Here is a 144,179-nt window from a genome sequence, read left to right on the forward strand (position 1 = left end):
ATGGCGCCGTTTCGCTACCCGGTTCGCGAACCAGAAAGCGCTTCTACCGCAAAAAAACAATATTTTTTTATTTGCCCGCGGGACCCTTTAATAACCCCAACATCATTCCTAGGGGGTCAAGAAGGGTCTACTGTTATGTTCCTGGATGTGGCACGCCCCTGACGCCAGGAGCGTGCAGCGTTAAGTCATGTGACTCCCCATAATAAAGAGAGGCCTCGCACGCACGTACGCAGTCAGAGGCGCGCACAGAGAGCCACCAAGTTATTCCCAGAGTCCGTCTCAGTTATTTCTAGGGCCACGTGTCAGGCCTAGTTAGACTTAGATGCCCCGGAGTGTGGGCCCCTGCTATCCCTAGGGCAATCACTCCTCCACAGAAGAACACAACAATTGGCGACGAGGGTGGTTGCCGGATCCTTGCTCTGGTTGTGTGTGTGCCCACCTTTTCGTGAGGCGGCTGCGAGCCTGTCCTTTGGCTCGTGTTGCTCGTGCCTTGCGGTGCCACACGCCCCCTCTCAGTGCGCCTGGAGGGAAGGTGTCCATCCCTGGGAGATCGCAGGTGAGCTGTGCTGCCCGGCGTCCGCCTGCAGCGCACAGTGGTACGAGTGGCCGAGTGCCGGACTACTCCCGCAGGAAATTTCCACCCAGCGCCGCACGGGGCGTGAAGCGCGCTTCGATCCGCCTGGCCCGACGATCGGGGAGGCACCCCGCATCGTCTCGCACTTCGATTGGACGCGGCGCCGGCCGGTCTCGCTGCTGGCCTAACTCGCCCGTGGTAAGCGCGCCGGTCGCACGCGCCTTCCCGGACTCACTGAGGTGTCCTCCGCAGCTACGGACCGTCCTACTTGCGGGTGCCAATATCCCTGCACACAGAACAGGGCCCACAGCCGGCCCCCTCACGCACCGGCTCTGGTGCTGCCCCGGCCTGTCGGAGGCCTGATCAAGCACGTCCCGGGCGATGGCTACCATTCCGCCCATTGAACCGTTTGTGGTGGAGGGTGCGCCCTCGACTCTTGCCCCGAAATGGAAGGAATGGGTGGACAGGCTCCTAGTCTTCTTCGAAGCCACAAAAGTCTACAAGGAACAGTAGCGAGCCATGGTGCTTCACCTAGGTGGCAAAGACATTCACTCCATTGCTCGGACACTCACAGAGGCGACCCCCAAAACTCATCACACCTTGATTAATGCCCTAAATGCTCACTTAGAGCCCATGGCGAATCAAGATTATGAACGCTTTGTATTCCGACAAGCGCGGCAACTGCCGGAAGAGTCGCTGGACGAATACCACACCAGACTCAAAAAGCTGGCACTTACATGCGGGTTCCAAGACATAACAGAAGAAATTCGAGGACAAATTATACAGGGCTGCGCCTCTGCCAAACTGAGGGAAAGAATACTGGAAGAATCGGGCAAGCCGCTGGCCGACATCCTTACTCTCGGCCGCACGAAGGAACTTTCCAAAGCTAGAGCAGCACATATGGAAGCCGCACTACAAGCCACAGTCAAGGGGGAACCTGTCAACAAGCTGCAAGTCCAAACACCATCCAAGTGGCACAAAAAGACTACACCCACCCAGGGTGGGGCATCCGGACACTCATGCGGATACTGCGGAGGCCCGCGCCACCCGGCGCCGGAATGTCCAGCACGGGGAAAACGCTGTTCCGGATGTGGCAAGATGAACCATTTCGAGAAAGTATGCCGATCGAAAAGGTTCCGTAAACCTCGCCAGGCCATACAGACCGTCACGGAAGGGGATCCAAGCCATAGTGACATGGATGATGACGAGGAGGAGGAGCGGTCAGTGCACCAAGTACACATGATCGGCACCGCCACTCGTCGCAGCAGAACACTGCCTCAATGTTCAATCCAGGTGGCGGACCAGGACATAATGGCGGTTGTGGACACGGGAGCGTCCATAAATCTCATGAGTGCCTCACGATACAGAAACATGGCCACGCCTCCGGCCCTGAGCCCCACTCCCATCACTGTCTTTGCATATGGACAAGACATTCCCCTCAGGATTCGGGGGAAGTTCCGGGCGGCAGTCCGCCATGGGGACAAAACCATCAGGGCGAACATCTTTGTATCGGAAGAAGGACAAGGCCTGCTACTAAGCTGCAGAACGGCCGAAGACCTGGGCGTGGTAACGTTTGCCTTTGATGTCCACAAAGACTCAGTACAACAACTCCTCATGGACTTCCCGGACCTTTTCGAGGGCATTGGACGCTTCAAGGGCCGTGAGATACACCTACACGTAGACCCCACTGTACAGCCAGTAGCTCTGCGACACCGTCGCATTGCATTCCACCTTCGGCCGTTGGTGGAAGAGGAACTTCATAAACTGGAAGCGGCTGGCATCATCGAGAAGGTCTCCGGCCCCACCCCTTGGGTGTCGCCCATCGTAGTCACCCGGAAACCGAAACAGCCAGGGGCGGTCAGGATCTGCGTGGATATGCGTCTCCCCAATGCGGCCATAAAGCGGGAGCGTCACATCACCCCCACAATTGATGACCTCATCAGAGAAATGGCTGGGGCCTGCTGGTTCTCAAAGCTAGACCTACGATCGGGATATCATCAGCTGGTGCTCGACAAGGAGTCGCAAAACATCACCACTTTTTCCACCCACATCGGTCTTCGGAGGTACACCCGGCTCAGCTTCGGGGTTTCCAGTGCGGTGGAGGTGTTCCAAAACGTCATCCAAGAACTGATTGCTGACATACCTGGGGTGATAAATGTCAGCGACGACACAATGATACACGCCAGTACCATTACCGAACATAACCACCGATTGTCTCAAGTGTTTCGCAGGCTCCGAAGTGCAGGGCTCACACTTCACCGGGAAAAGTGTGAATTCCTACGAACCAAAATAGGGTTCTTTGGATATGTCTTCTCGGCAGACGGTGTTCACCCAGACCCCGATAAAGTAAAGGACATCAAAGATGCACCACCTCCCACGACAGTCACCGAGGTCCGGAGCTTCCTTGGCATGGTGAACTATTGTGGCCAATTCATCAAAGATCTGGCCAACCTCACCAAGGACTCCACCCCGTGGACCTGGGGACCGGAGCAGGAGAAAGCTTTCCAAGACATCAAGGCCTCCCTTTCCAGCAACCCCACGCTGGCATTTTTTGACCCTCAAAACATCACCCTCATAGCAGTGGATGCTGGGCCGGCAGGACTTGGAGCCGTCCTGATGCAAAGGCCGCGGGATGAAATGGATTGGACTCCAGTTGCCTTTGCAAGTAGATCCCTCACAGACACAGAGCAGAGGTACTCCCAAATCGAGAAGGAAGCTATTGCAATCCACTGGGGGTGCTGGCACTTCCATCTATAGGTCTACGGCAAGCCGTTCACCGTGGTTACTGACCACGAACCGCTAGTGGCCCTGTTCTAAGGAACCTCATCAAAGCCACCCCCGCGCATCGAAAAATGGCTGCTTCAACTGCAGGAATATAACTGTAACATCGAATACCAGCCCGGAGCAAAGAACCCGGCGGACTACCTCTCACGCCATCCCAGGCCGGCCACACCAGAGGAAATTGATGAGGCCGAAGAGACCGAGGCATATGTGAAATGGGTAGTCGCGTGGTCATGCCCGCGTCCTCTCTCTCTAGAAGACGTTGTGAACGCCACAGCCCAAGACGCCTGTCTACAGAGGGCCAAGGAGACCCTACGAACGGCGAACTGGAACAAAGCCAAGGAGAGTTGGAAGGTACTCACCCCAGAGGCTCAAAAAATCATGGAGAGTCTGCACCACGTTCAGGAAGAACTCAATGAGGACGACGCGGGGTGTCTGTTGAGAGGGCATCGCCTGGTAATACCCACAGCCCTGACTGACCAGGTAATACAACTAGCACACGTGGGCCACCAGGGAATGGTCAAAACCAAAGCACGGTTACGGATCAAAGTATGGTTTCCCCTAATGGACGACATGGTAGAGAAAGTAGTGAGGTCATGTGCTGCTTGTCAAGTCACAGGGGATGCTCCTCGGGAAGCCCCAATCATAGTGGAGCCCCGACCCCAACGACCATGGGATAGGGTCAGTATGGACTTCGGTAGCCTCCCAGATGGAAGACACACGTTGGTAATGATCGACGACCACTCCAAATACCCGGAAGTAGAGATAATAGCAAGCACAAACGCTGAATGCGTGATCCCGAAGATGGAGAAAATTATTGCCACTCACGGGGCTATGCGAGAGCTCCGCACGGACAATGGACCCCCATTCCAAGGGCAAGACCTGGCCACCTATCTATCATCTCTCGGTACCCGCCACAGACGCATAACACCCCGCTGGCTTCAAGCCAACGGGGAGGCGGAGCGATTTATGAGAACCCTGAATAAGGTCATCCGCATCACCCATGATAAAGGTCAGTCAGTGGAGATGGCCATCTTCACATTTCTCAGAAGCTACTGGCAAACCCCACACTCAACTACGGGGAAAGCCCCGGCTCATCTCCTCATGGGGCGGGTAGTGACGGACTCCATTCCCCACCATCCGCAGTGGTCACCCGAGGAGGTGAATGAAGAGATCATTGCAAAGAAAAGAAAGACCACTTTCGCTAAGATCAGCCAGAAAAGAAGGGCGGTGGTGACACAGTTCAACAGAGGAGACGTAGTGCTGCTTCGCAACAGGGTAACGAGTGGCAAGTTCAGGCTGAACTATGAAAAAGGACCATGGCGAGTGATTGGCGTAAAAGGCACCCGCCTCACAGTGGTTAGAGGACGAGAGACTGTAACCCGCAACATATCACATTTCAAACACTTCCATCCGGAGCCCACCGAATCATGTCCCCCACTGAGTGCTCATGGAACTGAAACTGCAACTAATCCACCACACTCAGAACTAACACCCAGCCACGAGGTCACACAGAGTAGCAATTTGAGAACTGAGAGTGAAGAGGCGGGAGGGCGTGCAGAGGCCCTCGAGGAGATGCCAGATCCGGATGAGGCCGACAGAGAGGCGCCAGGGCCGGCCCCAGGCACCGGAACAGACATGCTGAGTCAAAGAGGGTCGCAACACAGGCTGAGAAACAACCCCACACCCTCCTGTCGGCTACGCGACTATTTCACGTAAGACTGTTCCAAGTAACGTTCATATCATTGCAGTGCATACAACCCGGTTTTACGAGGTCCCTTTGAGTTTTGGACGCTGAAGATGTCCATAAAAGACAGTAGAATAGACTGTTTGAGGATGTTGTTGTTGTTGTTGTTTTTCCTTGTTTTAGGAGGAATGTTATGTTCCTGGATGTGGCACGCCCCTGACGCCAGGAGCGTGCAGCGTTAAGTCATGTGACTTCCCATAATAAAGAGAGGCCTCGCACGCACGTACGCAGTCAGACGTGCGCACAGAGAGCCATCAAGTTATTCCCAGAGTCCGTCTCAGTTATTTCTAGGGCCACTTGTCAGGCCTAGTTGGACTTAGATGCCCCAGAGTGTAGGCCCCAGACTGCTATCCCTAGGGCAATCACTCCCCCGCAGAAGAACACAACATCTACCTTGCCCCCTTTCATTAAATTCCCCCTTCGTTTTTTCTCCTCTTCTTGTCTCTCGATCCTACCGAGAGACAAGATGGCGGCCGCTCTGGACTGTTTAGAATGTTGACAGACACCGGAGAGCCAATCAGCTTCGCTTCACTAAGTTCCGTTACGCGAAAAGTTCGCGAACCGGAGCGCTATCCGGGACGCTGTCACAGATATATGTTTTTTAAAACGTTAATTTCTCAAAATCCATTGGAGCACATATATTGAGACCCAGCAAAGGCACATTGGGCTAACAGTCCCTACAATTTTGCCAAGTTTCGTGCAAATCCATACAGCCGTTCGAGCCAAAAGTGAGGCCAAACGCCCTATGGAAAACTCAATGTTAAAAACGCGTTTTGGGACCCCCCCTTTTTTCTCGCCCCCCCCTTGACGAAACCCCCCCACATTTTCAGGGCCTGCTCAGAAACAAAATGTGCCATTTTCCTGGAAATTTCAGCCGATTCCGTCCACAAACGCCAAAGTTATTAGACATAGAATTTTCAAAAGTCCCTTAGAGAAAAAATCCTAACTATATATACCTATGGGCATTTGTTGCCCATTGCTACGCACCATGTCCGCAGACACGTTAAGAGGGCGTGTCGAGGCGTCCAGGGGAATGTTCACGGATCCCCCGGCTGGGGGGCCCGCTCCGGCTACTGGTTCTAGCACTGTGCCAGAGAAATTGGATGGTGTTAAGGAGTTATTTAGGAAATTAGAAAAGTGCAGCAAGAGCAAACAGTCAAAGTGGTGGGAACACACATCTTTAACTGGATATTTGGAAGTGGGACGGATGCCGTTCGGTTTGCGCATTCTACTTGCACCATCCTACGAAAAACCGGACCCACAAATGATGGCTGATTGGGCGCAATGCAACTTAGATAACTCCAAACACCTCATGAGTATACTTATTCAATACGCCGAAAGTGACAGGCTTAAGCTGGTAGATGAAATTACGCAACTTAATGCTGAAATTGATAAATTCCCTCCCTCTCCGGAAATTACAAAATACAGGGAGGAAATGAATGCACGCCTAAAACGTGAGGAGGACATTATCAAAAAAAGAAAGGCGTATAAGTTTCAACGCGATAGATTAGATTATGAAAATGGACAGATATTTACGTTCGCAAAGAAATATGATAATATCAAACAGCGTCGTAATATCAATGAAAATATCACCAACACCAACCAAAGCACAAAGGCTACCACAGGACAAACAGAGGTGTCTTCTGTCTCGGGGGACAGCTCACAGCCAGAAAGCGAATCTGACAATGAAACAAGAAGACAACTAAGGTCGGGGTTTCGCAAATATACCCCGGTGGAAGAAATGGAAGTAGTACAACAGGACCGCAAGTCAACTCTGCGGTCTGGGACAGCTGCTGCCGGTGCAAGCGTGCAAACAGGAAGTGAGCCGAGAGGCGCAAAAGCCACAAACGCCGCACCAACCGGAGGAAAGCAAAGGAAGCCGCGATCCAGATGGCAATGGAACAAAACGCCAGCACCTCAACCACAGCAGTGAATTTGACTTCCATCTCTGATAACAGCACACACTCGGTAATCAACCTGACCGATATTGAATTAACGGCTAAAGAGACATCAATCCTATCCTTGGGACTATCATAAAGCCCCCGAGGAGATTTTGACTATGCCACAACCAGAATTGATATGTTCAAATTCACGCGTAAACTTAAACTGCGCAAACATTTTGCTAATCGCATGGGAGGTGCCTCCAACAACAATATGGGCACCCAAGGGTCAATTTCAGACCTTACAGTGAATTCTGGCCTTGATGAAACAGTGGTTTTGGGAGCAGCGTTAACCCAAGAGTTGTTATCAATACAAGAGGAAGAAGATCTAGCCTCAACAGAAAGTCAAAATGCACTGGGAGGTGAACCTCTTCCTAGGATTTGTCAGACACCATTCAAACCGAAATCGAAGTTTTGTCCCCTCATGGCAAAGGACAATGTTGACATTTTCCATGAACGTGTGAATTCCCAGTTGAAGGATTTACAAATAACAATCTCACATTCTAAGAAACGGTACAATTATAAAGATGCTGAATACCATAAGTTAATCAAGAAACTAAAGGCAAACAAACATCTTGTTATCAGACAATCAGACAAGGGGGGCAATGTGGTATTGTGGCCACGGAAAATGTATTTGGAAGAAGCTCACAAACAATTAAATGATAAGGACTGTTACAAACGTGTAACCATGCAGGATGCTGTTGCAGCGAAAAATGCAATATATAGTAAATTGTCTGCCTGGCGAAGTAAAGGGTTGCTGACCATGGAGGAGTATAAATTTTTGAAAAAGGAACATCCTGTCACTCTGGTGATTTATTTCATCCCCAAGGTCCACAAGAACTATGATCAACCACCGGGCAGACCTATTATCTCTGCATGTAACAGTATATTGGAGAATGTGAGTAAATACATTGACTTCTTTCTTCAAGATCACGTGAGAAGTTTGCCTTCCTTTGTCCTAGATACAACTGATCTCATTAAAAAGCTCATTGATTTCAGATGGAATTCGACCTATATGCTGGTGTCTATGGATGTCACCTCGCTTTACACCAGCATATTCCATCAAGATGGACTGAAAGCTATCAGACACTTCCTGGGAAAAAGGGACGCTTGCTTTAATGAACATTCACAAATGCTGATAGAAATGATCTCAATGTGCTTAGAGAACAATATCTTTTTGTTTGCCAAACAACTGTTTCTTCAGACCAGAGGAGTAGCTATGGGGGCCTGCTTCTCTCCCAGTTACGCCTGTCTGCACATGGGGTACTGGGAGGAGCAGGTCCTGATGGGGGAAAATTCTGTCATCATGAATACGAAGGTGAAACTCTGGTCTAGATACATTGATGATTTGTTTTTTGTTTGGGATGGGACTGAGACTGAGGTGAGAGATTTCATACAAACGCTTAACAACAATAATCTCAATATCCAGCTTACCAGCACCATCAGTGCTCAATCAGTCATCTTCCTGGATGTTGAAATATATGTTCAGGGAGACACTCTCCAAACTAAACTGTACCGCAAACCCACGGCAGGGAACACACTGTTGCATGCCGATAGCCATCATCCTGCACATCTGATACGCAGCATCCCCTACGGGGAGATGCTGCGTGTCAGAAGAATTTGCAGCAGTGAAGATCAATGCCGTGTGGCTCAGCTACAATGTAGGGAACGTTTCCTTCAACGTGGCTATAAACCAGCTATTGTAGATAATGCCATTGCTAGGGCCAACAAATTGAACAGGCTAGAACTCCTAGGCTTAGGAGATTCTAATCAACCTGTCGTTTCTACTAGTGGACCGGATGAGGAAACTAGATTGATTATCGGGTTCAGTAACCAGCATAGGATGATTCAAAAAATCGTTAAGGACAATTGGTCATTGATTTCGAATGATCCTATACTAGGTGCCACTATGCCCAAATACCCTAGTATTACATACCGTAAGGCACGATCTATGAAGGATAGCTTGGTATCCAGTAGCCCAGAAGTAATCACATCTACATGGCTAGACGACAGCAAGGGTTTCTTGCGATGTTCCACGTGCAAGGCATGCAAGCATGGGGTGAGTAAGTGTGAGGTAATTACACCTTTATCCCCTACCCCCATTACAATCAAACAAAAACTAAACTGCAAAACAGTTTGCGGTCTTCATTTTGGAATGCCCATGCGGGCTCAGATATGTAGGCAGCACAAGGCCGCAGGTCCATAAGCGGATCTTACAACATCTGCGTGCAATAGCACATGCTGATCCTACATATCCTGTAGCTAGGCATTTTGAGTTCATGCATGGGAAAGATGCCTCTGCTCTAAAATACTTTGTTATAGATTGCATCCCCCCCCAAAGAAGAGGTGGCGATAGAGAGGCTTTACTAAGAAAGTTGGAGACCCGCTACATAATATCCCTCGATACTAAAGCACCTCAGGGTCTCAACATGGGAGAGGACTGCTATACTTATCTATAACTTTTGAATACCCCTGCTGTCTTGTAATCTGTACACTGTCCTCATTGAACATGGTTTAGTCCTGTGATACCAACTAACAACCAGAAATCTTTTAGCCATGTAAATAATATGAACCCTGGAACCTCGTTTTTTGACCTATTTTAATAACATTATTTAAGAATAATGATTTATCTTTTCTTAATGCACTTTTCACTTTTATGTAGCACTTTATAGCCATCTACATCTAGATGCATGAATTATTGCGTATTTTGCACAAATAATTGTTGATTGTGGAATTTCGTATATGATAGCCCACTTGGGCAGCATAACCTCGTACTAATTTTGCACTTTAAGGGTAACCATGACATTTTGGCCCGTTTTATAAAAGTGTTGAGTACTCATTATTCATTTTATGCTTGAAGAACATATACAAGCGAGTAACTTTTGTAGAGAATTTTAATGGTATTATCATTATTTATAATTATTTATTGGCTTTTAAACCTTTTGTACATTATGAAGTTTTATCTATTAGCCAATGCCATGTGTTTTATGTCGGAATTTCATTTCACAAAAAATGTATGTTTTCCTTGTGCAAACTTGCATTTATGCAGTAATTCTACAAATGTTTGTAGTTTCATTGAAAGTTGAGTATGTTTTCACTTTTTTATGACATGTGATGGCACTACTTGCACTTTAAAAGGAGTGGTCATCCCTCGTGACGTTGTCATGTGAACAAGGGTATCTCTACCCAAAACGCGTCATGGCGGATTGGTGCTGGGCTAAACTTTAAATAAAATCGGATTGCACCACTTCTGGGTCTCGCCTGTTCCTGCTTGTCGGTGTGGCTAACTGCGCTGCGCTGCATTTGCTGAACTGAACGTACCTCATATATATATATATATATATATATATATATATATATATATATATATATATATATATATATATATATATATATATATATATATATATATATATATATATATATATATATATATATATATATATATATATATATATATATATATATATATATATATATATATATATATATATATATATATATATATATATATATATATATATATATATATATATATATATATATATATATATATATATATATATAGTTACGATTTTTTCCCTATGGGATTTTTGAAAATTCTATGTCTAATAACTTTGGCGTTTGTGGACGGAATCGCTTGAAATTTTCAGGAAAATGGCACATTTTGTTTCTGAGCAGCCATTGAAAATGTGGGGGGGTTTCGTCAAGGGGGGGCCAAGAAAAAAGGGGGGTCCCAAAACGCGTTTTTCCCATGTTAATTTCCATAGGGCGGTTGGCCTCACTTTTAGCTCGAACGGCTGAATGGATTTGCACGAAACTTGGCAAAATTGTAGGGACTGTTAGCCCGATGTGCCTTTGCTAGGTCTCAATATATGTGCTCCAGTGGATTTTGAGAAATTAACGTTCAAAACAAGATATATATCTGTAACAGCGCTCCGGGCTGCGCTCCGGTCCGCTTACTTTTCGCAAAACGGAACTTTGCGATGCGAAGCTGATTGGCTTTCCGGTGTCTGTCAACATTCTAAACAGTCCGGAGCGGCCGCCATCTTATCTCTCGGTAGGATCGAGAGAGAAGAAGAGGTGAAAAACGAAGGGGGAATTTGATGAAAGGGGGCAAGGTAGACCCCTCTTGACCCCCTAGGAATGATGTTGGGGTTATTAAAGGGTCCCGTGGGGAAAATAAAAAAAAATTGATTTTTCACGGTAGAAGCGCTTACCGGGCCGCGAACTGGGCCGCAAACTGGTAGCGAAACGGGAATTCGCCATTTTGTGTTTCGTTTTAATTAATTTACTAGGTATAAGGGGGTGCGGGAGACGTATCCTGATCCCTTATGTTTTCTGAGGGTGGCTGAGGAGGCTCATATATGTTGATACATGTCTTCCAGCGGCTGTGCGTGAGCGTTTTTTTTTTTTTGCTGCGTGACGTCTGTTAACGTTCGATTCGATGGAAATCAGGAAGTGTTGACCGCCAATTTGTCACTGCGATAAAATATTTTGTTATAAATGAATCCTTATTGATAAACATTGTCTGCGCCATCTTGCCTTTTTTCCAATGCCACAATTTTGTCGTGCACGGCAGCCATTTTAGATGCCTTGACCAGACCCACTCTCTGCACGCCGTCGATTCTCAGCACGGCTCCCCACCCTCGCAAGCATCTCCCCCACGCACTGATCACCCCCGCTCTCTCTCTCATGCATGGGCCATAAACTTCCCCCCATCTGCGCTGCTCTTCCCTGAGAATCACACCCTGTGCCCGCCCGACACCTCCCTTTCACCCTATTCACTACTGCACCCTCTGACACTCCTCTTCCTCTGTGCCCGATTGTCCAGGCCGGTCCCAGGCTATCACCTAGCCCTGCGGATGTAGTTTATGGTCCCAGCTGTAGAGAATCCAGACATGCCAACCCTCCCGATTCAGGCGTGAGACTACCGTTTTCAGTGCTAGTCTCCCGCCTCCCGATTCCTGCAAGCAAAAACCTGATTCCTCGGGGGTTTCAGCTGACAGGGCTTGGTATTGTGTAACGTGCTATTTCTTCCAAGAACCGTCAGAGGGCCGATGCAGGGGCTCTAGAAGGGGTGATAAACAATTTAAGCCACATTAACAAGCGCATGGTCTTTTAAAGATATGTGAAGTACTCGGGGCGGCGGTGTGTGTGTGCCCTCTTCCAGGAGCGGGCGGGGGGGGGCACTGCCAGCAACTTGCCAGGCCAGGCAGTGTTTAACACTTGCATCACCCTTTCTCTGCCTGCTATTGCGCTCCATGCTTCGGAAACGTAAGAAAAAGAACGTGCATTTGAGTTTGAAATGTCCGATCCTGTAGCAGCACACTTCCAAAGCCCACACATGACAATAACCCGATTCAAGGCCCCATTCACCCGATTTTTTAAAAATATATAGCACTCCAACAAAGTAGTAGGATTATAAAACTGTATTAACTTATAAATATATAGAACGATACAAAAACTGTAAATACATTTAAACATTTTTTGGAAAAAAGAAGCAACAATGGTCAGTAGCTGTCTTTTGTGCGAATAGTCCTAAGGCAGCACAACGTGCTGAGTTCTGGACGGCACCCAGGTGATGTCACCTGGGTGCCGCACTGGTTTTTGGTATCCTACAATGCAGCACAGAAAAACAGCGTGGGGCGCCCCGGGGGGTGTGCGGGGAGGCCTCGTCAGTAGCGGTCTGTTGTGCGAATAGTCCCAAGGCAGCAGAACGCGCTGAGATGTGAATGGCACCCAGGTGATGTCCAGTAAGTTGCCGCACTGGTTTTGGTATTGGTATCCTACAATGCTGCTCCGAAACACGGCGTGGGGCGCCCCGGGGGGGAGGCGGGGGGGAGGCGGCGTGAACGGGCCTCCCCAGGTGGAGGCTCGTCTGCTGTACTGGGGCGCCCCTTTACCGTTTCAGTTCCCATTCCGCCCGCTTTTGCTACACTGTGCCTCATCCTCCATTCAGCTGTTTATCGCCCGCTCTTGCGGCTACAGCGTCTCGCTCACCATGTAGTTGAGTTGCGCCCACTCTTGCGGTGCAGCGATAGGCGGCTGCCATAGGACTCTTAAAATGGCGGACGGCTCTTCGGATTTGGGCCTGGTCCACTAAAATGGCCCTGGGACACCTTGGAACTCGGACGCTTGCCTGCTAGGGCTTGGGCTCCATTCTCGAAAGCGTCCCCTGAGCGCCCCGTTGGCCTGTAAGGTCGCGTCAGTCAGTGGGGGCTGTGCGTCTCCCCCAAGATGGAGGCTCCTCGGCTGCAGTGGGGCGCCCCTTAGCGTTTCACTCGCCGTCCAACTGAGTTGCGTCTGCACTTGCGGCTACAGTAGGCCGAAGGCAGCACAGCGCGCCGAGATCTGGATGGCACCGAGGTGGTGTCCAGCAAATTGCCGCACTGGTGTGGCCATCCTACAATGCTGCGCCGAAAGACGGCGTGTCCAGCTGAGTTCCGGTCACTCTTGCGGTACAGTGACTCGAACGCGCCGAGATTCGGATGGCACCGAGGTGGTGTCCAGCAAGTTGCCGCACTGGTGTGGCCATCCTACAATGCTGCGCCGAAAGTCGGTGTGGGTTGCCCCATTGGCTTATGAGGTGATGTCAGTAGTGGACCGATGTGTGAATAGGTCGGAACCAGCACAAGGCGCCAAGATCCGGATGGCAAGTCCTGGATGTTGAGTGCCATAGTTGAGAGTTCTGAGCAGTGTTTGTAACACTGTCTGAAGCTTATTTGCACCTGCTGCAGCTTCATTATTGCCCTGGTGTGGCCAAAGATCGCCCATGACATAGGCGGCCGGCTCCCGAGGTCCGGCGGAACTTTTTTTCTTTTCTTTTCTGCATCTTGTCCCACAATCCGTTTGACCTGAAGACACGACCAGGTCCCCGAATGTGTGCAGGGGGACGTTATTGATTGAATCAAAATGGCGGCTTCACACAAAGCTGACTCAAGTGTTGCTGTTGATGCTATACAGACAAAAATTGGTTTTCAGTTTGTACATTCTTCAGGATTTTTTTTTCCATCCAAGGCTGATTGAGAGTTTGTAGAACAATGGCTTCAGATTTTCAACATACTACTCTTCAACATTCTTCCTAAATGTAACAATGTGAGACTCACTAGGAGAACGGCTGTTTATCTTTCCTTTCAAAATGCTGCCAACAATATTTTCTGAATGGAAGACACCATCTTGTAGCATAAAGGGCCGAAAGGGGTTCTGGTTTGGCCGATGGTTGGTGGAGACATTTTGATTATATCTTGGACCTGCCCGGCCTCGCCCAAAATGGCGCCGGTATGAATGGGACTCGTTACTCCTTGTTGTGTACTGGTTGAACAACCTTGATATCACGAGATATGTATGCAGTTTTGATGCTCATGGCGGGCGGGGACGAGAATTGATTGAATATTTCGACATCCCTATTGATATTAAGTTCTGATGTGTTATTGATTACTGTACTATTGAAAGTTCGAATTAACGTCACCCATGGTACTTGCCCGCAAATGTATATCTAGATAATTTTTTTGTAAGTGGCCCTGTCTTATTTTAATTACAAAATGTACGTCCACCGATTCCGCAACTGTTAGACACCTTAGTTCTTGCAACCTAATGGCCCGCTCGTTACGTTCCTCTACAGTGTAAATGTCTCCTCATCATATACGATTTCAGTTTGCTCCGTGGCCGGCCCACGTGGTTATAGGCCCGTATTTGTATACTGACATTTTCACAATAAAGGTTTTTAAAACAAAACATGGTAGTAGTATTTACATTGGTAAAGTTTTTACTTTTAGTCACTGTTTTCGAATCAGTAAAAGGCAAGTGAAATAAAGCAGTCCAATTACATGACGGATAAAAGGTATAATACGTAGGAACGCAGTAAAGATAAATGGTCAAGGGCAGTTGTGTTTTCCACTCCTGCAACATAAAGTGATCGATAAGAATCTGATAATCAGGCGTATCGGCGACTAAGACAGCAGGCCGAGCCTCTTTTACTCAACGGCTCCGTCATGGGACGAAGAAACGCCCTTTTTCTCGAAAAAGGAATATATTTTACTTGCAGGACAGTTGTAAATTTTCCGGGAAAGTACATTAGCCTGGAACATTATAACATATATGTTTAAAAAGAAATAATGTTCGAAACCAATAAAAAGCGTAATTTTTAGGTCATATGACCAAGCTTTTCATCATTAAAATAACAAAAGTAAAATTAACCAATGAAAAGTTTTATTAACAAGTCACATGACCTGTTATGCTTACGTTACGTGCTGCGCGCCGCGCCCCGGATCACTTCCGGGTGCGCTAACGCGGCGTGTCATATTACGCATTACGCGACAACGTAGGTCAAGAATATAGTCAAAATGTCTCCACCAACCAGCGTTCGGAACACAACCCCTTTCAGCAGTCCAAAAAGTTCTGTTAAATGACAAGTGAGGGGACAGGCAACAAGAACCATCAGTCAAAGAGGGGAGGGCAAGTTCTTCACTACCGGGTCATGTTGGGGCGCTACCGGAACTGATCGAATTGGTAGTATACAGTGTTTCTGGATGTTTCAGACTGAAGCTGGCATCAGCATGAGAGCACCACCATCTCGTAGCTCCGTCGTGGCCATTCCACGAGCAATCATGGCAGCCGCTCCCCACCAGAAGCCTGCGGGAGTCGGGGGCCCCCAAGATTTTTGTAGAATCTTCACGGCTGAGGGGACGCTTTCGAGAATGGGACCCAAGCCCTATCAGGCAAGCGTCCGAGTTCCAAGGTGTCCCAGGGCCATTTTAGTGGACCACGCCTAAACTCGAAGAGCCGGCCGCCATTTTGAGAGTCCTGTGGCATCCGCCTATCGCTGCATCGCAAGAGCGGGAGCAACTCAACTACATGGTGAGCGAGACGCTGTAGTCGCAAGAGCGGGCGGTAAACAGGTGAATGGCGGAAGAGGCACAGTGTAGCAAAAGCGGGCGGAATGGCAACTAAAACGGTAAAGGGGCGCCCCACTACAGCGTGTCATCAGGTCAAACGGATTGTGGGACAAGGTCCAGAATAGAAGAGTCATCAAAAGGCAAAAAGTTCCGCCGGACCCCGGGAGCCGGCCGCCTATGTCGGGGGCGATCTCAGGCTATAAGACTTGGGGAGGGGGTCGGAGCCAAGCGTCTTCTCCGAGTCCGTGCCATCACACCGCCCCTCGGGGGCCTCCGTCAAGCGGTTTAGGGAGGTACCATATCACATTGTTTTCAAATGCAGTCAGGTCCACAAACGGCCCTCACTTACTTTGAGAATAGTGAAGCTGCAGTAGGTGCAAATAAGCTTCAGACAGTGTTACAAGCGCTGCTCAGAACTCTGAACTATGGCACCCAACATCCAGAACTTATGCCATTTGAGCATGGCAGTTACATCGAAGCAACTCAGGGACCAAAACCATGAACGTACACTCACGTATGAAAATCTTACTTGGGGAGGGGGCAGGAGCCAAGCGCCCCCTCCCAGTCCGCGCCACCACACCGTATGTTGAAAATCTGAAGCCATCGTTCTACAAACTCAACCATCCTTGGATGGAAAAATCTAGAAAAAAGTACAAACTGAAAACCAGTTTTGGTCTGCATAGCATCAGCAGCAACGCTTGCTATCAGAGTGCATGAGTTTCATGCTCGATCGATTGAGCTAGCCGGATCGGGCAACAAAAAGTATAAAATAGTTATGTAAATAGTTATTTAATAAAATGTTTTACCCTGTTACTTTGCTGGTGTGTTGTATATATTTTTAATATTTGCATAGGCTTTGTCGTTATTTTGGGCGGGGTGGGTGACGGAGCCGAGCTGTCTTGCAGCCCTCATGGTGTGGAGCTCAGTTCATCTCACTATTTTCGTATTTCTCATGAAGGGTTGTTCCTAATGTTTCTATTTTAGCGAGGTCAAAAAGAGATCCAATTAGTGGCCTACTGATTTTGCTCGATTACTTTTATTTTTTTACACGATTTTTCACGATTTTTCACTATCTGCAAAGACTAAACAGAGTATTGCGACTTTGTGCTTGTTTGTAAATAGAGAATGAACCAAAGAGAATCAATTGTAAAACAGTAAATGCTTGGATAACAATCAATCAAATGGAGAGACAAGCAGGCACGACGGATTACAACGGGGGTAAAGGCCTGCGTTAACTACCCTTCACTATCTGCAAAGAGAGAGTACTACTAAGAGAAAAGAGGGGAGGGGTGGGGGCAGCGTTCAAAGCACATCAGCGTGCATAAACACGAAAAAGTTTTTACCTATCACGTACTTGACATTTGACAGCTTTTGATATTTGCTATTAAAAAACCATTGAAATTCACAGAAAAAAACCATAGGTTTTAGGCCATATATAGTTAGAAATTTGCATTTACAAAACCTTGAAAATTCACTGAAAAAACCATTGGTTATAGGCCATATATAGTTAGGGATTAGCATTTACAAAACCATATTTTACTCGCACAAAACCATTGAAATTCGCATATATAGTTAGTTGCACTAACTATATATCGCGCACCCGCAATCCACTGTTGATGATGTCACATATTACATCATTCATGACATGCATGATCTCCTTGGCCTCAGTCAAGCATCAATAGTAAGATTATTGAGAGGAGCTACGACACCAACCAAGATGGCCGCATAGTCTCCCGGCTCCGCTGACCTCCGTCCTACGCTCTATTATCCTGTTGCTTATCCTGTTTACCTGCACCGGATCCGTGTGTGTGATCAGACCTGCATTCCAGGGGTGCAATCCCGGAGTTTCTCCGCCGTTGTGGAACGGAGCTACGTCGAGTGTCGCATTGAGGCCTAATCCAGCAGGGAAGCCGGGGTCTCGAGTGCTGGCTCTGCCGGGTCCGAGTTGAATAACAACGGACTGCTGAATGTGGTTGGGTCCGGTCTCTGGAGCACTCAGACTTTTTTTGATTGTTTTGCTACCATCAGCTGCCTGGTGCCCTACAGTAGGTGAGGTGACGAGTGACGCATGGTGCTGTGTGGGGGGTCCCTGACCGGGGGCTCAGCATTCACATCGCTGATTCCCCAGGGTCGGTGCCTCGCTGCGTATTACTGCTCGCTAACCTCATGGCTTACTCCTGCTCAACCTAATTTTGCCCCGGAGAAGGCGCCTCTCCGTGGGGACCACCATGTCGGAGGATGGAAGGCATCTAGCGGAACAGGCTCGAGCTGGCCCGTCTCTGCGAACGGTGCTGGAGGCACTCATGGCACTTAAGGGGACTATTGAAGTCCAGACTTGCAGGTGGTTGTCCGAGACGGATGGACTCACAAGCCTGAGACCGGATCCTGACTAGACACCCGCGACCCGGCAGCCAACCCGCTTTTCAATAGACGTTTCGGAGACGTATCTGGACCCGGCGCTGGAAGCAGAGTTTGCCCCTATTGTGTTGGATCTACCTGAATGTACTGTGCCTGGTCACCCAATGGAACAGTTGGAACTCCCGATTGTGTATCCCTTGGAACATTTACATGTCGTCCCCATTTTGGAACTTTCCACTTTCTTTTTTTTGCTGTTTTGGACCGTGTCGACTCCCCTCCCCTGCCGGTCCTTCAAGATGGCGGATGGGGTACAGCTTGGCTTCGAAGGCAGGGAGGGGCAACATTGGTATCAGCCATCTGTATCGGGACATGCCGACATGCCGTTCTTTTCTCATCTGTGTATTCCTGGGTTGTAGACTTTTGCAGTATTCTGTGGAAAGGGCTTTCTTTCATTGACGACTTCAGTGAATTTGATCGACGGGGCCAGGGTTGAGATTTTTATCTGGGGACTCATTGTGACACTATGTTTAACGGGATTGTTCTTATTGACTTAACGGAGTCCGGGGCGGGGCTGGCTATGAGGGGGGAAGGAGACCGGGAGTCCGTAGAAATATGCCCTCCTCCGCTTTCCCTCATCGAGTGGGGTTCTTTGCCTTTTCTTCTCTTTCCCTTTCTTCTATATTTCGGGTTCTGGTTACTGGGCGACAGGCACGCTGCGTGAGGGGTGGCCGTAGTCATCAGCAGGGGTGCAGGGTGGGGGGATGGGCGTTCGTTATTATTTTTGTTCTAGGGCCTCTTTTTCCTTCTCTTTCCTTCTCTTTTCTTCCTTTTTACTTTTCCGGGTTAGTGTAGTGGGTTCGGCTTTCTTATATCCTTGTTTCTACATCTGTACCTTGCCCTTTTTTGAAGTTTTGGTGCTATGGGGCGGACGATAATGAAGGCGTAGACGAACAATAATGTGCTAGCTTATCCTGAGGCCGTATGTCTTAACGCCGTTGAATTACATTATAGCGAGATCATTTTGAACATGTTACTCGCCCCCTTCTGTGATCCGAGACACTGTATGCTACCTGATCCTTTCTACTTATTATTGTAAAATGAAAACCTCCTATCCTGTTTTTGAATTGAACTGCTTTTGCAACTGATGCGCTTTGTCGATGGGGTTCCTATGCTCCCCAGGGAGGCGGGTTCGAAGTTGGATTATAATAACGTACTGAAACGCTAGCGGCCAGCCCTGGGGGGTTGTAGGCCCTTGTCTGTATTTGATTGCTAATGTTAAATAAAGGTTTTCACAAAAAAAAAAATAGTAAGATTTTCATAGGTGAGTGTAGGTTCATGGTTTTCCATCCACAGACTAAAAGCCTGGAGTGGGAGTGAAAGAACCATAACTAGGTAAGAAGGAAGGCAGAGGCTGTAGGAAGGACTCTGGATATGGTATGTTGCTTGGTCCCGGAGATGCTTCAATGTCACTGCCTTGCACAAATGGCATAAGTCCTGGATGTTGGGTGCCATAGTTGAGGGTTCTGAGCAGCGCTTGTAACACTGTCTGAAGCTCATTTGCACCTGCTGCAGCTTCACTATTCTCAAAGTAAGTGGGGGCTGTTTGAGGACCTGACTGTATTGGAAAGCAATGTGATGCGGTGCCTCCCCGAACCGCTTGACGGAGGCCCCTGAGAGGCGGTGTGGTGGCGCGGACTGGGAGGGGGCGCTTGGCTTCTGCCCCCTCCCCAAGTCTTGTTGCCCTGGTGCGGCCTAAGATCGCCCCCGACATAGGCGGCCGGCTCCTGGGGTCCAGCAGAACTTTTTGCCTTTTGGTGAATCTTCCATTCTGGACCATGTCCCACAATCCGTTTGATCTGGAGACACGTCCTGCGGCCTGGTCCCTGAATGTGTGCAAGGGGACGGTATTAACTGGATCAAGATGGCGGCTTCACACAAAGTTGACTCAAGTGTTGCTGCTGATGCTATGCAGACAAAAACTGGTTTTCAGTTTGTACATTCTTCAGGATTTTTCCATCCAAGGCTGGTTGAGAGTTTGTAGAACGATGGCTTCAGATTTTCAACATACTACTCTTCAACATTCTTCATAAATGTAATTCTGGTCCTGCCGCTACTTATTGGAGACATTAAACTATACTCTGGACCTGCCTGGCCTCGACCAAAATGGCGCCAGTATGGGAGCGACTTGCACTCCTTATGACGTTCTAGTTACTTAGCCTTGACGTTATGGGGGATGTATGCGGTCTTTGTGCACATGGCGGGCGGGGAAGGGTACTGACTGATAATACGGACAACCCTATTGATGTCGATTTTTCATTATTGATTATTTTATTAATAAAGCTTCGAAGTAATGTAACCCATGATACTCGCCCATGGTGTGCGTATGGACGATTTTGTTGTAACTGATCCTGTTATACTTTCAATTAAAAAATCAACCTTCACTGATCCTGCAACCGTTTGTCACGTTTAGCTTTTTCAATTAAATGACTCGCTTGTTACATACTCCTATACCCCTGGCTTTTGAAAGACACCATCTTGTAGAATAAAGGGCTGCGTCAAGGGTGGTATTGCCCAGAATGTCTTGTTTACTAGTGCTCGTAATAACGAAGCCAGAACTGCCGAAAGGGATTCTGGTCCTGCCGCTACTTATTGGAGACATTAAACTGTACTCTGGACCTGCCTGGCCTCGACCAAAATGGCGTCAGTATGGGAGCGACTTGCATCTCCTTATGACGTTCTAGTTACTTAGCCTTGACGTTATGGGGGATGTATGCGGTCTTTGTGCACATGGCGGGCGGGGAAGGGTACTGACTGGGAATACGGACAACCCTATTGATGTCGATTTTTCATTATTGATTATTGTATTAATAAAGCGTCGAAGTAATGTAACCCATGATACTCGCCCATGGTGTGCGTATGGACGATTTTATTGTAACTGATCCTGTTATACTTTCAATTAAAAAATCAACCTTCACTGCTCTTACAACCGTTTGTCACGTTTAGTTTTTTCAATTAAATTGCTCGCTTGTTACATACTCCTATACCCTTGGCTTTTGAAAGACACCATCTTGAGGAATAAAGGGCTGCGTCAAGAGTGGTATTGCCCAGAATGTCTTGTTTTCTAGTGCTCGTAATGACTAAGCCAGAACTGCCGAAAGGGATTCTGGTCCTGCCGCTACTTATTGGAGACATTGAACTATACTCCGAACATGCCTGGCCTCGACCAAAATGGCGCCAGTATGGGAGCGACTTGCAACTCCTTATGATGTTCTAGTTACTTAGCCTTGACGTTATGGGGGATGTATGCGGTCTTTGTGCACATGGCGGGCAGGGAAGGGTACTGACTGTGAATACAGACAACCCTATTGATGTCGATTTTTCATTATTGATTATTGTATTAATAAAGCTTCGAAATAATGTTACCCATGTGTAAAGGCTGAGCAGTACTCTACACCATGATACTCGCCCATGGTGTGCGTATGGACGATTTTATTGTAACTGATCCTGTTATACTTTCAATTATAAAATCAACCTTCACTGATCCTGCAACCGTTTGTCACGTTTAGTTTTTTCAATTAAATGGCTCGCTTGTTACATAGTCCTATACCCCTTGCTTTTGACCCTTTCCTACGCGCGGTCTGCACTACCGCCCTCGGGCGATCTATGTAATGAACAGACTACCATTGCCGAAACACAAGGGAATGCATCTCAAAGAGATAAGTCAAGTAAGTGGTAGATAAAAACATTTTCGTGTTTATGCACGCTGATGTGCTTTGAACGAGGCCCCCTCCCCCCCTCCTCATCATTTAGATTACCACCGCCCATTGCGCAAAAGCATACCGGGCGCTCCCCACGCAAAAAAACTATTTTTTTTTTTTTGCCCCGCTGGGCCCTTTTAAAGCCTCCACATCAAACCTAGGGGGTCAGGGAGGATCTACTATGCCCCCTTATGGTCATTTCCCCCTTCGTTTTGGCCTCCTCCCGTCTCTCGATCCTACAGAGAGACAAGATGGCGGCCGCTCCGGACTGTTTAGAATGTTGACAGACACCGGAGAGCCAATCCGTTTCGCGTCAAGTACGCGAACTGGAGCGCTACCCGGAGCGCTGTCACAGATATATATATTTTTTTGAACGTTAATTTATCAAAATCCACTGGAGCACATATATTGAGACCTAGCAAAGGCAAATCGGGCTAACAGTCCCTACAATTTTGCCAAGTTTCATGCAAATCCATTCAGCCGTTCGAGCTAAAAGTGAGGCCAACCGCCCTATGGAAATTAACATGGGAAAAACGAGTTTTGGGACCCCCCTTTTTTCTCCGCCCCCCCTTGACGAACCCCCTCGCCAAATTTTCAGGGGCTGCTCAGAAACGAAATGTGCCATTTTCCTGAAAATTTCAGCCAATTCCGTCCACAAACGCTAAAGTTTTTAGACATAGAATTTTCAAAAATCCCAGAGAAAAAATCCTGACTATATATACATACTGGCGACCGCCAGTAGGTAATATATATATATGTCATGAATGATGTAATATGTGACATCATCAGCAGTGGATTGCGGGTGCGCGATATATAGTTAGTGCAACTAACTATATATGCGAATTTCAATGGTTTTGTGCGAGTAAAATAAGGTTTTGTGAATGCTAATCCCTAACTATATATGGTCTAAAACTTATGGTTTTTTCAGTGAATTTTCAAGGTTTTGTAAATGCTAATTCCTAACTATATATGGTCTATAACCTATGGTTTTTTCAGTGAATTTCAAAGGTTTTTTAATAGCAAATATCAAAAGCTGTAAAATGTCAAGTACGTGGTAGGTTAAAACATTTTCGTATTTATGCACGCTGATGTGCTTTGAACGCTGCCCCCCCCCCCCTTCCCCACCCTCCTCTTTTCTTTTAGGAGTATTCTCTCTTTGCAGATAGTGAAGGGTAGGTAACACAGGCCTTTGCCCCCGTTGAAATCTGTCGTGCCTGCTTCCCTCTCCATTTGATTGATTGATATCCTAGCATTTATTGTTTTGGAATTGGTTCTCTTTGGTTCATTCTCTATTTACAAACAAGCACAGAGTCGCAATACTCTGTTTAGTCTTTGCACATAGTGAAAAATTGTTAAAAAAATAAAATGAATCAAGCGAAATCAGTAGGCCACTAATGGGATCCGGAGCACTTCCGGGTGCGCTAACGCGGCGCGTCATATGACGCATTACGCAACAACGCAGGTCCAGAATATAGTCAAAATGTCTCCACCAACCAGCAGTCGGAACACAACCCCTTTCAGCAGTCCAAAAAGTTCTGTTAAATGACAAGAGAAGGGACAGGCAACAAGAACCATCACTCAAAAAAGGGGAGGGCAAGTTCTTCCCTACCGGGTCACGTTGGGGCTCCACCGGAACTCATCGAATTGATAGTCTACAGTGTTTCTGGATGTTTCAGACTGAAGCTGGCGTCAGCATGAGAGCACCACCATCTCGTGGCTCCGTCGTGGCCATTCCGCAAGCAATCATGGCAGCCGCTCCCCTCCGGAAGCCTGCGAGAGTCGGGGCCCCCAAGACTTTTGTAGAATCTTCAAGGCTGAGGGGACGCTTTCGAGAATGGGGCCCAAGCCCTAGCAGACAAGCGTCAGAGTTCCAAGGTGTCCCAGGGCCATTTTAGTGGACCAGGCCCAAATCCGAAGAGCCGGCCGCCATTTTAAGAGTCCTGTGGCAGCCGCCTATCGCTGCACCGCAAGAGTGGGCGCAATTCAAATAGATGGTGAGCGAGACGCTGTAGCCGCAAGAGCAGGCGGTAAACAGCTGAATGGCGGATGAGGCACAGTGCAGCAAAAGCCGGCGGAAAACCGCTGAATGGCAACTGAAACGGTAAAGGGGCGCCCCACTACAGCAGACGAGCCTCCACCTGGGGAGGCCTGTTCACGCCGCCGCCTCCCCCCCCACCCCCCGGGGCGCCCCACGCCGTTTTTCGGCGTAGCATTGTAGGATGCCAAGACCAGTGCGGCAAGTAAAGGACATCACCTGGGTGCCGTCCAGATCTCAGCGCGTTGTGCTGTCTTCGGACTATTTGCCCAACAGACCGCTACTGACCATTGTTGCTTCTGTTTAAAAAATGTTTTTTTAACGTGTTTACTGTTTTTGGTGCGTTGTATATATTTATAAGTTATTAAAGTGTTATAATCCTACTACTTTGTTGGAGTGCTATATATTTTTAATGTGACACATAATTGTGAAGACTTTGATGTACAAAAAGGCATCCCTGGAATCTTCCGCTTCAGGCTCGGTCCCACACACCCTCACAGTGAGAATCCCCTCCCCAATCACAATACAGGATGGTTATCAGATAGTAGGAACGCGTGTGGTGTGACGGATTACATCGGGTGGGGGCCTTGATCTACTGTAACTCCTTTGAAGAGGGGTGATTCTTTACAGTTGAGGCCATAAACTACATCCGCAGGGCTAGGTGATAGCCTGGGACCGGCCTGGACAATCAGACACAAAGGAAGAGGAATGTCAGAGGGTGCGGTAGTGAATAGGGTGAAAGTGAGGTGTCGGGCGGGCACAGGGTGTGATTCTCAGGGAAGAGCATCACAGATGGGGGGAGGTTTGTGGCCCATGCATAAGACAGGGAGCGGGGGTGACCAGTGCGTGGGGGAGATGCTTGCGAGGGTGGGGAGCCATGCTGAGGATCGGCGGCGTGCAGAGAGTGGGTCTGGTCAAGGCATCTAAAATGGCTGCCGTGCACGACAAAAGTGTGCCATTGGAAAAAAAGCAAGATGGCGCAGACAATGGTTATCAATACGGATTAATTTATAACAATTATTTTTAACAATATATTTACTCGCAGTGTCAAAATGGTGGTCAACACTTCCTGATTTCCTTCGAATCGAACGTTAACAGACGTCACGCAGCAAAAAAAAAAAAAAAACGCTCACACGCAGCCGCTGGAAGACAAGTATCAACATATATGAGCATCCTCAGCCACCCTCAGAAAACATAGGGGGTCAGGATACGTCTCCCGTACCCCCTTATACCCATTTCTCACATTGTTTTTCCTCCATCTTGTAATTTAATTAAAACGAAACACGAAATGGCGCCGTTTCGCTACCCGGTTCGCGAACCAGAAAGCGCTTCTACCGCAAAAAAACAATATTTTTTTATTTGCCCGCGGGACCCTTTAATAACCCCAACATCATTCCTAGGGGGTCAAGAAGGGTCTACTGTTATGTTCCTGGATGTGGCACGCCCCTGACGCCAGGAGCGTGCAGCGTTAAGTCATGTGACTCCCCATAATAAAGAGAGGCCTCGCACGCACGTACGCAGTCAGAGGCGCGCACAGAGAGCCACCAAGTTATTCCCAGAGTCCGTCTCAGTTATTTCTAGGGCCACGTGTCAGGCCTAGTTAGACTTAGATGCCCCGGAGTGTGGGCCCCAGACTGCTATCCCTAGGGCAATCACTCCTCCACAGAAGAACACAACAATTGGCGACGAGGGTGGTTGCCGGATCCTTGCTCTGGTTGTGTGTGTGCCCACCTTTTCGTGAGGCGGCTGCGAGCCTGTCCTTTGGCTCGTGTTGCTCGTGCCTTGCGGTGCCACACGCCCCCTCTCAGTGCGCCTGGAGGGAAGGTGTCCATCCCTGGGAGATCGCAGGTGAGCTGTGCTGCCCAGCGTCCGCCTGCAGCGCACAGTGGTACGAGTGGCCGAGTGCCGGACTACTCCCGCAGGAAATTTCCACCCAGCGCCGCACGGGGCCCCTCGGCACGTGCGTGAAGCGCGCTTCGATCCGCCTGGCCCGACGATCGGGGAGGCACCCCGCATCGTCTCGCACTTCGATTGGACGCGGCGCCGGCCGGTCTCGCTGCTGGCCTAACTCGCCCGTGGTAAGCGCGCCGGTCGCACGCGCCTTCCCGGACTCACTGAGGTGTCCTCCGCAGCTACGGACCGTCCTACTTGCGGGTGCCAATATCCCTGCACACGGAACAGGGCCCACAGCCGGCCCCCTCACGCACCGGCTCTGGTGCTGCCCCGGCCTGTCGGAGGCCTGATCAAGCACGTCCCGGGCGATGGCTACCATTCCGCCCATTGAACCGTTTGTGGTGGAGGGTGCGCCCTCGACTCTTGCCCCGAAATGGAAGGAATGGGTGGACAGGCTCCTAGTCTTCTTCGAAGCCACAAAAGTCTACAAGGAACAGTAGCGAGCCATGGTGCTTCACCTAGGTGGCAAAGACATTCACTCCATTGCTCGGACACTCACAGAGGCGACCCCCAAAACTCATCACACCTTGATTAATGCCCTAAATGCTCACTTAGAGCCCATGGCGAATCAAGATTATGAACGCTTTGTATTCCGACAAGCGCGGCAACTGCCGGAAGAGTCGCTGGACGAATACCACACCAGACTCAAAAAGCTGGCACTTACATGCGGGTTCCAAGACATAACAGAAGAAATTCGAGGACAAATTATACAGGGCTGCGCCTCTGCCAAACTGAGGGAAAGAATACTGGAAGAATCGGGCAAGCCGCTGGCCGACATCCTTACTCTCGGCCGCACGAAGGAACTTTCCAAAGCTAGAGCAGCACATATGGAAGCCGCACTACAAGCCACAGTCAAGGGGGAACCTGTCAACAAGCTGCAAGTCCAAACACCATCCAAGTGGCACAAAAAGACTACACCCACCCAGGGTGGGGCATCCGGACACTCATGCGGATACTGCGGAGGCCCGCGCCACCCGGCGCCGGAATGTCCAGCACGGGGAAAACGCTGTTCCGGATGTGGCAAGATGAACCATTTCGAGAAAGTATGCCGATCGAAAAGGTTCCGTAAACCTCGCCAGGCCATACAGACTGTCACGGAAGGGGATCCAAGCCATTGTGACATGGATGATGACGAGGAGGAGGAGCGGTCAGTGCACCAAGTACACATGATCGGCACCGCCACTCGTCGCAGCAGAACACTGCCTCAATGTTCAATCCAGGTGGCGGACCAGGACATAATGGCGGTTGTGGACACGGGAGCGTCCATAAATCTCATGAGTGCCTCACGATACAGAAACATGGCCACGCCTCCGGCCCTGAGCCCCACTCCCATCACTGTCTTTGCATATGGACAAGACATTCCCCTCAGGATTCGGGGGAAGTTCCGGGCGGCAGTCCGCCATGGGGACAAAACCATCAGGGCGAACATCTTTGTATCGGAAGAAGGACAAGGCCTGCTACTAAGCTGCAGAACGGCCGAAGACCTGGGCGTGGTAACGTTTGCCTTTGATGTCCACAAAGACTCAGTACAACAACTCCTCATGGACTTCCCGGACCTTTTCGAGGGCATTGGACGCTTCAAGGGCCGTGAGATACACCTACACGTAGACCCCACTGTACAGCCAGTAGCTCTGCGACACCGTCGCATTGCATTCCACCTTCGGCCGTTGGTGGAAGAGGAACTTCATAAACTGGAAGCGGCTGGCATCATCGAGAAGGTCTCCGGCCCCACCCCTTGGGTGTCGCCCATCGTAGTCACCCGGAAACCGAAACAGCCAGGGGCGGTCAGGATCTGCGTGGATATGCGTCTCCCCAATGCGGCCATAAAGCGGGAGCGTCACATCACCCCCACAATTGATGACCCCATCAGAGAAATGGCTGGGGCCTGCTGGTTCTCAAAGCTAGACCTACGATCGGGATATCATCAGCTGGTGCTCGACAAGGAGTCGCGAAACATCACCACTTTTTCCACCCACATCGGTCTTCGGAGGTACACCCGGCTCAGCTTCGGGGTTTCCAGTGCGGTGGAGGTGTTCCAAAACGTCATCCAAGAACTGATTGCTGACATACCTGGGGTGATAAATGTCAGCGACGACACAATGATACACGCCAGTACCATTACCGAACATAACCACCGATTGTCTCAAGTGTTTCGCAGGCTCCGAAGTGCAGGGCTCACACTTCACCGGGAAAAGTGTGAATTCCTACGAACCAAAATAGGGTTCTTTGGATATGTCTTCTCGGCAGACGGTGTTCACCCAGACCCCGATAAAGTAAAGGACATCAAAGATGCACCACCTCCCACGACAGTCACCGAGGTCCGGAGCTTCCTTGGCATGGTGAACTATTGTGGCCAATTCATCAAAGATCTGGCCAACCTCACCAAGGACTCCACCCCGTGGACCTGGGGACCGGAGCAGGAGAAAGCTTTCCAAGACATCAAGGCCTCCCTTTCCAGCAACCCCACGCTGGCATTTTTTGACCCTCAAAACATCACCCTCATAGCAGTGGATGCTGGGCCGGCAGGACTTGGAGCCGTCCTGATGCAAAGGCCGCGGGATGAAATGGATTGGACTCCAGTTGCCTTTGCAAGTAGATCCCTCACAGACACAGAGCAGAGGTACTCCCAAATCGAGAAGGAAGCTATTGCAATCCACTGGGGGTGCTGGCACTTCCATCTATAGGTCTACGGCAAGCCGTTCACCGTGGTTACTGACCACGAACCGCTAGTGGCCCTGTTCTCAGGAACCTCATCAAAGCCACCCCCGCGCATCGAAAAATGGCTGCTTCAACTGCAGGAATATAACTGTAACATCGAATACCAGCCCGGAGCAAAGAACCCGGCGGACTACCTCTCACGCCATCCCAGGCCGGCCACACCAGAGGAAATTGATGAGGCCGAAGAGACCGAGGCATATGTGAAATGGGTAGTCGCGTGGTCATGCCCGCGTCCTCTCTCTCTAGAAGACGTTGTGAACGCCACAGCCCAAGACGCCTGTCTACAGAGGGCCAAGGAGATCCTACGAACGGCGAACTGGAACAAAGCCAAGGAGAGTTGGAAGGTACTCACCCCAGAGGCTCAAAAAATCATGGAGAGTCTGCACCACGTTCAGGAAGAACTCAATGAGGACGACGCGGGGTGTCTGTTGAGAGGGCATCGCCTGGTAATACCCACAGCCCTGACTGACCAGGTAATACAACTAGCACACGTGGGCCACCAGGGAATGGTCAAAACCAAAGCACGGTTACGGACAAAAGTATGGTTTCCCCTAATGGACGACATGGTAGAGAAAGTAGTGAGGTCATGTGCTGCTTGTCAAGTCACAGGGGATGCTCCTCGGGAAGCCCCAATCATAGTGGAGCCCCGACCCCAACGACCATGGGAGAGGGTCAGTATGGACTTCGGTAGCCTCCCAGATGGAAGACACACGTTGGTAATGATCGACGACCACTCCAAATACCCGGAAGTAGAGATAATAGCAAGCACAAACGCTGAATGCGTGATCCCGAAGATGGAGAAAATTATTGCCACTCACGGGGCTATGCGAGAGCTCCGCACGGACAATGGACCCCCATTCCAAGGGCAAGACCTGGCCACCTATCTATCATCTCTCGGTACCCGCCACAGACGCATAACACCCCGCTGGCTTCAAGCCAACGGGGAGGCGGAGCGATTTATGAGAACCCTGAATAAGGTCATCCGCATCACCCATGATAAAGGTCAGTCAGTTGAGATGGCCATCTTCACATTTCTCAGAAGCTACTGGCAAACCCCACACTCAACTACGGGGAAAGCCCCGGCTCATCTCCTCATGGGGCGGGTAGTGACGGACTCCATTCCCCACCATCCGCAGTGGTCACCCGAGGAGGTGAATGAAGAGATCATTGCAAAGAAAAGAAAGACCACTTTCGCTAAGATCAGCCAGAAAAGAAGGGCGGTGGTGACACAGTTCAACAGAGGAGACGTAGTGCTGCTTCGCAACAGGGTAACGAGTGGCAAGTTCAGGCTGAACTATGAAAAAGGACCATGGCGAGTGATTGGCGTAAAAGGCACCCGCCTCACAGTGGTTAGAGGACGAGAGACTGTAACCCGCAACGTATCACATTTCAAACACTTCCATCCGGAGCCCACCGAATCATGTCCCCCACTGAGTGCTCATGGAACTGAAACTGCAACTAATCCACCACACTCAGAACTAACACCCAGCCACGAGGTCACACAGAGTAGCAATTTGAGAACTGAGAGTGAAGAGGCGGGAGGGCGTGCCGAGGCCCTCGAGGAGATGCCAGATCCGGATGGGGCCGACAGAGAGGCGCCAGGGCCGGCCCCAGGCACCGGAACAGACATGCTGAGTCAAAGAGGGTCGCAACACAGGCTGAGAAACAACCCCACACCCTCCTGTCGGCTACGCGACTATTTCACGTAAGACTGTTCCAAGTAACGTTCATATCATTGCAGTGCATACAACCCGGTTTTACGAGGTCCCTTTGAGTTTTGGATGCTGAAGATGTCCATAAAAGACAGTAGAATAGACTGTTTGAGGATGTTGTTGTTGTTTTTCCTTGTTTTAGGAGGAATGTTATGTTCCTGGATGTGGCACGCCCCTGACGCCAGGAGCGTGCAGCGTTAAGTCATGTGACTTCCCATAATAAAGAGAGGCCTCGCCCGCACGTACGCAGTCAGACGTGCGCACAGAGAGCCATCAAGTTATTCCCAGAGTCCGTCTCAGTTATTTCTAGGGCCACTTGTCAGGCCTAGTTAGACTTAGATGCCCCAGAGTGTAGGCCCCAGACTGCTATCCCTAGGGCAATCACTCCCCCGCAGAAGAACACAACATCTACCTTGCCCCCTTTCATTAAATTCCCCCTTCGTTTTTTCTCCTCTTCTTGTCTCTCGATCCTACCGAGAGACAAGATGGCGGCCGCTCTGGACTGTTTAGAATGTTGACAGACACCGGAGAGCCAATCAGCTTCGCTTCGCTAAGTTCCGTTACGCGAAAAGTTCGCGAACCGGAGCGCTATCCGGGACGCTGTCACAGATATATGTTTTTTAAAACGTTAATTTCTCAAAATCCATTGGAGCACATATATTGAGACCCAGCAAAGGCACATTGGGCTAACAGTCCCTACAATTTTGCCAAGTTTCGTGCAAATCCATACAGCCGTTCGAGCCAAAAGTGAGGCCAAACGCCCTATGGAAAACTCAATGTTAAAAACGCGTTTTGGGACCCCCCTTTTTTCTCGCCCCCCCCTTGACGAAACCCCCCCACATTTTCAGGGGCTGCTCAGAAACAAAATGTGCCATTTTCCTGGAAATTTCAGCCGATTCCGTCCACAAACGCCAAAGTTATTAGACATAGAATTTTCAAAAGTCCCTTAGAGAAAAAATCCTAACTATATATACATATGGGCATTTGTTGCCCATTGCTACGCACCATGTCCGCAGACACGTTAAGAGGGCGTGTCGAGGCGTCCAGGGGAATGTTCACGGATCCCCCGGCTGGGGGGCCCGCTCCGGCTACTGGTTCTAGCACTGTGCCAGAGAAATTGGATGGTGTTAAGGAGTTATTTAGGAAATTAGAAAAGTGCAGCAAGAGCGAACAGTCAAAGTGGTGGGAACACACATCTTTAACTGGATATTTGGAAGTGGGACGGATGCCGTTCGGTTTGCGCATTCTACTTGCACCATCCTACGAAAAACCGGACCCACAAATGATGGCTGATTGGGCGCAATGCAACTTAGATAACTCCAAACGCCTCATGAGTATACTTATTCAATACGCCGAAAGTGACAGGCTTAAGCTGCTAGATGAAATTACGCAACTTAATGCTGAAATTGATAAATTCCCTCCCTCTCCGGAAATTACAAAATACAGAGAGGAAATGAATGCACGCCTAAAACGTGAGGAGGACATTATCAAAAAAAGAAAGGCGTATAAGTTTCAACGCGATAGATTAGATTATGAAAATGGACAGATATTTACGTTCGCAAAGAAATATGATAATATCAAACAGCGTCGTAATATCAATGAAAATATCACCAACACCAACCAAAGCACAAAGGCTACCACAGGACAAACAGAGGTGTCTTCTGTCTCGGGGGACAGCTCACAGCCAGAAAGCGAATCTGACAATGAAACAAGAAGACAACTAAGGTTGGGGTTTCGCAAATATACCCCGGGGGAAGAAATGGAAGTAGTACAACAGGACCGCAAGTCAACTCTGCGGTCTGGGACAGCTGCTGCCGGTGCAAGCGTGCAAACAGGAAGTGAGCCGAGAGGCGCAAAAGCCACAAACGCCGCACCAACCAGAGGAAAGCAAAGGAAGCCGCGATCCAGATGGCAATGGAACAAAACGCCAGCACCTCAACCACAGCAGTGAATTTGACTTCCATCTCTGATAACAGCACACACTCGGTAATCAACCTGACCGATATTGAATTAACGCCTAAAGAGACATCAATCCTATCCTTGGGACTATCATAAAGCCCCCGAGGAGATTTTGACTATGCCACAACCAGAATTGATATGTTCAAATTCACGCGTAAACTTAAACTGCGCAAACATTTTGCTAATCGCATGGGAGGTGCCTCCAACAACAATATGGGCACCCAAGGGTCAATTTCAGACCTTACAGTGAATTCTGGCCTTGATGAAACAGTGGTTTTGGGAGCAGCGTTAACCCAAGAGTTGTTATCAATACAAGAGGAAGAAGATCTAGCCTCAACAGAAAGTCAAAATGCACTGAGAGGTGAACCTCTTCCTAGGATTTGTCAGACACCATTCAAACCGAAATCGAAGTTTTGTCCCCTCATGGCAAAGGACAATGTTGACATTTTCCATGAACGTGTGAATTCCCAGTTGAAGGATTTACAAATAACAATCTCACATTCTAAGAAACGGTACAATTATAAAGATGCTGAATACCATAAGTTAATCAAGAAACTAAAGGCAAACAAACATCTAGTTATCAGACAATCAGACAAGGGGGGCAATGTGGTATTGTGGCCACGGAAAATGTATTTGGAAGAAGCTCACAAACAATTAAATGATAAGGACTGTTACAAACGTGTAACCATGCAGGATGCTGTTGCAGCGAAAAATGCAATATATAGTAAATTGTCTGCCTGGCGAAGTAAAGGGTTGCTGACCATGGAGGAGTATCAATTTTTGAAAAATGAACATCCTGTCACTCTGGTGATTTATTTCATCCCCAAGGTCCACAAGAACTATGATCAACCATCGGGCAGACCTATTATCTCTGCATGTAACAGTATATTGGAGAATGTGAGTAAATACATTGACTTCTTTCTTCAAGATCACGTGAGAAGTTTGCCTTCCTTTGTCCTAGATACAACTGATCTTATTAAAAAGCTCATTGATTTCAGATGGAATTCGACCTATATGCTGGTGTCTATGGATGTCACCTCGCTTTACACCAGCATATTTCATCAAGATGGACTGAAAGGTATCAGACACTTCCTGGGAAAAAGGGAAGCTTGCTTTAATGAACATTCGCAAATGCTGATAGAAATGATCTCAATGTGCTTAGAGAACAATATCTTTTTGTTTGCCAAACAACTGTTTCTTCAGACCAGAGGAGTAGCTATGGGGGCCTGCTTCTCTCCCAGTTACGCCTGTCTGCACATGGGGTACTGGGAGGAGCAGGTCCTGATGGGGGAACATTCTGTCATCATGAATACGAAGGTGAAACTCTGGTCTAGATACATTGATGATTTGTTTTTTGTTTGGGATGGGACTGAGACTGAGGTGAGAGATTTCATACAAACGCTTAACAACAATAATCTCAATATCCAGCTTACCAGCACCATCAGTGCTCAATCAGTCATCTTCCTGGATGTTGAAATATATGTTCAGGGAGACACTCTCCAAACTAAACTGTACCGCAAACCCACTGCAGGGAACACACTGCTGCATGCGGATAGCCATCATCCTGCACATCTGATACGCAGCATCCCCTACGGGGAGATGCTGCGTGTCAGAAGAATTTGCAGCAGTGAAGAGCAATGCCGTGTGGCTCAGCTACAATGTAGGGAACGTTTCCTTCAACGTGGCTATAAAACAGCTATTGTAGATAATGCCATTGCTAGGGCCAACAAATTGAACAGGCTAGAACTCCTAGGCTTAGGAGATTCTAATCAACCTGTTGTTTCTACTAGTGGACCGGATGAGGAAACTAGATTGATTATCGGGTTCAGTAACCAGCATAGGATGATTCAAAAAATCGTTAAGGACAATTGGTCATTGATTTCGAATGATCCTATACTAGGTGCCACTATGCCCAAATACCCTAGTATTACATACCGTAAGGCACGATCTATGAAGGATAGCTTGGTATCCAGTAGCCCAGAAGTAATCACATCTACATGGCTAGACGACAGCAAGGGATTCTTGCGATGTTCCACGTGCAAGGCATGCAAGCATGGGGTGAGTAAGTGTGAGGTAATTACACCTTTATCCCCTACCCCCATTACAATCAAACAAAAACTAAACTGCAAAACAGAGTTTGCGGTCTTCGTTTTGGAATGCCCATGCGGGCTCAGATATGTATGCAGCACAAGGCCGCAGGTCCATAAGCGGATCTTACAACATCTGCGTGCAATAGCACATGCTGATCCTACATATCCTGTAGCTAGGCATTTTGAGTTAATGCATGGGAAAGATGCCTCTGCTCTAAAATACTTTGTTATAGATTGCATCCCCCCCCAAAGAAGAGGTGGCGATAGAGAGGCTTTACTAAGAAAAGTTGGAGACCCGCTACATAATATCCCTCGATACTAAAGCACCTCAGGGTCTCAACATGGGAGAGGACTGCTATACTTATCTATAACTTTTGAATACCCCTGCTGTCTTGTAATCTGTACACTGTCCTCATTGAACATGGTTTAGTCCTGTGATACCAACTAACAACCAGAAATCTTTTAGCCATGTAAATAATATGAACCCTGGAACCTCGTTTTTTGACCTATTTTAATAACATTATTTAAGAATAATGATTTATCTTTTCTTAATGCACTTTTCACTTTTATGTAGCACTTTATAGCCATCTACATGTAGATGCATGAATTATTGCGTATTTTGCACAAATAATTGTTGATTGTGGAATTTCGTATACGATAGCCCACTTGGGCAGCATAACCTCGTACTAATTTTGCACTTTAAGGGTAACCATGACATTTTGGCCCGTTTTATAAAAGTGTTGAGTACTCATTATTCATTTTATGCTTGAAGAACATATACAAGCGAGTAACTTTTGTAGAGAATTTTAATGGTATTATAATTATTTATTGGCTTTTAAACCTTTTGTACATTATGAAGTTTTATCTATTAGCCAATGCCATGTGTTTTATGTCGGAATTTCATTTCACAAAAAATGTATGTTTTCCTTGTGCAAACTTGCATTTATGCAGTAATTCTACAAATGTTTGTAGTTTCATTGAAAGTTGAGTATGTTTTCACTTTCTATGACATGTGATGGCACTACTTGCACTTTAAAAGGAGTGGTCATCCCTCGTGACGTTGTCATGTGAACAAGGGTATCTCTACCCGAAACGCGTCATGGCGGATTGGTGCTGGGCTAAACTTTAAATAAAATCGGATTGCACCACTTCTGGGTCTCGCCTGTTCCTGCTTGTCGGTGTGGCTAACTGCGCTGCGCTGCATTTGCTGAACTGAACGTACCTCATATATATATATATATATATTACCTACTGGCTGTCACCAGTAGGTATATATAGTTAGGATTTTTTCCCTATGGGATTTTTGAAAATTCTATGTCTAATAACTTTGGCGTTTGTGGACGGAATCGGCTGAAATTTTCAGGAAAATGGCACATTTTGTTTCTGAGCAGCCCTTGAAAATTTGGGGGGGTTTCGTCAAGGGGGGGCCGAGAAAAAAGGGGGGTCCCAAAACGCGTTTTTCCCATGTTAATTTCCATAGGGCGGTTGGCCTCACTTTTAGCTCGAACGGCTGAATGGATTTGCACGAAACTTGGCAAAATTGTAGGGACTGTTAGCCCGATGTGCCTTTGCTAGGTCTCAATATATGTGCTCCAGTGGATTTCGAGAAATTAACGTTCAAAACAAGATATATATCTGTAACAGCGCTCCGGGCTGCGCTCCGGTCCGCTTACTTTTCGCGAAACGGAACTTTGCGATGCGAAGCTGATTGGCTTTCCGGTGTCTGTCAACATTCTAAACAGTCCGGAGCGGCCGCCATCTTATCTCTCGGTAGGATCGAGAGAGAAGAAGAGGTGAAAAAAGAAGGGGGAATTTAATGAAAGGGGGCAAGGTAGACCCCTCTTGACCCCCTAGGAATGATGTTGGGGTTATTAAAGGGTCCCGTGGGGAAAATAAAAAAAAAAATGATTTTTCACGGTAGAAGCGCTTCCCGGGCCGCGAACTGGGTCGCAAACTGGTAGCGAAACGGGAATTCACCATTTTGTGTTTCGTTTTAATTAAATTACTAGGTATAAGGGGGTGCGGGAGACGTATCCTGATCCCTTATGTTTTCTGAGGGTGGCTGAGGAGGCTCATATATGTTGATACATGTCTTCCAGTGGCTGTGCGTGAGCGTTTTTTTTTTATTGCTACGTGACGTCTGTTAACGTTCGATTCGATGGAAATCAGGAAGTGTTGACCGCCAATTTGTCACTGCGATAAAATATTTTGTTATAAATGAATCCTTATTGATAAACATTGTCTGCGCCATCTTGCCTTTTTTCCAATGCCACAATTTTGTCGTGCACGGCAGCCATTTTAGATGCCTTGACCAGACCCACTCTCTGCACGCCGTCGATTCTCAGCACGGCTCCCCACCCTCGCAAGCATCTCCCCCACGCACTGGTCACCCCCGCTCTCTCTCTCATGCATGGGCCATAAACTTCCCCCCATCTGCGCTGCTCTTCCCTGAGAATCACACCCTGTGCCCGCCCGACATCTCCCTTTCACCCTATTCACTACCGCACCCTCTGACACTCCTCTTCCTCTGTGTCCGATTGTCCAGGCCGGTCCCAGGCTATCACCTAGCCCAGGGGATGTAGTTTATGGCCCCAGCTGTAGAGAATCCAGACATGCCAACCCTCCCGATTCAGGCGTGAGACTACCGTTTTCAGTGCTAGTCTCCGCCTCCCGATTCCTGCAAGCAAAAACCCGATTCCTCGGGGGTTTCAGCTGACAGGGCTTGGTATTGTGTAACGTGCTAATTCTTCCAGGAAACGTCAGAGGGCCGATGCAGGGGCTCTAGAAGGGGTGATAAACCATTTAAGCCACATTAACAAGCGCATGGTCTTTTAAAGATCTGTTAAGTACTCGGGGCGGCGGTGTGTGTGTGCCCTCTTTCAGGAGCGGGCGGGGGGGGGGGGCACTGCCAGCAACTTGCCAGGCCAGGCAGTGTTCAACACTTGCATCACCCTTTCTCTGCCTGCTATTGCGCTCCATGCTTCGGAAAGGTAAGAAAAAGAACGTGCTTTTGAGTTTGAAATGTCCGATCCTGTAGCAGCACACTTTCAAAGCCCACACATGACAATAACCCGATTCAAGGCCCCATTCACCCGATTTTTTTAAAATATATAGCACTCCAACAAAGTAGTAGGATTATAAAACTTTATTAACTTATAAATATATAGAACGCAACAAAAACTGTAAATACATTTAAACATTTTTTGGAAAAAAGAAGCAACAATGGTCAGTAGCTGTCTTTTGTGCGAATAGTCCCAAGGCAGCACAACGTGCTGAGTTCTGGACGTCACCCAGGTGATGTCACCTGGGTGCCGCACTGGTTTTTGGTATCCTACACTGCAGCTCAGAAAAACAGCGTGGGGCGCCCCGGGGGGTGCGCGGGGAGGCCTCGTCAGTAGCGGTCTGTTGTGCGAATACTCCCAAGGCAGCAGAACGCGCTGAGATGTGGATGGCACCCAGGTGATGTCCAGTAAGTTGCTGCACTGGTTTTGGTATCCTACAATGCTGCTCCGAAAAACGGCGTGGGGCGCCCCGGGGAGGGCGTGGGGGGAGGCGGCGTGAACGGGCCTCCCCAGGTGGAGGCTCGTCTGCTGTACTGGGGCGCCCCTTTACCGTTTCAGTTCCCATTCCGCCCGCTTTTGCTACACTGTGCCTCATCCTCCATTCAGCTGTTTATCGCACGCTCTTGCGGCTACAGCGTCTCGCTCACCATGTAGTTGAGTTTCGCCCACTCTTGCGGTGCAGCGATAGGCGGCTGCCATAGGACTCTTAAAATGGCGGACGGCTCTTCGGATTTGGGCCTGGTCCACTAAAATGGCCCTGGGACACCTTGGAACTCGGACGCTTGGCCCCGTTGGCCTGTAAGGTCGCGTCAGTCAGTGTGGGCTGTGCGTCTCCCCCAAGATGGAGGCTCCTCGGCTGCAGTGGGGCTCCCCTTAGCGTTTCACTCGCCGTCCAACTGACTTGCGTCCGCACTTGCGGCTACAGTAGGCCGAAGGCAGCACAGCGCGCCGAGATCTGGATGGCACCGAGGTGGTGTCCAGCAAGTTGCCGCACTGGTGTTGCCATCCTACAATGCTGCGCCGAAAGACGGCGTGTCCAGCTGAGTTCCGGTCACTCTTGCGGTACAGTGACTCGAACGCGCCGAGATCCGGATGGCACCGAGGTGGTGTCCAGCAAATTGCCGCACTGGTGTGGCCATCCTACAATGCTGCGCCGAAAGACGGCGTGTCCAGCTGAGTTCCGGTCATTCTTGCGGTACAGTGACTCGAACGCGCCGAGATCCGGATGGCACCGAGGTGGTGTCCAGCAAGTTGCCGCCTACAATGCTGCGCCGAAAGTCGGCGTGGGGTGCCCCGTTGGCTTATGAGGTGATGTCAGTAGTGGACCGATGTGTGAATAGGTCGGAACCAGCACAGGGCGCCAAGATCCGGATGGCAAGTCCTGGATGTTGAGTGCCATAGTTGAGAGTTCTGAGCAGTGTTTGTAACACTGTCTGAAGCTTATTTGCACCTGCTGCAGCTTCATTATTGCCCTGGTGTGGCCAAAGATCGCCCATGACATAGGCGGCCGGCTCCCGAGGTCCGGCGGAACTTTTTTCCTTTTCTTTTCTGCATCTTGTCCCACAATCCGTTTGACCTGAAGACACGACCAGGTCCCTGAATGTGTGCTGGGGGACGTTATTGATTGAATCAAATTGGCGGCTTCACACAAAGCTGACTCAAGCGTTGCTGTTGATGCTATACAGACAAAAATTGGTTTTCAGTTTGTACATTCTTCAGAATTTTTTTTCCATCCAAGGCTGATGGAGAGTTTGTAGAACAATGGCTTCAGATTTTCAACATACTACTCTTCAACATTCTTCCTAAATGTAACAATGTGAGACTCACTAGGAGAACGGCTGTTTATCTTTCCTTTCAAAATGCTGCCAACAATATTTTCTGAATGGAAGACACCATCTTGTAGCATAAAGGGCCGAAAGGGGTTCTGGTCTGGCCGATGGTTGGTGGAGACATTTTGACTATATCTTGGACCTGCCCGGCCTCGCCCAAAATGGCGCCGGTATAAATGGGACTCGTAACTCCTTGTTGTGTACTGGTTGAACAACCTTGATATCACGAGATATGTATGCAGTTTTGATGCTCATGGCGGGCGGGGACGAGAATTGAATATTTCGACATCCCTATTGATATTAAGTTCTGATGTGTTATTGATTACTGTACTATTGAACGTTCGGATTAACGTCACCCATGGTACTTGCCCGCAAATGTATATCTAGATAATTTTTTTGTAAGTGGCCCTGTCGTATTTTAATTACAAAATGTACGTCCACCGATTCCGCAACTGTTAGACACCTTAGTTCTTGCAACCTAATGGCCCGCTCGTTACGTTCCTCTACAGTGTAAATGTCTCCTCATCATATACGATTTCAGTTTGCTCCGTGGCCGGCCCACGTGGTTATAGGCCCGTATTTGCATACTGACATTTTCACAATAAAGGTTTTTAAAACAAAACATGGTAGTAGTATTTACATTGGTAAAGTTTTTACTTTTAGTCACTGTTTTCGAATCAGTAAAAGGCAAGTGAAATAAAGCAGTCCAATTACATGACGGATAAAAGGTATAATACGTAGGAACGCAGTAAAGATAAATGGTCAAGGGCAGTTGTGTTTTCCACTCCTGCAACATAAAGTGATCGATAAGAATCTGATAATCAGGCGTATCGGCGACTAAGACAGCAGGCCGAGCCTCTTTTACTCAACGGCTCCGTCATGGGACGAAGAAACGCCCTTTTTCTCGAAAAAGGAATATATTTTACTTGCAGGACAGTTGTAAATTTTCCGGGAAAGTACATTAGCCTGGAACATTATAACATATATGTTTAAAAAAAAATAATGTTCGAAACCAATAAAAAGCGTAATTTTTAGGTCATATGACCAAGCTTTTCATCATTAAAATAACAAAAGTAAAATGAACCAATGAAAAGTTTTATTAACAAGTCACATGACCTGTTATGCTTACGTTACGCGCTGCCCGCCGCGCCCCGGATCACTTCCGGGTGCGCTAACGCGGCGTGTCATATAACGCAATACGCGACAACGTAGGTCAAGAATATAGTCAAAATGTCTCCACCAACCAGCGTTCGGAACACAACCCCTTTCAGCAGTCCAAAAAGTTCTGTTAAATGACAAGTGAGGGGACAGGCAACAAGAACCATCAGTCAAAGAGGGGAGGGCAAGTTCTTCTCTACCGGGTCATGTTGGGGCGCTACCGGAATTGATCGAATTGGTAGTCTACAGTGTTTCTGGATGTTTCAGACTGAAGCTGGCGTCAGCATGAGAGCACCACCATCTCGTAGCTCCGTCGTGGCCATTCCACGAGCAATCATGGCAGCCGCTCCCCACCAGAAGCCTGCGGGAGTCGGGGGCCCCCAAGATTTTTGTAGAATCTTCACGGCTGAGGGGACGCTTTCGAGAATGGGACCCAAGCCCTATCAGGCAAGCGTCCGAGTTCCAAGGTGTCCCAGGGCCATTTTAGTGGACCACGCCCAAATCTGAAGAGCCGGCCGGCATTTTGAGAGTCCTGTGGCATCCGCCTATCGCTGCATCGCAAGAGCGGGAGCAACTCAACTACATGGTGAGTGAGACGCTGTAGTCGCAAGAGCGGGCGGTAAACAGGTGAATGGCGGAAGAGGCACAGTGTAGCAAAAGCGGGCGGAATGGCAACTAAAATGGTAAAGGGGCGCCCCACTACAGCGTGTCTTCAGGTCAAACGGATTGTGGGACAAGGTCCAGAATAGAAGAGTCATCAAAAGGCAAAAAGTTCCGCCGGACCCCGGGAGCCGGCCGCCTATGTCGGGGGCGATCTCAGGCTACACCAGTGCTATAAGACTTGGGGAGGGGGTCGGAGCCAAGCGTCTTCTCCGAGTCCGTGCCATCACACCGCCCCTCGGGGGCCTCCGTCAAGCGGTTTAGGGAGGTATCATATCACATTGTTTTCAAATGCAGTCAGGTCCACAAACGGCCCTCACTTACTTTGAGAATAGTGAAGTTGCAGTAGGTGCAAATAAGCTTCAGACAGTGTTACAAGCGCTGCTCAGAACTCTGAACTATGGCACCCAACATCCAGAACTTATGCCATTTGAGAATGGCAGTGACATCGAAGCAACTCAGGGACCAAAACCATGAACGTACTTTCACGTATGAAAATCTTACTTGGGGAGGGGGCAGGAGCCAAGCGCCCCCTCCCAGTCCGCGCCACCACACCGTATGTTGAAAATCTGAAGCCATCGTTCTACAAACTCAACCAACCTTGGATGGAAAAATCTAGAAGAAAGTACAAACTGAAAACCAGTTTTGGTCTGCATAGCATCAGCAGCAACGCTTGCTATCAGAGTGCATGAGTTTCATGCTCGATCGATTGAGCTAGCCGGATCGGGCAACAAAAAGTATAAAATAGTTATGTAAATAGTTATTTAATAAAATGTTTTACCCTGTTACTTTGCTGGTGTGTTGTATATATTTTTAATATTTGCATAGGGTTTGTCGTTATTTTGGGCGGGGAGGGTGACGGAGCAGAGCTGTCTTGCAGCCCTCATGGTGTGGAGCTCAGTTCATCTCACTATTTTCGTATTTCTCATGAAGGGTTGTTCCTAATGTTTCTATTTTAGCGAGGTCAAAAAGAGATCCAATTAGTGGCCTACTGATTTTGCTCGATTACTTTTATTTTTTTACACGATTTTGTCACGATTTTTCACTATCTGCAAAGACTAAACAGAGTATTGCGACTTTGTGCTTGTTTGTAAATAGAGAATGAACCAAAGAGAATCAATTGTAAAACAGTAAATGCTTGGATAACAATCAATCAAATGGAGAGACAAGCAAGCACAACGGATTACAACGGGGGTAAACGCCTGCGTTAACTACCCTTCACTATCTGCAAAGAGAGAGTACTACTAAGAGAAAAGAGGGGGGGGCAGCGTTCAAAGCACATCAGCGTGCATAAACACGAAAAAGTTTTTACCTATCACGTACTTGACATTTGACAGCTTTTGATATTTGCTATTAAAAAACCATTGAAATTCACAGAAAAAACCATAGGTTTTAGGCCATATATAGTTAGGAATTTGCATTTACAAAACCTTGAAAATTCACTGAAAAAACCATTGGTTATAGACCATATATAGTTAGGGATTAGCATTTACAAAACCATATTTTACTCGCACAAAACCATTGAAATTCGCATATATAGTTAGTTGCACTAACTATATATCGCGCACCCGCAATCCACTGCTGATGATGTCACATATTACATCATTCATGACATGCATGATCTCCTTGGCCTCAGTCAAGCATCAATAGTAAGATTTTTGAGAGGAGCTACAACACCAACCAAGATGGCCGCATAGTCTCCAGGCTCCGCTGACCTCCGTCCTACGCTCTATTATCCTGTTGCTTATCCTGTTTACCTGCACCGGATCCGTGTGTGTGATCAGACCCGCATTCCAGGGGTGCAATCCCGGAGTTTCTCCGCCGTTGTGGAACGGAGCTACGTCGAGTGTCGCATTGAGGCCTAATCCAGCAGGGAAGCCGGGGTCTCGAGTGCTGGCTCTGCTGGGTCCGAGTTGAATAACAACGGACTGCTGAATGTGGTTGGGTCCGGTCTCTGGAGCACTCGGACTTTTTTTGATTGTTTTGCTACCATCAGCTGCCTGGTGCCCTACAGTAGGTGAGGTGGCGAGTGACGCACGGTGCTGTGTGGGGGGTCCCTGACCGGGGGCTCGGCATTCACATCGCTGATTCCCCAGGGTCGGTGCCTCGCTGCGTATTACTGCTCGCTAACCTCATGGCTTACTCCTGCTCCACCTAATTTTGCCCCGGAGAAGGCGCCTCTCCGTGGGGACCACCATGTCGGAGGATGGAAGGCATCTAGCGGAACAGGCTCGAGCTGGCCAGTCTCTGCGAACGGTGCTGGAGGCACTCATGGCACTTAAGGGGACTATTGAAGTCCAGACTTGCAGGTGGTTGTCCGAGACGGATGGACTCACAAGCCTGAGATCGGATCCTGACTAGACACCCGCGACCCGCAGCCAACCCGCTTTTCAATAGACGTTTCGGAGACGTATCTTGACCCGGCGCTGGAAGCAGAGTTTGCCCCTATTGTGTTGGATCTACCTGAATGTACTGTGCCTGGTCACCCAATGGAACAGTTGGAACTCCCGATTGTGTATCCCTTGGAACATTTACATGTCGTCCCCATTTTGGAACTATCCACTTTCTTTTTTTTGCTGTTTTGGACCGTGTCGACTCCCCTCCCCTGCCGGTCCTTCAAGATGGCGGATGGGGTACAGCTTGGCTTCGAAGGCAGGGAGGGGCAACATTGGAATCAGCCATCTGTATCGGGACATGTCGTTCTTTTCTCATCTGTGTATTCCTGTGTTGTAGACTTTTGCAGTATTCTGTGGAAAGGGCTTTCTTTCATTGACGACTTCAGTGAATTTGATCGACGGGGCCAGGGTTGAGATTTTTATCTGGGGACTCATTGTGACACTATGTTTAACGGGATTGTTCTTATTGACTTAACGGAGTCCGGGGCGGGGCTGGCTATGACGGGGGAAGGAGACCGGGAGTCCGTAGAAATATGCCCTCCTCCGATTTCCCTCATCGAGTGAGGTTCTTTGCCTTTTCTTCTCTTTCCCTTTCTTCTATATTTCGGGTTCTGGTTACTGGGCGACAGGCACGCTCCGTGGGGGGTGGCCGTAGTCATCAGCAGGGGTGCAGGGTGGGGGTATGGGTGTTCGTTATCATTTTTGTTCTAGGGCCTCTTTTTCCTTCTCTTTCCTTATCTTTTCTTCCTTTTTACTTTTCCGGGTTAGTGTAGTGGGTTCGGCTTTCTTATATCCTTGTTTCTACATCTGTACCTTGCCCTTTTTTGAGGTTTTGGTGCTATGGGGCGGACGATAATGAAGGCGTAGACGAACAATAATGTGCTAGCTTATCCTGAGGCCGTATGTCTTAACGCCGTTGAATTACATTATAGCGAGATTATTTTGAACATGTTGCTCGCCCCCTTCTGTGATCCGAGACACTGTATGCTACCTGATCCTTTCTACTTATTATTGTAAAATGAAAACCTCCTATCCTGTTTTTGAATTGAACTGCTTTTGCAACTGATGCGCTTTGTGGATGGGGTTCCTATGCTCCCCAGGGAGGCGGGTTCGAAGTTGGATTATAATAACGTACTGAAACGCTAGCGGCCAGCCCTAGGGGGTTGTAGGCCCTTGTCTGTATTTGATTGCTAATGTTAAATAAAGGTTTTCACAAAAAAAAATGTAAGATTTTCATAGGTGAGTGTATTCAGTATTCATAAACTTTTATTCGATTATAAAATTGCATAATCATAAAAAGTACAGTTTTATAAAAAATTCAGGAATTAATACGTTTAAGATGCATGTTATAAGTTAAAAAACAGTTCCACGACGAGTTTTTGTTGCTAACTTTAAGAAAATCACTATCATTTTGGCTTCATGCGGGTTTCTTGGTGACTGAAGGTAAGCGAGAGCGGGGTATGTACATCTAAGACCGCTTAGACGAAGAAGGGGAAGGATCCACTTCTTCCTGGCTGCTTTATAGAACTTGCAGAACAGTACAACATGGACAGTTGATTGATTGGAGACCCCGTCACAGGGACAGCAGGCCAGATTCCGGGACCAGCTATTCGGTTCTGGAAATGAGACCATTCGGAAAAAAAGGTCGAACCGTAGTCTTGTTAGTAGGAACTTTTCATAGTTCGAGAGGAAAAACAACAAGTAGGGCTGCAAATGCTTCTCAGACTGTAATGAGCAAATTTTTTCATTTTGTTTTTTAACTATCTCGGCCTGGTGGCGGAGTTCTCTTAGGTGGCCCATGCAGAGTTCTTTTAGCTTTTTCTTTGAAATGTCCTCTGTTGATGGCGGATCGGAAAAGTATTGCTCCCGATCAAGGTCTTGGAGAAGTTTGTGGATGTAATTAAGCCAGGGTATTTTCCTCCAGTTAGCTAGGCCAAGGCATTCGGTGATGAGGGAACGCGTTATGTGACTTTCAGGATTGCACCAAATGCGGTGCCAGAGCATCAGAGGCTGGCATCGTATGGTGTCTGTCACATATTCCATCCCTAGCTCCCGATGTGCTGCAAAAATCGGGGAGCTTTGGGGAAGGGCAAGAACATATTTGATAAAAGAGTTTTCTGTTACCTGGAGTTGGTCTATGTTTCCGTAGCCCCAAATGCCTGCTCCGTAGGTGGCCACGCTGTGGCATTTTGCGTAGTATATTGTTAGCAATTCCGATGGAGCTGGTTTGCCGAGTTTTCTGGAGAAGGCACTTAATGCCGACACTGCTCGGCGAAAATTGAGATTTCTAGTTTCGATTGCCTTACGCCATGTCATTATATCATCCACGAGTATACCCAGGTAAGGGTATACCGTTGTTTTTTCCAGCCTGTTGTTATTGATATACATTGATTTGGAAGATCTATGTTTTGGTCCGATGGTCATTGTAAATGTCTTTTTGATATTTACTTTTAATCCCAGGGAATCCATAAATGCCACATATTTGTTCAGCTGCCGCTGGAGTTGATTAGCTGTCCGGGCCAGGATGACCGAGTCGTCAGCATACAGGAGGATGGGTATTGGGCGGCGTGCTATCTGCGGAAGGTCCTGGCTCCCTTCCAGCATTGCCTGTTCAATTCCATTAGTATATAGGTTGAACAGGAAGGGAGCCAGTACGCACCCTTGTCTTACTCCTCGTGTTATTTTAAAGGGGCGGGATAGTTCGCCTGCAATGCCATAACGAACACGGCCTTCCGCGTTGGTGTAAAGTTCCCTAAGGAAGGCTAATATGGATGGATCCACTCCAAGATTTGTCATGGTCTCCCACAGCTTGGCATGCTGAACGCAGTCGAAAGCCGCGCTCAGGTCTACGTATACCAGATAGATTTCGCCTCCTTTCGCATGGACGTATTTTCCGGCCAGGAGAGTCAGGTTTAAGGCCTGATCCACCGTCCCGAGCCCCTTCTGAAAACCATATTGTAGGTCTGTGATGATACTGTTCTCCTGGGCCCAAGATTGTAGTCGGTCCAGGAGTAATCGACCTGCAATCTTACCCGTGGAATCCAGAAGGGAGATCGGCCGGTAGCACGCGGGATCATTACGATCTCCTTTCTTGAATATTGGCAGGAGGGTTGAGGTAGACCATGATGGGAGAAGGCCAATTTCAGTGACTGCTGTCATCACCCGGGTAATTATTAATGACCAATGCTCGCTGTTATATAAAAACAAGTCCATGGGTACCCCATCTGGGCCGGGAGCCTTGCCGGTTTTTGACGCTTTGAGAGCCTTTCTGACCTCATTTACAGTGAAGCGTAAATTAATGGGTTGGAAATTGTTCTCTGTTTGTGCTTGATTTTCAGTTTGTGGGAGGTCGGTTAGTGAGCCAAAAATTTCGTGAAATGATGAACCCAGTCGTTCTCAGTTATTGCCACGTCTAACTGATGTGGATCTGCGGTATTATCTAAAAGGGGTGATCTAATGGTCTGCCAAAATGTGGTGCTGTCTTTTTTTAGTGCACTCTCATGAAGTTGACACCATAGATCTCGTTTTATCTGGCTCCTTCGTGTTTTCCGGGCGTTGTTATACTCTTTCCTTCGGTGTGAGATTTCTTGGGCGTCTCTGGGTTTTTGTCGAAGAGCTGCTTTAAGGGACGTGAGGGCCTTTCTGCAGTCGGAATCAAACCATCTCCTCATTGGAGGTTTTGGTTTGTTTGCAGTATGTTTAAATAGCTCGTCCCTTATTGCTCCTTGAATATTGTGAAAGGAGTTGATAATTAGTTCAGGGGAGGCCTCTGCAGACAGACAGTCTCTAATCCATGGTTGCGTTTTTTCGAATATCCGTTGTGAGGAAATTTCTGGGTCAATCTTTGACCATTTGATAACGTACCCATTCTTCTTCGTTAGTGTTAGTGATTGCTGGTCAAGAGAGCTAATTTTTGTTGTAGAGGGACCCACTTTTCCCATGAGGAGATCCATACTCAGGGGGTAGTGGTCACTAATCGGGCTGGACCCTACTTTATAGTTTTTTAATGTTCCTCTACAGGTATTTGAGGCTAAGATGAAATCAATAGTTGACATACAGCCACGACCATGGAAGGTAGGTAGGAATTTCTGGACCGGTTCAACTAGTTCATTGGCAAAATCTAGGTCCAGAGTGAAGAGAGTTTCATTGAGCTTGTTTCCACTCGGAGTATGTGCAAAGTGTGGAATGAGATTTCCGGATTCGGTCTGTAGACCACAGACTCCACTCTCGTAATTTGGACATATTGTTTGATTAAAATCGCCTCCCCAGATACAGTTTGTTGTTGTATTTGAATTCGCATCTTGTATTGAGGATACGTGTGCTACCATTTCGTCGAGATAAGTGCAGCATTCCAGGGTGCCTGTATTATTATAATAGTTTATGATTATGAATAGGTTTCTTGATGCTGCCGTCTGATGGGTAAATTGGATAATTTGGTAAGTCGGTGTTTCCTTTGTTAGTTTTACTGTAAGTGGTAGAGTGTTGGAAAAGTAGATCACGAGCCCACCTTTTGGTCTTCCCATGGTGCTTGGCGTAGCTTTAGTAAAAAATGTCTTGTAACCCGCTAGATGGAGAGGGGATGTGCACCAGGTCTCTTGTAGGCACAAGATTTGGTGGGTCCTTGCTATATTCAACCATAGGGGACATGATATTTTTTCTCTTAGGCCTGCTACATTCCAGTAGGTTATGCCTATGTTCATGACCTCTTTACTTTCCTTGATGACAGGTATAGTTATCTTGGTGGTGTGAGTTTTAGTAATTGTGTCAGGCTCGATGTTTGTTCTTTGGCTGGTATCTGCTTCTACTAGATGGGAGCGGGTCGAAAGTTTGTTTAATTGAGGCGATGTTGACTCTGGTGTGTAAGGTGACTCTAGTAGTGGTGTCGGGTACTTATCAGAAACAGGTTGATGTGCGGAGTCTACGTTATGGTGGTTAAATTTGACCATAAATGGTCAATCGACCATTTCAAGGCACTCAAAACGATTTTGGGTCGGGAAGCCCTGCCATCCTTCATATGCCTGATAAGGTCTGTCCTGCCAATAAGGTATTTGGCGTTCGACATATCTACCTCTTGGTCCTCCCCTATCTAGATAGTCACGTGGGTACTCCCTCTGACTCCATGGTATTTGACCCCAAGGGTCCTGATTTCGTGGATCTTCGGAGTGATTTTTGGGATAGGGGTGCCATTCCCATGATGGAAAATTGCGGTGTTGTTTCGCTGGGGGATAGAAAAAGGAGAGGTGGCGGGCATCTATTCCCCCTTTTTTTTCAAGTTGGGGCCAAGCACAAATGTGATCTACAGTTGCGGGATCTCTACAGGTTACAATGATGCAATCACCGCGTATTGTTTTTTTTGTTTTGCCTATCCAGGCTACCCTACGGGCTGTAGTGATCCCTCCCGAGAGATGGGATTCAAGGGGTCTGTTTATGCTGAGCCACTGCATGGTCTTGTTCTTAAGTGACCATGCAGTTTCTGGGGTATCGTCTGTTAGCTCGGGTACTCCTGTTAAAACTATGGTGTAAGGGGTAGCTTCCGGAGGCATGTGAGCGGGACGTCTAGCTGAGGGAGGTTTTTTCGGCGTGTTTTTGGGTGTATTCTTAGGTGTGTTCTTGGGTGTTTTTTGAGAAAGCAATGGGGTCAGTGACTGAGGGTCAGGCTTTTCTGTGGTGGATCTACTAGAATCTGGTTTGGCTAAGGGACCTGAGGTACCTGCCGTAGCCTTGCCTGCGGTTATTATTTGCTGTACTTTTGGATGAGGTGGTTTCCCTTGCTGGGAAAGGGACGTACTTACGGTGGATTTGGGTATGATAGACGATTGTTTTAAAGTCTTTTGTACTGAGGATATTGTGTTTGAATGACTGACTGTTTTCTGTGCATGTGTTTGGTTTTGCTTTTTTGGTGGGTGCGAGATGTTATGTTGACCCCTTACATCAATCCGAGTGTTCGTATCTAGGAGAGTGGCCGAGATTATTGTTAATTGAGCTTCAAGATTTCTAATACTCAATTGAATAGGCTTTAAATACTGGTAGAGCAAGTCCTTGGTTGTAGTGAGAACTTGTGAGGTAATTCTACAGGTTTTACATTGCACCAGTGCGCTATCATTTGGCGTTGCCCTGTGAGGTGGGATTAAATCAGAGATATGTAATATACTGTTTGAGGTTGACGGGTTTGGATTAGTCGTTTTAAGTTCCTGACAGAGAGGACTATGGGTTCCTTCGTTTGTTAGCGACCGTGTTTTCGGTATTGCTCCTTCTCTCTCGCCTTGCTGGGTTGAGTTATCGTTGGATTGGATATCTCCTTCGGTTTGACAACCAGCTAGGTCGGGAGTTGCTTCCAGGTCGTCCATTGATATTGAGAGGTCCGATTCTGAGTGAGTAACCGACAGGTCAACTACTGATGGAACGGTATTTACATCTGAGGCGGGAAGAGTCACCGGGAGAGAGCAGTTTTGAGTATTTACATTAATTGGGGAGGCGGCATTTGCTATTGCACCTAGTGATGATCGCTTTGCATTAGCACTGATGAGATCCATGGAAACTCTCTTCTCCATTAGAGCTATACTTTGGTTTATCGTCTCATTGACCCGAGATATAAATAAGTCAATAGGGCCTGTTACCTGCGCTACCTCTTGGGCGTGTTTGGATTTGGGTTTGGAGGCACTTCTTGTTTTAGGCGGCATAGTTGTTTGTTTGTTATTGGGACGGTGTTCAAAGGGAGGTGGCCCGGTCCGGTCTCTATCGGGCACTAACGGGCAACAACGGGCCCGCCCTTGTCCCGGGCTTCTCCCGGCGCCCTCCCGCGCGCTCCCGCGCAGCGGGGTTGTTGCTTTAGCTTTATAGGAGTGCTATATCCGGCGTTGGGGGCGGAGCCGGCAGGGAGAGGAGCCCAGCTGGTAATGGGCGCGCGGGGACTCCTGGTCTCTGGAGTCCTCCGCTCTACCCTCGCAGCCCTGCCGGTGAAGACACGCCCCTTACAGGTGACTGCCGCTGTGTTTCCGCGAAGCGGGACCCGCGAATCGGGTCCGGCGAGCAGGGGCGGCACACAGCGGTCAGGGAGCAGCGTTGGCGGAGACGAAATGCCCAGTGTTCTCCAACAAGGTAAGGAAATGGAAGAATCCGCTGTGTCAAGGCTCAGCTGCCTTTTCTGATTTCCTGGCGTTGGGGGCGGAGCCGGCAGGGAGAGGAGCCCAGCTGGTAATGGGCGCGCGGGGACTCCTGGTCTCTGGAGTCCTCCGCTCTACCCTCGCAGCCCTGCCGGTGAAGACACGCCCCTTACAGGTGACTGCCGCTGTGTTTCCGCGAAGCGGGACCCGCGAAGCGGGTCCAGCGAGCAGGGGCGGCACACAGAGGTCAGGGAGCAGCGTTGGCGGAGACGAAATGCCCAGTGTTCTCCAACAAGGTAAGGAAATGGAAGAAGGTTCTTTGCCTTTTCTTCTCTTTCCCTTTCTTCTATATTTCGGGTTCTGGTTACTGGGCGACAGGCACGCTCCGTGGGGGGTGGCCGTAGTCATCAGCAGGGGTGCAGGGTGGGGGTATGGGTGTTCGTTATCATTTTTGTTCTAGGGCCTCTTTTTCCTTCTCTTTCCTTATCTTTTCTTCCTTTTTACTTTTCCGGGTTAGTGTAGTGGGTTCGGCTTTCTTATATCCTTGTTTCTACATCTGTACCTTGCCCTTTTTTGAGGTTTTGGTGCTATGGGGCGGACGATAATGAAGGCGTAGACGAACAATAATGTGCTAGCTTATCCTGAGGCCGTATGTCTTAACGCCGTTAAATTACATTATAGCGAGATTATTTTGAACATGTTGCTCGCCCCCTTCTGTGATCCGAGACACTGTATGCTACCTGATCCTTTCTACTTATTATTGTAAAATGAAAACCTCCTATCCTGTTTTTGAATTGAACTGCTTTTGCAACTGATGCGCTTTGTGGATGGGGTTCCTATGCTCCCCAGGGAGGCGGGTTCGAAGTTGGATTATAATAACGTACTGAAACGCTAGCGGCCAGCCCTGGGGGGTTGTAGGCCCTTGTCTGTATTTGATTGCTAATGTTAAATAAAGGTTTTCACAAAAAAAAAATGTAAGATTTTCATAGGTGAGTGTAGGTTCATGGTATTCCATCCACAGACTTAAAGCCTGGAGTGGGAGTGAAAGAACCATAACTAGGTAAGAAGGAAGGCAGAGGCTGTAGGAAGGACTCTGGATATGGTATGTTGCTTGGTCCCGGAGATGCTTCGATGTCACTGCCTTGCACAAATGGCATAAGTCCTGGATGTTGGGAGCCATAGTTGAGGGTTCCGAGCAGCGCTTGTAACACTGTCTGAAGCTCATTTGCACCTGCTGCAGCTTCACTATTCTCAAAGTAAGTGGGGGCTGTTTGAGGACCTGACTGCATTGGAAAGCAATGTGATGCGGTGCCTCCCTGAACCGCTTGACGGAGGCCCCTGAGAGGCGGTGTGGTGGCGCGGACTGGGAGGGGGCGATTGGCTCCTGCCCCCTCCCCAAGTCTTGTTGCCCTGGTGTGGCCTAAGATCACCCCCGACATAGGCGGCTGGCTCCTGGGGTCCAGCGGAACTTTTTGCCTTTTGGTGAATCTTCCATTCTGGACCTTGTCCCACAATCTGTTTGATCTGAAGACACGTCCTGCGGCCTGGTCCCTGAATGTGTGCAAGGGGACGGTATTGACTGGATCAAGATGGCGGCTTCACACAAAGCTGACTCAAGTGTTGCTGCTGATGCTATGCAGACAAAAACTGGTTTTCAGTTTGTACATTCTTCAGGATTTGTCCATCCAAGGCTGGTTGAGAGTTTGTAGAACGATGGCTTCAGATTTTCAACATACTACTCTTCAACATTCTTCATAAATGTAATTCTGGTCCTGCCGCTACTTATTGGAGACATTAAACTATACTCTGGACCTGCCTGGCCTCGACCAAAATGGTGCCAGTATGGGAGCGACTTGCAACTCCTTATGACGTTCTAGTTACTTAGCCTTGACGTTATGGGGGATGTATGCGGTCTTTGAGCACATGGCGGGCGGGGAAGGGTACTGACTGATAATACGGACAACCCTATTGATGTCGATTTTTCATTATTGATTATTGTATTAATAAAGCTTCGAAGTAATGTAACCCATGATACTCGCCCATGGTGTGCGTATGGACGATTTTGTTGTAACTGATCCTGTTATACTTTCAATTAAAAAATCAACCTTCACTGATCCTGCAACCGTTTGTCACGTTTAGTTTTTTCAATTAAATGACTCGCTTGTTACATACTCCTATACCCCTGGCTTTTGAAAGACACCATCTTGTAGAATAAAGGGCTGCGTCAAGGGTGGTATTGCCCAGAATGTCTTGTTTACTAGTGCTCGTAATAACGAAGCCAGAACTGCCGAAAGGGATTCTGGTCCTGCCGCTACTTATTGGAGACATTAAACTGTACTCTGGACCTGCCTGGCCTCGACCAAAATGGCGCCAGTATGGGAGCGACTTGCATCTCCTTATGACGTTCTAGTTACTTAGCCTTGACGTTATGGGGGATGTATGCGGTCTTTGTGCACATGGCGGGCGGGGAAGGGTGCTGACTGGGAATACGGACAACCCTATTGATGTCGATTTTTCATTATTGATTATTGTATTAATAAAGCTTCGAAGTAATGTAACCCATGATACTCGCCCATGGTGTGCGTATGGACGATTTTATTGTAACTGATCCTGTTATACTTTCAATTAAAAAATCAACCTTCACTGATCCTGCAACCGTTTGTCACGTTTAGTTTTTTCAATTAAATGACTCGCTTGTTACATACTCCTATACCCCTGGCTTTTGAAAGACACCATCTTGTAGAATAAAGGGCTGCGTCAAGGGTGGTATTGCCCAGAATGTCTTGTTTACTAGTGCTCGTAATAACGAAGCCAGAACTGCCGAAAGGGATTCTGGTCCTGCCGCTACTTATTGGAGACATTAAACTGTACTCTGGACCTGCCTGGCCTCGACTAAAATGGCGCCAGTATGGGAGCGACTTGCATCTCCTTATGACGTTCTAGTTACTTAGCCATGACGTTATGGGGGATGTATGCGGTCTTTGTGCACATGGCGGGCGGGGAAGGGTACTGACTGGGAATACGGACAACCCTATTGATGTCGATTTTTCATTATTGATTATTGTATTAATAAAGCTTCGAAGTTATGTAACCCATGATACTCGCCCATGGTGTGCGTATGGGCGATTTTATTGTAACTGATCCTGTTATACTTTCAATTAAAAAATCAACCTTCACTGCTCTTACAACCGTTTGTCACGTTTAGTTTTTTCAATTAAATGGCTCGCTTGTTACATACTCCTATACCCTTGGCTTTTGAAAGACACCATCTTGAGGAATAAAGGGCTGCGTCAAGAGTGGTATTGCCCAGAATGTCTTGTTTTCTAGTGCTCGTAATGACTAAGCCAGAACTGCCGAAAGGGATTCTGGTCCTGCCGCTACTTATTGGAGACATTGAACTATACTCTGAACCTGCCTGGCCTCGACCAAAATGGCGCCAGTATGGGAGCGACTTGCAACTCCTTATGACGTTCTTGTTACTTAGCCTTGACGTTATGGGGGATGTATGCGGTCTTTGTGCACATGGCGGGCGGGGAAGGGTACTGACTGGGAATACGGACAACCCTATTGATGTCGATTTTTCATTATTGATTATTGTATTAATAAAGCTTCGAAATAATGTTACCCATGTGTAAAGGCTGAGCAGTACTCTACACCATGATACTCGCCCATGGTGTGCGTATGGACGATTTTATTGTAACTGATCCTGTTATACTTTCAATTATAAAATCAACCTTCACTGATCCTGCAACCGTTTGTCACGTTTAGTTTTTTCAATTAAATGGCTCGCTTGTTACATAGTCCTATACCCCTTGCTTTTGACCCTTTCCTACGCGCGGTCTGCACTACCGCCCTCGGGCGATCTATGTAATGAACAGACTACCATTGCCGAAACACAAGGGAAAGCATCTCAAAGAGATAAGTCAAGTAAGTGGTAGATAAAAACATTTTCGTGTTTATGCACGCTGATGTGCTTTGAACGAGGCCCCCCCCCCCATCCTCATCATTTAGATTACCACCGCCCATTGCGCAAAAGCATACCGGGCGCTCCCCACGCAAAAAAAACATTTTTTTTTTGTGCCCCGCGGGGCCCTTTTAAAGCCTCCACATCAAACCTAGGGGGTCAGGGAGGATCTACTATGCCCCCTTATGGTCATTTCCCCCTTCGTTTTGGCCTCCTCCTGTCTCTCGATCCTACCGAGAGACAAGATGGCGGCCGCTCCGGACTGTTTAGAATGTTGACAGACACCGGAGAGCCAATCCGTTTCGCGTCAAGTACGCGAACTGGAGCGCTACCCGGAGCGCTGTCACAGATATATATATTTTTTTGAACGTTAATTTATCAAAATTCACTGGAGCACATATATTGAGACCTAGCAAAGGCACATCGGGCTAACAGTCCCTACAATTTTGCCAAGTTTCATGCAAATCCATTCAGCCGTTCGAGCTAAAAGTGAGGCCAACCGCCCTATGGAAATTAACATGGGAAAAACGAGTTTTGGGACCCCCCTTTTTTCTCGGCCCCCCCTTGACGAACCCCCTCCCCAAATTTTCAGGGGCTGCTCAGAAACGAAATGTGCCATTTCCCTGAAAATTTCAGCCAATTCCGTCCACAAACACCAAAGTTATTAGACATAGAATTTTCAAAAATCCCAGAGAAAAAATCCTGACTATATATACATACTGGCGACCGCCAGTAGGTAATATATATATATATATATATATATATATGCAGGAAACACTCCTTCCAAGAAAAAAGAGAGCAGAGACCCAAGGGGATAGCTTTTGGAGGCTTTATTCTGGAAAGTGGCGGATGCATTTCTGGCTGTTGTTGTGCCTTCGTCAGCGCCCAAAGCCTCCACAAGAATAACACTCTGCTGTAGGTCCCGCCTCTCTCTTAAGCCCAATGTGATGAGCCAGCACCTCCCACAGGAAAAACTTGATGCAGCACACCTGTGTAGCGTCCCCTGCGTCCGGGAAAACTACAGGTCCCAGAATCCCCTGTAGAGGGATCATGGGGGTTGGTGCTGCGGGGAAAAGATTATTTGGTGCGTGAATGCGGGAACCAAAGCAGGGTGAGTCTTTAAAACAAAGCAAATTGTCCTGCTCCGTTTTTTTTTTTTTTTTTTGGCTGATTTGTCCACAACAGAGCCTCCTCAGCTCCCCTTCGTACGCCTCAGCCCCAGATTACAGGTGTCCATTGAGCAGGGGCGATGAGGTCAGTGCCTGCAGCCCACCGCGAGGTTGGAGTTACCTCGCAACTGCCGGTTATCCTCCTGTACTCCGGGGCGGGATTGGGACCAACCAAATAACTCTGGTGAAGAAAACGGACTGGAAACAGCCCAAGCCTGTGATGTCCGATCCCAGAGTGAGGCGGGGTTCTCTGTAGGCGTCTCAGGTTGACGCGTAAAATATGCAGGAAACACTCCTTCCAAGAAAAAAGAGAGCAGAGACCCAAGGGGATAGCTTTTGGAGGCTTTATTCTGGAAAGTGGCGGATGCATTTCTGGCTGTTGTTGTGCCTTCGTCAGCGCCCAAAGCCTCCACAGGAATAACACTCTGCTGTAGGTCCCGCCTCTCTCTTAAGCCCAATGTGATGAGCCTGCACCTCCCACAGGAAAAACTTGATGCAGCACACCTGTGTAGCGTCCCCTGCGTCCGGGAAAACTACAGGTCCCAGAATCCCCTGTAGAGGGATCATGGGGGTTGGTGCTGCGGGGAAAAGATTATTTGGTGCGTGAATGCGGGAACCAAAGCAGGGTGAGTCTTTAAAACAAAGCAAATTGTCCTGCTCCGTTTTTTTGGCTGATTTGTCCACAACAGAGCCTCCTCAGCTCCCCTTCGTACGCCTCAGCCCCAGATTACAGGTGTCCATTGAGCAGGGGCGATGAGGTCAGTGCCTGCAGCCCACCGCGAGGTTGGAGTTACCTCGCAACTGCCGGTTATCCTCCTGTACTCCGGGGCGGGATTGGGACCAACCATATATATATATTCAGTGAAAAAACCATAGGTTATAGACCATATATAGTTAGGGATTTGCATTTACAAAACCTTATTTTACTCGCATAAAACCATTGAAATTCCATATATAGTTAGATGCGCTAACTATATATCGCGCACCCGCAATCCACTGCTGATGATGTCACATATTACATCATTCATGACATGGTCAGTGACATCACTGATGACATCACTGATGACATCTCAAATGACATCACTGATGACATCACTGATGACATCTCATTTGACATGACTGATGACATCACTGATGATATCATTCATGTGATAATACGATGAACCTCTTCAGACTCTAATATAACCTTAGATACAATCAGTGTAAACAGACACTCACAGACTGTCACTCATCCATGGAGTTACTCACACACCTAGTCAGTCATGCAAAGAATCAATCACACCTCCATTTCCTCAACTATACAGTTATACAAACTTTACTTATTCAAACATATACTAACACATATTTACTCTCTTATACAATCCCTGATACAAGTTCACAATGATCCATACAGCCACTCACACATTCACTGGCTCTTATGCACAGTTTTTTATATATGTCAACTCTCACATGTACTGTGTTTTACATATGTACTTACTTTGACATGTAGCACTGAGATATCCATTCACTCACCAATACACTCATGCACACAGTCAACCGCCCATACAGCTGTTTCCACATGCACTTTAGAAACCATACATCTAGTGAATCAACTGCTCACACATCTATGCACAGAGTCATACACCTCCCAGCCACCCACACACACACTCGGGCAACCAATCAATAACCCATATAGTTACTCATATAGCTACTTATCAACACATGCAACAGTTTACAGAACAACAGACATAATGATGCACAAATTAAGACAGTTTAGTCACTAACCCATGCACTCAGTGAGACACATTTAATCACTCACTCATACAGTCAGTCATGCACCTACTAAATCCTTCATCCAGACACTTATACATCCACTCATTCTTCAATATGTAAGACATATTTTAACTTTACAGAAACATACAGTCACTGGATGTTGTCATCAGTGATGTCATCAGTGATGTCACTGACCATGTCATGAATGATGTAATATGTGACATCATCAGCAGTGGATTGCGGGTGCGCGATATATAGTTAGCGCATCTAACTATATATGGAATTTCAATGGTTTTATGCGAGTAAAATAAGGTTTTGTAAATGCAAATCCCTAACTATATATGGTCTATAACCTATGGTTTTTTCACTGAATTTTCAAGGTTTTGTAAATGCAAATTCCTAACTATATATGGTCTATAACCTATGGTTTTTTCTGTGAATTTCATTGGTTTTTTAAAAGCTAACACCTGTAACTGTAAAATGTATTCTTCTTTAAATCTTAAAATATATTTTAGATGTTTATTAATAATTTTTTTTAAAATATTTTTTTCCTTCGCTTCTAGTTCGCGAACCGGGAAGCTTTCCGTTAGCTCATCTTGATGCCGCGACCTAGTCCGCGAACCGGTCAACGTTACGTTAGCGGAACTGTGACGCGTCGCGGAAGCGCGACGTATCACATTGTCGCGTAATGCGTCTAATGACGCGCTGCGTTAGCGCTCCCGGAAGTGCTCCGGACCGCTAACCGGAAGCGATCCGAGACGCGGCGCGGACCGCGTAACGTAAGCGGAACAGGTCATGTGACTTGTTTATCAAACTTTTCATTGGTTCATTTCACTTTTGGTTTCCAAATGATGTATGACTAGGTCATGTGACCTAAAAATAACACTTTTCATTGGTTCAGAACTTTTGCTTTTCCCAAATCATGTAAACCCCTCCTTCTTTCCTCACTCTGACTTTCATCTTGGTGAGAGAAAGACCATTTACCTGAAGTTCAACAATGGCTTCCATTCTTGCTGCAGCTGGTGCACCCCCACCACCACCTCCACCTCCTCATAAGAAGAGAGGACCACCTAGTCAATTTACCTCCAACAGAGAGCAGGAAGAGGAGGAAGAAGAAGAAGAGGATCCAGATCAACAACAATTTATCCCAGAGTTGCCCCGTGTTTCAAAGAGAAAAACTAGTTTCATCTGGCAGTTTTTTTCCATCCCTCCAGGGGAGCAGAAGGTGAATGCGAAATATGCCACCTGCCTCATCTGTGATTACAGATTGTCAAGAGGCACAGAGAAGAAATATAGTATGGGCAACTATACTATGCATCGACATATGACCAGGTGGCATCCCTTGAACTACAGCCGGGCTGAGTTAAGGGACCTACAAGACAATCCCCCGACAACTCCTGTGGCCAGATCTACCTCATCAATGTCTTTGTCAGGAAGAGAGGCACAGGAAACTGTGCCAAATATTCAACCAAATTTCCAACATATGAGGTTTACTTGTATATATTGCGGTGCAATGTTGTCGTATGGGAACATGAGCATCAACTTGATTAATATGGTGTTCGAAAACCATAAGTGCCCTAATGCACCCAAGAAGTAATTTTTTTTTTGCTCCTGTTGAGCCGTTTTCAATGCCTGTTTTTTTGTTGTTTCCCCTCCATAAAAAACACAAAAAAAACATAAAACTTCTAAAAATACAAAAAAATCAAAAAATGTTCAGAAAAAAAAAAAATAATATATAAAACAACAAAAACCAAAAAAAAAAGTTCTTTTCAGAACTACCTCCCCTTTCAAATAAAATTGCTAGAATGTTTATCACTCTGGCAAGCTCTATTTCTTTTGGTTCGCTTCAAGTTCGCTGACCGGTTCGCGAACTTTAAGCGAACTAAAAAAATATTTTTTTTAAAAAAAGAAGAGTTAGTATAAAGGAAGTAAACAGAGAATAATGTAAAAAGAAAGACAGCTATAGAGAGTAAATGAGAGATAGTGTCAGTGACATCATCAGCAGTGCATTGCGGGTAAAAAGAGTAGAAAACATTTACCTTATAATTCTTGTTAATTTGCCAAGCACAAGTGGGAGCGTATTTACAAGACACTTGCCCCACGAGGAACACTTTACATTTTAAAAGGAAAACATAACATCTTAGACACTCAAATACCTTATAAATATGGCTCAAAACAACCTATGAAGCTCTAGCAGTACATATCCAGAAATGTGATTGATTTCTTAAATCGTTTTTAAAAACAACATATCTGTTTCAGCTTACATAACAAACCATGGAATGGGCTCCATGTACCACAATAACTTGTGTTACTGCATGCCAGAATGTTAAACCAAATATGCAATTACAATTTCTCTATAAAACTAATTCTATTACTATATCACTAGAGACAAAACCACATTTTAAAAACACAGCTTTCTTCATCATTTTCTCCTTAAATCATACTATTCTCTATCTAATTTAAATAAATCTTTTCTCACCTTAGCAAATATTGTTTGAGTTTTGAAAACAGTCTCAGAAATACACCAAATTGTCTTCAGCAGAAGAAAAAGGATGCACTCCAAAGGCTGCAGCTATTGAAAGCACAGAAATACAGATATTCATTTCACATATCTCTCATATTAGCCAATCATACCTCTTCCCTCACTTTTTTCAAATCAAAACCCTTCCCCCCTCTGCCCTCTCTCCCTTGTTTCCATAGCAACCACCTCCTGGAAGACCTCTCATGTTTGCAAATTCACACAACAATGTTTCAATTGAACTCTGAACTCTCAGTGCACCTGCGTATCCAGAGCAATCTTTCAATAAATGTTTCTTCCTTGACCATTCAAATTACATCTTTCAAAGAACACATCCATGCACCCTAACTTTCTGTTTTCAGAAATGGAAAAGCACCAATCACTGCTAATGAATCATTAGCATTGTAAATCCACAGTTTTTTTTCTTTAGAAACTCCTACTGTTTCAACTGCCCTTTCATTACCACACTTCATCTGACTGCAGAACAACCTTCTCCCACCATGTTTAAGGTCTGGATTGTTGGACATAGTTACATCCACTGGGCTCAAAGGTATGCTGAGAGCAGAAATTTACCTAACCTCAATTTACAAGATGTGGAAATTAAGTGGTTGGGCCAAAGAGGATTAAAATGTCACCAATTGATACCATTGGTGAAAACCTTTATGCATTTGCCAAAACCTGACCTGTTAATAGTGCACTGTGGAGGTAATGATTTGGGCACTTTGACAGGGGTAGGTCTGGAAATGCTTTTAAAGGACACCTTTGAGCAATTAATGGCACTTTTTCCTCAAACTGCCTTGGTATATTCCAAGATATGCCAAAGACAGAAATGGAGGTGGTCCAACCAATTTTGTCCACAAATTGAGAAAGCGAGGAAGCATGTAAACAAATCTGTTTCAGCTTACATGAGAGACCATGGAATGGGCTCTCTGTACAACAATAACTTGCGTTACTACATGCAAGATATCTACAGAGGAGATGGAGTTCACTTCTCAGATGAGGGCAACAGAATTTTCATTCTGAATTTAAGACTGTGCTCAGAAAACCTAGGGGGTCAAGATAAGTCTACCATGACCCCTTCTACCCATTCTAAACATTATTTGCCCTCCATCTTGTATCTTAATGCGACCGAAACACAAAATGGTGGACTCCCGTGACGCTTACGGTTCGCTAACCGGGCCGCTTTCCGGAAAGCGGTCCTAAAAAAAGGCGGGAAAGTAATTTACAGAAAAACGACTAGAGACACTCTCACCAAATATAGATTAGCTCATACTACATAACAATCCCTTCCATTCTCACAAATTTCATTGAAATTCCATTTAGCCATTTAGCCTGTAGACCTCTCCAAGTACCGTGAGGTAAATTACTTCACAAAACACATCTGAATTGTTGGAATTGACAACCAATGAAAATGTTACTTTCATTTTCTACTTTTATTACCTGACATTTGATTGGTTATATACCTGTATATATATAAAGGGAGAGAAGGAAACACAGCCATTTTGACTACTACTTCTTGTTGTACCTCCTATTTCAATAGCTTCAAAAAACTTCAACTTCTTTGTGAAGGTAAGTTATAATTTAATATATTGTGCACTATAACTTAATATAGTAGACTTTTTCTGCTAGATATACACTATCCCTCTGTAGTAGTAATGTATTTAGATAGACTTCTCTGTTATAGTTATCAATGGAGTAAGGCTTGTCTTTGTTAAATCACATACACTTTTTTATAGTCCTATTTCCACTCTCATACTATACACTGCCAAAAAATAAATTCACTGATAAAAACTGCCTATCTAAAATTAATCCCAACAGTGCCCTATCTCTACTAATATATATTTTTTTAATCCAAATTTCAGGCAAAATTATAGTCCTATTTCCACTCATACTATACACTGCCAAAAGATAAATTCACTGATAAAAACTGCCTATCTAAAATTAATCCCAACAGTGCCCTATCTCTACTAATATATATTTTTTTAATCCAAATTTCAGGCAAAATGGAAGGCGAGCAGCAAGTTTCTTTTGAGATGGACCTGCAAGAGAGCAGCCAGGAATTAATTGAACAAATTGACATGGAATTTATGGATGAAAGCTTGGATAATGAACTGCTGCAATGTGTCCAAGCAGTAGATGTCCTCCTTGCAAATGAGGACATTTTGCAACCTCACAGATTGCAAACAATATTTCAAGAAAATAATGACATTTCAGACACTGAAATGTTAGAAAGTTTAATAAATTATGAAAAAGAATCAAAATAAAAAAAACACTTTAAAAAAAAGAAAACAAAAAAAAACAAGAAAAACAACAAACAATTAACATACAGCATTAGAAAAGTCTTTCATTCTTTTATCCATAAAGTTCGCTGCCCAGAACGCTTTCCGGTTCGCGAACTTGGCGCTTACCACGCAAAAAAAATTTTTTTTTTTTTTTTTGGACCCTCCTAGGCCCTTTTAAAACCTCCACATAAAACCTAGGGGGTCAACGAGGATCTACTATGCCCCCTTATGGTAATTTCCCCCTTTGTTTTGGCCTCCTCTTGTCTCTCGATCCTACCGAGAGACAAGATGGCGGCCGCTCCGGACTGTTTAGAATGTTGACAGACACCGGAGGGCCAATCAGCTTCTCATCGCAAAGTTCCGATACGCGAAAGGTTCGCTAACCGGATAGCTGCCCGGAGCGCTGTTACAGATATATATCTTGATTTAAACGTTAATTTCTCAAAATCCACTGAAGCACATATATTGAGACCTAGCAAAGGCACATCGGGCTAACAGTCCCTACAATTTTGCCAAGTTTCGTGAAAATCCATTCAGCCGTTCGGGCTAAAAGTGAGTCCAACCGCCCTATGGAAATTAACATGGGAAAAAGGCGTTTTGGGACCCCCCTTTTTTCTCGGCCCCCCCTCCACAAAACCCCCCCAAATTTTCAAGGGCTGCTCAGAAACAAAATGTGCCATTTTCCTGAAAATTTCAGCCAATTCCGTCCACAAACGCAAAAGTTATTAGGCATAGAATTTTCAGAAATCCCATAGGGAAAAAATCCTAACTATATATACCTACTGGCGACCGCCAGTAGGTAATATATATATATATATATATATATGTATATATGAGGTACGTTCAGTTCAGGAATTCCACGGCGAAATGGGACTGAATCACTTTCTCTTGAGCTCCTCAGCTATTCAAGCATGCTGTGGCAAGATAGGCGAGTTCAAGTTTCTCCCCGCGAGTGTGGCTGTGTCTCTACACGCGAGCGTCCATATGTGGATGGAACCATCACCATCCTTTACCGCACCCGCCAGAAGAGTGCAGCAGCGCCATGATGGAAAACGAGCGAGCAGTGTCCCTGCACACACGCTGAGCACCGCCAAGCAGCCTCAGGGTAGGAGCCGACTAGGGTAAGCATCCAGCTTGCTAGTCTGACGGGCATATATCCGTCTGCTACTCCACTACCGTGAGGTTGCCTGGTTGGCGAGGGGAGACCACTCATCCGCCTTGATCCACAGATGGGGCGCCAAGACTAAACAGGACTACCAGTCCCATCAGGCACTGGGACATTTGGACTGCCCACTAGGGGCGTGCCATGATTATTACCAGGGCTGGTACCTGCATTCCCATCATCAGTTCGCCAAATCCTCTGAAGAGAAGGCGGGAGCCTTCGAAACGCGTCAGGAATTCCACGGCGAAATGGGACTGAATCACTTTCTCTTGAGCTCCTCAGCTATTCAAGCATGCTGTGGCAAGATAGGCGAGTTCAAGTTTCTCCCCGCGAGTGTGGCTGTGTCTCTACACGCGAGCGTCCATATATATATATATATATATATAGGTCATGAATGATGTAATATGTGACATCATCAGCAGTGGATTGCGGGTGCGCGATATATAGTTAGTGCAACTAACTATATATGCGAATTTCAATGGTTTTGTGCGAGTAAAATAAGGTTTTGTAAATGCTAATCCCTAACTATATATGGTCTAAAACCTATGGTTTTTTCAGTGAGTTTTTTCAATATCACTGATGACAACACCCAGTGACTGTATGTTTCTGTAAAGTTAAAATATGTCTTACATATTGAAGAATGAGTGGATGGAGGTCATGTGACCTAAAAATAACACTTTTCATTTGTTCAGAACTTTTGCTTTTCCCAAATCATGTAAACCCCTCCTTATTTCCTCACTCTGACTTTCATCTTGGTGAGAGAAAGACCATTTTCCAATATTACAGCAATGGCTTCTATCCTTGCTTCAGCTGGTGGACCCCCACCACCACCTCAACCTCCTCATGACAAGAGAGGACCACCATCACAATTCATTTCCAACAGAGAGGAGGAAGAGGAGGACCTAGAAGAAGAGGACACAGATGAACCTCAATTTATTCAGGAGTTGCCCCGTGTTTCCCGAAGGAAAAAAGTTTTATATGGCAGTTTTTCTCAATCCCTCGAGGGGAGAAGAAGGTTAATGCCAAGTATGCCACCTGCCTAATCTGCAAGTGCAGATTATCTCGAGGCACTGACAAAAAGTATAGTATGGGCAACTATACTATGCATCGCCATATGGCCAGGTGGCATCCATTAAATTACAGCCGGGCAGAGTTAAGGGACCTTCAAGATAATCCCCCGACAACTCCTGTGGCCAGATCAACATCAAGTATATCTTTGACTGGAAGAGAGGCACAGGAAACTGTGCCAAACATACAGCCAAACTTCAAGCACATGAAGTTAACGTGCATATATTGTGGTGCTCTGCTCTCATGTGGGAACATGAGCGTGAACTTAATCAACTTGGTGTTTGAAAACCATAAGTGCCCTAACCCACCCAAGCAGTAATTTATTTTTTGCTCCTGTTGAGCCCTTTTCAATGCCTGTTTTTTTGTTGTTTCCCCTCCATGAAAAACACAAAAAAAACATAAAACTGTTCTAAAAATACAAAAAAAACAAAAAATGTTCAGAAAAAAAAAAAAAACAAAACAACAAAAACATTAAAAAAAAGTTTTTTTCAGAACTACCTCCCCTTTCAAATAAAATTGCTAGAATGTTTAGCACTCTGGCAAGCTCTATTTCTTTTGGTTCGCTTTCCAGTTCGCTGCCCGGTTCGCGAACTTGAAGCGAATCAAAAAAATATTTTTTTTTAAAAAAAGAAGAGTTAGTATAAGGGAAGTAAACAGAGAGTAATGTTAAAACAAAGACAGCTATAGGGAGTAAACCAGAGATACTGTTTAATAGATCTATTTATTAATTCAGGATGACGATAAGGTGTGATCTCTCCTGAGGTTTGTTTAAGGTGAGACCTACTCAGGGTTACAGATCAATACAAATACAAAAAGCAGAACATTAATTATACATGTTAAATGGTTGGCAAATTTAGATTTTGATTATGCCCTTACACCATTTTTGGGACATTATTAAAATGCCTATGTAACTCCCATAATCAAAATCTAAATTTGCCAACCGCAGGTGGGAGCGTATTTACAAGAAACTTGCCCCATGAGGTACGCTTTCCATTTAAAAAAGAAAAACAACATCATAGACACTCGTATGCCTTATAAATATGACCCAAAACAACCTATGAAGCTCTAGCAGTACATATCCAGAAATGTAATTGATTTAAAAAAATCGTTTTAAAACACAGCATATAAATCAATTGTATACCTGCAATCAAGAGGAAATGACTGAAAATGTCCTTGAGACACATGAAAGCGTTTTCTGGAATGCCCTAGCACCATTTTTTGGACATTATTAACATGGCTATGTAACTCCCATAATCAAAATCTAAATTTGCCAAGCGCAGGTGGGAGCGTATTTACAAGACACTTGCCCCATGAGGAATGCTTTCCATTTGAAAAGGAAAAAATAACATCAAAGTCACTCAAATGCCTTATAAATATGACCCAAAACAACCTATGAAGCTCTAGCAGGACATATCCAGAAATGTAATTGATTTCAAAAATCGTTTTTAAAAACAACATCTGTTTCAGCTTACATAAGAGACCATGGAATGGGCTCCATGTACAACAATAACTTGTGTTACTGCATGCCAGAAAGCTACACCGAATATGCAATTACAATTTCTCAAAGAAACAAAATCTATTTGTATATCACTAGAGACAAAGCCACATTTTAAAAACACAGCTTTCTTCATCATTTTCTCCTTAAATCATACTATTCTCTATCTAAATTAAATAAATCTTTTCTCACCTTAGCAAATACTTTTTGAGTTTTGAAAACAGTCTCAGAAATACACCAAATTGTCTTCAGCAGAAGAAAAAGGATGCACTCCAGAGGCTGCAGCTATTGAAAGCACAGAAATACAGATATTCATTTCACATATCTCTCATATTAGCCAATCATAACTCTTCCCTCACTTTTTTCAAATCAAAACCCTTCCCCCCTCTGCCCTCTCTGCCTTTTTTCCATAGCAACCACCTCCTGGAAGACCTCTCATGTTTGCAAATTCACACAACAATGTTTCGAATGAACTCTGAACTCTCAGTGCACCTGCGTATCCAGTGCAATCTTTCATTAAATAATTCTTTCTTGACCATTCAAATTACATCTTTCAAAGAACACATCCATGCACCCTAACTTTCTGTTTTAAGAAATGGAAATGCACCAATCACTGCTAATGAATCATTAGCATTGGAAATCCTCAGTTTTTTTTCTTTACAAACTCCTACTGTTTCAACTGCCCTTTCATTACCACACTTCATCTGACTGCAGCACAACCTTCTCCAACCATGTTTAAGGTCTGGATTGTTGGACATAGTTACATCCACTGGGCTCAAAGGTATGCTGAGAACAGAAATTTACCTAACCTCAATTTACAAGATGTGGAAATTAAGTGGTTGGGCCAAAGAGGATTAAAATGTCACCAATTGATACCATTGGTGAAAACCTTTATGCATTTGCCAAAACCTGACCTGTTAATTGTGCACTGTGGAGGTAATGATTTGGGCACTTTGACAGGGGTAGGTCTGGAAATGCTTTTAAAGGACACCTTTGAGCAATTAATGGCACTTTTTCCTCAAACTGCCTTGGTATATTCCAATATATGCCAAAGACAGAAATGGAGGTGGTCCAACCAATTTTCTCCACAAATTGAGAAAACGAGGAAGCATGTAAACAAATCCGTTTCAGCTTTCATGAGAGACCATGGAATGGGCTCCCTGTACAACAATAACTTGCGTTACTACATGCAAGATATCTACAGAGGAGATGGAGTTCACTTCTCAGATGAGGGCAACAGAATTTTCATTCTGAATGTAAGACTGTGCATTGGTACCTACTTATAAGTACCTAAATGTACCATAAACCCAAAAGCTCTTCTCAGAGCTACCCTACATCTGATCACTCACAATTATTATTTTTCTCTAACTTTTTTCACTAATTTTCAACAAAATACGCTCCCTGGAGCGCTACCCGGTTCGCTAACCGAAAGCTAACCTCGCGGATTTTTTTTTAAAAATGTTTTTTTTCCGCACATATAAGCCTCCTCAGCCACCCTCAGAAAACCTAGGGGGTCAAGATAAGTCTACCATGACCCCTTCTACCCATTCTAAACATTATTTGCCCTCCATCTTGTATCTTAATGCGACCGAAACACAAAATGGTGGACTCCCGTGACGCTTAAGGTTCGCTAACCGGGCCGCTTTCCGGAAAGCGGTCCTAAAAAAAGGTGGGAAAGTAATTTACAGAAAAACGACTAGAGACACTCTCACCAAATATAGATTAGCTCATACTACATAACAATCCCTTTCATTCTCACAAATTTGATTGAAATTTCATTTAGCCATTAAGCCTGTAGACCTCTCTAAGTACCGTGAGGTAAATTACTTCACAAAACACATCTGAAGTGTTGGAATTGACAACCAATGAAAATGTTACTTTTATTTTCTACTTTTATTACCTGACATTTGATTGGTTATATACCTGTATATATATATAAAGGAGGAGAAGAAAACACAGCCATTTTGACTGCTACTTCTTGTTGTACTTGTACATCACATTTGAATAGCTATCAAACACTTCAACTTGTTTGTGAAGGTAAGTTGTTATTTTTAAAACTGAAGTATATTGTGCACTATAACTTAATATGGTAGACTTTTTCTGATAGATATATACTATCCCTCTATAGTAGTTATAGATTTAGATAGACTTCTCTGTTATAGTTATGAATGGAGTTAGGCTTGTCTTGGTTAAATCACATACACTTTTTTATAGTCCTATTTCCACTCTGATACTATACACTGCCAAAAGATAAATTCACTGATAAAAACTGCCTATCTAAAATTAATCCCAACAGTGCCCTATCTCTACTAATATATGTATATTTAATCCAAATTTCAGGCAAAATGGAAGGCGAGCAGCAACTTCAATTTAAAATTGTACTGGAGGAGAGCAGGCAAGAAAAAATTGATGATTTTATGGATCAAAGTAGAGACCAGGAACTACTACAATGTGTTGAAGCAGTGGATAACCTGCTTCAAAATGAGGACATGTTACACCCTATATTCAATTTTGAAATTTCTGACACTGAAATGTTAGAAAGTTTAATGAATTATGAAACAGAATCAAAATAAAAAAAAATACTTTAAAAATAAAGAAAACAAAAAAAAACAACAAAAACAACAAATAATTAACATACAGTATTAAAAAAGTCTATCATTCTTTTATCCTTATAGTACGCTGCCCAGAACGCTTTCCGGTTCGCGAACTTCCACATAAAACCTAGGGGGGTCAACGAGGATCTACTATGCCCCCTTATGGTAATTTCCCCCTTTGTTTTGGCCTCCTCTTTCTCTCTCGTTCCTACCGAGAGACAAGATGGCGGCCGCTCCGGACTGTTTAGAATGTTGACAGACACCGGAGAGCCAATCAGCTTCGCTTCGCAAAGTTCCGATGCGCGAAAAGTTCGCTAACCGGATCGCTGCCCGGAGCGCTGTTACAGATATATATCTTGTTTTAAACGTTAATTTCTCAAAATCCACTGAAGCACATATATTAAGACCTAGCAAAGGCACATCGGGCTAACAGTCCCTACAATTTTGCCAAGTTTGGTGGAAATCCATTCAGCCGTTCGGGCTAAAAGTGAGGCCAACCGCCCTATGGAAATTTACATGGGAAAAACGCGTTTTGGGACCCCCCTTTTATCTCAGCCCCCCCTTGCCGAACACCACCCAAATTTCCAGGAGCTGCTCAGAAACAAAATGTGCCATTTTCCAGAAAATTTCAGCCAATTCCATCCACAAACGCCAAAGTTATTAGACATAGAATTTTCAGAAATCCCATAGGGAAAAAATCCTAACTATATATACCTACTGGCGACAGCCAGTAGGTAATATATATATATATATATATATATATTCTCTAAATAAACCATAGGTTATAGACCATATATAGTTAGGAATTAGCATTTACAAAACCTTGAAAATTCACTGAAAAAACCATAGGTTATAGACCATATATAGTTAGAGATTAGCATTTACAAAACCTTATTTCACTCGCACAAAACCATTGAAATTCGCATACATCGTGACGCGTCGCGTAAGCGCGACGTATCACGTTACCGCGTAATGCGTCTTATGACGCGCCGCGTTAGCGCACCCGGAAGCGCTCCGGAACGCGAACCGAGGCGCGAAGCGCAGCGCCCCGGAAGCGATCCGGGGCGCGGCGCGGCGCGGAGCGCGTAACGTAAGCATAACAGGTCATGTGACTTGTTTATAAAACTTTTCATTGGTTCATTTTACTTTTGGTTTCCAAATGATGGAAGGCTTGGTCATATGACCTAAAAATAACACTTTTCATTGGTTTAGAACATTTTTTTTCCTAAATGATGAAAGCCCCACCTTTTTTTCTCACTCTGACTTTCATTTTTATGAGAGAAAGACCTTTTTTCAATACCAGAGAAATGGCTTCAATGGTTGCTGCAGCTGGTGGACCCCCACCACCACCACAACCTCCTAGGAAGAGAGGACCACCTCCTCAGGTCATACTACAACAAGAGGAGGAAGAAGAGGAAGAGGAGCAAGGGACAGGGGGGGTTTTACCTGAAGAGCCTAGGAGGCCCCATGTTAGAGAGTTATATTTGGCAATTTTTTTCAATACCCCCGGAACAAAAAAAGGTAAATGCCCGGTATGTTACCTGCCTGAATTGCAAAGATGAACTGTCCAGAGGAACAGACAAGAAATACAGTTATGGTAATTATACCATGCATCGCCATATGGAAAGGTGGCACCCTATAAATTACAGTGCTGCACAACTACGTGATCTGGTGGATAACCCCCGACCTGTGGCCAGTACATCCACCAATGAAGAGGCAGTGTCAGGACCAGAGGCGAGGGAGATGGTCCCAAATATTCAAATGAAATTTGCAAGTGTGAAGCATGTATGCATTTTTTGTGGACAACTCATTTGCTTCAGAGAGAGAGCAGCATAAACTTAATTAATAAAGCAATTGACAATCACAAATGTGCAAAACGTCCCAGGAAATAAATTATCTTTTTTTTTGTTGCTCCTGTTGAGCCCATTATAATGAATCATTTTTGTTTCTCCCCCCCCATCAAAAAATACAAAAAAAATATAAAACCGTTCAAAAAAAAAAAAAAAAAATGTTCAGAAAAATAATTCAAAAAAAAGTTCTTTTCAGAACTACCTCCCCTTTATAAGAAATTGCTAGAATGTTTAGCACTCTGTCAACCTCTATTTCTTTTGGTTCACTTCCCGGTTCGCGCCGGTACGCGAACCGGGAGCGAACTCAAAAAAACATTTTTTTAAAAAAATAGAAGAGTAAGTAAACTGAGAGTAATGTTAAAATTGAGAAAGCGAGGAAGCATGTAAATAAGTATGTTTCAGCTTATATGAGAGACCATGGAATGGGTGCCATCTACAACAATAACTTGCGTTATTACATGCAAGATATCTACAGAGGAGATGGTGTGCACTTCTCAGATGAGGGCAACAGAGTTGTCATACAAAATTTAAGACTGTGTATTGGTACCTACTTATAAGTACCTAGAACTTACACAGAACACAAAAGCTCTTTTCAGAGCTACCTTAACTAGAATTACTCTTTTTAAATTTCGAATGTACCTTTTTTCACTAATTTTCACTTATGTTCGCTTCCCGGTTCGCTGCCCGGTTCGCGTACCGGCAGCTAACCGCGCGAAAAATTAAAAAAATTGGGTTTTTTTCGACATATATGAGCCTCCTCAGCCACCCTCAGAAAATCTAGGGGGTCAGGATACATCTCCCGTGCCCCCTTATACTCATTTCCCCACATTGTTTTTCCGCCATCTTGTGATTAAATTCGACTGAAACACAAAATGGCGAACTCCAGTTACGCTACCGGTAAGCTACCCGGTTCGCGTACCGGAACGCGCCTCTACGGCAAAAAATGGCTACATTTTTATTTTTTGCCCCGCGGGGCACTTTAATATCCCCCTCATCAATCCTAGGGGGTCAGGAGGGGTCTACCTTGACCCCTTTCATTAAATTCCCCCTTCGTTTTTCTCCACCTCTTGTCTCTCGATCCTACCGAGAGACAAGATGGCGGCCGGCCCGGACTGTTTCGAATGTTGACAGACAACGGAGAGCCAATCAGCTTCGCTTCGCGAAGTTCCGTTACGCGTCAGTTACGCGAACCGGAGCGCTAACCGGAGCGCTGTTACAGATATATCTGTTTTTTAAAACGTTAATTTCTCAAAATCCACTGGAGCACATATATTGAGACATAGCAAAGGCACGTCGGGCAAAACATATCTACAATTCTGCCAAGCTTCGTGTAAATCCATTCAGCCGTTCGAGCTAAAAGGGATTCCAACCGCCCTATGGAAAAATGAATGGGTAAAACACGTTTTGGGACCCCTTTTTTTCTCGGCCCTCCCTTGACGAAACCCCCCCCCCCAATTTTCAGGGGCTGCTCAGAAACAAAATGTGCCATTTTCCTGAAAATTTCAGCCAGTCCGTCCACAAACGCCAAAGTTATTCGACATAGAATTTTCAGAAATCCCATAGGAAAAAAATCCTAACTATATATACCTACTGGCGACCGCCAGTAGGTAATATATATATATAACTGGAAGTCTAGGGGATTTAACGTTAAGAAAGTTATATTCTTTTTTGCTCAGAAAGCCTTCTGTGCAGGCTTGAGATGTAAGTTTGGTGATGGTCTCTTGAATTTGTTTGGTAGGATTACCGGGGAGTCTTTGGTAATGGTCAGGGTTATTCAATTGACGCATAATTTCTGCCTTATACGTTTCTGTTTCTTGAATAACAATTCCCCCACTTTGTCTGCACTTTTAATGACCACATTCCTGTTGTTTTCAAGTCTTTCTATTGCATTTTTCTCTGAGTGAAATATTATAGGGGATGAAAAGTTTGCTTTTCTATTTTGTCGTGAGATCTCCGAGTACAAGTTTCTCAAATGCTATGATCTCTGGAGATACCATTGTAGATGACGGTGAGAAGGTAAACAGAGGACGGAAGGGTGTGCTCAGTTCAGAAAAGGGGCTGGGATGCAATTGGAAAAATGCCGTAAGGCGGATTGTTCTAAAGAATCTTAGCAATTCCGTATGGAGCTCCATGAAGTTGGGGCGAACGGTTGGCACAAACGACAGTGCTTTCTTTAATACTTCAAGTTCTGTTTCTAACAGGATATGCTGTGAGAGGTTAAAAATGGGTATCACCTCTGCTGGTTTCTCAACTACCATTGGTAAAAACTGTTCCTGGTTTTTCTCTCTCCTGGGGGGTTGTGCAATCTTTGAGGTTTCTGTAAAGCAGACTATTTTAGAGAAGCTGCAGTTCTCTCTAATAAACTAAAAGATCGATGCTACCCAAGGAGAATAGTCAAGCAGGCTCTGAAACGAGCATGGTACTGTCCACGAGAGGTTTTACTGACGCCAAAAGACAAAGATCAGAAAGAAAGAATCGCATGCGTCCCAACCTTCTCGCCTGTTTCTAACAAAATAAAAAAGTCAATCATGAAACATTGGCCAACAATAAATGCAGGCTCAATAAACATTGAGAGACCCCTCTTTGCATTCCGCAAGAGTAAAAACTTAAAAGACCACCTTGTTAGAGCAGCATTACCAATAACACCACAGGGAGCCACACTTGATGCAACCTGGGGCTTACCCCCACTCATAGGCCATGTTAAATGTGGATGTTGCAATGTCTGTGAATACACGGTGGAGGGCAAGAAATTCACTCACAATGACACCACGTTTGAAAGAAGTTCATTTTCAAATTGGAATTCTTCAAATGTAATTTATGTCATACAATGTCCTTGCCCAAAACAGCACAGGAGCCGTGTAAGATGTAAAACAGCCAACGCTCCTCTGGTGGAACATTTTGTGGATGCTGGTCATAATGAAAATGACATAAGATGAACAATACTGAAAGTGGTGAAGTTACCAACACGAGGTGGAGACATTGCTCAAATGCTCAACAGAGAGGAGCTAAAGACAATGATTCAATTCGACACAATAAAGAATGGTCTGAATCGAGCAGAAGACTGGACCACCCGATTATAACCTGCTCTTCCAGGCCTGGAAGTAGGCAGCCCTATAGACTTTGGTGGAACGTCAACCTGTCCGCCCCTTTCTGGACCGTTATCTTAGGTTGACTTGGCATTTCTTACATACAACTAAGTTGTATATAATCGAGAAATTGTTCAAATGAATGTCACAGCATGCACATGCACCCACGCACCACAACAAACAAATGCGCATGTTTATTAAACACTTTCGCTGTCTGCACTTTCACTTCTGCACTGCAATTATCATACACTCCGTAGGTCACCCCGCTTGTGCTTCCAATAAGCCTTGTTGATCCTAAAATCTGCACTGTAATTACCACACACTCGGTAGGTTACCCCGCTTGTGCTTCAAATGAAGCCTTGATGATCCTAAATGCCCATGTCATAATGGCCGCCACCAAGTGAAGCCATTACGTCCCTTGAAATGACCATCACATCGAAAGACCCACTCAAAGATGGCCACGACTGTTCGTCCTCTTTCTATTTCCATACACACGCTGTCTTAAGAGTGTGCACCGCAGTACTGCACGGCAATCATCGCAACGGGCGGATAGGATATTGTTCCCCCGCTCCCAGACCCCCACCTGCAACAGAGTCATTGTACTCTCACAGGTAAGAGCCAAAACCCCTTTGTTACTTCTCACACTCTGCGATACCCTCGAAATTACTTTTTACTCAGACTGACTCCCCCGCTCTTTCATTCCTCTATCAGATGCAGCGCGAATTACGAGCCCAACCCGGCAGTTCGACTCACGCTGCTCCGACGGACATTGCACCAGGTAATCCCCCTAGCAAGACTGCCTTAGTTAACCCACCGACAGAGGCTTTAATAAGTCATTAATTGATAACTCTTGGTTTTAGAGAAATTTGGGTGGCAGATAAACAGGACCCGGCAGGCCAATTGCATCTGTACGGACCCCGTAATTCAGGTAATGACATCTTCTCATACCACTCGAGAATACCCTCACCGGGAATTAATTTTAAAACTTAAAATACTCAATGGGTACCTTCCCCTCCTTCCCTTAGGCAGAGGAATCTTACTCTGAAAGCGCGGTTTACACCAACCTATGTAGGTGGACTCGCCAAACACTACTGATAAAAAGAGCCTATTAATGGGTAAGCCTAATTTCCGAATCCTTTTTAGAAACTTAAGGACAATTCACCTCTACCCCCGAAAAAAACACGGTATGAATGCACACGGTTGCTCGATCACTAAGCATGGATTCTCTTAGACGTTGCATGGAAATGATAAGAACTTAAACTGCGATATTCGTTGTAGTCTCTTGACTGTAACATAGACACCGTCTAATGGAGAACCTAGTGTTATCACCAGTCACTTACGCACCCAGTTATGAAAGCCTGGTAATCTCACTTTGCTCCAAACACCAATTAGAACACGTTAAGCCGATTCCGAATTAATTGTAAATATACAAAGTAGTTGGACTGCTTGTCATGTTGGAGTACCCCCTTTCTAATCCAGCCATTGGCTACCATTTTTTGCTTTTCCTTCCTTTCTCTTCCTCCCTAACAGGCGGTTGTATTACATTTATAGACAGGCATTTGTTTTCAATCCTAGTCCTGATGATGATCCCGTGTAACTAGAGCAAAAGTGGATCGAAACGTTGACTTATGTAGTGCTTTCACAACCAAGCCATTGTGTTGTATCTTAGTTGTGTCTAGCACTTCCTGGCAAACCTTTAATCTAATATTGATTCGAAAGTGGCCAGCATTGCTTTCTTTTGCCTGTGAAACTCTTTCTTCTTATATGTTGTTTGTTCTTCCAGAGTAAGGTACAGGACTGTGCCTAAAACATTTATTTAATTGTTTCTCATTGTTTAAATAAATACCCTGTCCGGCTGGACAGTGGACAAATATAGACTCCTATTATGGCCTATATTTCATTCACACCTCTGATTTGGAGAAGCTAAGGACCACTGTCTTTTGAAACATAATTCCCCACGGTCCTCAGCCAATTGTTTGGGTTCTTTGTTAGACTAAGAAATTGTATGACAAAGAGCAATAAAAAACACAAAACAAAATTAAAATCAAAATCTTCCCTATTACCAGGTGAGCAAACAGACTAATAAATATTTCTGCGTATCTGCTTTTGGAAAACACAATTTTTTTTTATTACCCTACCAACGCGGTCATTTACACTTATCATTTTCAGTCACCTGGCAGCCATCTTGAATTGTGTCATGTGACTTCAGGGTGTTTTATAAATGTAAGTTTTATATATAAATTAAAAGTGCAAGAAGTACTGAAACCAAAAATATATAGTTTCCCAACATTATAATCATAATTACACAAACTACAGCATGTTGAAGCAAAGCACTCCAAAAAGTCATTAAATGGCTTGGCACTGAAGGAGTTTCAATGAGCACTAATAGGGTTAATCATTAGAAATCCACTAGCAGTGTCGGTCGAAATGCGTTCCACCACTGTCGACAATTTGCAAATTCTTTGAGTATTCAAAACCACTCCCGCGTAAGGTATCAATGCACTAAATATATCACCTACAATTTCAGCAAAACTAGCTCTTCTTCTACGTGTTAGTCCATTATTTCCTTCATTGCTTTCAGTGATTTTCTTTACATGATATACCTTTGGGAATACTATTCCAAAACAGCAACTCCCATACCAATGATCAGGTAGCTTAAAATATGCCTTGTTTCCACAAATGTAATAAATGCCAGGAAACACAGGTTCATCTCCATCTTTGAAACCCCAACCTACATTTACTTTGAAATTATGATCACCTTCACTGGAACCAATGATCATAATATTATAGTAGTCTGTTTTCTCTCCATGGAGACAGAGTTTCCCTTTCTTTTCGAAATCCAGCAACATAGCAGAGTCTTGCCATTTGGGGTAAACCCTTTACTTTCAGCCCACTTAGGAATTTTACGTTTGTGTTCAGTGGCTTTCTTATGGAAATCCTGTCCCCTTTTCTCTACTAAATTGTAAAATATTTTTTCTTTTTCTTGCAGTTTACATGTTATATTATCTCTGTGTGCTTCAGCTATATCCATTGATCCTACTGTTAGAAAACACTCTCCCATAAAATGTGTTAAGTCTCCGGTACTAAGGGTAAAGTTCAAATTTCTACGTAAAGGAACTTCAGAGAATATTACATCAAAATTAGAATAAAAATTTAGTAATTTTCCAGTTCTATAAAATAGACTAGCTAAAATACTACATGAGATACCATATGTCAGAGGTAAATGGTGGTATGTGACCCCCCTCAGCTACTGAGGTGGGCAACTTCATGCACACATAACAATCACTGATTTCCATGTCTTCTACATAATGTACTAACAGGTTAGTAAATACATTCAAATCAGTTCTATTTCTAGCTCTACTATAGTGTAAATCTATCTCATCTGGTGCTTCTAAATCTACTTCATGTTGTTTGAGGCTATCTACTTTCCCATGTGTATCTAACTTTTCAGGTATCTCTATCTTTTCATATATGCTAGTGTCATTCTGCATGTTTCTACTCATTAGATAAGGAATAGCTAATGTCAGTCCTAACCATGCTATGAGTACTATTATGATACTACATGTGCATATTCTACAGTCCTACAACAACATTATAATCAGCCATTTCTGACTAAGGATTCTTAACCCCTCTTTGTAACTTTAGACAGTCCCTTAACCTGTGCATTTCTCTTCAGGTTGGTCTCACTCCTTCGTCAAGTCTGATCAGCAACTAATTCATCATCACTTTCGTCACAAGGATGACATATGTCCATTCAGGGCCTCTGAACTTATTATTCAGTCTTTTCAAACGTGGACTTCTTCTTGGCTTCTCAGTGGATGGTCCAGCTTGCCTCTATATTTCATTTACTTGTTCTGGTTCTAAAGTTATGTTTTAAGGCGAAATTTCAGTCTTTTGACAAACCCAGACCACCTATCTCCTTTTCTGAGTCTTTTAGCTGGCACTGTGTTTTCCTCTTCTTCTTCTGCTCTTTTATTTGCGTTCAATTGTGGCACAATTTGTTTAATCTCATCTTCTGATTTCCTCTCTGACTTTGTCTAGGACTTATTTTTGTTTCTTCTACCTGGATACTAATCTGACCTTGTTCAGGAGCTTGCTTAGTTTGACTTTGACTCGGTTCGCCGCCTTCTTCCTAGACACGATTTTCTACACCTATCTGATCATGCTCACGTCTTTTGATCTCTTGATTTTCCTCCGCCTGAGCCTTCGCCCTAGTACCTATCTGTCCGTCCTCAGACTCAGGAGCTCTGGCAGGTGTGTTGGATGTCTGAGTATATTGATCTCTCCTGATCTGATCCTCCTCAGATTTACTATTGGCTTTGATTTCTGTAATCTGAGTGTGTTCTTCTATTCCTATCTCATCTTCGCTATCACTCTGACTATCTAGATACGTTTGACTTCTGGTTCTCACAATTCTGCAGGTATGTCGACTACTGGAATCCATTCATCCTGACTGGTGCTCGGTTGTTCCTCATCAGCTACTTCAGGATAAATGTCTTGAGACCCTTCAGCTGCACAACCTTCAGCTTCTGTGTCATCAGGCTCAGTCAGTCTTTTAGTGTGACTGGAATGGATCCAGATTGGAATTCCCTTGCACTTCACAGCTGTGGTGGTAACCAGTATCACTTGATGTGGCTCTCCCCACCTTGGTGCTAGGCAAGATAATCGAGTATGTTCTTTTATCACTACCCAGTCACCTGGATTGAGGTCATGTGCTGGAGTTGCTTGTCTGGCAACTTCAGGTTGGTCTCACTCCTTCGTCAAGTCTGATCAGCAACTAATTCATCATCACTTTCGTCACTTATTTCTAAGTTTTCGAAGTCTTCAAGGATGACATATGTCCATTCAGGGCCTCTGAACTTATTATTCAGTCTTTTCAAACGTGGACTTCTTCTTGGCTTCTCGGTGGATGGTCCAGCTTGCCTCTATATTTCATTTACTTGTTCTGGTTCTAACTGCGTCTTCCCCAACCTGGTTAGAGATAGTGCGCACTTGGTCAGCCAGTTCTTTGCAGTACTCTAGTACTAAATCATCAGTTATATTTATCAGCTTGTGTCCTGGTACTCATGCCTACCTCATTGCTCTTCCCATGAGTATCTCATGGGGACTCTAGCCTGTGTTCTTGTCTGAAATGCATCTGAGTCCCATCAGAAAAAGAGGTAAAGCATCAAGCCATTCTAATTGGGTAGATTCATACATCTTTCCGAATCTTGACTTGATTGTGCCATTCAGTTGTTCTACCACTCCAGAAGCCTCTGGGCGGTATGAACAGTGAAGCTTTTGCTCAATTTTGAATGCTTCACAGATTAGATGAATTATTTCATTATTAAAATGAGACCATCGGTCTGATTCAATCGTTACTGGAAAACCGAAACGAGGTACGAGTTCTCTGAGTAGGTGATGCTATCATTTCCACTGGTAGGATAGGCTTCCACCCATTTTGAAAACAGGCAGTCAATGACAAGTACATATTTTAATCCACGACAAGGGGGTACCTGGATTAAATCAATTTGTAGTCTTATAAATGGGCCTTCTGCTTTTCCAATCTTTCCTGGCAACACTACAGTTTTAATTTGTTGGCAAGTTATGCACCTCTGGCAAAGACTACATTTCTGAATTTCCCATTAGGCCAAGTTTGTCTAAATAATCTAATAATTGCATCTCGCCCTCGGTGGGAATCTCCGTGGTACATCCTAGCCATGGGGGCAAGCATACAATTTCGTAACACATGCCTACCATCAAGGTAAACGATCTCCAGCCCTTCTCTAACAGCCTATCTTTTCCCATTCTTCCTATTCTTTTTGTTCTGCTTCATTCTGTAACTCTTTCACCTCCCACGTTCTCACACCTTCAAGCATCGTAAGTTGGCAGCTGTTTCCATATGCATCAATTTTCTTGTTTATTGCCATTTTGTGTTTGGCACAATGTTGGGCTAATTGGTCGGCATATCTGTTACCAGCTGTCACTCTGTCATTTCCGGATTGGTGAGCAGCACATTTGACCAAAGCCACTTCTTTAGGCAATTAAATTGCTTCCAACAAATCTTTTACATATTGTCCATTTTTATTAGGAGTACCTGAAGAAGTCAGAAACTCTCTTTGCAACCAAAGTTGGCCAAAGTCATGCAAAACCCCATAACCATACTGGCTGTCAGTGTATATGGTTACGTTCCAATTTTTCCTAACTTTGCAAGCTCTTGTCAATGCAATTAATTCGGCTACTTGTGCAGACTTGACTTCAGGTAAATAGGAAGCTTCAACTGGACCCCCCAATGTACACACAACATAAGCAGCACTCAATCCTCCTTCCTCATGTCGCATGCACGAGCCATCTACAAACGGCTAATACTCCGATTTTAACAATGGTTCTTCTCATGTCTGGGAAAGGTTTACTGCTGTATTCTGTAAGGCCGATACAATCATGTTCGACTTCCTCTTTTACTTCTGCAAAATGTGAATCAGGTAATAGTGTTGCTGGGTTCAGAACTGTATATCTGGCAATGGTCACATTTTCTGCACCTAAAATGATTCGCTCATACTTAGTCAGCCGACTAGGAGTTAGGTACTGTGTTTGTGTTCTTGTCAAGACAATCACAACTGCATGTGGATCATACACGGTTACTGGATGTTCCATAATAATGGATTCACTTTGCTCAAGACTCATGCAAGTTACAGCTACTGCTTTCAGACATTCTTGCAAAGCTGATGCCACTGGATCCAGTGTAGCAGAAAAATATGCCACAGGACGTCTCATTAGACCTTGTGTTTGGGTCAGAACTGAAAGTGCACAATTGTCTCGTGCATCACAAAACAGTGCAAAGTCTTTTGAATAATCAGACATCTCTAATGCTGGAGTTGAACACATACATTCTCATAATTTTAGGAAAGCAGACATGCTCTCGTCATCCCATTCTACTGTGTCTTTTGCTTTCTTCTTTGTCATTTGTATCAATGGTTTTGCTAGGACTGCAAACATCACAATACACTGTCGGCAGTAACCTACAACTCCTAGAAACATTCTCAGTTCTTTCTGTGTTTGAGGTTGATTCATGTTTCGGAATATTTTGATTCTTTCGGAGGTAACTCTTCTGACACCTCTCACTATCTGGTGTCCCAGGTACTTCACAGATGTGGTACAGAATTGTAACTTTTCAGGTGACACCTTATGCCCACCTTCAGCTTGTTAAAGATTGCAGGGATTTGTTAGCATGAGTTGAAAGATATTTTGTGTTTTGGCAGCCATTTTAGTTAGCCATGTGCTCGCCATGTCCTGTTTCCCTCTTCAGAGCCTTGCACATGCTCAGAAGGGCCTAGCTAGTAGAATGCACCTGCTTCTCTCATACAACTGTCAGGCTATTTTTGCTGCTGTATGGAGAAGTAACTCTCCACCCACTTTGTTGAGCAAGCAGATCTTGCATGCCCATATTAGGCATTTAGCATGCTTACATGAGCCATGACTGCCCCTTGTTCCTATGCTGACTATGTAACCCTAAGCATATATAAGGCCCCAGTTTTCTGTACTCCTTAGTAAGTATGGGCGAATTTTGCGAACCTGGCGTTCACGAATTTGCGTATTTGCGAACTCGCAATCTGCAAAATCCGCGAATTTTTTTTTGTGTGTTCGCAAGGGTTTCTGCCACTTCGAGAGGGCTTTGTACCAGTTCGCAACTGCGAACTTACTTGTCGGCACGCAACGGTTTCGACTATGTTGTTTCTAGGTCTGGTTCATCATCACAGGTTCACAGCACCCTCTGTTTCAACACTGCTACCCTCTGTTTCAACCATGCCACCCTCTAGTACATCAATGTCACCCTCTAGTTCATCACTGTAGATTATGGGGGGGAAAAGCAAGCACACCTGACCTGCTTCAACTGACATAAATTAATTTGGGGTTGATTTATTAATTTGTCACTGTTTTAAAATTCCAGTCTGGCACCTGCTTATTTATCTGTAATTTGCTTTCTGTTGCAGTGCAATTTTTTTTCCAGGACCTTTGTGGCCTACTTGTAGCAATTCTATGAGCCAGCTGTGAGGGTCAGAGCAGGGTCATACAATTGTTGCAACTAGCAACTGAACTCTGGAGGGGCCCCAGTCATGAAGCAGTACAGGGAATGGTTACTAATGATGAGTTTCATCTTTTGCACCTGCTGAGTGCTTTCAGTTTTGCAAAACTCGTTTTTCTGCAATTTGGCGGGATTCGCGGGGCGCGAACTTGCGCGAGATCGAATTCGGAAGCCGCAAATTCGTGCGAATATGCGATTTGTTTTTTGGGGCGTGTTAGTTCGCAAGGTTTTGTGCGTTTTAGCGAGCCGCTTGTAGCGCAACGGTGCGAAGTTACCCTCACGGTCGTTCACGGGCGCGGCCATCTTGTTTGCATGACGTATTTCCGTTTCCGGGTGCGATGTGTAATCTCGCAAAGTGTGCGGCTCGCTAGTACAATTTTGCGTGTGTTCGCGAGGAAAATCTCGCGCGAACTTACCCACGCGGTCGTGAACAGGCGCGGCTATCTTGTTTCTCATTCATTGCTATGGTTCTGGGCATGCTTTTTCTATCCTCTCTGAATCTCTGCCATCCTTTGCTTGTTTGAAGTTTTTTTTTATCTACTTTACTTATTATTTATCCCTCTATTTTTCTAGCTCTATATTTTTGTGTTTTCTGCTACTTTAGGTTTATTTTAAACTACTTTTTTAAACTCTTTTTTTTTCTTCTTCCCTATTCTATTTTCTTTATTATTTAGCTTCCTTTCGGCCCATACCATGGTAGCATGGAAGCATCCCGAGAAGGGGAAGGGTCCAGCACCCAGTGCCCGGCTCCCGTGCGGGCGTTTAAGGGGGAGCAGGTCGCACCCCGGGAGATCTTCAGCCCAGAGGAGGTGGGCGCACTAATTTTTTATGTTCAGCGCCGCCTCCCCAGGACCATCATGGCAGGCGGCAAGATCGCTCGCGGGTACGGGATCCAGGAGCGCCGGAAGCGGTGGGAGAAGGTGTTCCGGCCATGTATCAACACTCTCGGGTCTGGCGCACCTACAACCAAACCACCCACCGTTGGACGGATCTCCTGGACCGGGAACGCGATCTGCTCGACCTGCTCGGCCTTTAGATCCCCGGGCTTGGTGAGTAGTAGTAGCTATTTCTTTACTACCCTGTTTTCTCCTGCTTTGTGTGTTATTATATTGCAAATTTTTGTTTTTTACCAAGAGCATTAATGCTGCTGATTACATTGTAGGTAAATTACATTTCAAAATGTTCTGTGCATTTCAGGTGCACTGCTCTCCTTCTCAGTAGCAATGCTACTATGCTTATTTGTTTTCGATTTTGTGTTTATTTCATTGGCCTGTGAAATTATGTATGAGTGTAGTTTAAAGAACTGCGTAATGCTAGACACTAAGGGTCAGATTTTTAATTACCGGCGCATCCCTGCAAAGTAGCAGGGATGCGCCAGTAATTGTGCGCCACGCTACCACCACCCATGGTGCGCCATATTTACAATGCGGCGCACCATGGGCCTAAAGTGTCACTAAAGCGTTACGCATCTGTGCCGTAAAGGCGGCGCATTGCTGGAGTTGCGTCGCAACGATGGCGCAGCTCAAGCAATGCTCTGGGGTGCCCTATCTCCCCAATGCTGCGTCAAGACGTACGTCTGCTTCAAACAGGCGCAGGGTTTGAGTCACGCATCATTGTCCTCAAAGTGACTGAAATCTTGTAGATTTCCCTCAGCCACTTTTAGGATGCGTTCCTGCGCAGGAACGCCCTCTCTTGCGCCGGAACGCCCCCTGATGGCGCAGGGCTTTACAACATGATGCATCTCCCATATGCGTCACGTTGTTAATATTCGCCGATGATTGATCCCCAATGATGATTATCCAACGCAGGACAGGAGTACGGAGTCAGAGTCAAGAAGTGTCAGAGGCACGGACTCATGCTTGCAAAAATTGCAAAACCTTTAGCTCAGCCACTCTAGTCTGGAGGACCAAAAACCACAGAGTCTATTTAAGTTTAAAAGCTTTGTTAAAAGTAAACACATTTATTAAAATCAAGTTTGTCATGAAACTAAGCGTTTAACTGAAAATGGAAAAGTGCTTAGTGCTGACGATTAATTGAACACATTTCTTGTGGTCGAGCCGAGCTCTCACCTGGTTTGAACTTGATCTTGCTCGTGTTCTAAGAAGTCAAGCTTCTGTCTGTTAGGAGAAAAAGTGTTCATCAGTTGTGCCAAAAAGTGCAGCAAGACAACAGCCTTCCCTGGAAAAAGGGACATTTTTACTTTAGAGTAGACAGTCACAAATTATTACATTGTTTTCTGTTTTTTTCACATTTCTTTATTCCTAGACCAAATATTATATAGTAGTGAGTGGTGTATTCTAACATTCTTAAATGTACTTTGTAGGTGGAACATCTGGTGGCGGGGCCAGCGCGGAGGTGGTGGTGCTGGATGAGGAGAACACTTCTGGGGAGGAGGCGGCGATGCAAGTGCCGGACGACACCAATGTGCCTGTGAGGGTTCACACGGTGGTGGCGGGCAGAGGTAAGCTATATATTCCTTACTTATTGAGATTGAAGACTGCAGAGTGTGCTTTCTGCATGGGTGTATTATAAATCAACCAGGTAGTAGCCTCCTCTAAATGTACTTCGACTTAGCTGTGAAGTTTTTGGCGAGAAGAATCCCAATCAGATCTGAGATGAACTTGATGGATGGGATGAACGAAAAGCGAAAGAAGGGTGTAAGTAAGTGTGGAAGGACGAGAAATGTAATGATGACTGGCAAAGAAGAAAGATATGTGTTTGCTTGGTCCCCGAAGTGGCTGGGAAGGAAAGAATAAGGTATGGTGCATGGCTGGGTGAATGATGAAGCAAGGATGGGTGGAAGGAGAACAGCCTGGGTGGGTGAAACAGAAACTGTATGTGTGCATATACTTTGAATGGATGGATGCCTGGATCATGGTACTATCTGACTCTTAGATAGCATATGATGTGTATCTAGAGAGTAGACGGTCACTGGTTGAACTAAGTGTTACTTTGAAGAGCATGTAACACCGCACCCGCACGTCCGTTCCAGTGTAGGAAAGGCAAGTAAAAAGTTGTAATTTTGTCCAAATACTACCATGAATAGTAGCAGTAGTTTGTATTGCAACTACAAGCACAGCATATATCCGGTTATTACTGTGGACACTCCCTACCTCTCTTAATAAGTTTAGTTTAGTAGTAGTACGTCATTCATGTGTGGGTGTATCACTGTTCGCTCAATAAAAAGCAAAGCACCTAAAGTCATCCCATATGTAATCAAATACATCCCATGTGAAGTGATAGATAATCAGATTATTTAGCTTCTTCATTTTCCTTTTCTAGTACTCATTTGCACTGTAGGGTGAAAGTTAAATTAATTAAGCAGTAGCCCTTTTAACAGAGTATTCTCAGTGCCACCCGTAATAGAAAAGTAAGAGCTTCACCACCTGCATGTACTGGACCGGTACAGTAACACAAGTCTGTCTCACTCATCATGGTGTGCGTCTGTTTTTCTTGGGTGCAAGTTCACTGCGCTGGCATTATGCCGGCTTACATAAGATAATGTACCAATTTTCCTAAACAAGAGAGAGGAAGAAGAATAAGACTGGTGTACTGTCATAGTCGACTGTAATGGAAGTCCATAGTGCTCATAGAATTTGTTCCTTAAACTCCCACGAATGTTAGAGCAAGGATGAAGAAGTGGGAGGTTAGATAGATACTGGCCTCAATAGCTATGTACTGTGCTTTCAAGTTGCTAGTTGTACTGTGACACAACTTTCTGCTCAATCATTTTGTGTTAATCTTAAGGAGCATTGGTTACAGACTGTCTTTCTTCATATAGTTGCTCCTTCCAAATCCAAGAGACCATCAAGGAGGAGGGAGCTGGCTCGAATGGCCCGGCAACGGAGGCTGGATGCCACTGTCGCTGAATATCGGCGGCTGGTGGCCCTGGAGAAGGAGGAGACGCAGTCTGGTACTACAACAACATCCACTGGGACAGCTGCATCCTCCTCCATGCGGGCTGCCAGCCAGCGCAGTGCTCCAGCGGTACGGAGCCGGGCTACCAAAGCCAAACGCCACCGCCGAGCAGCAAAGACAGCAGCTGCCCCCCACAGGATTTGCAAGGCACGCCGGCGCCGCTTATCCCTCAGACTGTCCTACCTGGAGCAGGAGGTCCTAAGCTATAAGAACTTGGTGGAGGGCCTCCGCTTCGACCATGCCACCCTCAGCAAGGAGCATGATGCCCTGGCCGCTAAAGTCAACAGCACCCTGCCGTAGTGTCCCATGCCACTTTTTTAGAGACTTTTGGGCGCAGGGCGAAGCCTCGCTCAAAGATGTCATTGCCATGGTGAAGAAGGCTGAGTTGTCCAGGCGCTGTGCTGATGCCGCCTAAAGGGAAAACGCGCAGAAGCAAATGGTTAACAAAATCGACGACGCCTCAGCGGAGTGCAAGCACAAAGGACCCACAGGAGAACAAAGGCATGAATCAAGATGGCCAGGGAAGCAAACAGGGCCAGGGCGACAAACCACAGACAGCAAGTTCGCATGTTACAGGTGCGGAAGCACGGCCCATTCAGCTCAGGACAAACGGTGCCCGGCGTTTCGCGCCAGATGCGCGTTCTGTGGCCTGGTCGGCCATTTTGAGAAGGTGTGCCGCAAGAAGGGGAAGAGGTCCATGGTCAAGTGCATGGAATCTACGCAGTTGGAAATCGAAGCAGAAGATGATCTAGAGGATGAAAACTGGGTTCTGTGTGTGGAAGGTCAAGTGCTGGATGTAACTGGCAAACGCTCAGACAAGCCATGCACGGACATGTTCATCGGAGGGGTGAAGGTGCACGTGGCAGTTGACTCAGGATCCCCGTGGACAATAGTACAGCGATCTGTGTGGGAGGAGGACTTTGTGCCAAAGTTAGGACCGAAGCTACACCCGCCGGACATACGTCCCATCTCTTACACCGAAAATGCCATCCCCATTGTGGGTTTCCGCCCCCTGATGTTTGAATTCAGAGGTAGAACAGCCACCTGCAAGCTGTATGTGGCGGCGAAAGGGCCCTCAGTACTTGGATGGAGAGACGCTGGAGATTTGGGGATTAAGTTAGATCCTGGTGGCAAGGAGCAGATCTTACTGACGGAAGACAGCCAGTCACCCCAAAGAGAAGAACTAAAACAAGCTTACCCCAATGTCTTTGGAGGCACAGTGGGGAAATTGGACAAGTTTGTACACAAAATACTACTCAAGGAGGGAGCCCGCCCGGTTTCGCACAAGGTCAGGAACATTCCCATCTCCATAAAAGATGCTGTACAAACGGAACTCCAGAGATTAGAGCGACAAGGTATCATCGAGCCGATAGACAGTTCTGAGTGGTTAGCCCCATTAGTTGTCGCCAAGAAACCAAATGGGAATGTCCGTCTATGTGTGGACTTACGCGAACTCAACAAGTGCCTGATAGTGGAAAAGTTTCCTCTTCCGAGGATCGAGGAAATGTTAGCTAAAACAAAAGGAGTTTCATGGTTTTCCACCATCGACCTCACATCGGCGTATCACCAAATCGACCTGCACCCAATGAGCAGGAAATACACCTCGTTCATCACGCCTTTTGGGTGCTATCAGTTTCGCCGCATGCCCTTTGGTTTGGCGTCAGCGGCCGCTGTGTTCCAGAAACTGATGCATCGTCTGTTGAAAGACCTGCCAGGAGTCCAATATTTTCAGGACGACATCCTTATAATGGGAACCAACCAAGATGACCACGACAGCAAACTGACCAAAGTGCTCACCGTACTACAAGACAAAGGCCTCACGGCAGAGTGGAGCAAATGCAAGATAGGAATGCAATCCGTCACATACCTAGGACACGAGATTTGGAGTCAAGGCATATCACCCTAACGACAGAATGTGAAGGCCATCAATGATGCGAGAGCCCCCATCAACAAGGAAGAAGATCGGTCGTTCCTCGGTATGGCCGAATACTACAGTAAATTCGTAAGACACTTCGCCACCAAGACATATAAGCTTCGCCAGCTCATCAGGGATAAATCAAAGTTTGAGTGGGACGAGGAGGCGCAAAGTGAATTTGACGGACTGAAAAAAGACATCAGTGAAGCAGTGCCCTTACGGGGCTACGACCCTACAGGTAGCACCATCCTAACGACGGACGCCAGCGACAAGGGGTTAGGGGCAGTGCTCGCTCAAGAAAGAGAAGATGGCACAGTGGAAACAATTAGCTTTGCATCTTGCGCCTTGTCCCCCACCGAACAAAAATATAGTGTCATCGAGAAGGAAATGCTGGCAGTCACGTGGGCCATGGGAAAGTTTAGGCAATTCATCTGGGGCACCAGGTTTAAACTACAAACCGACCACAAACCATTGGTCAAGGTCCTGACGTCGTCCGGCCACGATACAGCCACACCGCGCATTGCAAAGATGACGCTCAAGCTGCTGGACTACACGTATGATGTGGAGTATCTACCAGGGACACAGAACAAAGTGGCAGACTACTTAAGTAGAGCTTCCGCCATGGAAGACACTCCGGAAACCTCGCCAGACACAGACGAGATGGTAGCAGACATGGTCGACGCGGAGACGACAATAAGCAAACAGGAATGGACCGAGGCGTACATGCAGGACTGTGAGGTGGTAGAAGTCAAGCGATATCTCACCTCTGGTTGGCCTGACAAGAAGAACCTAAAAGCAGAATTGAGGAAATACTATGAGATTCGGGAAGAGTTGTCGTTAAGTGACTCAGGCATATTCCTGTACCGAGGAGACAGAGTGATACCCCCAGAGACCTTAATTCCTACACTGTTGAAACAACTCCACGAGGGGCACCTGGGCATCGTAAAGACAAAATTTAGAGTGAAACAGATGTACTGGTGGCCAGGCATGGACAGTCAGATAGAAAGGCAAGTAAGAGAATGTGTTCAGTGCCAAGGAGCTGACAAAATTCTCAGGCCACTGAGGCCTGCGCTGGGAGAATTCGACTGTCCTCTGAACCCGTGGGAAGATATTGCAGTGGACATCCTAGGACCAGTACTTGACAACAGAGGCATCAACAAATACCTGTGCGTAGTCATAGACAAATACTCCAAATGGCCCGAGATAGATGTGCAAGAATCCATGGACACGGACACAGTACTAAAATTCCTCACCACACTGTTCTTGAGGGAAGGAATACCAAAGACAATACTGAGTGACAATGGACCACAATTCGTCTCTGACAAATGGACCAGGTACATGGCTAGGAATGGAATAAAGTCAAAGCACACGGCAATTTGTCACCCAGCATGTAATGGACAAGTGGAGCGGTTCAACCGAGTACTGATGGGATCGATACAAGCCGCTATAATGCAAGGTAAAGATTGGGAAACCGAAGTCCAGAGCATGTTGTGGGCATACAGGATTACCCCTACAGTGCTAGGGTACAGCCCTTTCCAGATCTTAAATGTAAATGTGTTTCGATTTATATAGCGCACTATAACCCAGGGGTCTCTAGGCGCTTGCTTAGGGAACCCGTCCTGGTATTCCCCTGTGCGATACCCCGGCCGGGTATCCACAAGGTGAAAGCCAGGCATCCCGCCACGAGGGGCCGTAGTGGAGATTAAGCAAGCTATTGCCCAGAGTCGCAGAGTGTGACCCCGTGAGTCAAGTAGGCACCAGAGCGAGAATTGTCGACTCCGTGGAATTTTGAGCCCGAGACCCGCCGAGGCGGGGAATCGAACCCTGGTCCACGGCCGATCTCAGCTTCCGGGTCTGCCGCCTCTAACCACTGAGCCACACTTCTCCTTAAGGAGCTGCTTCCCCTTCACGAGAGACAATGTGGTGTGGAGAGAGAAAACTGTGACAAGTAAATGGTCCCCAGCGGTGGTAAGCACAACTTAGAAAAGGCTCAAAAGGTGTATGCTGATCACGACAACAGACGGCACAACACCAAAGAGGTGTTGTTGGAAAAAGGAGAGTGGGTCAGGATCAAACTCCCAACTCTTCAAAAGAAAGGAGAAAGCAAGTATAGTCAACCCTTACAAGTTAGAGAAGTGCGGGGGAGAGCAGCTCTACTCCGCGACGGTAAAGTGTGGTCCCAAGACCGCATGGCAAGAGTCAACAAGATCATGAAATGGCCCGCGGTCAAGGCAGAGGAACAGCCATCCGGAGGTGAAGAGGAAATACAAATAGGTGAAAGCATCAAGGAGGAAGAGCTCGCGGAAAGGCAAGAGGAAGAGAATGAAGAATCACCGGCACCGGCGGAGGTAGGAAACAACGAAGTCCCGACGGGAGTCAGAGTGAGCGGTGACCAGGTGGACTCCGGTAGTCTCCCCGACGGAGGCAACAGTGAAGAACACAACTTGGTAAGGCGCACCCGCATGGGAAGGACAGTAAACCTGCCTTCCAGATTCAGAGACTACGACATGAGTGAACATTGAATTTAGACTCTAACAGTTGTTCATGTTTTGGATTAAAGAGGGGGAGATATGTGGTGTCGCGCTCTAGCCTACGGCCGTCAACGCGATGACGCGTGACGCACGTAGCTAGAGCGTGAGACGCGCGCATGCGCAAAGGACATTCATTGTAGGCGCGAAAAGCAGTTTTATCGGCAGTAGCGACCGAAGCTGTGGCATTTAGACGCTCGGCGCTCTATGGCAGTGTAACCTTATATTCTTGTTGAATAAATTACCTAGCAACATCAGAGAGCCTCAGTGTACTGTGTGGGGACCACATACATCATTACAGGTTTTAATACTGCTTTAAGAATAAATAACTTTAAACCTATTTCTGCCTCCTCCCGCTCTTTACAGGGTGTCATTTCCGATATTTAGGTTTCCCTATTCTTCATTGCTTGATTTTGCTCGCGAGAAAATGTCGCTCAAAATCGTTGAAATGTCACTCGTAATTTCTCTGAAATTTTGGAAATGTCACATAGCAATCTGAAACCTTGGCAGTATTATTTTGTTATTTCTGTAGCCTTGGCTTTTTGTTCCTAACATCACTTCAAGATGGCGGGTAAAGAGTCTGATTCGCAAACTATTTTTTTGTCCTTCTTTTGTGTCTTCACATTTAAATTTACTTTATTCCGAAGCGCGGGAACGTGGCGATTGCGTGGTTACGTAATTCCCAGGATGTCTCACGACATGGCTCCCTCTTCCCAACCGCCGGGGGCAATGGAGCCTCCGAGAGTCCAAATCTCGTGGGAAGCTTTGGCAGAGTTAAGGTACAGTGGTTCCCAATCTGTGCGCCGCCGTGCAAGCACAGAGTTCGGGAACCACTGCTTTAAATACTGAACTGATACCGTCAAGAGGCTGCCAAAACTCCATACAAACGGCGCCTGTAACGATCCTACTGTCAGCAGGCAAGTGAGGGATTTTCCGATGCCTCCTCTCGCAGCGTGCTACTTCGAACTTGCCCCTTGTGTAAATAATTAGCGTGGCTGCTAATTGGAGGCTTCCGTGCGGAGACTTATAGAAGTAGCAGGGAACACAGTTCCCAGACCGACCCTAGAGAGGAAGGTGAGTTTCAATATCTTCCCACCACAACTGCCTCTGTCTAAAATCCTAAGTTGCTGCACCTAGCCTCTCCCCTTCTTATGGGACTCGTTTCCTTGCGAGCTCATCCCTTTACCTCTTGAATATGCGAAACTATATTAAGCCTAACTAAACTTTGTTCTTAATTATTTTTCCTCATTTCCGTTATACCTTGCCCGAAAAACTATTCCAGGGGTCATTAGGGGCTCCACTGTCCTAGAGCAGAGCAGGGCGCCAGTTTTTATGCGCCTGCGTTTTGTAAAGTCGGTTCATGTAACCCTATATTTCTCCAAACTAGTCTCTATTGTAAAAAGCGCAGCTCTACTTTATACAGCTCAGCTCATCAACAGAAAATGGCAAACTTTGATCGCTGTTTCCGAGCTGTACTCTCTGACAATGAAGCTCTATAAAATTGGAGAAACATCAGATTACATGAATTGACTTTGTTCTCTGCCGGCGCAGAACAGGCGCACGACTCTGCGCCCAGCCAGGGCACCTAAGCGTGATACCGATACACGTTTGTCTTAGTAGGTGGTTGCTAATGACAACACCTCAGGTGACACATTCACCTCTTGTACAAGGTGACTTTCAACAGCTGGCACGGAGTAGCTACTAGATAGAACGCAGCTGCAGTGTGAAAACTCAAGTAGACTGAAAGAACGGCATGTGCTACTTAATACAAAAATAGACATCAGGTTGTCATCATTTTCTATCATCACCTGGTTGTCTTGCCTATACGCAAATAACTAATTTTGTGCATTCAATATACCCACATTGCACTTCATTTCAGGAGCTGAATTGCAGTGAGAGACTGTTCTGCTAGAAATGTCAGAACATGTCAGTAATCTGACAGGGTGCGTCTCCTTGCATTGACTCTGTGGATCATAGCTTTTGTTAGTGGATTGCTGGGACTCGTGTTAAGCTATTTATGACCTTTTATGCACCAAAATAAAAACCTGTTCTCTTCATTCGGCTCCACAACTCCATGAAGGGAATATGCTGACAGCAATAGAATTCTGCCTGTCCCTCTCTTCAGGGACCCCACACAATCCCTTCTTTCCGTTCCTCATTCCTTCTCATTTCTAGACTTGTCCAGTCTATTACACTTAGTAGAGTAAAACCTGTGATTGGCAGCTGTGTGTTTTGCTGTATTCAAGAAATAATGTGAGTTGAAGAGGAATACTAAAGCAGCCTAATAAAAGTAAGGGGATTCCTAAAATTGATGTCATGCATGTAGTGGGATTCGGCAAGGTGCAGGGAAACAAAGAGATTCATTGGAAAGGAGAGCTTGTTAGCTGGACATCCTTGCCTGGAAGCTAAAACTGAACGTCTTTGGTCTTCTTCCTCACCATAGGGGATGCAACATCTTTGTCCACCCTGGGCCTCAAAAGTCTATTTCTTGAATTGATGCTCAGGTGCTTGCATGAAGTATTGGCCCAGGAGGACATCAGGCAGGGCATAGAAAAGAAGAAGGATGTCAAACTGGGGCTCTTCTTGACCTACTTGAAAGATGCCGTTTCTTGGAAGATATAGTCATGGCTAGCCTTATATTTACTCCTATCCATCATAGTCGCCTTACCAACGTTGTCTGAATTCGCAAAGCATGGTGGTGATAACTTGGTCCTTGTGCTGTCATTTTTTGTTTTGCCAATATTTATGGAAGCTTGGCACTGAGCTGGATGGGTCACAGTGCATTCCTTTCCCCATTTTGTTGTCTTCTTCACTGCTCCTTTGTTCCTTTTGTCGTGGATTTTTGCTCTTGTTCTTCAGCTGAATTTCTGGGTGGAACTCTTGGTCTGGAAGATCTATGTTCAGGTCGGTTTGTGTTTAGACTGGCATAATTGGCATGGGTTTACTCTGCATTTTCTCCTTTGCCTCCTTTGTTTCTGCTGGATGTTGGACTTCGTTTTGCTGGTCCAGATGTTTTGGGCACTTTGCCACTGATGTTCAGTGCCAAAGTGCAAGTGCTCCCTTTGTCAATTGTTGTTATGGATTGGTGATGCAAAGATTGTCATATTTGACTTACTAGTCAGATCCTACTACAGTGCACTAAGTGTGCCCAGGGCCTGTAAGTCAAATGCTTCTAGTGGGACTGCAGCACTGATTGTGCCACCCACATAAGCAGCCTGTAAATGTAACCCAGGCCTGCTATTGCAGTGCCGGAGTGTGGTCTGCCATGTCAACCTGACAAGTGCACCCACTTGCCAGGCCCTAATTTTTCTTTTTTTTTGTGGAGTGTTATATAGCGTGAACAAGACCCAAAGGTATCAGAGTGCTTTACATGAGCACCGGTTACGTTACAGATACACACATTCATTTTTGTGAGGCACGGGGAGATTAAGTGATTTGCCCAGAATCACCGAATGTTGAGCATTCTTGCTGAGCCTTGAATCCTGTTCCCCAGCTCCATGGTCGACCACCTTAGCCTTTAGGTCACATTCTCTCATTTTCTTACATGTTAGTCGCCCCCTAAGGCAGAGGTCTTCAAACTTTTTGATGCTGAGACCTCCTTGTAAAACCTTTTTAGGCGGAAGGACCCCTTCCGACAAAAGTTTCTAGAAACTGGTACTCCTCATCATCAACTTTTGACAACCATAAATGCGCCTGTTAGACCTCATCACATCCCTCCCTCCATCATTCATCCACCCACACTTTCACACATCCATCCACCCTTTCATCCTTCCATCCATACATCCATCCTTCATCCATCCACCCTTTCATCCTTCCTTTCATCCATACATCCATCCTTTACCCATCCACCCTTCCATCCATCCATTATTCATCCACCCACCTTTTCACACATCCATCCATCCATCATTCATCCATGCAACCTTTTATCCATTCATACATCCATCCACCCTTTCATCCTCCCATCCTTCATCTATCCACCCTTTCATCCTCCCATCCATACATCCATCCTTCATCCATCCACCCTTTCATCCATACATCCATCGTTCATCCCCCACCTTTTCACACATCCATCCATCATTCCTCCATGCAACCTTTTATCCATCCATACACCCTTTCATCCATGCATCCTTCATCCGTCCACCCTTTCATCCTCCCATCCATACATCTATCCTTCACAAATCTATCCTTCATCCATCCACCCTTTCATCTATCCATTCACCCATCATTCATCCACCCACACTTTCACACATCCATCCATCCTTTCATCCATTCACCCATCATTCATCCACCCACTTTCATACATCCATCCACCCTTTCATCCATACATCCATCCTTCATCCGTCCACCCTTTCATCTTTCCATCATACATCCATCCACCCTTCCATCCATACATCTATCCTTCATCCATCCACCCTTTCATCCTTCCATCCATCATTCATCCATCCACCCTTTCATTCATTCATCCACCCACCTTTTCACACATCTATCCATCCTTCAGCCTTTCATCCATCCATCATTCATCCACCCACCTTTTCTGTGCCTCTCTAATGAGGGTGGGGGTGGGGGGGGGGGGGGGTTGTCAGTATCTCTCTGCGTCGTCTTCCTTCTTCCCCGCTCATGGGAGGGCATCTCTGTGCCTCCCTGCTGGGGGCGGGGGACGTGTCGCGGGACCCACAGCTCCAGGTGCCCAACATCCATTGAACTCAAAGGGCTACACTACAGCCTCTACCCCAGACCCCCCCCCCCCCCCCCCGCACCCGCTCGTGTATGTGAGCCTGGCTGAAACAGCTTCAGGGACACACACACAGTCACCCCCAAGTACTTGACAGGTCTTTAAAAGACCTTTTACTTGTTAATGAGGCGTTGATGTTTTTCACACCTCGGTGTGAATTAGGCCTCCGCCGTGAGCACCCTCGATTAACCCAATGCCAGGAACTGCACTCTGCAGAATCTACGACCCCGGGGGTCGCGCCCCACAGATTGAAGACCGCTGCCCCTTCCCAGGACTCCACGACCCCCTGGGGGTCGCGCCCCACAGATTGAAGACCGCTGCCCTAAGGTATGCCCAAGTTACCCCTGTGGGCAGGGTGCAGTGTATATGAAAGGTGGGACATTCCCTGATGTGTGTGGAATGTTCTGATAGTAAATTACTGCAAATTTCGTCTTTAAATATTGTAAGGCTATCTGTCCCCATAGGATAGAATGGGGAGTTTTCTCATAACATCTTATGAGCATTACTGCCCATGGGAGCAAGATTGAAAAATAAAGTTTGATATGCCGGAACTCAGAATTTTAGGATGCATTTTTTTAATTAGGGTGATTTTAACAATCTGTTTTGTGAAAATACCACTTTTAGAAAGTAGGTATTTTTTTGCCTACCATTCAGTGTGCCTCAGCTGGGATGTGTATTGACTGTCTGGCTTTGGAGTGACAGGAGCTGGTGAGGTGCTGTGGCCCCAGAGAGTCTGGATGGGGCTGGGCTGAATAGACCTTGTCTGCATTTAGAGTAGGAGGAGGAGATTTCCTTTCACCTCAATGGGCCTGGTCTGCCTTCCACAATGCTGAATCCACCTCCTGCCAGGCAGCTGCAACTGTGAGGACAGAACTGGCTTGGCGGGGCACAGACACTCCCTGCCTTCAGAGATTTACTGTATGAAAAGAGGGGCCCAGACTAGATCATTCTGGGAATCAAAAGGAACATTTGCCAAGGAGAAGGGCTACAGAAACTGAGGATAAGTACTGCCCTTTTGCTGTGTGCTGTCTGGGGTTGGCCTGCAGTGGCTGCTTCTGCCAAGGAAAGGAGAAAGTCTTTGCTGTGTCCCCTACTTGATGACGATCTCCAAAGGCTTGAAAGAAGAGCTTGACTCCAGTTATGAAGTCTCAGGGATACAAAGACTTCACAACCAGCTCCCCTGAACTTCCTTGCTGGGAATTCCGATCTGATAAGAGGGGACTGCTGCTGTTTTGGACCTTTGGAGGTTTTGCCACTGGGAGCTGGAAAAGAAAGTATCACAGTGCCTGCAGCTCAAGAAATTGCTAAATGCCAAGACCCACCCCGTGACCCCCTCGACCCCCCCCCGTGACCCTCTCGACCCCCCCCGTGACCCCCTCGACCCCCCCCATGCAACCCCCTCAACCCCCCCCATGCAACCCCCTCGACCCCCCATGCAACCCCCCCACGAACGCGCCCCTACCCTGCAGGCACAACCCCCCCCCCCACCCCTTCACAATCATTGCCATTAGTATTCAGTTAGTATTCAGATATTGCTCACAAAGAATACCACTAGTCTTCAAACAGTGGTCACAATCAATGAGACTAGCCTTCATTTTGCTCTTGGAATAGCACAAGAGCTGCAAATAAACACTAACAGAATACTACTAAGCTTCAAATACTATTCTTCTAGAATACTACTAGTCTTCTTTTAGCAATCAATTGAAGTGCTCATTATGTATTTGAAGGGTAGTTGAGTAGAACTAGTATTCCCTCATTAGCATATTTCGGCTCGTGGGCATACTACTTAGTCTTCATGCATAATAAATAAATACTATATTTTAATAGTAAATGAATAGTAAATGAATACTACTGTAACCACTGGAATCACACTAAGTGAAGATCTTCCATTTTGGTGAGGGTACGTTCCTTCTATCTGTTCTGGATCTTCCCAAACAAAGACTAGTGATCTTTGCTCTCCCCTGGGGTTAGCGGGCCAATGGATATAGGACTGAAAGATTTTGCCGATGTTCAAAGTGATTGGTAATTACCAGGCCGTTGATTTTTTTTTTTATTGTCAATTACCATTGCACACATCTTCCTAAAGCCATCATTCTAGGGGAAGGCTTGTTCGTGCTGCTGGAGTCCGCAAAATGTTAATAGGCAGCACTGTTAATAGTGCTGGGCAATATTGATCTGTACATGTGCGTTTTAAATAACTATTCCAGTACAATTGTTCTGAACATAATGTGCGTTTTAAATAAATATTTCAGTATATCATGAATCTCCTATTGTTGTTTACAAAGGTTGGCCCTAAATTCAGAAATAGGATGACTGACTCTCTTTCTGACTCTCTCTCTCTCTCGCTGACTGACTCTCTCTCTCTCTCTGACTGACTCTCTCTGACTGACTCTCTCTCTCTCGGACTCTCTCTCTCTCTCTGACTGACTCTCTCTCTCTGACTGACTCTCTCTCTCTTTCTCTCTCTCTTTCTCTCTCTCTATCTCTCTCTCTCTCTCTCGGACTGACTCTCTCTCTCTCTGAGTGACCGACTCTCCCTCTCTCTGATTATCTCTCCCTCTCTGACCGACTCTCTCTCCCTCTCTGACTGACTCTCTAAGACCGACTCTCTCCCTAAAAGACTGACTTTTTTAATGCTTTTTTTGAGCATATCTACGGTAACAAAAATGCTTCTGACACTTCTTTATTATAACTTTTCAGGATGCTTCAGACTTTTGTACAGCACAGCTTAAAGACATAGGTAAAGACAAAATCTCTGGCCAAACACTTATAAGTTCCCAAAGGCGAGAACTATTGGCTATGCCAATGCTTGTTTGTGCAGACACTGCCGCCTCCAACCTGCCCTGTGTAGTCATCTTGCTGTCCCTGGCCCAACCCCACCACCTTCCCTCCTTTCTTTGTGAATGTCATTAGTCTCTCTGTATCACTCCAGGGTATTGTGCTTCCAGTGCCAATTCAGACTGCCCTGTAGGGTTAGCTTGATTTTTCTGTTTTGTTTATTTCAGAAATCCGACTAATCTTTGCTCTCAGGCATTCCCACAGAGTACAACTGACTTGCTGTCACTAGTCAGTGCTGCGTTACAGGGAGAGGGTATGAATGCACTGTATTTATCACAGTTAAATATTTACTCTTTCATTTACAGGCATTAAAAAGAATAAGGCAGCTTGCTTGATTCAGAACATTTGCCAGGCATGGCACACATGACGAGGAAATCGAGTAAGGACTGCTATTGCTGCATATTTTACTTTGTAGACCAATCAGTTGTGCTGCAAAGTCATGCAGAAGTCACTTTTAATGCAACTGCGAAGCCTGCTGTCACAGTGCCTTTAAAACATTTGACCTAGACGATGAAGTAAAACCTATCAAGAAGAAAATGAATTATAAAGGGATCCTAGTCTTCTACAGTGAACGCAAGTGTCTTCAATATGTATGTTTCACTGCCCCCCTGTCAGTTAAGTTTGCTTTGAATATTGCTGAAATGCATATCAATACTAATAGCTAGGCTCAGTTACTGCTGAACCAGTGGCCATAGAACGCTATCTGGTTCGGCCTTTACACGATCTGTACATGGATACACCAGTCTGCCCTTGATGATTTACCGTGTCTTTTCGGTGTCAAGTCAGAATTAATTTCACAAATGCAATGCTCCCTTTTCCACTTTGGCTCTACGTTGTTTTCAAAAGTGCTAATGTGACAGCTGGTAAGTTTAAAGTCTTCTTTTGTATAGGGCAACTTAAACTATCAAATGATTCATGAAATAAAAGCAATGTACATTTAAATGGACATGTTTGTTTTTTGCAGCACTTGGGATTGACCTAAAAGATCTCCCAGTGGTGACAAAGGCTATTAGAGGTCTCCTGAATATCCTTTCAGAAACTAATGTAAGTTTGTTCTTTGATAATTGTTCAGTTATTTATATTGTATGCTTCCAGTTGCTGTTTTGAATTTAAAATTATATACGCCAAATGTTCAAGGCCATATGCAGTGATTTTTTTCACTTTGTGCTCCCCGCGCGCTTATAGCATTTTACCCCCATTTCATTTCACCACCCATTAGAGTCAACCACATTTGTTATACTCCTGGATAGCTTTAGCAGATTTATATGCAGAAGCAAACTGTGTAGTATTCTCTTTTTTTTTTTAAATTTAATATTGGCATGTTCACATCTCTATTGAAGATCATCGGAATACCATGGTGCAGCAACAGACTAAAAACACTATAGCTGATATTTTTAAACCACTCAGCCCATGGTGTATGATGTCACCTGAAACTCAGTGTAAATTGTTCCTATATTGCCATTCTATCACCCCTGATATGTGTAAAAGTTCATATTCACACATACAAAAATACATGATATCAGTTTGAGAAGATTAATATGTGCATGGTGGTGTTGCATATCTCTCTATCTTTACCTCTCAAAGGGCCAGATGTACGACCATGGCACTTAGAGACTCGCAAGCTGCGCTCAATTGCGAGTCGCAATTAGCGAGTCACTAAATACCAGGTACAACAGTGTCAGAGACACTGTTTGCGATTACCAATGGGTTTGCAAATTGCATGCCTCCTCAATATATATTAATGAGGCGCTCCCAATTTGCAACACCATTGGGAATGGCTTGCCCTCCCAGCTATTGTGGCCTGCTAGGCTCAGAAAACCTCCATGTCTGGGACTGCTTTTAAATGAAGCAGTTACAAAAAAAATGCAGCCAGTTTTCCGTAAAGGCAAATGGGATGCATTTAAAAAAAAAAAAGTTAAACGTTTTTGTTTAATTTTTTTAAGAGGAGGTAGTGTCGAGATTACTATGGGTGTGGCCCCAGCGCTCGGACGACGCTTAAACTGTTATCGACGCATATTGCGGTCGCAAAATATTCTTACATAGGCCTCTGACTCGCTATTAGGAAGGGACGCCCTTGGATCGCCCCTTTCTAATCGCAACTCACAATTCCTATTTAGCGAGTGGCAAAATGCGACTCGCTAAATAGGGATTGTTACATGGACACTAATACATTTTGCATGTGCAAACGGGTCACAAACCCGTTTGCGCATGCAAAATAGGGTTGTACATCTGGGCCCTCCTTCTCTATCTCTCTCTCTAACTCGCACTAAATTTCTCTAACTGACTCGCTCTCTTTCTTTCTCTCTCTCTCTCTACCTCTATCTCCTGATAGTTTTTTGAAATGTTACTTGGGGAATTAAACAAGAGTTGATGCACCCTACTGAGAAGACTCATGTTGTTATTGCTAAATTCATATCGAGGGCAATTTCATGTGTTTGTATCTCTAATATCTATCTCAATTATTTCAATGCAAGAAGAAACGACCTCCGCTGAAGAGATGGGCAGTGCAGTTTTAGAATCCATGCAAGGGCGACTTATACGACTCATCAAGGACCCACAAAATCCTCTTCGATACATTAATATATTGGTAGATGCTGGCCAGCTTAATAGTTTAATTGCAAAAGCACAGACTTCAAATGATCCTGGAGCATTTGTACTAAATAGAGTCATAGCTATGGCATTCCACGATCAGGAATTGGCAAACAGCAAAGGAAATGGTCAAATAAACCATTCAAAGGATAGAGGCTTGAGTGAAGAGAACGTTTCTGCTTGCAGAGGTATGTTTGGATATGTTTTATATATTGAAATAGTTAACCTTGGAGTATTTCTTCTTTATCCGTTGAAAGGATACGTTCCAATAGCAAAGTCCTGTGTGTACTCCACAAGAACCACTACTATCGAGGGGAAATCAAAGGTGTTGCTGTAGTATTTTGAGTCAGTGGGGTGCAGGTGGTAAATGGAACTGTGAGGACACTGACTGAAGTATATACGCAAGACGGAACTCAATTGACCTGACTGTTTGTAACGACCGGATTCTCAGACCAGATAGAATCAGCTCACCAGAGCACCACCAACCCAGCCGAAAGGTAACCACCTCCCTCCTCAGGACCCATCTATCCAGGCACCTGGGTACCTACCCGAGGATGGGGAACTCACAATATACAAGCTCATATCATCAGAAACACCACTAAATCTATAGGGATTACTAGGAATACTCACTGATTACTAAGGACGTCCATGCCCTACACCACACTCATACCTCATAGTCTCGCGACCACATGGGCCCAGACTAATCTACCCTGGGGCAGTTCTGATTATTTACCATTACACACTGGTTACACCCAGTGCTCGCTCAAGATAGGCACTGTATCCCCCCAGTGCTCTCACTATTTCATACAAACACAAGCCACAATCCTGTGGGTATACACACTAACCTCAGTCAGTGCTCTCATTAACGCCTCTTTCTCCAGAGACGATCTCATTATACATCAGTATCCACCCTGGTGCTCACTTACTTACAAGCCACAATCCGGTGGGTATAACGCCGCATCCCAACGACGATCACTTTCCTATGAATACCTTCAGCTCTCTCTCTCTCTCTCTATGTTGGGAAGTTTCTCTCACTATTCACTAGAGGTTCACTACTACAATAATATTATGGAATGGCCGAATTACTTAGTGTATAACTTATTCTCATAGCTAAAGGGCTCCTCTCTCTCCCTAATTATTCAGCTGCTACTTACCTGCTATAACACCTGACTAGAAGAAAAGGTTACCTGCACTATAAGAACAAGAGGCACACACTGTATGCAAAAGTTATCCCCTGATTTAAGCGCTCCTATTTCCTTTTCATCCATCAGTTACTATACAGCATCTGGTTAGAAGAAAGGTTAGCTCTATCATAAGAACAACACATGCACACTGGTTCACTAAGAACTGGGGTATCTTTATTACAATATAACACTATACTGTAACACATAGCCTGAAAGGTAACATGGGAATAGACACATTCACAGATCTGCAGGGTCTCTGTAAAGCTTTATTACTATACTACATCCACATGTGACTAACAGGGACTGTAAATAGACTGCACACCGCTGAAAGAAAAAGGATTAGCCATACAATAGGTGGCTCTAGCCTAGGAAATAAAAGACAAGATTAAGGTGTAAGTGTAAAGCAAACTAGTTTAGAATACCTCACCCTATTAGAAGGAATGTTTCTCTCTCTCTCTGGTGGAATCAGGGCTCTCTCTCTCCCTCCGTCACCACAGCTTCACTCCTCTGGCTCAACTGCTCCAGCTGGCAGCTTCAACTCCTCCATCTGACTGGTAACTGCTTTAATGCATTCTGATAAACTGGCAGCTCCAGCTGACAGATCCAATTTCGTTTATCTGACTGCTCTCTCCAGCTTCAGCAATTATCTGCCTTCTCTCTCCATTCCAGAAAACCAATTGAACTGAGCTGTTCTCTTCAGCTCCAGCAACCATCCTACTTCTCTCTCTCCAAGAACCAAAACTGACTCACCTCCTCTCCTGCACTTCGCTAATATGGAATCCTCTCCTCTAGTGGAAAGTTCCAGCCAGTAGCCTCCTCCCACCAGGTCCATGCACCAGGCTCCTTGCTCTAGACGCTCCCACAGTGATCAGCTGCTTGTTTCGTCTAGAGACCTGAGCCCAGGGACACTTCTTGATTAGATTCAGCTCTGGCCGGTTCTCTCCAGTTCGCTTAGGGCGAACAACACCTTATAACTAAAACATTACCTTTACCCTGCAAGCATCTCAGTTCTGCAGGGACAGAAAGCAAAATGGAGTCTCTCTAGTTCTGGGCCTTGTAGGCCCGAGAAGGATGAAATAACACTTAGCTCTGTCAGAGTACCTACACAAACCATACCAATATGTAATATAAAGTCAGGACTACAGGATCCACCCTCTACTATAGGTAGGATGATGAAAGGACACATAATTATGCCAAAGCCAATAGGCAATAGATGGATTAGAGTCAAGAATAAGGGATCTATCATCATATAAAGCAGCTATCCTCTAGTTTATGCTTCTAGGTCTGGAAAAAGGCCTTAAAAGGACCAACGCAAAGCAAGAATACAGATTCAAGATGTTAGCAAGCTTAAAGTCACCATCACTCAGAAATAGAGCCAAAAACCAAGTCAGCACACTGTTCCCACCTGTTAATATATATTTTTAATATAATATAACCACTTTTATATTTATTCTAAGAAATTTTTTGAGCTGTTTGCAAGGAGCACCACTGGAAAGTCCCAAATAGTGACCAACGGATCTTTAACAACAAGTGCACTAATGCAAGATGGAAATTTGCACCACATCAAACTTTATAAGCTTTGTTCATTTAGATGGCAGGTTCAGATGCACGAGATGGACTGGTAATATTGGTCACGTTTTTCTAAATCTATTCTGATAATTTGATAGACAATTATTCATTCAAATGTGTGATGCAGACACTTTTACTACTGCTGTGCTTATAAACTTTGATTTAGATAGCAATATATCTAAAAGTGCAGATGCCAAACGATGGACCGGTTATATTTGTCACATTTTTAAAAACATGTTCTGATAATTTGATAGACTATAACTCTATTCAAACATCTGATGTAGACAATTTTACTAATAATGTGGTTTACAATTGTTACATTATAAATTCAACCAATCTGCAAGTTTCTTCTGTCAATAAAATCTCATCTCACAGACCACCTGCATCTCGTTTTACAAGTTAATGCCATAAAAGCCTTGTACAATGTGTTTAGCAAATAGTTTTTCTAAATTATAACATTAATAGAGTCTGGTGGAAGGAAAATCAACACAGGAGGAATTAGAACAGTTAAAGCATTTATCTGGCGACGAATTACATTTTGCACAATTGTTCCTTCTGGGTAATATGAAAATGAACAAATGTTCCATACACATCATAAAATGTTTGCTGAATGTATGACTAATGAGTTAGTAACAGGCAGCTTATAATCATTGACTCAAAATATGTAACAAATAAAATGTATTCTGAAAGGCCCATAAGGCATCATTAGGAGAAGCCCTGTGCAAGCAATCAAATCAAATCGCATTACTATAAATTACTCTGAGTGAATGTGACTAGTGTTCAATTAACATTCACTTTAAGTTCTGCTAGTCTTTCTTGAGTCTTCACAATCATTGCCGTTTGTATTCAGATGTTGCTCACAAAGAATACCACTAGTCTTCAAATAGTGGTCACAATCAATGAGACTAGCCTTCATTTTGCTCTTGAAATAGCACAAGAGCTGCAAATAAACCCCAACGGAATACTACTAAGCTTAAAATACTATTCTTCTAGAATACTACTAGTCTTCTTTTAGCAATCAATTGAAGTGTTCATCATGTATTTGAAGGGTAGTTGAGTAGAACTAGTATTCCCTTATTTGCATATTTCGGCTTGTGGGCATACTACATAGTCTTCATGCACACTAAATAAATACTATATTTTAATAGCAAATTAAAAGTAAATGAATACCACTGTAACCACTGTAATCACACTAAGTGAAGATCTTCCATTTTGGTGAGGGTCACATACTACAATTATAAAATGCTTACTAAATGCATGACTAATGAGTTTGTAACAGGCGTATAAGAATCATTGACTCCCAAGATATGTATCACATAAAATGTAGTCCAAAATCCATCATTAAAAGAAGCCTTGAGCAAGCAACCAAATGAATAAAATTGCTATAAATGAATCGGAATTAATGTGACTTGTGTTCAATTAACTTTCAATTTGAATTCTGCTAGTCTTACTTAACTTGACAGTTATTGCCATTAGTCTTCAGACATTGCTCACAAAGATACCACTAATCTTCAATTAGCAGTCACAATAAATGAGACCAGCCTTAATTTTGCTCTTGAAATAGCACAATAGTGTTCAAGTAACATTCACTTTAAATTCTGCTAGTCTTACTTGAGTCTTCACAATCATTGCCGTTAGTATTCAGATATTGCTGACAAAGAATACCGCTAGTCTAACATGAGTGCCATTGAGTTAGGTAACAATAAACATCTGTTATTCAGTGCTTAGATGCCCTTCTGGGTGAACGTGCAAATTAAAAATACACATGATGTTGTTGCTGGAGTAAACGACATAATGAGCTAAGTGTGAGTTGGGTGTACTTTGATTCTGCCCGTGGAAGTGCTGCTTTCTCACTTCATTCTATTGGCTATTGGGTATATCTTTGCACCTCCTATGACATAATTGTACTGTATTACTTTTCAAAAGAAAATCCAATGACTATGCATTTCAATTTTTATCTAACAGATATATTGTGTAAATAAATCAAACATGCTTTTCGTGTGGAGGGCTGTTTTAAATATAATTTAGTCCAACCCAGATTGCAAGGTAGACTCATTTGTTTTGCCACTGCTTTTTTAGGGTTCTTAAGACAATGTGGGGAGCAGAGTGTATGGCAGCTTAAGGTGGGATCTGGCTTGTATCAGTGAGAAGGATGTTCAACATTCTTTACTAGCACACAGAACAATGCCCCCGTCACTGAACCCAAAACCTGCTTTTAGCATTTCACAAAAATGTCTACCCCTCAACCCACTGCAGCAGACAGCGCTCTCAATATGTTAGTATAACAGTTTTTGTGATTACTAGTGAAATTAGTTCAAACATGCATGCTTCATTCCTTCTTTATAAGACTTTCACTCTTTCAAGGTTACACACACAGCTCCAGTCACCTCCAGGGACCTGCAGGTTTCCTCCAGCTGGCTTATGATAGCTTGTATTCTGGCGTTGCTTCCCACTGACACGGCAATGCCCCAGTGAGCTCTGACAGAACAACAACAGCAGGGATCAGAACCAAAACAAGCAGCACGACACGTGCGCTACCGTCCACCTCCTGCACCCAACGTCCGGCGTGGACTGGTTGGGAGAGGGGCAGGCAAAAGGATATGAAGCAGCAAAGAGACATAAAGATGATCTGAGCCAGGGAAACAGCACTTTTAATAAATGAAGGTTACTGGCTCTGGCGGTCTGTGCGATGTAGTGACGGAGCCACCCGGCCCGCCTTATACAATGTTGCCACTGTCGCATGCACCCAGAGGGCGGACTCGCTCAAAGACCTAAGTGCATGACCACTCGGGGTCTTCGCTCGTAATACTCTACTGGTGTCTGTGCATTATTTAGATAAGCGCCCTGACCGTAGGCCTGGTTTACCGTACGCGAAGGTCTGTTGAGTTCCAGAACTCTACACTGGTGATGAGGCGGGTCCCACCCACGCCTCTGCAGGCCAATACAGCATAGAGGACAGGTTTCAGGAGACAAACATGGGCGTCATCAGAGGTTATGAGCGTCTGAACCCCGAAGGAGCTGGCGCTCCAGCTTCTCAGCAGCTCCCCCCACAGCAGGCCCTGCAGCACACCCAGCAGCAACCAGGCCACGCCATAGCAGCGCCCTTTCAGTGAACTGGTGAACCCGGCACACAGCCACGTCATGGTGGAAGTCCTGGATTGGCCGTCTGGATCACTACTTTGTGGGGATGAGAGAGAGAGATGGGAAGGTGAAAAGATCACTGCTTATGTGCTACGAAGGGGGCGAATTATAGAACCTGTTAGAAACCCTACCATATACCGCGGCTGATGACAACTAGGACACAGAAGGCGGCTCTGAACAGGCACTTCGACCCTCAAATTAACCCTGATTTTGAGAGGTTTAAACTCTGTGAAGCGAGGCAAGGGGAGACGGAATCAATACACGTCTTTTATGCACAACTACGAAAACTAGCGAGTTCATGCCCGCTTCCTGACCAGAGAGGAAATCAGGGCGCAAGTTATACAGGGTTGTTGATCTGTAAAGCTGCACCACCTGATACTCAGGCAGCCAGGCATATCGTTGGACGAAATTCTAGTGCTCGCAAGATCACACGAGCTGTCGAACGCACAGGCCGATGAAAAGGAGGCAGCCCTCAAACGCCATCCAAATCTCTCAGGACTACCTTGACCGCCGGCGATAAAGGAGGAGAGAGTAGACATAATACAGAGATGCACAGCAGCACCCTGAGGGAACGGGAGACCGTTGTAAAAGGGCACATGCAGAATGCGGCCTGGAACACCCGCTGGCTGGCCCATGTTTTGTAAGAGGGAAGACATGCTCCGGTTGTGGAAAACCAAAGCGCGTCACCAAAGTATGTCGGAGTGGAAGATCATGAACCAACACCTCAGGGCAGTGAGGAATGTCGACAGCAGTTAGGCAACTGTCACTGGAAGATCCACTGGAGCAGCAAAAACTCCACCCTGCCAGGATACGGCACGGAGGCTAACGGCAACGCCGTGTTCGTAGTGTCATTAGTGAGCCTGGAAGTTATGCACTGTCAAAGTTGCAGGATCCACAATCAAGGAGCTCATAGACACCGGGAGCATCGGTGAACGTCATGGACAGTGATCGGTATGAACAGCTATCTTCACGACCACCCCTGTCGCCCTCCAAGGTGTGAATCTACACATATGGAGGTACCAAGCTGCATCCCCTGTGCCGGGTCATAAAGGTCAATGTGGCCAGTGAGGGACGCACCATCCACACAAGGTTCCATGTTACCATAGGGAAGAGGGGCACGCTCCTCAGCTGCCACATGGCAGAGGACCTGGAATTAGTCTTCTTTGCAAACGACATCCTCAAGGAGTACCCTATGCTATTCAAAGGACTGGGGTGCCTCAAGGGAAACTATTCAAGTTGCATATCGACCCCACCCCATTGTGAAACCAACAGCGCTCAGGCACCGGATGGTGCCATTTCACCTACACCCTCAGGTAGAATAGGAACAGCGGAAGCTAGAGCAACTAGTGGTCATTGAGAAGGTCTCGGGGTCCACCCTGTGGGAGTCGCCCTGGTTGTTGCTCCCAAGCCAAAACAACCTGAAGCAATTTGGCTCTGTGTTGATATGTGCCTTCCTACTCAGGCGGTGAAACAGGAGCGATACCTCACGCCCACCATGGATGACAGAATGGTGGACCTCAATGAAGCCAAGTGGTTCACAAAACTCGACTTCGTGGTTAGTGACACCTAGCGTAGATGTCAACTCCCTGAGCACAACCTGGGAGAAACAAGCAATGTTTCTATGTCATGTAATCCAAATATCGCCAATAAAGTTGAACCAAAATTGTTGTTGTTTATCTCATGTTTAATTCACACGAATATCATCAATATCCATGAAGTTCCATAATGTGTGTGCATCCAAAATCAACATGTGGTGATAGTATCCCAATGCATTTCGGACACATGGTCCTTCGTCAGGGGAATCCTAAACAAAATGAAAATGAGGCAATCTAAGTATAATTCACCGGGTAGCAAGTCTCAAACAAATTAAATGAAGTTCTGACGATTATGCATGTCAATGATCTATGGTACGGTATAATGCATGCAGCATGAGTCCAAAAACTTGTGTTAAATACAGTAAAACCAAATGTCCATGCTCGTGTGCTATGGATAGAGCAAGCCCAGTTTGCAATGTAAATGAAACGTACAATCACATGCGTTCAATGCGGAAAAAAAGAGTAAAGAGGTCACTGTGCCCGGAAGATAGACTCGGTGATGGAAAGCTCCACGTTATACCCAAGTTAGAAATACAAATAATGAAGGAGTTGGCGTTTAACTAAGAATCCAAAGCAAGAAGAAATGTGTCTATAGCGGTCACCGTAAGTACAAGGTGTTCCCTGTAATCAAGAGGTCTGTGTGTTAACACCAAAATGAGAAGCGTAATCAATACAATAAAAGACACTTACAAGAAATTCGGAGCTGGGTTACGCGTTAAGCCAGTACGCCCTTCGCCGTTTGGTGTGCAACAAACATTCGGAGTATACGGAAGTAGATAAGGAGTGTGCAACGTGCATAGAAAGAGGACTGAGTGTAAGCGGCCATCTTAGAGTGGGGAAACGAACACCCAAGGGTGGAAGTGGACAATGAACTGAGAGTTAATGAGCAATACAAATAATAAAAAACGGAATGAAAATCCATTAGATTGGAAAAGGGGAAATTATAATAATGAACTGGAGGTGTAACAGTGAGTGGGTGTAGCTCTTTTGAACAACGAATGGTGGGCAATATGTAAACGATTAAACAGAGTGCATGGAATATGGAAAATAAAAGGATTGGAATGATTGCATGATAGTGTACCAATGGATGAAAGAGGAAAATTAATACATGTCATAACCATATATACATAAATTTAGAAGGAGATTCTTATAGGTAACATTGAAATTCCATCCGATCGTTGAGACCAGAAGGTTTCATTGATTGAAGGAATTTGATCCAATGGTTTTCACGCTGTAGTATGAAGTTGTTATTGTCTCTGTCGTCTCGCTTATTGACCACCTCCACTGCAGCAAACCTAAGCTGACTGATGTTGTGTCTGCTTTCCTTGAAATGTACAGCCAGATTAGATTTCATATTGACTGTCCTTATATTGCTCTTGTGTTCATTTATTCTCTGTTTTAACTTGCGTGTGGTTTTTCCAGTATATATTAGCCCGCAAGGGCATTTCACAATATATACCACATTCTCAGTGTCGCAAGTGGCATTCAATTTCAATTTGATGTCAGTCCCTTTCATAGGATGTTTTATCACTGGGCCTTTGATCATGTTGTTACAATTTTGACAGTTCAGGCAAGGTTGGTTGCCTTTGTATTTGATCGTTGATGTGGATTTGGGTTTCTTTATGAGTTCCTTCAGGTTGTTACCTCTTTTGTAAGCAAACAGTGGTTGTTCACTGAAAATCCCGTTGAAGTCCTGTTCTCGACAGATAATTGGCCAATGTTTCAAAATGGCATTTTTGTATGCCCTTGAAGACGCAGAATATTTAGATACGACCACCGGTCTGTTTTTGCTATCCTTAGGGGGTGATATCTCTGATGCACACCACAACCTGCTCACCTTAAATCTCACTGAGGAGTGCGTGACCCACACCTGAACATCACAAAACTCGACCTCAACTCTGGCTAACACCAGCTAGAACTTCACTCATGTGGGGTTGCGATGGTACAAGAGGCTGAGTTTCAGGGTATCGTCAGGCAACGAAGTGTTTCAGAACGCTATTCGAGAAACACTTTTAAGGCTACAAGTGGTCATCAACCTGAGTGACAGCATCTTGGTGTTCTCGAAGACACCGGAGGAACATCACATGCATCTGAGAAACACCCTTCAACTACTCGCAGACAGTGGCTGCCCCTTCATCGTGCCAATTGCTCATTTTATCAAGAGTCTGAAGTTTTTCAGCTACATCTTCTCATGAGACGACCTCCAGGTTGACCCAAAGAAGGCCGCAGCTATACGTTCTTCTCCAAGGCCCACATCGCCCACAGAGGCCTGCAGTTTCCTGGGCATGGCCACATATTGTGGCAGCTTCATTCCAAACTTGGCGTAACTCTCAGAACCTCTCAAGAGTCTCACGAAATCTGGAGTACTATAGGAATGGACGGCAAAAGAAGACCCATTGCTTCATGCTATCAAAGAAGCCCTCATGGACAAGACTGTCATGGCGTACTTTCAATCCATTAGATGGACTGAAGTGGTGGTAGAAGCTAGCCCAGAGGGGGTAGGGGCCGTTGTTCTTTAAGAAACATCAGCTAAAGAATGGTTCCCGTGGCCTATGCCAGCAGAGACCTGACGAAAACTGAGATGCAGTATGCCAGATAGACAGAGAAGCACTGGCAATTAAGTGGGCATGTCATCACTTGCACTTGTATCTCTATGGGCAGGGGTTTCGCGTGGTAACTGACCAGAAGCCGCTGATCCCTCTTTTTGCTGGCACCACCCGAATAGCACCTCCTTGAATCAAAAGATGGGCGGTACAACTGCAAGCTTACCGTTGTGAAGTGGTCTTTCGCCCCGGCATCAACAACCCTGTTGACTTTTTGTCGGGGCAACCTACCAGGACTGCGCAGGCTGGGCAGTCCAACAATGAGGAAGACACCAAAGAATTTTTCCCAAGGGTGTCCCAGGAAGCGCGCCCGAAGGCGCTCACACTGGTAGACAAAGGAAGTGCCACCGCGGCTGACCAGCGGCTGACCAGAGCCTGTTCAAGGTGAAGAGAACGCTGGGTGACCGGAGCTGGCAACACTTCCTCGACGGGGCTTGGGCCTTAACCGCTGACGAAAGATTGTCACGCCAACATTTATGGAGGGCCCGTAGCGAGCTAAGTGAAGGGTTGCACAGGATAGTAATGCGTGGCACCACCATAGTAATTCCCCGGGGCCTCCAGAAGGGAGTGGTTCACCTGGCACAAGAGGAACACCAGCGGATAGCCAAAACGAAGGCCTGTCTCCGGAACAAAGTATGGTTTCCTGGTATGGACACCAGAGTTGACAAAACCATGTGTGCCTGCCATTCCTGCAACATCACCAGTAATGACCAGGCCCTCATCCGATCATCACAAAGAACCCGTGCCAGGACCTATGGACCCAAGTCAGCATCGACTTTGAATCATTTCCGGATGGGGGGAATACACTAGTCCTCATTGGCTCTCACTCCAAATTTCCAGTCTTAGAGGTCGTGTCGACCACTGCTTTTCCACAGGTAAAGGCCACCCTAGACCGCCTCTCCACGATGATGGGACTCTCAGAAGAAATCAAATCGGATAATGGGCCGCCCTTCCAGGGGTGAGAATTCCAAGAATATATGGCGTTCCACGCCATCCGACATTGCAAAATCCCACCACAGTGGCCGCAAGCGAATGGGGAGGTTGAACATTTCATGCTGACCCTAAACCGAGCTCTGAGGATTGGATTCAAGAGAGGCGAAGATGCAGAGCAATCCCTGCAACAATTCTTGAGAGCATATTGCCAGACACGGCACTGCACAACGCAGTGTGCCCCATCACATTTGCTGTTCAAGAAGGCCCCCCCCCGAGACAGTATTTGTGCCGATCCGTCGTAGGGTCCAGGAGATCTGGATCAAGCCAGAAGAATAGCCACTTGAGTGGGAGACCGCGTCATAGTCAAAGATCGCCATCCCGGCTGGAAATATCACACAATTGCAAGGAAATTCTCCTGGTTCAACAAAATTAATATCAGGTCCTGCAGAGAAAGCAGAGGAAATGACGGAGAAGAAGGAGGAGAAGAGGCGATATCGCCACCAAACGCCCCAGGGAGAAATGGCGACCCTGCGCCGAAGCACCAAGAGAAAAGGACACCAGCAGCTGAAGAACAGACAACCATCAGTCCGAGCACATCGTCATCCGTAGATGACACCGCAGGGACAGGGGCTACCAACAACTCCCGGAGCCAGAGGTATGACCTTTGGCCGAATCCTGTCCCCAACCAGAGACTTCGAGACTTTGTGTGCTGCAAGCACAAAGAAGAATTTGTGAACATTGGGCAGCGTTGTATCTAAAAGAAATGTAGTGACGGAGCCACCCGGCACGCACTATACAGTGTTGCCACGGTTGCATGCACCCGGAGGGCGGGCTCACCTGAAGGCTTAAATAAAGGAGTGCATGGCCGCTCGGGGTCCTCGCTCGTAATACTATACTGGTGTATGTGCATTTTTTAGATAAGCAGCCTGACCTTAGCCCTGGCTCACCGAAAGCGGAGTTCTGTTGAGCCCTAGAACTCTCCATGCATGTTTGCAGATAAGGCCCGGGTGGCAACATAAAGGACAAGAATAAGTCAATTAAAAGACTGGGTTGATGCATACACAAGCGAGTAGGGTGGGGGGCCTGTGGGGATGGGTTGGTTGGCACAGTGTGCGCATGTTACAGCGCTGTCTCTGAAGGGTCTTTAATGGGAAAGTCTTGAGACAGAAACATGAAGCACAGCATTTTTACAGCATGTCTAAAAAAGCTTGGGGCTGATAAGTCAATGTGCAAATAACGAAAGCAACAACACAAAGCCATGAAAGAGACTTCATTTCGGGAAATGGGCGTCTGCTAGCCCGGCGCTGCTTTCCTAGACCTAAAAAAACAACGCCTGACCTGCAATAGCCAGATGGGAGGAGGGAAGAGAGGCAATCACACGCTGTACTGTGTGATGGCTAATTAAAAAATGTTCTCTGTTTGAAATCGCCGGAAGGAGAACTAAACACAAAAAAGAGGGACTGTGACAGAAATGAACAAATAAGAAGCCAGCATTTCTGAATGCCACAGATAGTAACGAATGGCAATCAGTGTGTTTGCCAAACCCCACAGTAGAGATATAACAGGTCGAACAAGATCGACCTAAAAAGTTTTACGTTTGTGAAAGCAAACATAGGGATGGTAGTCTGCTCTTCTATGGAGGTCCCCATCTCTATGTTTGGTGCTAATCACAGGGGTGGCACATAGCACCTGTTGCATGAATATCCGTTCGGCTGCCTCAACTGCGACTGGAGGTTTTACCATGTGGCTGTTCGCACGCAGGTCACATCACAAAATCAACAACAGTTTGCAAAAAGCTGGTGTGCCATCTGCAGCCTCTGTTAGTACACTAGGCCCAGTGTTTCTTTGTATGTAAACTGGCCCCATGTGCCAGTCATGAGTATATGGCAAAGATCCGGCCCTCATGGGTAAAGATTAGACACCCTGCACTGATAGAGGATAAGGGTAGATGGGAGCCACAAGGGTGCTGGAACAACTTTCATAATGGGGGTGCTGCCATCAATATTATATCATCAAACCTATACGGAAATATACCACAGCTATTCAGCAGGAGAGCGGTGAGGGTGTAGTCTGTAGCCCTTAGTACATTTTGGAGAAGACTGTCGCAAATATACCCTGAAAGCATGATGCGATTACGCACTGTCATCTGCAGAAACCATTTTCCATAGACATGAACACTAAAATTGCATAGACATATGGTTTTACTAATTAAACAATGCGTCGCTCAATCGACATGTTTTGATCTAGTTTAAATATTCTTTTCCATCTCACCTCAGAATTATACTTTAAAAATGTGCTTCATTGTGGTGTTCTATGAGCCGCTGCATCCCGTGCTTGAGCGGCCCCCCTGTGTTTGTGCGCATGCGCATTTGATTTTTCATGACGTTTACACTACGTAGCCATAATTCACTGCTTCCCCTTTCTCGGCGCAGATTCGTCGCAGACCAATCACAAGTCTTTATGACAGTCCATCCAATCAGCGGTTGCTCATATTTTGTATCACTCAGATGTAACCAATTATCGAATGATGTGGTGTATATAATAGCGTGACGTTCTTGAAAATTTCCTTTTACCGCAGCTCGTCGGTGAGTAAAGTCTTGCATCTGTAGTTATTTACTTTACTTTAATTTACGTTATGTTATGCTTGCTTCTTCCAGCGTGCGATTTGAAAGTAATGCTCCGAGATTATGTACGTTATGATTTGAAAGTAATGCTCCAAGGCCTTCAGCAATGTACAATCCCTCGTGTTTCTTAATATTGGAGGCATCCATGTTTTTTTGAACTTTTATGCAATGTACATTTGCACGTGTTTGTTAATATGACAGCGACTAATTATATTTTCGAATGTGCTCAACATTTTGCTAATGGTGGACATCTAGAGGCAATTTTCGGGGGGAGCGCTATGAAAACCTTTCGGGGGGCTGAACTCTTAAGCAGTAGGCAGAGTGGGGCTGCAGGGCCTCTTAGAAGGGGTTGCTAGGCCCGGTCTTTTAAAGACCCGTTCAACGTTCGGGTGAGGCTCTGTGTCTGCCTGGGATCTGTCTCCGCCCGGGCTGCCACAGCCACACACGACGCGGGGGTGGGGGGGATGGGGTCCGGCTGAAGCCCGGTGAGTTGAATGGGTGTTGCGCATGATCGAACGTTACTCCAAAGCCCGCCATGGGCGTGGCCGTGGGTGGCTTGCTTGTTTTTTGTCCTAAACTTATTATTAATAATCATGTTTTAAGCATGATTGCATAGCACATGCAGCGTGCGATTTGAAACTAATGCTCCGAGTCCTTCAGCAATGTACAATACCTTGTTTTTCCTAATATCGGAGGCATCCATGTTTTTTTGAACTTTTATGCAATGCACATTTTCACGTGTTTGTTAATATGACAGCCACTAATGTGTTTTCAAATGTGCTAAACATTTTGCTAATGGTGGTCAACTAGAGGCAATTTTCAGGGGGGGGGGCTATGAAAAGCTTTCTGGGGGGCTGAACTTTAAACAGTAGGCAGAGTGGGGCTGCAGGTGCTCTTAGAAGGGGTTGCAAGGCCTAATTAACAATCTAATTGTCTTTTAAAGACCCGTTCAACGTTTGGGTGAGGCTCCGTGTGTGCCTGGGATCTGTCTCAGCTCGGGCTCCCACAGCCACACACGACGCGGTGGCGGTGGGGGGGGGGGGGGGGGGGGGGGGATGAAGCCCGGTGAGTTCAATGGGTGTTGCGCGTGATCGAACGTTACTGCAAAGGCCGCCATGGGCTTGGCCGTGGGTGGCTTGCTTGTTTTTTTCCTAAACTTTCCATTAATAATCATGTTTTAACCACATTGCATAGCACATGCTGCGTGCGATTTGAAACTAAAGCTCCGAGTCCTTCAGAAATGTACAAACCCCCGTGTTTCTTAATATTGGTGGCATCCATGTATTTTCGAAATTTTATGCAATGTACATTTCCACATGCTTGTTAATATGACAGCCACTAATGTGTTTTCGAACGTGCTACGCATGTGCTAAACATTTTGCTAATGGAGGCCAACTACTGTAAATTTTCGGTGGGGTTTAAGAAAACATTTCGGGGGGGCTGAACTCTGAGCAGTAGGCAGAGTGGGGCTGCAGGGGCTCTTAGAAGGGGTTGCAAGGCCCGGTCTTTTAAAGACCCGTTCAATGTTCGGGTGAGGCTCTGTGTCTGCCTGGGATCTGTCTCCGCCCGGGCTGCCACAGCCACACACGACGGTGGGAGGGGGGGGGGGGTGGGGGGGGGAGAGTGGGGGGGGGGGGGGTGGATGAAGCCCGGTGAGTTCAATGAGTGTTTCGCGTGATCGAACTTTACTTCAAAGGCCGCCATGGGCGTGGCCGTGGGTGGCTTGCTTGATTTTTGGCCTAAACTTTATATTAATAATCATGTTTTAACCACATCGCATAGCACATGCTGCGTGCGATTTGAAAATAATGCTCAGAGTCCTTCAGCAATGTACAATCCCTCGTGTTTCTTAATATTGGAGGCATCCATCTTTTTTCGAACTTTTATGCAATGTACATTTCCACGTGTTTGTTAATATGACAGCCACTAATGTGTTTTCGAATGTGCTAAACATTTTGCTAATGGTGGTCAACTAGAGGCAATTTTCGGGGGGGGGGGATGGGGGGGGCTATGAAAACCTTTCGGGGGGCTGAACTTTAAACAGTAGGCAGAGTGGGGCTGCAGGTGCTCTTAGAAGGGGTTGCAAGGCCTAATTAACAATCGAATGGTCTTTTAAAGACCCGTTCAACGTTCGGGTGAGGCTCCGTGTGTGCCTGGGATCTGTCTCAGCCCGGGCTGCCACAGCCACACACGACGCGGTGGGGGAGGGGGGGGGGGGCGGCTGAAGCCCGGTGAGTGCAATGGGTGTTGCGCGTGATCGAACGTTACTGCAAAGGCCGCCATGGGCGTTGCCGTGGGTGGCTTGCTTGTTTTTTTCCTAAACTTTCCATTAATAATCATGTTTTAACCACATTGCATAGCACATGCAGCGTGCGATTTCAAACTAATGCTCCGAGCCCTTCAGCTATGTACAATCCCTCGTGTTTCTTAATATTTGAGGCACCCATATTTTTTTGAACTTTTATGCAATGCACATTTTCACGTGTTTGTTAATATGACAGCCACTAATGTGTTTTCGATTGTGCTAAACATTTTGCTAATGGTGGTCAACTAGAGGCAATTTTCAGGGGGGGGGGGGGGGACTATGAAAACCTTTCTGGGGTGCTGAACTTTCAACAGTAGGCAGAGTGGGGCTGCAGGGGCTCTTAGAAGGGGTTGCAAGGCCTAATTAACAATCGAATGGTCTTTTTAAGACCCGTTCAACGTTCGGGTGAGGCTCCGTGTGTGCCTGGGATCTGTCTCAGCCCGGGCTGCCTCAGCCACACACGACGCGGTGGGGGAGGGGGGGCGGCTGAAGCCCGGTGAGTTCAATGGGTGTTGCGCGTGATCGAACGTTACTGTAAAGGCCGCCATGGGCGTGGCCGTGGGTGTCTTGCTTGTTTTTTTCTTAAACTTTCCATTAATAATCATGTTTTAACCACATCGCATAGCACATGCTGTGTGCGATTTCAAACTAATGCTCAGAGTCCTTCAGCTATGTACAATCCCTCGTGTTTCTTAATATTGGAGGCATTCATGTTTTTTCGAAATTTAATGCAATGCACATTTTCACGTGTTTGTTAATATGATAGCCACTAATGTGTTTTCTAACGTGCAACGCATGTGCTTACCATTTTGCTAATGGAGCACAACCAGAGTCAATTTTCGGGGGGGTTTACGAAAACATTTCTGGGGTGCTGAACTTTAAGCAGTAGGCCGAGTGGGGCTGCAGGGGCTCTTAGAAGGGGTGCAAAGCCTAATTAACATTCGAATGGTCTTTTAAAGACCAGTTCAACGTTCGGGTGCAGCTGTGTGTGTGCCCGGGGTGACACACGACTATTGGCTGAAGCCCGGTGAGTTTAATGGGTGTTGCGCGTGATCGAACGTTACTCCAAAGGCTGCCATGGGCGTGGCCGTGGGTGGCTTGCCAGTTTTTTTCCTAAAATTTCTAATAATAATCATGTTTTAACCCCATTGCATAGCACATGCAGCGTGCGATTTTAAAGTAATGCTACGAGTCCTTCATCAATGTACATTTCCACGTGTTTCTTAAAATTGGAGGCACCCATGTTTTTTCAGGGTCCTGAAATGTTCGTCTGGAGGGCGTCTCAATGCTTAAAAGTTTTGGATCGGGGGGGGGGGGTCAGAATCTGAGATTTTTAAGACCTGTGCTGTAATCTGTCTCTGTCCAATCGATTTGACGTAGAAACACACCCATGTGTTTTTGTATCAGTGCTACGCACTCAGTCTCTATGGCCAATGTCCTCCAAATAATTTTTCTCATTGTTACCTTGCATTGTAATGTAATGCTGTGATTCTTGCTCCACGTTTCTTGTACTTTAGTGTGTAGTGCAACCCTACCTTGTTTTCACCATCACTTAAGTGTGTTTTGCAACCAACCATTTGTTTAATGTAATTGTGGTGTTATGTTTTTTGCCTTCCCTCTTAAAATGTGATGAAACCCTTTGTGTATGTAAGTTGTTGGTGAGCATGACACCATCATTGTTGAACGTGTTCTTAAGAGTTATAATAATTTTTTTCCCACTATTTTTTGTAGGTCGCACTCCCACCTCTGCGTCTGCGGCCCATTCTTTCCTTCGCTTCTGTGCCACTCCACTGTGTAGTCCAACCCTGCATTCTTTTTACTTCGACTGTTTCCTGCTACTCACCTTTGTCTTCTTTAAAGTTGGCGAGTATTTTTTGGCCTTCCGTTTACAAATTTCATGGAACCCCAATGTTTGTGAAATTGAATTTGATGCATGAGTTGTTCACGAACACCGTCATTTTCCAACGTGTGCACATTAAATGGTCAATTTAACGAGTCATAATTGTTCAAAACTTTCTCCAACTTTACCTAGGTCGCAGTCACAGCCCTGCTTACAGTCTTCAGTCCAACCCTTGCTTCGGGTCTCTTCCACTTCAGTCTGTAGTCCATCCCTTGCATTTTTTCACAGACTTCACTGTGTACTGCAACCCACTCTTGTGTTTCTTATACTTGGTGAGTGTTGTTGTCACTGCCCTTTGACCATGCGATTCCAACCCCTAGTTTTATTAAGTCTTCAGAGCCATGATTTTCAAAGTATTCTTAGACGTTACACTGATTGTTATTACTGGTTGAATGAAGTGTGCTAATGTCAATTTTTGCCTGCCGCGTGCAAAAGTGATGAATTTTAAATGTTTTTGCAAATTCTTTGGAGCCATCATTTTGAGAGTACGTTTTGGCTTCTCCCTGAACGTCCTTATGCATGCCATGACGCCAGCAAAGTTACTCACTACTCAAGAAGTATGTTGTCTTTTGAATGGTAGTCTTGTCCATAGAGGTATGCTGAAAGTGAACAATGTTGTGCCCATTATAATTAATAAATAATCGGTTTTGTGAGCATTCCTTGTATGTGTCACCTAATTTTGGCCTGTGACGTACATTGATTCTCATTTGCAGTTTAATGTCGTTGAAAGTCTTTCTTAGTAATTGTGGATGCCCTTAATAGATGTACGATAGTTTCATCTGTAATTCATTTTAGTATTTTGTGTTTTATTACAATGTCAGGTGCCATTTCTTTAGATGCCATTTTTCCCTTCTTCATGATTGTTTCAAAGCCTTTGTAGTGTTTTAATTAAGTAAATGTATGACATTTATATAGTAAGGTCTTACTTTTAAACGCCTGAGGTACTTTTGCTATCAGTCTATCATTCTCTTTTCCTCTTGAAGAATATCTAATGTACCCAATTTGCTTTTATTTTTATTAATTATTTATTTTCAGTGGCAATCAAAATGGATCCCTGCAAATTCAATGACATTGTGGCTTATTTGAGCCGTAATGTGTATCCTGTTGGCTTTACCAAATTAGAGAAGCATACATTGCGTCGAATGTCCAAAAACTACATAGTCCAAGGTATTATTTTTTACTTGTATTTGTATTTTTTTGCCATGTGTTTTCAGCATGTTCGCCATTGCTTGTCGATGTGTTTATGTGGTATTTTGATTATGCTATTTTTTGCAAATATTTCCTCTTTTTCGTTGATAGATGGACATTTGTTCTATACATTTAAAGATGGGAAGAGGAAAGTTGTTGTTGGTGCTGAAGCTGCTCTAAAAATATTTCATGAATTTCATTCGTCGACATTTGGGGGCCATTCTGGTATCAATAAAACACAGAGAAGCATAGCAGCCCGTTTTTTTTGGCCCGATATGACTAGTAATATAAAAGATTGGGAGAGTGATAATGTTGTTTGCCTTGGTGATGGTAAACAATTCACATGCTTCTTTAGTACTTGAAATGCATTTTTGGGTACTTGTATTGGTTAAATTTTTGATTTTGTGTACAATCAGACATCCTTTTCATTTGAGTTTTGGAATTATGTATTTGCAGATTAAACATTGTGATGCTTGTCAAAAGGAACAGCCATCTCTCAAGAAGTGCCCAGAGTTAAAACCAATTAAAGTATGTTTAAAATTGTCATACTTTTTCTTAAAGGACTGTCACCAAAGTTATTTTTTCGAAGTTCCTATCCTATAGTTCTTCAATTGTGTTTATTTAAAGGTGACTCGTGTTTGGGAGCTTCTAGGAGTGGATTTGATGGGACCCTTACCTACAACTGCTGCAGGCTACAGATATATTTTCACTGCAACCGATTACTTTTCCAAGTGGGTAGAGGCATTCCCTTTAAAACGGAAGAAAGATTCCGAGGTATCTGCGAGACTTTTAGAAATCTTTCTTCGCCATGGTTGTCCGAAAAGGATCTTCTCTGATCAAGGGCGGGAGTTTTTGAACGGAGTAAGTGAAGTACCTTTTTCTGCCATTGTTGTCATGTTTTCATATTGTGTTATTTCTTTTTTCTCTTTTGAAAAGTATGTATTCAATCTTTCTTTAATCATTCGTATTTGTACGTTGTATTTCATTTCTTTTGCGGATTGTATCTATGTTTGCTTTTTAGGTTAACTCTAAATTATTTAAGGTGTTGAACATCGAACGTTCTGTCAGTTCAGCCTATCATCCTCAGACAAATGGGTTAGATGAGCGTACAAATGCTAACATTAAAAGGTAATGTGTGTTATTGTGAGTAGTGCATACGTTAATGTCATGTTTCTTTTTGGGTCGCTTTTCAAGTTTTGTAATGTTTAATGATTGTTTTTCTGTAACACATATGTAAGTTCAAATCAACGTCCAGTAATGATCCGTTACTTTAAAAAATGACATATGCAACATCTTTTTTTACTTCTACAGCACATTGGCAAAGTATGTGAATGAGCATCAGACTGATTGGGATCGTTATTTAGACCATGCTTTGTTTGCTTTACGCTCGAAGCCGCATTCTACCACAAAATTTTCCCCGTTTCTACTCTACATGGGCCGTGAAGCAACATTCCCTAGTGAGCTGGGTAATGAACTGGTATGAGATTTTCAATACATGACTTAATATTTCTATCTGTAAAATGTTATGTGCCCTATATTCTCTATGTACTTTTCTTTTATTTGGTTTACATACCAATTTTAGATTTGTTAAGTCTTATTAGATAATTCTCTTTGAAGACTTATCCCACTTCTAAAGAAGTAAAAAAAAATTCTTGCTTTTTATGTTTCCTTTATCAGCTGCAGTTTGTAGAACCATCAGAAAGTGATTATCCCGCAATTGTTGCAGAAATGAAAATTAGAGCAGCAGAGTTGCAGGAGTAGGTGAAGCAGAATATAGCGGTTGACCAGGAAAGGCAAAAAATCCAATATAAAAATAGACTTTGCAAGAGATATACAGCCTGATTCATGTACATGCCGTTTTGCGTGTCCCTAATAGCGAATAATAGCGACTCGCTATTGAGGAAACGCAAAACGGCATTCATGTACTTTTCGGGGAAAAAATAGCGACTCGCACGCGGGCGCTAAAGCCGTTAGCGACCTACAAAAAACGCAGAATAATCGCTATTTCCGGCCACCAGCGATCGGGATTGCGACTCGCAATCCCGTGCGATCGGGATTGCGAGTCGCATTCTCGCGGGATCTGGAAAACGGGAAGACGCATTCCGAGCACCGTGATGACATCACAACCAGGAAGCAGCCAAATCCCACCCCCAAACACCACAGTGACGCTATCATTCGAGTGTACACGACGTAAAGCTGCCGCTAAACCTCCGTTAGCGACTCCCGACCCGGCCGAAATAGCGACCGCCATGTCCGACGAACCTCTGCCTGGCCCCAGCAACAGCGCTGGCCGCAAGCGCAAACTAAAGTTCTCCGAGCAGAAGCTGGAGAACCTTATAGAAGGGGTGGTGGCCAAACACGACCCGCTCTTTGGTGCCAACTCCAGGAGGGTCCCAGAACAGGAGAAGCGGAGGATCTGGGTGGGGATTGCCTCCAGCATCAACTCTGTAGGCGTTGCGGACAGGTCGTTGGGGGAGCTGAAAAAGCGCTGGTACGACCTCCGAGGGCGTGCCAAGGAGAGGGTGGCGGAGCGTCTTGGTGAGGCATCAGGCACTGGAGGTGGTGGACCGACTGTCCCACCCAACACCCCCCTGGAGGACCAGGTAGAGGACACCTTGGAGAGGGAGGCGTATGTTGGCGTGACCACTCTGGACTCCTCCCGCCCCACCCAAGACACCCAAGGTAAGTGGCATGCGACTGCGACTCTGTCCCCTATGACCGTCCCTGACCAAATAGGCTCACTCATTGGCCCTTAATCATGCCTATGTTGTGCATCAGGAAATGCCCTGAGGCATTGTGGGAGACGTAGTATGTCCACAATGTAGTAGTACCACAATGCGGCCAGAAAGGTTCCTAAGTGCGCAAATCCACAGCCATCCAGGGAATGTCACCCAGCATGCATGTAACATCTGCACGTCTGACAGTCACATGCACCTAATGAGTATCCACTTACCCTCACAGGTGCGGATGATAGCAGTGACAGCGAGAGGCTGCTGATCGACGAGGAGGCCCAGGAGGAGGAATCCCTACCCGCTACCCAGCCACCAGCCCTTGCGCCAACACCAGCAGCCAGGCCCCCCACCTTACCTGCTGCAACATCTGCAGGCCCACTGGCTGCCAAGGCCAGGCCCCCCACCTTACCTGCTGAAACATCTACAGGCCCACCGGCTGCCAAGGCCAGGCCCCCCACCTTACCTGCTGCAACATCTGCAGGCCCACCGGCTGCCAGAGCAAGGCACCCCACCAATGTGCCTCCAGTGCCTGCCGCACCTGCAACACCAGCTGCTACACCACCTGCAGCTCGTCCAACACGATCTGGGCCAGCCACATCCGCTACACAGCGGCCGAACAGCAGGAGGGGCAATGGGCATCTCCATGCCTGCATGAGCGTGGAGCGGCGAATGCTCCGTTTACACCAGCGCCAGTCGCAGCAGCAAGGAGCCATCCAGCTCCAGCTGCATAAGATCGGCCGCAATGTGGCGGGAGTCGGCGAGCGGGTGGACCGCATGACGGCGGCCATGGAGCGCATGACGGCGGCAATGGAGGCCAATACTGCAGCGCTGGTGAAGCAGCGCAGTGTTGCAAGCAGGCGCCACCACCAGCTGTTGAGCCGGCTGTCGAGCTATAGTCGCTCAAATTATGTGGCAGCAAATGCCACCACCCAGCTGTCGCGGCGCTCTCTGACCCAGCAGCACCAACTGGTCCAGTGCTGCGAGGACATTACCCGGGTGCTGGAGCACTTGACCACCGCCGTGATCCCACTGCATACACCTGTGCTACCGGCCATCGTAGGGGGAGATGATGCGAGTGAGGCTGCCTCCAGCGTGAGCAGCAACTCTGCAACGCAGGCCCCCCCACCTAGGCGCAGCACCAGGGCTACGCCTGGTCCAGCTGCCCAGGATGAGGAAGAGCCTCACAGGCGCCTGGGAAATGTGCGCCGGAGGCGCCAATGACATTGTGTCAGGGACACAGGCGCAGGCTGAAGCTAAGCCTGCCATGAACCTTTACATGCAGTATGCTGGAATACTGGATTTTGAAAATAGTTGTTACCATGACCCTTTTATCTTGTGATTCAAACAAATACATTTATTTTGCTGCACACATTCGCCTTGTGTAATCCTTACATGTTGCATGCAATTGTGATATGTGGGGTGGGGGAAGGGGGAAGGGGGTGGGCTAGAAATTGTTAGCTGTGATGTGGTTGCGACGTCTGTGGCCTTCAGCTGGGTTCTCCCCGCGTGCATGGTGCGCATGTGCTGGTGGCCGGTCGTCCCCCTCAGATTCACTGCCTGAGATGTCAACTGGTATCCGGCGCTTGGTTGCAATGTTATGAAGCATTGCACAGACAGCCACAATGCGGCAGCACGCTGCAGGACTGTAATGCATGGCCCCACCTGTCTTGTGCAGTATACGGAACCTGCTCTTGAGCAGGCCAAATGTCCTTTCAATACAGTTCCTTGTCCGGATGTGCGCAACATTGTAGCGCCGTTGCGGAGGTGTGGCAGGGTTGAGGTAAGGGGTCAGGAGGTATTCCCGTAGGGCGTAGCCACTGTCACCTGAATGAGAGGAGCAGATGTTGATTGCCTGTGCAGCGCAGTTACTTCATAGCAATGTGACATTGTCGACAAAGTGTACTTACCAAGTAGGTGTCCTTCCCCATACTCTCCCCTGATCAGTCGTGTGTGGAGTCCGCTGTGCCTGAAGATAAAGGAGTCATGGGTACTCCCTGGGTACTGGGCCACAATGTCAGTGATGATGGTCTTGGCATTGCAGACCATCTGTATGTTGAGGGAGTGGTAGGACTTCCTGTTGCGGTACATATACTCCGTGCCAGCTGGTGGGCAGATGGCGACATGGGTACAGTCTATGCAGCCGAGGACATGGGGAAAATGGGCAACATTATAAAATTGTAGTTTAGTGAGGTCCAATTCCTGTTGGCTCGTGGGAAATGTGATGTGCCGGTGGAGCTGGCTGAGCATGGCGTCAACAAAAGTGTGGAGGCAGCGTGACATGGTGGGCTGGGATATCCCCCCAGCAGCGGCTACTATGCCCTGGAAACTGCCGGAGGCCAGGAGGTGCAGGCTGCACAATACCTACACATGTGTGGGCACAGAATTGTTTCGCCTTGTTGGGTGCTGCATGATGGGGTCGAGCTCTTGTATCAGCCAGGTGATCACTTCCCCATTCAGCCTGTATTTTGCATAAATCTGTTCTCTGGTTTGGCCCAGCAAGGTGATCCGCTGCCGGTAAATCCTTGCCTGCCTCATGCGTCTCCTCTGTGCTGCTCGCTGTAGCCTTCGCCGCCTCACCACCATGTACATCCCAGGCATTGTGGAACGCCTAATGCTGCTGCTGAATGTCCTTATGTGTGATTGGTCAGGCCTGGACCTGTTGGTGATTGGCTAACAGTTTTTCAAATTTAGCTTCATCATGGCTTTTATGGTTACCACCTGCTTTGAGTTGTCCTTAAATTGCGCCGCGCAAACGTGCGATTTAGCGCTTTTTCGCTAATGTATTTCTTTCATGAATGCCGATTGAGACAATATTGCGTTTCGCTAATCATTTCGCAGATTCCGTGGTTGGTCGCTATTTCCGTATCGCTAATGCTCGACTTCCCGGAGTCTGCCACTATTACAGCGTAATCGCTATTCCAATCGCTATTATTTCTTAGCGATTTCGCTATTTCGTACTTGAATGCCGATTCCGTGTTTTGCACCCGCAATTGCGTTTTCGCAGCCATTGCGGGCGCTATTTCGCTTCATGAATCAGGCTGATAATCCATACAGCTTCCAGAAAGGAGTTAGTGCTTTTGCAAAATGTTAGGCGAACAACCAGAAAAGGCGGCTCTTAGGAGACTAGATTTTCAGGACCCTACTCTGTTGGAGAAATTAAAGGGAAGCGTGTAAAGCTAATGAATGACAAAAACAAAGTATTAAGTAGAACTTGTAATTTGGACATGTTGAGGCCGTACTAGCTATCCAGGTAATTTCAGGTTTATTACCTTTTTATCCTTGACATGTTCATGTTACCTCCGCAGCCTCTTTCATTCTCTCTATAATTATTTGGAACTTTGTTGTTCTCCACATGAACCTTTTAAAAGCAGACTCCTTGATGTTCCTGAGCAATTGTTATGTTTGTTATTTCCTCCGGTTATATATTATGGTACTGTCTTGGTTGATCTAACTTGTTAATAAAGTACATTTTTAAAAATGTTTTTTCAGGCAAAATAACTAGTGATACTTGCTCTTCTGTGCTACCATCATGTCCTGCACCTCTTCCACTGTCACCATCACGTCTTCCCGAATCTCAAATTTCATGGTCACCAAGTCACCTTTCATCATCTCCAGCACGGCTCGCCCTGTCTCCGGCACGGGTCGCACCATCTCCAGCAAGCCTCGCACCAAGTGCAGGCCACATGTTACTCTCAACAGCACAGGTTAAAGTTTCTCCATCACGGCTTATATCCCCCCCATTCTCCGACTCTGTGCTCACGAAAAAAGTTTCTGATGTGTGGAAGAAACGTCTTACTGGAAGGTTAGAAGCAATAGTTTCAAATGTTAAATTATATGATTCTTCGTTTGCTACCTTGAAAGGAAAAGAATGGATATGTGATGAGGTAGGCGTACTTCCAATTTTATTTTATTGTACGTAGTGTTATGTTGTATGCTTTTCATGTTGGTCCTTGGAGTAACGCACAGCTTTTCCCCTTTTTTAATTTTTTTCAAGGTAATAGATGCTTATCTGTCCAGAATCTGTTTGCTCAGACCAAAGGTACTTATCTTTTGAACAATAAGTCATAGGTCTACTTTTCATTGGTAATATCCATGAAATGTAACTTCATGATGTATTTTTCACTTCCTAATATTTTGTTTGTTATATTTAGTGTTTATTGATGTCTGCCACAGTGGCTTCCTCTGTATTCAGTGGCAATTATCCTTCATCTTCTTGCCGGGTAAATATTGTTATGTTCCTCAAGGTTCTTAGATCCAAATGCAAAAAATGGAAGGTGCACTCAATGAGAGTCCAAAGGAAAGAAAGTATATTGTTTATCTTCTTCTTTATTAGCAGTTTTTTTCAATTACAGGCACAGCCAACGCGTTTCGTTCCATTAACCTTGTGGAACTTCGTCAGGGCGAATTGATTCAGTATTGAAATTGGGATCTATACAGACCCACCTAGTGGATCGCAAAATAGTAGCTTCCAGGTATTCAAAGGCATGTAACCTTCATTTATATAGAGAAGGTATAGTCAACTGGATACAACTTGGTGCGTCCAGTGGTAGTTCTTATGCTATATCTCGCAGTCTTCAGGGTGCCGGTGATCTAGGTAGGAAACTGATTCAAGATGGGGTAGGCATTCACAGGCAATCTAATATTCGCGAAGATGGTATCCTGTTATTCCCCCTAGTGCCAGGCTCCAATGTAGGCATCAATTTAAAAAGGAAGAGGTCACCGGTCCGTAATAAAACTCGGTGTTCGCGGTGATAACCACTGTGCACCTGCAGTTGGGTGCATGTGGTTTTTCAGCATGTGGGTGCACATGCTGAAAACCCGTCTTTCTTGTGAATATCCATTGCAAAAAACAACTGAACTTCTCAAAATAAGCACAAGGTATGGAGCAACCCATTGGCATACATTTATCCATGTAATAGCGGCCTTGAAACATGAAACCAAGGAGACGCTGATCGTCTGGGTGTACCGGGAGCAACCGGAACGCTGACTCGATGTCTGATTTGGCCATCAGCGCTCCGGGCCCCAGGCGATTCAACATGGCGACGGCCTCATCGAAAGATGCGTACCGCACCGAACAAACTTCCGGGTCTAACGCATCATTCACCGAAAGACCTCGTGGGGCTGACAAATTATGTATCAGCCTAAACTCACCCGGGTCCTTCTTGGGGACCACCCCTAAGGGGGAACAAACAAAGTTAGCAACCGGTGGTAAATCGAATGGACCGGCAACCCGCCCTCGAGTCACCTCTTTCCCAATCTTTACCTGTACCACCGCCGTATGCTGCAGGACCGACAGTTTGTTCTTACAACTTGTTTTACCCTGAAAATCCCCCACTGGAATGCGGAAACCATACGAAAACCCGTCTCGCAACACCCCAGCGGAGACATGATCCGGGTATTCGTTGAGCCAAGGAATCATTGCCATGGTATCAACCGGGGTAGGTAAAGGCGCCCCTCGGACTATTTCAGACCTGTTTGGCGCTTCCCCTACCACCGTTATCACCCGTTTTGGCTCTGCACATGGTCTCGGGATGAGAGGACTGTCCACACCCCCCAAATTCGTGTCTAAACTTGCATGACCCCTGAGGCCTTGAACATTTTCCCCTGTTAAAATTCCAACAAATCCCCTTTTTACCTGCGTTGCCACTCGACTTCGAGTGATGCTCGTTACCTGCACCCGTCCGAAAGGGTGTCCCAGAGGTTTGGCGGGAAGACTCACCCCCGCTACCCCCCAACAATGGTACCTTTAACATGCCTGAATTCTCCATTTTTTGCCAAGAAATGGAGTCATAACAATCCCAAGTTAGAGCTAGGTCGTGCTCCTTAGCCTTCCTAAAAATATTGTCATAACAAAACCACTGATTGCCCTCGTACGCTATAGAATACTCCATAATACGTGTCTGATAAATAGGCAACTCTGTCAACAACTCAGGCCTTCGCTCACCCATAATGGAGGTGAAAATGCCAAACGCTCTGCCCCAAGTACCTATGTTCTCGTTAACCTTAAAGGCGGCCATTTTTGCGCGCCAAACACTTGGATGCATTAGCTTTTTTTGGGCCTTCACATGCTCGATCTCGTAATGGTCAGTAAGCAAAGAAAACATGTTAACATACTTATCGGCCCAAATCTTTTCCTTAATTTCGAGTGGAACATGCTTGGCCACTTTCTCCCTTCGCGAGGGTACAGACCCCTCCCCCGCAATCGGCAGTAGCCGCTTACCTGAACAAGGTACTGTACTTGCCGACAAACTTGCGCCCGCTGCGATCTCAGCCACCGGAACCTGCGGGGGAACAGAAGATGGTGCCTTCGCAGCCTGTCTAGATTCCCGCAGTTGCCTCATTATTGCCCTGGCGTCGTCCGCCGTGGTGCCCTCACTATCCTTTCCCAACCACGCTGCCAGTTGTGCAGCCAACTCGGGAGGCATATCTTCTCCGTTCACGGGGGTGACTACCGCGGGGATCGGATGCCCCCCCCTTCGGTGCTGGGACTGGCTCCTCTATCGGTGTATCGGGAACCGGGGCCTCCCCCCCAGGTGCCCCCCTCTTGGGCCTCTTGCCTCTCCCGCTAGGGACTACTCCCGGCAATGCTGGTCCGACGACTCGCTTCGGGCCTCCCTCCCCGTTCTTTACCGCCATCTGTTTCTTCAACTCGGCTACCTCCTTTACGAGCATGCGGAGCATCTGATCGGTACCGACCCGCTTTCCGACCTTCTTGCCCGGCATTCTCCAACAAAGATATCTGTAAGAAACAAGAACAAAATTACAACGCTCAAAATTGGCTCTTCGTTCCGTCTCGAGCTCACGTGCAGCGGGGAGGTGCAGCTTCAGAGCACAGGAACAAGAGGATGCTTTCTTGGCTTGTTGCTCCTTTTATCCGTCTTCGGGCGGGCGTAAACCCGCCTCCGCCTTGCCCCCGGAGGCGTGGTCGGCGGCGTCATCGTCTAGGACAACCCACTCCAGGGCGGGAAAAGGCGCGCCCCGGTTACGCCGCTTCGGGCATACCAGCCGAGACACGCCTCCCGCCCAAGATGGCCTCCCGGGGGGATCGGGGTACTCCACCATACGTTCGGGGGGACCGAGTGGTCGCCCCTTTCCATTTTGACTTGGGGTGTACACAAAAACTCGGTGAGCTTAAAGATTACCTGGTTCCCAATCAGCACGAGCAAAAGTCTTGTACACACACATTATAAAGGTAGAACGAACATTTATAAGCTCCCTTTTTGACTTAGGGTGTGCAGAAAAGCAACCCAGGAACAGACCTGTAAAACCTAGCTTTTAATGTAGGAGGGACAAACTAACCACAGTGAGCATAAATACTACCTGCTCTCCAGTAACGGCCTGTATTAGCTCCGTTTTTGACTTAGGGGGTACAAAAAAGAACTGAGTCGAAATACCAGCAGAACACAATGAATGCCAGTCGAACACTAGCGAACGCACAGTAAAATCAAAGAACAGACCTGTATAAGCACCCTTTAGACTTAGGAAGGAGCCAATAACTGCGGTGAGCAAAAGTTTTACCTGCTCACCAGTAACGCCAGTTCAACCCTAGCAAACCTACAACAGGCATGTATAAGCTGCATTTGTAACTGAAGGGGGTTAAGAAAAACACGGTGAGCATAAATACTAGCTGCTCACAATAAACAACAGCCGAAACGTAATTAACTCACAGTAAAATACAGGAACAAACACTCAGTTTGGATTTATCAGGGGCACAATAACCACGGTGAGCACAAGTACGATCTGGTCACCAGTCAGGCTACACGAACCCTAGCCAAAGTACAAAGAAAACAAAAAAAAAAGCCTGTATAAGCTCCGCAAAGAACCAGACTGACGAGGTGCTCTACCTCTAGACTGACTGATTCAAACGCTGGCTGTCTTCTTGACCCCGGCGAGAGTCTCTATTTAATGTGCTTAATCCAATTCCATAACTTTCTTTCATTCCAATCCATGTCTATGCAGTTCCTCCAAATAGGTCCAATCTATGTTGAATTTTTAACAACATTAAACATAATTGTGAGGGGGGTTCTACCGCTATGCTAACGAGGTGCTCTACCTCTAGACTGACTGATTCAAACGCTGGCTGTCTTCTTGACCCCGGCGAGAGTCTCTTTATTTAATGTGCTTAATCCAATTCCATAACTTTCTTTCATTCCAATCCATGTCTATGAAGTTCCTCCAAATCGGTCCAATCTATGTTGTTTTTTCAACAACATTGGACATAATTGTGAGGGGGGTTCTACCGCTATGCTAACGAGGTGCTCTACCTCTAGACTAACTGATTCAAACGCTGGCTGTCTTCTTGACCCCGGCGAGCGTCTCTCTATTTAATGTGCTTAATCCAATTCCATAAAGACATTAGGTACTAATGATACTAGTTTTGTACACATCAATCCATTTATGTGACATGTTCCCCTTCAACTACCGAAACACACTGTGCAAAAGGGCTTTATCTTCACCCCGTGCCTGAGCCTTTTCGGCGGGGACATTGGCCGCCCATTCCTTGGTCTTTATGGGTGTCGTTTGTCTATTTTTTAAATTCAAACTCGAGATCCTTTTCTGAGCAGTGGGTGTACATTTTCTTTCTATTCAAAGTACAGTCCCTTTCTGAGCTCTGTTTCTGTTTTATCACTGTCAGTCAAAATAATGGCCGTTTAATGATCCTGTGTTCAACTTACAAAGTACATGCCCCTACTGGGCCTGTACTTTTATGGTCTAACTTGCACAGTACAGGCCCTTTTATTGTCTAATTGTCTATGGACAGGCCCCTTCTGGGCTTGTACTTTCATTGTCTCATTTGAAAAGTACAGGCCCCTTCTGGGTCTGTTCCGTTATTATTCAATTTTCAAAGTACAGGGCTCTTCTTGATGTTCTTCCGCTGTTCCATTGTGTTTAAATCAGGCAATGTGTAACTTTCTTCTTCTTTGTGGATTTGTATAATGTTATCCTGAGACATGTCGATCGCCTCCATGGTTGCGCACTCGTCATCGCTGTGCTCCATGAGCGTGCCGATACAAGCACAGTGTAGATTAATTAACGCCATCATACCAAACATGACAAGACTCCCACAGCAGTACTTTGTCAGCTGCCGGTATGCTGTGGTGTGCATGGTATTTTATAAGGTCATGGAAAACCGGATAGATAACAACATTGGTAGTCTTCCAGCACTTTTTTCTCATGGTTTTTTCTGCCGCCAAGAGTCACTGTTCTGGGCCTCTACCTTTATCGATGTGTTGTAGGTACAGGCCCCTTCTGGCCCTCTACTTTTATTGTCCACTTTTTGGGCTCCACCTTTCTTTTTCTTCACCTTGAATGATGTAGATGCCTGGTTAACCCCGGTTTGTTCGGAGATTCTTGTGGTGTTTTCTAATGAGGCGTGCTCTCCATGCCAGTGGTGGTGGTTTCATCCTCTGCTTCTGAGTGTAAGGCGAACTGTAGAACGCTACATCACTAGAGTGTGTCAACGGGATCACGCTCCACAGGATGTCCGTCGACGTGCGTCCCTTTCCCCGTGTGCCCTGTTTACTGTAGGCAGAGACAACAATGCTGTAAAGAAATTAATTTTTAACAGGCAACTTACTTTTGGTAAAAAGTATGAAAGGGTCTTCTGCATATTACATGCTCCCACTACTACTAGTGCCACATAAACAACCTGTTCTTTGCACAAAACTCAAAGGTTTCATCGTTTAGAAGAAACTCGAACAGCAGCTTTGGCCCTCTCGTCTTCACGACTACCCTTGATTGGCCAATTGCTCTGCTGCATTATACCTTTCAACTGTTTTCTTGGTGTTGGGCACTGTCTTCTGGTGCGCCATCTCTGCCTCCGCCACTTTATTGTTCTGTTGATTCTGGCTGCAAGAGTCAGTGTTCTTAAGAAAGAATGGGTGAGCAATGTTGTTTGCAATGTTGATTAAGCTGAGGCAAGCACTAAATGAAAAGAAGTGTTGATACCTTATGCGTTCTTGTAAAACAGGATAGGACTTATTGGAATTCTTTAAATGTTTAGCCTGAAAATATATCCGGTATAATTCAACAAGCTTTTGAATCTTCTTATTTAACATTTAAAATCAAGCATATTAACGGAACAGAAATTACCTCATGTTGCAGTCTTAAAGATTGTTGACTCCATGCTCTGAGCTACATGTGATAGCTGTGTAGAGTGTGTACCTCCCTGATTGTGAATGTAGTACATTGCTGTCATGTTGTCTGTCTGCGTGAACACTGTCTTGTTGCATGAATGTAATTTGAACGCTTTGAAGGCTAGGAACACTGCCATAAGTTCTAGCATGTTCATGTCCATTTTCTTCTGTGGTGCTGTCCATAGGCCCTGCACTGTGTACTGATGTACAAGGGCTCTGATAAGTTGAATGAAAGATGTGAATACGTGGTCTTCTAATGCTGCTACTCCTGTCGCCCCTTTGTGCAGCATAATGAAAACCTCTTGCTGCAACCAGTGTACATGTTGTTCGCACAGTGGATGTTGAATGGGTGGTGTGGAGAAGCATTCTAGGCTGTAGCCATACTGGATAAGGTTTCAAAACCACTTGTCTATAGTCATGTTTAGCCTGCCTGGTAGTAACTCTTGTAGTCGTCCCCAGACCGGTGTCCTGTGGTGGGAGGTAGTGACAATAAGTTACTGCTTGGTGGTGGTTGCGGATCAGGTGGTCTTACCTACTCTGGGGGCAGCAAATTTATTCAGTTTCCCTCGCCCGGGAGCCTTTATAGGCGGTGGCAGCCACTTGTATGAAAATTGTACGCCTTCCTGGACTACCTATTTATTATGGTTACATTTGGCCTTTGTCAGGCTGCTAGCATTCCACCTCTTTTTGGATTGCTGATCACAAGTACCTGTCCATACAGGCTAACATTACTATTGGTTTTTCATCCACCTGTCCACAGTTTTGTGTTTAATGGACGCCATTTCTTATGATGTCAAGCACCGCCCCTGCTGCCATTCAAAAAGAACATTTAACTGTTAAAAAGTACACCTTTATTGTCCACTGATTGCTTGGTCTTGACGCCTGCCTTTGGTTCCCCTTCTGCTTAAGTGTCATGACTTGAGAAACGAGGGAATCAGGGAAGGTTTCTGCAAATAATCATCAAGGCTCAGTGAGAAATCAGGAAAGCATCTGCAAGGACTTAGAAAGGTTCTGAAAGAGATCTGATCTGAAGGCCAAGGGGAACGGTATGTTATAACATGTAAAGTCAATTGGCAAACCCCTTGATCTGCCGTCAAGAGTCACTGTTCTTTCTTGGCTTTCTACAGTCAGAAGACGCTTCCACATCGTTGTGTTAACGGGATCACGGTCGACGGGATCTCCGTTGAGCTGTGTCCCCTTCCCCTGCAAAGGATCCATTTTTGTGATCCTGGCCATTTATTTATTTATGTTATTTTTAAAGTTTTATATGGCGCGGACAAGATCTTTGCAGATTATAAGAGCGCTTTACATACAAGGGGTACATGAGGCAGCATAGTCAAACAGATAATTCGATAGATCTAACGGTACAAATAGGTGGCCGCACAGCCAATCATGTCAGTAATAACACCAACTAATACAAATAAGCAGAGGGGTCCAACATGTAGTACAGATCGTGCAGAGCATTAACAGAGTTCGAGCAAATAGTTCCAGTGTATTTAGCCAGGAGGATAGCTTTTACTTCTTTTTTAAAGAGTGTAGTGGAAGAGATAAGTCTGGTTTCGGGAGGGAGTGTGTTCCAGATCCTATGTGCCATTCCTGAGAATGTGCGCTTATATGTTTTTTCCTTCCGGAATCTTCGATGTTTCAGGTGAAGATGTATGTGCCTCTAGTGTTTCTAGCTCCTCCAGAGATTGTCCGCTTCTGAGCGAGGTAGCCGGGTGAGGTTAGGTGTATCGCCTTGTGTGTCATGCAGGTGATTTGCAGATGTATTCTGGCTTCAAAAGGCAGCCAATTCAGGGATTTCAGGTCAAGGGAAATATGGGAGTGTTTTTTTGACCAAGTGCTAAGTCTTGCTGCAGCGTTTAGAGGAGCTCTTAGGGGTGCGGTAGTAGTTACGGGTGGTCCGCAGAAGGCGATGCTCCCGTATTCTATTCGTGGGCTGACTAGTGCTTATACTGCGGTTTGGAATTTTTTGGCTGGGAGGAAGAGTTTCAGTTTCCTCAGAGTATTGATTTTGAAGTTCGCTCCCTTTGTTGCCTTGCTGATATGTTGATGCATGTTGAGATTGGTGTTGAGTGTTATGCCTAAAGATTTTGCAGAGTCCACGATGGTGGGTTGGACATCGAGTGTGGTTAGGTGTTTAAGGCATATTTGAGCGGTGGAAATCTTCGCTTGAGGTGAGATCAGAAGGAACTCTGTTTTCAGGGCATTGAGTTTGAGAGGTTTATCGGCAATCCAGGATTGGGTGCCTGTGATCGTTGAGTTCAGTAGCAAGATGTCTTTGGGGGGTTGTACTTAGAGATAAAGTTGGGTGTCATTGGCATACGTGTGGAAGTGTATATTGGATGCTTGTAGCAAGGTGGTGAGAGGTTCCATAACTAGGTGGAACAGATTTGGGGATTGAGAGGCTCCTTGGGGGAGGCTTAGCGTTACAGGTATTGGCGAGGAAATCAGGTTGTTGCTTTTGAATTTCTGCGACCTGTTGTAAAGAAAGGAAGTGAACCACTTGAGAACAGTTCCAAACAAACCCGTTCTTGTGTTTAGTAGTTCTAGTAACTTGTCATGTTTAACGGTGTTGAATGCTGAAGACAGAAATCAAGAAGGATGAGGAGGCAGGTGTCGTTTTGGTCTAGCATTTGAAGTGCGTCGTCAATTATGTGAGCCAGAGCACTTTCTGTACTGAGTCTCTTTTCCAAGCTTTGGCGTTGGAGCATTGACCCGGGTTAACTTTAATTGATGAAGAATGTGACAATATGATGATCTGACCAGTCACAGGGTTGGATAGAGTCCTCTTTGGAGTTGATCAGGTGGAGGAAAGAGCCTTTCACGTGGGTCGGGCTGCTGCATATTTGGATGAGGTGAAGGGCATCGAGGAATTTTTTTCCGACAATTTACCACCGCGTCATTGCCATCATTCCAGTGGAGGTTGAAGTCACCAAGGTATATTTGGGTGATATGCCGTACGGAATTGGTTGAGATCAAATCCATGATTTGTTGGGAAAAGGTGAGGTTGTCCCTGGGTGGGTGGTAAATGCTGTGAAGAGAGCATATCGGTTTGCCCTCACTAATAATGTCAAGGCAAATGTATTCCCATGGGGCAGCTATTTTGCCACATGTTGCAGTGGCCACATTCTGGACCTTCCTGCTCTTCTTTGTTCACCTTGGTATTCCTTCTAGGGCATCAAGATAGATGTAGATTTGTTCTATACTTTGAAAGATACGAAGAGGGAAGTTGTTGTTGGTGTTGAAACTGTTCGAAAAATATTTCAATTAATTTCATTGTTCAACTCTGCTTGGCCATTCCGGTATCAGTAAAGCACACAAGCAGTGCCTCACATTTTTTGGGGCCCGATATGTCAACTCATATTAAAGAATGTGTGACGTCATAAGGTGCTGTTCCGCAAGTCCCTGTCTTGTTGGAAGGTCGCACACTTGTGGGCCTGTACTTTTATTGTTCAATTTTCAAAGTACAGGCCACCTCTTTCAAAGTACAGGCCGCCTCTTTCAAAGTACAGGCCCCTTCAAGTACAGCTGAAGCAGTCACAAACTTTAACATCAGTTTGGAAGACCGGAGGCCAGCGGTTTTTCGCCATCCACACACACACATTTAAAAGTGCAGTGACTTACATTCTTTACATTTAAAATACAGGCCCCTTCTGGGCCTTTACTTTTATTGTTAAATTTTTAAAGTACAGGCCCCTTCTGGGCCTGTAATTTGATTGTCTGTTTAGCAAAATACAGGCCACTTCTGGATCTGTACTTTTATTGTTCAATTTTCAAATTACAGGCCCAGAATTTGCCTCTATAGAAATTGTCTGCTTCCCAAAGTACAGGCCCAGAAGGGGGCTGCACTTCTACTGTTGAGGTGTGTCCCGTTCCCCTGCCCAGGACCCTTTTTTAAGCTCCTGGTCGGGGGGCAGCTGTTTCTTTGGATTTGCAACTGGCCGCCTTCTTTGATTGTACCTTTTTCTCTATTCACCTTTAGCTTCTTCCGCCAAGGGCATCAAGCATTGCTGTAGCCTTCCATTTTGTGTAAGTCAAAAAGAAGGAGATCATAGTCTTCAATCCACGAGACAGAGTGGCTGGTCGTCGACGGGTGTACCGTTCTGCCCCCTGTAACCCTGTTCCAACTTGTGGGCGTGGTTTGGTGCATTTTTTAACCGCTGGTTTCTTGGTGTTGGGCACTACCTTCTGGTGCGCCATCTAGGCCACCACCTCTTTAATGTTCTGCTGTTTCTGGCTGCAAGAGTCGCTGTTCTTTCGCAAACTAGTACAGTCAGTAAGATGCTTGGACACCGTTGTGTGTCAACTGGATCACTGTCGATGGTATCTCCGTCGGGGTGTGTCCCGTTCCCTCACCAGGAACCCTTCATGGGCTTCTGGGTGGGGGGACAGCATGTATGCATATCTTGCTCCGTGCACAAAAGTCCCCTTCCGTAAGTTATCTTGCGAGCTACTTTACAAAAATACATGACCGTGGGATTCTTTCCCAATCCTTGAAGTTCTTTTGTTTTTGAAAATGGGTAAACCTTGCCGTATCAGCAATCTACACCCACAGATTAAACTACCGACCGTTTCCAACAGGAGCACATAAATATTCTTCAAAAACACTTATATATATATATATATATATAGCCCTGGTTTCATACGTGTCTGTGGTGCAGCCTTCTATTCATGGGATGAAGCCAGACAGCTTAAAAAAGGACGTCAACAGTTAGATGCAGTGTAAAGTTGAGACAATGTAGTAAGGAAACAATGTACTTAATGGGTTGAATGGTGTTTAAAATGTGACTTCGGTTTGGTGTATAGTTGTAAGTGGATGATATCCTAAATCGGCTTTATCCTTTCTCTCAATTTTGATCAGTACTCTTACAAGACCCAGAAAAAAGTAACAAACGACAAGCTTTCCATCCTGGTCTGGAGCTAGGTGTATGCAGCTTCCCAGGGCCCAGCACTCTACTCCTAACCTTAGGGCCTTGCACCAAAGCGCCATAAATTAACCTTTGCTTTCTCTTCTGCTCAGTCAAAGCTGCGAGGCCCAGGGGGTCGGAACTCTTTCTGCACTAGGTCATGGTTGCAAGTCCCAGGGATGGGGGCGGTCATTCCCAAGGCCTAATTGTGTTAACTTATGGCTGTGAGGACCATGCATATGTCTGGTCTTTACAGCCCCAGGTCTTGGCTGCGAGGCCCCGGGTAGTGCCCCTCAGCCCCAATAGGCGTCAGCACTAGACCATGACTACGAGGCGCAGGGGGAGGATCACTTGCGCCTTGCTGTACGACACCATGACTTCGGGCCAGTGGATGGGGCCAACATCCCTTGGCCACGTGACACTTGAACATGGATGCGAGCCTCCTGCCCAGCTGGGCTTTGCAGTGCTGGGTCATAAATGCAAGGTCCGTAGAAGGGAATTCACCTCATTGGGCTGCACAGCACAAAAACCATACTTGTGACGCTCAGTGGAATGGGACCCCTTCTGATCCCTGTAGTGGTAGCCTATGGCTGTGAGGTACCGGGGGGAGGCTTCCCCCATCTCTTCTCCTAGGAGTTCAGGATCATGGCAGTGAAGCTCAGGGGAGGAGACAATCCTGCTCCTCTGGCCCTCACTGCGGTAGACCATGACTACAAGGAGCAGGGTTCTCCAGTTCTGTGCCTCTCAGCGCTAGACCATGTGTGCGAATCTTGGGGGCGTTGGCGCTCCTCCCTTGAGCCTGACACTGCTGTGCTATAGCTATGTGCATAGGCTCATGTTAGCGGTATGTTCTTCAATAGTGCAGGCTCTAATGGTTTTCGCATGCCTACTGCACCAAAAGTATGGCAGTATATCTCTGCAGCCAGTGGTGGGTAGAAGAGCCCCCCTCTTTCACTGGCTGCACTGTTAAGGCATAATTTCGGTGCATTGGGTACCTCATACTCCTGGAGCTAGTGACCTCGGGTATTAGGTACCCAGAGCACCAAATCAACACACAGTTTAACTGTGAAGCCAGTGAAGGGGTTTGAGGGGGGGTTTGAGGGGGGGGGGGTTTAACTTTGCACCAGGACCCAAGGCACTAAGCTGTGAAGCTTGCGCTTTTCCATTGACCATGCAGCAATGTCTGAGCACAGTGAAGCCCTCACTCTGGGCCTAGCAATGCTCATCTCCGGCTGCAAGGCCCAAGGGGTGGGTAGTCCTCTCTCCTGGGCCTTACAGCGCTAATCCATGTGCCTGACCCTTGTCTATGTGTGCACAATTATTGGCCGCAGATTGCTTGGTCTTACGGCCCTCATTTGGTGCATCACACACTTTGCAACATTCAGAAGAATTGTAAGTGGGAACTTCAGCTATATTGACGAGGGGCTCTAATGGTAGAATAAGTATTTCTAACACTGTCTGTCATGAATATCTGTGGTACTACAAGTTGTCTACCCTCAATCCAATCATGTGACATGTTCCCCTTCCGCTTCAGAGAAACACTGTGCTAAAGATCTGTATCTTTACCCCCTGCCATGCCTGAGCCTTGTCGGCGGGGACACCTTTATTGGCTGACGATTGCTTGGTCTTGACGACTGTCTTTTGGTCTACCTTTTAAACCACCAGCTGTTTATTGTTCACTGAGATATGCGTGTGTCCCATTCCCTCGTCCAGGACCCTTTGTTAGCATTTGTTTTCTCATGTTGTTCACTCCGCTGCCTCTTTCATTATTTGATCGGTGCACCTTCTCCCCTCAATCCATTCATGGCATTTGTTCAACCGTCAAAGGCCTTTGCCACCTTGAAGTAAAAGACGGCTTGTATTTTGATTGCACTTACCTGTAGGTAGACCTGGTGATGTCAATGTACGTTTCTGTTGCAGTGGTTTTCTGTATTTTTCTTCCTGGCAATTGTTCACTTTCACCATTCACTGTCTGGTTGGAAAGTTGCACACTTGTGGGCCTCTACTTTTATTGTCCAATTTGTACAGTACAGGCCCCTCCTGGGCCTGTACTTTTATTGTTCAATTTCGAAAGTACAAGCACCACTCTAAATTACTCATGTTGTTCCACGTGCAGTTGTGTTGATGTCAGCAGATATTTTCCACTTCTGCTTCCATGTATTCAGACTGGACCCAATAACAGCAATTGGGGGTCTCTTCTTGACCCCAGCGGTCATAAGACGCTTCGACAGGATCATGCTCATGTGTTCCATTCCCCTGCGGATGTTTTCGCGGATGTCCCAGTGCCTGCATTGTAGGCTGCTGGATTTCTGATCTTGGCACACTGGTCACCTTATGGAATGCATGGTGAACTACAATCTGCAAGCTTGAAGACACCATTTGTAAGAAATACTTACATATGATTTAATTGATAACACTCCAGTGAGTGTATGCACATACTTACACTTCTTCCAATATAATTAAAAAAAAATTTCAAGGGTAGATGTTATAACAGTGCTCTGTGGACTGTGTGGCCACTTCCTTGCTACATGTAGGGCATACGAGCGGAGTGCTTTGTATCCAGAGGTGTTCAGTTGGCCTTACATTACTTCTATGGATAGCTCCAACGCGGTTTCTTCTTGCTCTCGGTGATCATCGCCTGTTTTCCAAACTACCGGCCCCTTCTGGGCATTGTCTTTTTATTCCGTTTTCTTTTTTATTCTGTTTTCCTAAGTCCAGTATCTTAAGAGTTCCTGGAAAACTGGATAGATAACGACATTAGTAGTCTTCCAGCACTTTTTTCTCCTGGTTCTTCTGCCGTCAAGAGTCAATGTTCTGGGCCTGAACCTTCAGTATTGTGTTTTCTAGGTTCCAGGCCCCCTCTGGCCCTCGACTTTTACTGTCCAATTTCAAAAGTACAGCCCACTTCTGGCACTCTACTTTTACTGCCTGTTTCCCAAAGTACGGGCCCCTTCTGGGCCTGTACTGTCATTGTTAAATTTTGTAATGGAACGGGCCCCTTCTGTACCTGTAGTTTTATTGTTTGATTTCAAAAGTAGAGGCCCCTTCTGGGCCCCTATTTTTATTGTCTGCTTTCGTAAGTACGGGCCCCTTCTGGGCCTCTTCCGTTCTTGTTCAATTTTCAAAGTACAGGCCCCTTCAAGTACAGCTGAGGCGGTCACAAACTTCAATATCCGTTTGGGCAACATGAGGCCAACGGTCTCCATCCCCACAATACAACACCCACATTTAAAAAGAACTGTGGCTCCAATTCGTTAGAAATCTAATACCGGCAGATAGATCATGTGTTAAAATCGTAAAGTACAAACCCCTTCTGGTACTGTACTTTAATTGTAAACTTTTCAAAGTCAAGGCACAGAATGGGCCTGTACATTAATTGACTGTCGCAAAAGTAAATGCACAGAAGGGAACTGTACTTTTACTGTCGAGGTGTGTCCCGTCTCCCTGCTGGGGACCCATTTTTGCCCTCCATGGCGAGGCTGCTATTTTATTGTCTGGACGCTTGGCCGCCTTCTTGGCTTCGAGGTCTTTGTAAATCTGCGTACGCCACAGTTGACGGGTCCATTAAAGTCTCTGTGGGTGCAAGCAAACAGCGACATCTATCCTGGACATGTAGCACTGTGTGAGCTGCAGATCATGGCTTCTTGTCACCACACATACGCATATCAGTATATTGAGGAAGGGAATCCAAAACATCCAGCCTTTGACATGGCTACCTTCTTGTTGGGTCGAGTGGATATTAACTCCACACAATAACCGTACTGGGAACGCTTCCTGACCCAGCTGTCTGTGGTGATGGATTGGAAGGAACTGTTGCAGTCTCCCCCCCCGTTTGTTTACCTTGAATGATGTAGATGCCTGGTTAACCCCGGAGGTTTCATCGTTTAGAAGAAACTCGTACACCAGCTGTGCCCCTCTGGTCTTCACTGCAACCCTTAATTGGCAAATTGCTCTGCTGCATTATACCTTTCAACTGGCAAGCCTCACATCACAGCAGGGGCACTGTGGTGGCTGCATGTTGAGGATCGTCTTCTTTGTAAATCTAAACCTGCTGGCAGCTGTATATCAGGGCACGCACTCCCGTCCACCGCTATTTCCTTTTAGAAATGTAAGACAAAAGATTGGCCTTGGACCTGGAAAGTGCCTGGTTTTGTTACTTTTTATAAGTACCGCTCAGTCTGTACTTGGTAAGTTGTTCACTTACTATCTTTACATGTGGTAGCAGTTTCTCAGGCTCCCACTGCGTAATCCGACTCCCATTCCGAGTAGTGTACCGGAAATCCAAACACCCAATGGCCTGAAAAAGCAAAGCTTGATTTACGCGTTTGAACTTTAATCCTCATGGCCTTCTGGTCGGGGAGGAAACCACTTATTGAAAACGTGTGCGGCTTTTACCTCGGTTTAGGGTCATCATTTTCCGTCATCGGCCTTGTAGGCTTCCCACTCTTTCCAATTTTCGGACGTTTATTAGAGGTCAGTCGTCCGGCTCTGAGCTACATGTGATAGCTGTGTAGAGTGTGCACCTCCCTGGTTGAGAATCTAGTACATTGCTGTCATGTTGCTTGTCTGCGTGAACACCGTCTTGTTCCACTAATGTAATTTGAACGCTTTGAAGGCTAGGAACACTGCCATAAGTTCTAGCATGTTCATGTCCATTTTCTTCTGTGGTGCTGTCCATAGGCCCTGCACTGTGTACTGATGTACAAGGGCTCTGATAAGTTGAATGAAAGATGTGAATATGTTGTCTAATGCTGCTACTCCCGTCGCCCCTTTGTGCAGCATAATGATAACCTCTTGCTGCAACCAGTGTACATGTTGTTCGCACAGTGGATGTTGAATGGGTGGTGTGGAGAAGCGTTCTAGGCTGTAGCCATACTGGATAATTTGTCAAACCCACTTGTCTATTGTGATGTGTAGCCAGACTGATAGGAACTCTTAGAGTCGTCTCAAGACTGTTGTGTTATGGTGGGAGGTAGTGAGAATAAGTCACAGCTTGGTGTTGGTTGCGGATCTGGTGGTGTTACCTACTCGGGGGAGCAGAAATGTATTTAGATTCCCTCGCCCGGGAGCCTTTATGGGCGGGTGGCAGCCACTTGTCTGAAAACTGTAGGCCTTCCAGGCCTACCTATTTCTTATGGTTACATTTGGCCTTTGTCAGGCTTCTAGCATTGCACCTTTTTTTTGTTAATGAAATCCGACTCACAAGTACCTGTCCATACAGGCTAACATTAGTATTGGTTTTTCTTCCACCTGTGCACATTTCTTGGATTAATCAACACCATTTTGTTTATGTCAAACACTGCCCCTTCTTGCCATTCAATATGAAGATTTAACTGTGAAAAAGTACACATTTATTGTCTGCTGATTGCTTGGTCTTGACGGCTGCCTTTTGGTCCCCTTCCGCTTAAGTCAGTGTGCAAAAGTGCTTTTTCTTCACCCACCCCGTGCCTGAGCTTTGTCGGCGGAGACACCTTTAGTGTCCGCTGCTTGCTTGGTTTTGACGTTGCAAGATTCAAGTTTCATCCGCAGTGCGTCCTCTTTTGGTTTCATTTTCTATGCATCGTGCAATTCTGTTTCACGCGTGGACACCTTTAATGTCCGCTGATTGCTTGTAATTCATAGCTACCTTTGGGTCCCCCTCCGCTTAAATCAGTGTGCAAAAGTGTTTTTTCTTCCCCCCCCGTGCCTGAGCTTCGTCGGCGGGAACACCTTTATTGTCCGCTGCTTGCTTGGTTTTGACGTTGCGAGATTCAAGTTTCATCCGCAGTGCGTCCTCTTTTGGTTTCATTTTCTATGCATCGTGCAATTTTGTGTCACGCGTGGACACCTTTAATGTCCGTTGATTGCTTGTTCCTGACGGCTGCCTTTTGCAAACCAGACACTGAAAACACTCTGCGAATTCGCTGGAAATCTAACGCTGATTTAAATCTGCTGTATTCTATAAGTGAGCGGTTGGAGGGTAGCACGGCGGACAAATAATAAAAACATCTTAATTGGTAGATAGCTGTGAATGACAATTCATCATTCTGTCCATAATAAGCCAGTAGCACATTACGTCATGGACGCATTAGACCAAATATGGCAGTTTAAAGTCTCTGTGGGTACTAGCAAACGGCGACATGTACCCTGGGCATGTAGCACTGTGTGAGCTGCAGATCATGGCTTCTTGTCACCACCCGGACGCAAATCGGTATAGTGAGCCGGGAATCCAAGACATGCAGTCTTTATCATCTTTTATTGTCTGATTTCCAGAGTACAGTCCCTTTCAGAGCTGTGTTTGGGTATTCTCACTGTAAGTTCTATTAATGGACATTCGGTGATCCGGTGTTAAAATTCGAAATTACCGTCCCCTTCTGGGCCAGTACTTTTATTGTTCAATGTCTAAAGTACAGGCCCCTTCTTGCCATTGAAAATGAAGATTTAACTGAAAAAGTAAACCTTCATTGGCCGCTGATTGCATGGTCTTGACGGCTGCCTTTTGGTCCCCTTGCACTTAAGTCAGTGTGCAAAAGTGCGGTTTCTTCCCCCCGTGCCTGAGCTTTGTCGGCGGGGACACCTTTTTATCCGCTGATTGCTTGGTCTTGCTGTTAGGAGATTCAAGTTGCATCCGCAGTATTTCCTCATTTGGTTTTATTTTCTATGAATCGTGCAATTTTGTGTCACGCGTGGACACCTTGAATGTCCGTTGATTGCTTGTTCTTGACGGCTGCCTTTTGCAAACCAGAAGCTCAAAACACTCAGAGAATTCGCTGGAACTCTAACGCTGATGTAAATCTGCTGTATTCTAGAAGTGTGCGGTTGGAGGGTAGCAAGGCGAACAAATAATAAAAACATATTAATTGGTAGATAGCTGTGAACGACAATTTATCATTCTGTCCATAATAAGCCAGTAGCACATTACGTCATGGACGCATTAGACCAAATATGGCAGTTTAAAGTGTCTGTGGGTACTAGCAAACGGCGACATGTATCCTGGGCATGTAGCACTGTGTGAGCTGCAGATCATGGCTTCTTGTAACCACCCGGACGCATATCGGTATAGTGAGCAGGGAATCCAAGACATGCAGTCTTTATCATCTTTTATTGTCTGATTTACAGAGTACAGTC

Source organism: Lissotriton vulgaris, chromosome 1_2, assembly GCF_964263255.1.
Source record: "Lissotriton vulgaris chromosome 1_2, aLisVul1.2, whole genome shotgun sequence".
Lineage (NCBI taxonomy): Eukaryota > Metazoa > Chordata > Amphibia > Caudata > Salamandridae > Lissotriton > Lissotriton vulgaris.